Raw genomic sequence first — 144,179 nt, forward strand, 5'->3', positions numbered from 1 at the left:
TTTTAGGGAAAGGCCTTAGAGTAAAAAAAGCATGAAGCAAATTTTCTTTTCTGACACGTCTCTGACCTGTCCAAACAAACTTTACACTATATTTTATTCTGCAAATGAATGTTCTTATCCCATCAGAAAATATTGTCAACACTCCAATGTGCCTGTATTTATGGTCTAGACTGAAAGGGATCAGTCAGACATGCAAGCCAAGGTATAAAAACATGTATTAATTAATCATCATGATTATGACTGGTAGTATTTTTAATCATAACAATTATGATGCAATCCAACCTTCTTCCCCGTATCTCACTTAGTGAAAATGTTCTGAAAGGCACTTAAAAGAGAATGAGATTTAGGTGTTGTAAGAATTACCAAAAGATAAATCAATTTATTTTGAATGTTTATATAATCTTTTCTGCATCTTTTTCGTGTGAAAGTCAGACATGCATGCCACGGTATGAAAACGTGTATTAATTAATCATAGTGATTATGACTTGATTGGTATCTCGAGTCATCACAACTGATTATTGTGATCTTCGTATTTAAAAAAGACCCCCGCCCGCATTCGGTCTCAAAGAAACCTCACTTGAGCAATTTCCACGTTGAATGCCCGAATGGCAAAGGCAGCTCTCTGCACCTCCTTTGGCATCAGCAAACACCAAAGGTAGTTTTCAAAATCAAACTTCCTGAAAGAAAGTGTAAGCTAAACTGAGTTTTAAAAACTATTCTTTTCTTTGCGATATTTTCTGCTAATTACTCGGTTTCTTGAACTTAAAGGACAAAGTCTGGAGGAGTGTTTCACTTTAGAAGCAAAATACTTTGAAAGTCACTGCGTTGATTACACGTGAAATACTCACCAGAGAGATATATATATACACACACACACTGCAGTACTAACGATACCTGACTTATGTTTACACATATTTGGCTATATGTACTTGGGAGCAGACTTGAGAGAGAAAGAATAAAAAGGTTCAAATTTCGTACTTGACAAGCAGATCACCCTATACCCACATATGCATTAATTCTCTTTATTATTATTTTCAGTTGTACCACCACCGACGAAAACAGCTTCAGAACCAGATTAACGTTGGTGCGGGAGAAGGTACCTCTGCTGGGCCGGCCGCCGGACCGCCACCAGCTCGGACAATGGCACCTGTGCTGGCGCAGGACCCGGCACCTGGACCAGTAAATAACATCATCATAAGGAGGGGGGGAATTGGTGTTTTACGCCGTGCCAGCAACTAAGGACCATCTAGGACAACAGCTCCTGTGCTGGAGCAGGCGCCGGCATCTGTGCCAAACAGTATCAGGTTCCTATTTATCATTTTGCTTCAATCTTCTTGATCCAGCAGAAGCGAACCGTCTTGAAGCGCTAATAGTACAAGACCTAACGAATAGAATGGTTGAGCTGTATGATTAAAGCAAGTAATTAAGAACTAATCCCAGCTGTTTATTTTAATATCAATATCTGCCTTTTTATTTCTGCAGCCATAAATGCAGAGCAAGTACATGTATTGCGTTCTTGCAGTTTCGGCTCAAAAACACTGAAGTTTGCTTTTTGTAACTTTTTCAGATAAAGATCACACCGCACCTGCAATCTTCCAGATATATATACCCAGAATATTTTAAATGACATTCTGGATTTTTATTCTTTTACAAAGACATCGGCTCTACCTGTTTTAGGTATAATTTCTACATTTTACTTTGCTACATTCAGCACTTATATCAATTTTTAATTACTTACAATTTCCAAATGCTGGTGAGCTAAAGATGCGACTTCAAATATTGCATCCCATATATTTTGTTCGTTTCTGCCTCTTATGACATCTTCCTGTGATACCTTGTTCTAGGTGGAAAGGTAGAAAGAGATTAAAGCCTGTTAACTAAATTTTAGGGAAAGGCCTTAGAGTAAAAAAGCATGAAGCAAATTTTCTTTTCTGACACATCTCTGACCTGTCCAAACAAAACTTTACACTATATTTTATTCTGCAAATGAATGTTCTTATCCCATCAGAAAATATTGTCAACACTCAATGTGCCTGTATTTATGGTCTAGACTGAAAGGGATCAGTCAGACATGCAAGCCAAGGTATAAAAACATGTATTAATTAATCATCATGATTATGACTGGTAGTATTTTTAATCATAACAATTATGATGCAATCCAACCTTCTTCCCCCGTATCTCACTTAGTGAAAATGTTCTGAAAGGCACTTAAAAGAGAATGAGATTTAGGTGTTGTAAGAATTACCAAGAGAGATAAATCAATTTATTTTGAATGTTTATATAATCTTTTCTGCATCTTTTTCGTGTGAAAGTCAGACATGCATGCCACGGTATGAAAACGTGTATTAATTAATCATAGTGATTATGACTTGATTGGTATCTCGAGTCATCACAACTGATTATTGTGATCTTCGTATTTAAAAAAGACCCCCGCCCGCATTCGGTCTCAAAGAAACCTCACTTGAGCAATTTCCACGTTGAATGCCCGAATGGCAAAGGCAGCTCTCTGCACCTCCTTTGGCATCAGCAAACACCAAAGGTAGTTTTCAAAATCAAACTTCCTGAAAGAAAGTGTAAGCTAAACTGAGTTTTAAAAACTATTCTTTTCTTTGCGATATTTTCTGCTAATTACTCGGTTTCTTGAACTTAAAGGACAAAGTCTGGAGGAGTGTTTCACTTTAGAAGCAAAATACTTTGAAAGTCACTGCGTTGATTACACGTGAAATACTCACCAGAGAGATATATATATACACACACACACTGCAGTACTAACGATACCTGACTTATGTTTACACATATTTGGCTATATGTACTTGGGAGCAGACTTGAGAGAGAAAGAATAAAAAGGTTCAAATTTCGTACTTGACAAGCAGATCACCCTATACCCACATATGCATTAATTCTCTTTATTATTATTTTCAGTTGTACCACCACCGACGAAAACAGCTTCAGAACCAGATTAACGTTGGTGCGGGAGAAGGTACCTCTGCTGGGCCGGCCGCCGGACCGCCACCAGCTCGGACAATGGCACCTGTGCTGGCGCAGGACCCGGCACCTGGACCAGTAAATAACATCATCATAAGGGAGGGGGGGGGGAATTGGTGTTTTACGCCGTGCCAGCAACTAAGGACCATCTAGGACAACAGCTCCTGTGCTGGAGCAGGCGCCGGCATCTGTGCCAAACAGTATCAGGTTCCTATTTATCATTTTGCTTCAATCTTCTTGATCCAGCAGAAGCGAACCGTCTTGAAGCGCTAATAGTACAAGACCTAACGAATAGAATGGTTGAGCTGTATGATTAAAGCAAGTAATTAAGAACTAATCCCAGCTGTTTATTTTAATATCAATATCTGCCTTTTTATTTCTGCAGCCATAAATGCAGAGCAAGTACATGTATTGCGTTCTTGCAGTTTCGGCTCAAAAACACTGAAGTTTGCTTTTTGTAACTTTTTCAGATAAAGATCACACCGCACCTGCAATCTTCCAGATATATATACCCAGAATATTTTAAATGACATTCTGGATTTTTATTCTTTTACAAAGACATCGGCTCTACCTGTTTTAGGTATAATTTCTACATTTTACTTTGCTACATTCAGCACTTATATCAATTTTTAATTACTTACAATTTCCAAATGCTGGTGAGCTAAAGATGCGACTTCAAATATTGCATCCCATATATTTTGTTCGTTTCTGCCTCTTATGACATCTTCCTGTGATACCTTGTTCTAGGTGGAAAGGTAGAAAGAGATTAAAGCCTGTTAACTAAATTTTAGGGAAAGGCCTTAGAGTAAAAAAGCATGAAGCAAATTTTCTTTTCTGACACATCTCTGACCTGTCCAAACAAACTTTACACTATATTTTATTCTGCAAATGAATGTTCTTATCCCATCAGAAAATATTGTCAACACTCAATGTGCCTGTATTTATGGTCTAGACTGAAAGGGATCAGTCAGACATGCAAGCCAAGGTATAAAAACATGTATTAATTAATCATCATGATTATGACTGGTAGTATTTTTAATCATAACAATTATGATGCAATCCAACCTTCTTCCCCCGTATCTCACTTAGTGAAAATGTTCTGAAAGGCACTTAAAAGAGAATGAGATTTAGGTGTTGTAAGAATTACCAAGAGAGATAAATCAATTTATTTTGAATGTTTATATAATCTTTTCTGCATCTTTTTCGTGTGAAAGTCAGACATGCATGCCACGGTATGAAAACGTGTATTAATTAATCATAGTGATTATGACTTGATTGGTATCTCGAGTCATCACAACTGATTATTGTGATCTTCGTATTTAAAAAAGACCCCCGCCCGCATTCGGTCTCAAAGAAACCTCACTTGAGCAATTTCCACGTTGAATGCCCGAATGGCAAAGGCAGCTCTCTGCACCTCCTTTGGCATCAGCAAACACCAAAGGTAGTTTTCAAAATCAAACTTCCTGAAAGAAAGTGTAAGCTAAACTGAGTTTTAAAATTATTCTTTCTTTGCGATATTTTCTGCTAATTACTCGGTTTCTTGAAGTTCAAGGACAAAGTCTGGAGGAGTGTTTCACTTTAGAAGCAAAATACTTTGAAAGTCACTGCGTTGATTACACGTGAAATACTCACCAGAGAGATATATATATACACACACACACTGCAGTACTAACGATACCTGACTTATGTTTACACATATTTGGCTATATGTACTTGGGAGCAGACTTGAGAGAGAAAGAATAAAAAGGTTCAAATTTCGTACTTGACAAGCAGATCACCCTATACCCACATATGCATTAATTAAGTCTCTTTATTATTATTTTCAGTTGTACCACCACCGACGAAAACAGCTTCAGAACCAGATTAACGTTGGTGCGGGAGAAGGTACCTCTGCTGGGCCGGCCGCCAGACCGCCACCAGCTTGGACAATGGCACCTGTGCTGGCGCAGGCCCCGGCACCTGGACCAGTAAATAACATCATCATAAGGGAGGGGGGGGGGAGAATTGGTGTTTTACGCCGTGTCAGCAACTAAGGCTATATTACGGCAAGCAGCCAGCCCTGTAAACAGATGCCACGTGCAGAGAAAGAACAGCATGCCCTAGACGGGAAATGAACTCTGGGCAGCCAACCTTCACTGTATTGGTGACAGGCGCTAACCGTTGCGCCATCGGGCCGCTCATTACACCTCATAAACTCTGTCCAGTAAATCAGTTCTCTGCAGATCACCCTATACCCAGATCATCCTAGCAACCTAGCAAAACGTTGATCAAAGTCACAATTTTCTGTCCAGTAAATCAGTTCTCTGCAGATCAACCTATACCCACATATGCATTAAATAAATCTCTTTATTATTATTTTCAGTTATACCGACAAAGGAGAGAACAGCTTCATCAGCAAATTAATGTCAGTGTGAGTGAAGGACCGTCTTCAGGCACGGGCCGGACCATCTAGGACAACAGCTCCTGTGCTGGAGCAGGAGCCGGCACCTGTGCCAAACAGTATCAGGCCTGGCTGTTACTACATGTCATATTGCTTCAATCTTCTTGATACAGCAGAAGCGAACCGTCTTGAAGCGTTAATGGTCCAAGACCTCACCAACAGAGTCGGGGAGCTGTATGATTAAAGCAAGTAATTAAGAACTAATCCCAGCTGTTTATTTTAATATCAATATCTGCCTTTTTATTTCTGCACCCATAAATGCAGAGCAAGTACAGTGGAACCTCGGTTAACGAACTTAATCCGTTCTGTAAAGCTGTTCGTTATCCGAAATGTTCGTTATCCGAAACAAATTTTTCCATAAGAAATAAAGGAGATAGATTTAATTGGTTCCCAGCCCCTGTTGACTCGCTAATATGATTGAAAGTTACAGGCTATAAAGGTATTTGTTTTAATGAGAACAGTTATAATGCAATATAAATGGAGTTAAATAAACATAAAAACATTAACAAAAGCATTTAAACATCAGAAAACTTGCCGGCGTGGGTGGATGGAGGTGTGGGGAGGAAGGGGTGGAATTACTGCTTGGATTCCCCCTTCATGAGCACACGTGACATTATAAAATCGTCGTCCGCTCCACCATCCTTGCTGACGATGCTCCCCAGATATGTGAAGCGGTCTGTTTCTAGGATGTTCTCTCCTTGAAGTTGAATTGGAAGTTCCTGCTTGTTGTTGAATTTCATCACTTCGGTCTTCTTTTTGTTGATCTTTAAGCCGGTCTTTTCTGCTTCCTCTGCTAGCTTGCTCAGTTTGGTTTGTGCATGCTGCCGCCGATGAGATAGGAGACTAATGTCATCTGCAAAGTCCAGGTCTTCTAGCTGTTTAGTGAAGGTCCACTGGATACCGGTGTTGTTGTCTTGGGTTGTCTTACGCATAACCCAGTCTATGACCATCAGGAAGATTGTCGGTGATAATATGCAACCCTGTCTTACACCAGTCTTCATTACAAAAGGTTTAGTGAGTTTGCCATTATGGATAACTTGGCAGGATGAGTCTTCATACAATCCCTGGACGATGTTTATGAATTTAGGCGGAATACCATAGTGGTACAAAATAACAGCTGACTACATTCCACGTAGACTGTTGTTGAGTAGTGGGTAACAGTGCATTTTCCTCTATAATGGTATATGTTCGATTTTATGTTTCAGATAATTTAAGGCCAAAGAAATTCCTAAGTCAGATATGCAAAGACTTTTTAATTTTGATATGTCTGAAAAATAGGGGAAAATATTAAGAAATTGATGTATAGCTTTATCCTTAACTGCATTAAAAAAAATAAAAGCAAAAATCTGCATAAGCGAACACAACCTCTCAGAAACTACTGTTGTTTCCATTCCAGATCATCCTAGCAACATCACCATGAAGGAGAATGTACTGCATCGCTCATGCTAGAAGACATAAAGCCGGTTAAATGTTTTTTTTTTCTTATGTAAGTGTGCCCACCTGCAAACCTTCTCGGCAATGTCACCTGAACCATGACAAAAACACTGGACCTGTCATCATCACCTCAGATGGTATTTGTTAGAACCATCTGTCTAGAGGTGCATAGTCATCTATTTATGTCCATGCATTGTTCAATGTTTAAAGTTTGACGTATTCTGTTACTCTTGTGCCCTAAAAACATTGACTGGAGTTCAGATGACTGCTAGCCAGTGACAGAATTTTCAAGTGCTTAACTGCTACCACTTGTTGTAACTGGACCGCCATTTAAGGCTTTCAGTAAATCGATAAATCTAGGAACAAAATTTCGGATAACGAACAGCCACGTGAACAACACGTGACCGACCAGCATGTCATCATTCGCGCTCGAGACACAATTACGATCGGTCGAGCCTTATCTGTGCGCATCTTTCTTATTTAGTGATTGTTGTGCTTTATTTTAATAAGATAATCCTCAATCATGGCTCCAAAGAAGATTAAGACCAATTAATAGTAGTGAGGTAATGACATGGAAGCGGCCAACAAATGAATTGAAAAAGGAAATGATTTCAAAGTATGAAGGTGGCATGCGTCTGTCGGATATGTGATGTCGTATTACCGAAGAGTTTTACAAAAAAAAAAAGCAGAAGGAGCAGACACTGGACAAGTTTTTTCCTTGAACCTCAAAAGGAAGTCTCCCCCGATTTTATAATATCACGTGTGCTCATGGAGGGGGAATCCAAGCAGTAATTCCACCCCTTCCTCCCCGCAGCTGCTTCCAACCACGCCGTCAAAACAGCGAGTTTTCTGATGTTTAAATGCTTTCGTTAATGTTTTTATGTTTATTGAACTCCATTTATATTGCATTATAACTGTTCTCATTAAAACAAATACCTATATAGCCTGTAACTTTCAAATAGCGAGTCAACAGGGGCTGGGAACCAATTAAATCTATTTCCCTTATTTCTTATGGAAAAAATTGTTTCGGATAGCGAACATTTCGGATAACGAACAACTTTCCAGAACGGATTAAGTTCGTTAACCGAGGTTCCACTGTATATAAATTCAAGGTATATTAGAATGTTGAAGTATGGAGCCTGTTCCACAACAGTTCAGGGAATTGTGCTATTCATGGAGCAAAGGAGGTGACTATAGAGGTAGAAAGAAATAAATAAAAGCACATGTGCACATAAGCACCATTGAACCATGACAAAAACACTGGACCTGTCATCATCACCTCAGATGGTATTTGTTAGAGCCATCTGTCTAGAGGTGCATAGTCATCTTTATTATTATTTTCAGTGGTACCGCAACCGCCGACACCAGCATCCATATGAACTAAATCTGGCGGGCCGCCACCAGCGCAGCCAACCGCGCAGGCCTCGGTGCAGGCCCCGGCACCTGTGCCGGCAACTCCAGCATTTGAATGCAGCAATATAAGGCCAGGCTGCTGTTATATAAACTATGTATTAAATCTCCTCCCTTTGCAAGAATCCAACGAGTTTGGAGCTGAGCTGGTGCGACAAGCAGCGAACAGTTAGCTCCGTAACCCAAAACGAGTAATTAAGAACTAATCCCAGTTCTTTATTTTAATATCAATATCTGCCTTTTAATTTCTGCAGCCATAAATGCAGAGGAAATAAAGTATTGCGCTCTTGCACTTTCGGCTCAAAAACATTGAAGTTTGCTTTTTGTAACTTTTTCAGATATAGATCACATGGCACCTGCAGTGCAGAAAATATATGGAAATAGTGAGAACTTTATAAAACCAGTTAGAAATGAAAATGTTAAAGAATAGGCCTTCTTTTCTGGAAGTCCTGTTACAATATCGCGTGAACTTCATACATAAGCAATCCCTACACATGAAAGATAAATGATTGCAAATCCAGTGCCTTCTCTTTTTCGTGTTCACTGCGTGGCAAGCAACGGCACTGCCAAAATCATTGCTTCAGCTATCGAGCAGTTGGGGAAACGATCACTCTCTCCCTACCCGTCTTCGTTCACTCCTTACCACCACCACCGCCGCCCAGCCGCCCTCTTCAGCCTTTGGCTTGAGATGCCTACTGCTGTTCTCTTCGTGTATCGTGAGACTTATCAAAGACTTCATTCCCACTAGATGTTCGTTATCGCAGACTACGAACAGACTCTGGATACAGCAGTCTGACGCCAAGAAGGTGTTTTGAACAAGGCGCGTGCTAACCCCTCGGAATAAAATCTCAGTACAGAACGTAGTGGGGAACTATGATGAACGCGCGTAGATTATTATTTTTTTTTTTTTACCTTATAAACACCCTGCCTGCCCCCTTAAAAAAACCAACAAAGAAAGCACGCATCACAAAGTACTCATGCATCATCCCACCCATCTTCTAAATCGAAAATGGCGGGGGGAAGGGTGGAACCTCTCCACACATGTAGTAAACAGCCGACAACAAAATAACTTGCAGACAATCCTTGCATTCATTTTTTTTTTAAATATCGGGAACATCTCATATTTGGCTAGGACGGAGGCAATTTTCGTGTGAAATAAATCCTTCAAGCCTGAAATTGCTGAGAAAATGATACCGTTTCCCCACCACGGTCGCACCTTAACCGGCGATCAGACCTAATGTCCGTGCCATAAACCGGAACAGGTTACACGCCGAGAGCTCGATGTGAGCGATTCGCCACAAGTGTTTCAATCGTTTTCTCGCCTTTTAATCGGGCCAGAAATCTTATTTAACTAAATAAATATTTGATTAGTGGGCTGAGAATTACTTAACAAAACTATCTACGTTTCTCTTTTACCATTTGCCGAAAACATCAATAGCCACTGTAAAATGTATCCAATGACAGGAAGGGTCACGTTTGCATTGAGCACGAACGGGCGGACCGACTTAAAACGACACGATCAGAGGACTGAGTATACACAGATTACATCGGGTGTGTGTGTGAGAGAGAGAGAAAGAGCCTTTTTATCAACATAATCCGGAAACAAAGCTGCTTCATGAGTCACTTCTGAACGTTAAATTGTAAGCGACAATTTTGCACGAGCAAAGATTGTGGGTGTGTACCAATCCCCCCACCTCACTCAACACTCAAAAAAAAAAAAAAAGAGAGAGAGAGAAGAGGCTCTCCCATTTCCACTGTCCGCAGTAAACGATCTTAATTGTAATCGATACCAAGAAAGCACTTTGTGATCTGCACGCCGCCGCCGCAGTGGGCTGGCAATTCTACAGTTTCATTCGATGTTGTCGCAGGTTACGCAGGTCACGTGACGGTCGAGAAAAACCCCATGGAGGGACGAGCACGCGCTGGCAATACGTGTAAATTAGGAGCCCGTTATCCTGCCGGCAATACGTATAAATTAGGATGCGACTGTCATGCTAAAACACTGCTTCCAGCTAAACGACCACGTGACATCGTTGCAGCAAAACTGAAAACCGAGTGCCGCAGCTACGGGTGGGCGGGTCGGTGAGGAGGATGGGAGTCGATGTGGGGGAGACGGGGACGGGGGGGAGGGGTGAGAAGCAATCACTGCCCTTCGTTAAACGAAGCGAAACCGTCCGTTAGCTGGTGCATACGTCACGCCCGTCGAGTGCGTTTAACCAATCATTAATCACGAAAGCTTCCAACGGCTGCAAAATTAAAATACTATACCAATCTTCTCTGAGTTACTGCTTGTCTGAGTTGTAGTTAAAAAAAAATTTTGAAAAAAGGGAACGAGTGCGCGCGCGTACGTGTGTGTGTGTGGAGATTTCCACTACAACAAGTCAGTCGTAAGAGGAGGAAAATCTATAGCTATAAAATGAATCAACTGGCTTTTAGTGAAGTAAGGAGAATGGCGTGCACTGATGAAAGGGAAGGGAACAAAAGGAAGCTTTGCCATGAAGCTGGATGCCGCTAAAAGCGGATTATGATGTGTGCTCCACCGAGTAATGTGAAAGCGACCCAGTAGCTCTTGTTAACTGTTCCCGACAAGGGCAGCGCAGAACGGACTAGCAGCCGAAAACTTGTTGCTTGTGGGCCAGTTTGCTAATGCAGGCGACCACACAGCCTTCTTTATGTTCAGGGGAGGCATTTGAGAAGAAAGAGGAGGAGGGAGCCACAGAGGTCGAGTGGGGAATCAACTGATGGATGGGGAGAGAGAGCTATGGACATTCTGCTGGTGAAATGAGATGGAGATGGGAAGCCGTTAAGAAGAGTGGCTAGAATTTTTAACACCATGGAAAAAAATTAATCCAAGGAAATGAAAACAATGTCATTTCTTGGAAGGGGAGGGAAGGGCAAAATCAAGCATCCGGTGGCGCTGCACAACAGGTTCCAAGGGGCAGTGTAAGATAAGGCGGCGGCAGTGTATCACCGGTTTTCTCCGCACGTTCCTCAGAGATAAAACATAGGCGTGCCGCTCCTTCCGGTTCCTGCTCCATCAGTCTCTGTCGACATCGTCATCGCCCTCCGCCTCTTCTCAATTCCCATCCGCTCCAAGGCTTTTCAGCTCCTTCTCTGCATGAAAGTGTCTCCTTCCTCGCTGGTCCCCAGTCACTCCAGCTTTTCCAGTTATACAGTTCCGTGTGTAACGGTCTTATCCTAACTCACACAAAAACCCCAACGATCTCATATGATCCCCGTCAATCAGTTCCCCCCCCCCCAATAAAAAAACTTTCTCGTCTTCTATACTCCTATACATAGTTTTCCTTTTCTCTCTCGCCTTACTACCCTCCCCCGCTGACTGGACCTCAGATTACTGACTCGTTACCAGCTTGATTCAAACTCCTTGTCTCGTGAAGGACGGTAAACGGGCGATGTGGAGTGTGTCTGGTCTATAAGAAACAAGGTTTATAGAGAAGCCCTGAAAGACACGCAAGCAAAGCTCGAGCACCCTCTTTTACTCCCGCGCCACTGTTCAGTTTGATGTGGGAGTGGGGAGGGAGGTTGGAGGGAAGGGGCGAAATTACAGGTCCGGCCATAATTACCCCCACCACACTCACCCCCACCACACTCCCACTTGTGAGTAGTGAAAGCCAGATAACTGCGACTGCATGCGTGCTGGAGGCAAAACTTTCCATTAAATCGGTCAACACCGATGCGAATTCGCCTCAGTGCACTTTGGGGCATCAAATGACGCCCATCTCTTGCTCTCGGCGCGGACTGCCTCCCACGGCTGATTGCACGATCTTTCTATCTTCCAACAGATGCGGCGTCGGCAGGGCCAGGCAACAGCAGATGTTTACTTTCGGCACAGATGGGTGCGGGCCAGTTCTGATCAATAAAATGGTATTGGACGGGGCCGCGGACCCCCATGTTAACCTCCCATCAAGAATCACGAAAATCGATCGCACCCTCGCTCCACCGCTCGACGTGGAGCTTCTCCGGCACCGTCCTCGACGGCCAGCAGCTTCATCCACGTCATTTGAAGATGAACGAAATGGGGGAAAGGGCGCCCTGAGATTTAGTGGTTGGAGGCAGCGGCCAGAAGAACCCTTGAAATACACGGAAGAGCTCTAAAATTCACTTGTTAGGACAGCTGGTCGGGGAAAGCAGTTTATGTGTAATTGACTGTTCATCAGATTAAAAAAAAAAGGAGGGGGGGGGCTCCTAATTAAGATGCCCACGTGCGTGCACGTGCATGCATGTGTTCGTACAGGTCTGTCCACTTGTCCTGTCCCGATCAATATGTGCATCCAAGCATCGGGTAGGCCAGCCCTAACTTTAAAGACCATCGATCGGTGACCACGCTCATCAAAAGCCTTCACGCCGTAAGCCTGTGATTTTAAGCTCCGCCGCCTCACTCCTTTAAATGTCAAGATTTCTGTTCACAAACCTTTCAGCTTGCAGCTTCTTGTCGTCCGTCGGGCGGCGTCAACAGCTCTATTTTCGGTCACCGGCACCCAAATGAAGATTCCATGTTTTGCTAGGAAATAGCCCCTCTTCAGGGTATCCAGACTGAGAAGAAATCGGTAACAACAATGACTCGTCTTCTTGACCTTAACAGGGTCTCGGCTTGGGGGCTAAAAATATTTTTGAAAAATGTACCCGGTTTATCTTTGTTCTACCCATCCCTTAGGCCTGCTCTCACACAATCTCAACAAGCTATTCTAATGATGATGGCCGGTTGTGATGACGACGACAGTTGTAGTGGTGATGAAAATAATGGCGTTAGTAGTGTGCTAATATACTTAACAATTTACCTGTTTTCAAGACTGCCACGGTGATGTACAAAAACATTGGTGAAGCGGTACTCGTTACTCGTGTGACCATATTCCAACAGAAAACAATACATTCACTATTTTCACTAGATTCCACATGGGCGGACAAAAGTCCTACAATGTCATGGGGTATGCGTTGTGGGGTAGGGGAAAGGGACAATTTTATAATTAAAACTGCTCTCCACCCCACCCTCAAGCAAAAAATTAAGTGGTGTATGTGTTATTGCTGAATGGATGACAAGAGGTAGAAACTTGCTTTACTACACTAATTTTCAACAGCTAGTCAGAATATTGCTTTAGTTATTTTGAAATAATGACAAGCCGGCGTGTTAGAAGGTGAGCAGCTAAAAGACTGTTCCCTTCAGTTTCCTTCTTATTAAAAGGTCTCCTTAGCTGCAATCAAGACTAGGCAGGCTTTCGTGGACACAATCCTCATCAGCCTCTAAGCACAAAGGTACAACGTTAAAATCACCATACTGATTCTCTGCAGAATCCAAACGTTCGTTATGATAATTAAGACATAAAGAATAGTCATGGTTCTGACCATGTAAATGAGTTCGGTCCCTTGCATTCAAGTCTTCATCACTCACATCAATGCAGGTTTCTTCTGCGGCTCCTCTCCAGCGGGAGTCAGGTAAGGTCACGACCCTCTGATGAGACTCTGAGAGTTGACCGGTACCTATGTCAGCCGCCTCCCTGCTTCTGACCACTGCTTCTTCCTGTCGGATATAGAATCCATCAACTGCACATTGGGTGTCTTGGGAGTAGGGCATGGGGACCATGGTGTTGTTGCAAGGCTGAGCTAACACTGCTGGTTCTGCTAGGTTGATGGCACTGGACGTATTGACTATTTCCTGGCAAGCTTGCCACAAAATGTCAGCTGTGTTAGGTTGGTATGAGACCAGATTTTGCTGGGAGGTTACAGCCGGGGAATGGGGATACGAATAAGAAACGGTACCCACAGGGAGTGCTTGGGAAACACTTATTAAAGGAGAAGACTGCAGACCTGGACCGATCTGCATGCTGCTGTTAAGGTGGGGAGTGGAAATGCTGATAACACTGGGGTTGCCATGGAGAAAGGTGGACGTTCCATGAGGCGCAGGTGCTGCGAAGCTGAAATGACCGAAGCCATCAGTAACAATCTCCTGCAGACCCATGCGATCTAGAAAGGTTGTTGTTGGCGCCATACTTAGGTTTTGCATCTGGCCCTCGCAGCAGGTTAGCATGGAACTGGGGTCAAATGCATTTTCTCGCAGTGGTAGCTGTGATTCTGCCGTTGCACGTAGCTCACCTTGTGGCCAAACAGCGATGGCGGGTGCCTGAATGTTTACCAGAACTGTGCTTTCCGGGGCCTGCACGCCTGCTGTGACGGATTGCTGGCAACTAGGTGTGTTTTCTATGAAAAGGCTATGGGATGGTGCCAAGATATCCTGTCCCTGCCATGAATGATACTCACCTGATACTGCAACGTGTGATTTGCCAGACTCTTCAATCGAAGTGTTTTGTGCTTCTTGTATCAACCACGAAACATCGTCAAAGCTGGCTTCCTGAAGATTTTGTGGATTTTTGAGATCCACTGTACAATCATTAGCGGGCTTCTGAGTCTGGCAGACAAATTGGCAATTACTATCGATGTTTGCAAGATCCCCTTGATGTCCCTGATCTTGCACTCTGTCAAGTGTTAAAGAAATATCACCTGACTCAAGAGCTATGCCCTCTGCTGATCCTGTGCCTTCTGCAAGAATGGCCTCCATTGCGTTAAATTTGCCCCTCGATGCACACTCGGAAAAGCAAACTGGATTTGTGCTTGCATCAATCTCATTCGGACTGATTTCTGTGGATCCATCACAACTCTCGCTGGAATCCGTTATCACGGACACTGGGCTACTACTTGCTTTAAGATCACTTTCTCTGTCCTCACACGTTGCGAAAATCTGACTGGCATCCACTGTCCACAGATTTTCACGACTGATTTTACTAGTAGAAGCTGAGCTTTCAATACGCAAATGTTGCCCCGTTGCCAGTGAGTCCTGTAGGCAGTTTGACCAAATGTCAGTCGTTGAGTCATTTGTAGTAACACTACCCACTTTCAGGTTTATTTCGCACAAGTGGTGGTTCCTAGCTGTGAGTTTGTGAGACAGTTTTTGATCATTTGAACAATAGACCAAAGTCTCTTTCTCATTACAAGAATATTCCTCATCACACTGTGATACATTTTCATCTCGTAAAAAGTTTCTGCTTTCTGTTATTTCTTCTTCTGAATTAACACTTAGATTGGTGGCCATGCCATTTTTAATTTCTGTGCTATTGTCTCTATGTGAAAGCATCTTGTCTTTATCCTTTAAACATGCTGACTGAATAGAAGAACTTTGTTTCTCACTAAGGTCATCAATGGTACTACATTTGTTAATGTTTTCATCAGAAGCACTGAAAGCCGGTGAGCGGCTTGGGGGATATTTGGTTATTTCAGCCTGCTCTCTCTCCTGGTCTGGCACTGAAATATTTCTGGCTGGTGCTCCTTCATGTGAAAGGCTCTCTTCTTCAGTTTCTTGACTTTTTAGATCATTCCCCTCACCAATTTCACCGCCAGGAAGAATACCAAACGCCAAATCCTTATTTTTATTTGTAATATCTACTTCCAGACTGATTCCTGCATGGTCTCTTGTAGGCTTTGCATGTTTACTGGTGCCAACGTTTGCACTGAGCTGGTCAACTGCAAGTATAGACGAGGAAGGTTTGTTGTTCAAGCTGATCTCTTTTTTACAATTGGCATTGTTCATAATAGAAATACACTCATCTTTTTCAAGTTTGTCATAACAACCTGCCGTAGAACTGGTAATGCACGTCTGAGAAATACCAAATTCTGTGTGACTTTCACCTATTTCCTCTTTTGCTCCGCACGCATTTATGCTCCTTAGGGTTTCATCTCTCGACTGACAGTGGCTTATGTGTTCATCAGGAAAGCTGCTCCTGTCAAATACACAGCCCTCTCCTTCTGCTACAGCATCTCTAACACTAGACTGCAGAACACAGGCAGACTCATCAGCGCTGACTCCATGACTCATGACTAAAAACTCTTTGCTCCCTTTATCATCCTGAAAAGTTGAGGAATGTTGGAACAATTCACACGGCATATCTAGCACCTGACTGCTTGAGACTAAAGGATGCAGGGGAAGCTGCTGAGCACTAAGGTCTACATGCACATAGTCAGCACCGACGTACTCCACGTCTGAATCCTCGCTATCGACATTTGCTGTGACACATCTGGGATCAGGTGGTAGTATTATCAAAGGTTCTGGTGCTAAAACTGGAGGTGAATGACTTGATCTTGTAACGTTGTTTGTTACTGTTTCCCCATTCACAAACTCCTGGTCGAATTTCGGGAGCATAATTACTGACTCATCAATAACGTCTACCTCAGGCACTGTTGAGGTTTCACTTGGCTCAGGTACTAACAGGGGAATAGACGCAGTGTTCCTGGACTCCTGCAATGGGAAACACAAGTTTGTTTGTGAGCAGTCAAGGATAACTTTTGGTCGGGGAGGTCGTCCAGGTCTGCGCTTGATAACTGGCAGCTGATCTGGACCAGTACCCAGATCACGCTCCACATACATGTATTTCTTTTTCTTCCTTGCTTCTTGAGCTTTCTCAGAGTCTAAAATTTTCCCATCGGCACAAGGCTTTATTATTTTGAAAGCACTGTTATTTATTCTTTGCGTCTCTTGGACAGTCGTTGTCTTGCCACTTGCTGCATTGGACACACTCCTCCTTTTACCTTTGTTATGCACTTCACTTTTTTCTGGCTCATTTCTATGGAACTGCCCACGTCTTGGTCTTTTTTGAATTGTAGGCTGAAGTTGTTTCGACAGTTTAGCTGTACACCTTTTTTTTATTCTATGAACACAGTTCTTTGGGTCTTTCCCTCTTTCAGATGAAGGGCTCTGGGAATTCTGTATCAATTCTTTGTTGTTGTTTTGTTGCTTGGAAAATACATGACCACTGTTGTGACCAGAACACTTAGTTACACACAGAACGCTGCCTTCTGTAATATTGTTCCTTTCTCCTGAAGTGCCTTCCATAATTTTCTGTGTGTCATCGACAGAGGAATGAGAACTCTGATTACTTGGTAATACTTTATTCTTGGGAGGTCTCCCTACCTTCCTAACAGTTCTCTCCATCATCTTAGCAGGTGTATCTACTTTCTTAGTAGGTGAGTCCATCTTCTTAGGTGTATCCGCTGTCTTAACAGATATATCCGTCTTCTTCGTAGGTGTGTCCATCTTCTTAGCAGGTGTATCTGCTTTCTTGGCAGCTGTGTCCATCTTCTTAGCAGGTGTATCTGCTTTCTTAGTAGGTGTGTTTGCATTCTTAACAGATATATCTGCTTTCTTAGTAGGTGTGTTTGTATTCTTAACAGATATATCTGCTTTCTTAGCAGGTGTGTCCATCTTCTTAGTAGGTGTATCTGTCTTCTTAGCAGGTCTCCCTACCTTCTTCGCAGGTCTCCCTACCTTCTTAGCAGGTCTCCCTACCTTCTTAGCATGTGATACTTCTGTCACACTGAAATCTACAGATGCTACAGAGCCTGTATCTTTATCCATAAATGGCCCAAGACTAGACTTCTCTGCGGTCAAAGGTGGACTCAATCTGGAGTACTTTAAATCTGATTCAAGCCCTAGAAACTTCCCTTTCCTTTTTGGTGGTTTAGGACACTCTTTGCTCTTTAAACTGTCAGTAACTTTCATTCCTGCTGTCAAGTGAGTATTTTTACAAAACAGTTTTTCTGACTTAGAACACTGTGTTTTCTGTTTTCCACTCTCGGACAACACAGCCATGTTGCTCTTCTCTTGAGGATGACCATCACACTCATTGCTGACTCTCACTTCCCCATGTAAAGTGGCCCTCAAATCAGGGACTTCCGACCCTTCTCTTGAATAATCTGTTAAGCCTTCTGATGCAAACACTGTCGTTGTTCTTGTATGTGTTTTAATTTTTGCTTTTTTCAGCTTTTTTTGCACACTCACTTTATCTTCAGCCAGTGTGGCCACATTTGAAAAGATGTCTTCTTTGTAAGTATTATATATGTTGTTTTCAACACAGATTTGAAGCAGGTCTTTAACTCTTGTTACAGGTGTGATGTAAGCATCTTTACTGTTATCAGAGTCAGTCTGATTATTGGTCTTTTTTGTGGTGTATTTCACTTTCAAAGGTTCTAGCTGACTAGATTTTTCGTTGCATGGCAAGGCACCAGAGGCTGTACCGCAATTCATCATGGAGTCATTGACACAGCTCTTTATATTAGTGTCTGATGAACAACTGCTTGATAGTACAATCTTTCTTGATACTTTTCTTCTTGCTAACCTGTTTGCAGGAGCAGAAGATGGTGAGTGACTGGGTGGCTCATGTGTGTCCTGGCTCTTTCTTGACTGTTTCTGTGAGAACTCTGCATCCTTTTGTGCGACACTTGTGACATATGTGCTATCACAAATGTGGTGAGATACTTTTGCTTTGGGTGATTTGCCCTGTTTATGCACGCATATTTCACGTTTTGTATGGTGAATACTACGTGTATTATCATAAGCAGCTTTAGACTGTGGTTGCTTTGCAGTGCTGAACTTAAGATTAACTGGGGTCACCATTATCACCAGTTCTTTCCGCAAAAATTCAGAAACTAAGTGTGACACTCCAGTGGAGGCAGATCTGGTTGTAGGCACTGAGTTTATTTTTGAAACAGCACTCCGTACAGCTCCTTTTAAGCTGCTGACAGCTTGTGAGTCTTCAGCATCCGTGCTGTCCCTATCATCAACAGAATGACTGATAACAACTGATGAAACATCTAAATTACATTCCAATTGAGAAGCAGATGAGTAAAATGCATTAGTGAGGTTTGCGGCATTAGATGTATCATTATTCACATCTGGTGCATTTGAAGCACCATTTGAAATTGCTTCTGTATTACTTGGCAAATTCTCCTTAACCTCAGAATAAAAATTAAAATGTGTATTCCTCTGAGGATCTAGTAAGCACATAGCTTTATGCACATTTTCTGCTGTTGGTTCTTGTGGTGAAGAGGAGTTTCTATCACAACTAGATAATGTACTGGCAGAATTGGAAAAAATAGTTAATGGCAAATCTGGCAAGGTTCCACATCTATCAGTTTCATGAACTACAAAATCCAGTGTCAGATTTTCTGATTCATGTTTCTGTTTGGACTGTCTGGATTTTACTGAATGTCTTCTAGATTTCTTGGCACAGGTAACTTCCGTAGATGTATTAACATCATTTGCACTTTCTGACAACACAGGCAAAGAAAGCATACTTGATGATTTCATGTTTTCTTTCCTCTGCTCTATGAAACAGAAATCATCTTTTTCTGTTCTGACCATTAAATTTTCCTGTAAGTTCCTAAGATTTTCTGAATAAACCCCACCACATGTAAAATGTTCATCATCGAAAACATCACTGTTTATTTCTAATGATTCATTCTTTCCACCATCAACACTATTTACCTTTGGTACCCTTTCTCTTACAACTCTGTCATTCGGAGGGCATCTGTTAAGTGACCATGGAGTAGACCGTTTACAAACTGCTCTTTGTTTTTCGTCACTATTGTGCTTACCCATTGCCTGTATTTTTAATTGTTTAAGGGCAAAGGCTCTTGCCTTCTTCTCCATCTGCTTAACTTTGGGATCTCTTCTAGCAGCAGGACTGCCAGCCGTTGCGACTAATAGACCTCCAATACCAAGAGTTTCTCTGTGGGTTTTTTCTGCCCCTGATGTGCTTTTGTATTTCTTGAATGTTGCATCAATTTTGTGACAGACCTTTCTTGATGTTTTGATAAAACCTTGGGAGAGAAGCATTTCTTTGACTTTTGGACTGGTGCATATATCAGGTAATGAGATCTGCAAATACTTAGATTTTTCAAGTAGAGGTCTGTTTCGGACTGAGCACAAGCCCCTTTCCTTACTTCTGGCACAATACCAGGACATCCCTTGCGTAGGATCTTGAGGTGTATTGTTTACTAGAGACAGTGGCTGTGTTTCTGAAACACAGTCATTAACCTGGCTAGCTAAAGCATGAGCCCACATCTGCCCAAACTCTAAAGGTTCCAACTTCACTCTGCACAAAGGAATTTCACTTTTTTCTGGTGCTTGGGAAGTGGTGTCACTGCTAGATGACATACAAACTTCATGTTGGTTCAGTTTAGCCGTTTTTATAGCAACTTCTTCCTCTGTGGCGACTGTTTTTGACAACTGTTTCTTTCTGCCCCCGTTTGTCAAAACTTGTGCTATCGGCTTTGGGCCAGACTTTTTACAGTTCTTCCTGTCTGCTGCCAAGGAACACTGACCAGCAGTGCCAACATCTGAAGCATGGGACAGACAAAATTCATCTATTGCTTTGTCTAAAACTGAGGCAGGATAAGAAGAAGCACCAGAACACATGGGAATTTCATCAGCTTTACTGATAAAGGTACTGCTCGAATTATGTGAACTAGACTGAGAGGTCGAGTCAAGAACTTGTTCAGTTTCTCTTTGGATGCTAGAAAGAAAAACTTTGTCAGGCTGTTCTTCATTGGAATGACCATGACCTTGCTTTTTATTCTTCTGTACAGTTTCTGAGAGGCTTACCATCACAGCTTTCTTTAACTCAGTCTCAAAAATTGCATCAGATTCATTCTGGTCCAACAGTTCTCCAGCTATAGCCTGGCTTCTAGTCCTCCTTTTTGCAATGCATACATGTCCCAATTGGCTTTGTTTATTAAGATTATTCTTTGACTCCTTTGCAAGCCTTTGGTTTAAAGGTTTGTCATTTCTGGCAGATGCCAAAGACCTTTTAGATTTGTTTACCATTCTCTCATTTGGTGCAGGCAACATTTTGCCTCTGTGATTCTGGAATTTTTTATGAAAGGATGGTTTTCTTCTTCTATTCTGAGACAAGACAAATTCTCTTTCCTTTCGTCTCAAGAATGCTTTGTGTCTCTTGGCATCAACTGGTGTCATATGTTCCAGAGCCATGAACCACTTATTGGGCTTCTTGCCTCGCTTATTAAGATTAAACACAAAGCCTGACCCTTTTCTGGCCACACAAAAACCAACACCACCATATGTTCCAATCTGAATAACTGGTGGATAATCTGATGCTTTAGCAGAGGATGATGACTCAAACTCTTCCTTTAAATGTGTATCAGGTGTCTGGGGAACACCCACTAGTTCTGATGATGAAGAATCCCAATCTGACTGACTTTCTCTTTTTTTGAACGCATGACCTTGTGAAATGCGAGAGATAGAACAGCTAGATCCTGCAACTCTACCTTGGTCTGAACCAGATATTAAATGAGTAAATTGCTTCTCATATTCTGGCTGGAGATTTATGTCTAAATACTGAGGTTTGTAGACAAGTGCATCAATTTTTCCAGTCATCTTTTCCTTGTGGCATTTCTTCAAGTGCACCTGTAAATGAATAAATATTTTCTTACTTTATTTCACAGCTAAGATGCAATATATATTTTTTAATCTTTATTTGTGCTGATCTTTCGGTTATTTATCTACAGTATTACTTATATAAATGCCCTCATCCACAAGTTACAAAAGGTTAAAAGGTTACTATTGCTGCTATACATTATTCTCTAGCATATTATTATCATACCTTTCTTTAAATGTCATATAAAGTATTAAAAAAAATCTGAATTTTAAAAATGAGATTATTTTTATTTTACCTGAAGATTATGTGACTTTCCAAAAGGTTTGTGACATATGCTGCAGACATAGGTAAAGTCTTTAAGATGTTCACTGCCAATGTGCAAAAGAAGATGCTCCATTTCACGACCTCCATAGACACATATTGGACATTTAAATGGACGCTCTCCTTCGTGCACTTGCTTATGATGCAGAAGATTGTTTCTATTACTATAGGCTTTTAGGCAAACATCACATCTGTATGGTTTCAGGCCCTGCAAATGAGAGATTAAAAAATATTTTATATTCTTCTATAGTACAAAACATTGGAAACAAACTTAAATTATTCAAGTACCCATCTGTAAAGATAATTAAGAATTCCAAATGAAATGTATTCTCTTACCATGCATGCACACACTTATCTATTTCGTGTGAAGGTTACCAGATTACTCTCTGCCTCAGTTGATTTGGCTGATTCAAACAATGTGATGTTAGTAAGTAAATCCAAGACTATCCTCCTTCTAGCAATGAGCACAAAGTTGTTGATTTTCCTCTGCTGCTGCCAGGAATTTTATTCCTGAGAGTAAGAAGACTGCATACCAGCAGACCATCTGTTTTACTCTTGGACATTTTCTGTTTGTTATGGGAGCTAATAAAAATGGCATCCACTCCCCTTCTTTAACCTCTCCCTTTCCCAGCACGCATTCACAAAAATACTGTTTAAGAGTAATAGGCTGCAATGCTGGTCCCAGATGAAAATCAAAATCAGAAAGGAAATTTGTACAAAGCTTTAATGTCTTTATCTCCCTGTACCACAATAAAATGAAACTTTACAACTTCCACTACTAGGTATCAACACACTGCTTGTTCTTGTGATCAAGTACAACTTCTTGAAAATGCTCCATACAAGTGTCATTAAGGTCCTAAAAAAAATGGGAGTAATTTTAATTGCCAGGGAAACTGCCTAAATAGCTTTGTAAACCCCACAGATAACCTTGACAATGAAAACAAATATTAGTTCAACATTCTGCAAGTCTAGTATGTTTATTTAAATTGATTAACACAGCTACTTCCAGCATCCTACTGTAAATGCATCATCTGCATTGAACAAACTGCTCACCCACAGGCAATCAATATGCTGATGCTCTCATTATTTTCAGCCATTCCCAACTCTTTTAAAATCTCTTTTGCCAATACCACTTAATCCCACAAGACCAAGCCAACCAAGTCCCGAGAACTAATCTCTCTTTGGTTCTGCACATTTTCAATCATGCCTCAGTGAAAATACTATAGAAATGTAAATGCGTCCATTCCAAGCTCATAAACTGGTTCAAAAACAGTTGCTAAGCTTATTTCTGCACAGCGGTCTATAGTTTCATGATCATATCAGCCTAAGTTTGAATTGTCACATCAAATGACAAACATTAATTTTTCTGGGTAAACTGGTTCTCATAAATTTATTTTATGTGGCACACCCACCATTCACGAATCTTAGAACTCGGAAGAAAAGGTAATTTACAACAGCGAAAGCTTTTTAATCAATGTGTTCTGGAATACCAGACGGAGTGAATAAAAATGAATAACACTGATGTGACACAAAATATTTAATGCTCAATTTTTTGCTAACGTTGACTTGACCAAGGCAAAAGAAAAGTACAACTGCAAGCAACATCTTAACTAGAAACTATTCCACCTGAATACCAAAGCTCAAAAAATGGTATTTCCTTGAAATATTCTGTGGCAATTATCTTCAGCAATATATAGTAATAATGTAATATATATATAATATCTGTTACCTGATGTAGAAGGTTATGCTGTCTCAAAGCTGCAATGGTCTTGAATTTCTTCCTGCAAATCTGGCACTCAAAATTTCTTTCTTGAGAGTGAACTGTTGCATGCTTCTTTAAAGAAGTCACAAATTTGAAGCCTTTACCACACAAGTCACATACATGATTCCTGGCATTTATGTGAATTTTCATATGTTTTGTAAAGTCTGATTTGGTCTTGCAAGCCCGTTTACAGCCAGGAAATTTACAGGCAAATGGACGGTAATCACTGTGGCTGGTCTTGTGGTAGTTCAATTCGTATTTTGTTTTACATCTAAAAGGACACTGATCACACTGCAAAGGCTTGACATCTGTATGACGTTGCCTCAAATGATGACGAAGACCAGATTCAAACTTAAATGCCTGACCACACTGTAAAGGAAAAGAAAAACAAGGATAAGAAATTTAGATAAATTTTAGATTGCTATTGATGCTCTCAGTACAGACCCCACTAACTCCCTTTCATAGAGGATTTAATAAATCCACATCTATTGTTGTTACATCCTCATGAATAATCATCATGTAGTAAATAAAAGTACTGCCTTCTCACCTGCCTACAAGCATGTGGGAGAGTCCGAACATCAGAATGACGGTCTAAGTGATATGTGAGTGAAGAACGCCACTTGGTGCGATAAGAACACAGATGGCAGGAGAACTTTTTGTAATAGCTGTGTGTAGCTCTATGTTTCCCCAAATCAGATTTGAGACGGCATCTGAAAGGACAGTTGGGGCACTTGTATGGTCTCCAGTTCGTGTGTTTCCATTCATGTTCATGCAAAGTCTGAGTGACAGCAGTCATAAAGTCACAATAACGGCACTTGCGGATGCTGCCATTCTTTAGGTGCCGAAGAATATGGCTACGCAATGATGGCTGTGTTTTTACTTTCTGACGGCAAAAACAACATCTGAAAAGAATGTGAAAATATATCAATTTTGATAAGTTTCCCTCATTAAAATAAAGTAAATAAGGCAGCTCAAACTTTTCAATATCACTAAATTCAAAAATAACATTCCAAGTATATGTAGTTGCTAATACTGTCAAAAAAAAAAAAAAAGGTGTATATGCTGAATAAGTATCTCTTCTTAGCAACAGCAATTTAACTATGCACAATAAATCTGTTTTAAATTGCATTCACTACAACTGGGTGCTTTGCCTGTGCACTTCTTTTGTTTTACATCTGGAAATGGAAGCTAACCAAATGGTAGACAGTAGTACTCCAGATCTGCTCCAGAAATGACTTAAAACATTATTCAATTTAATTCAATTCAATACAACTTTATTCATCCACAAGGGCAATTATAGGTATGATGACACGCCAGCACACTAGAGGGAAGAATTATGTGAGAGATGAAAGGGAATAGATTCTGGCGACATACACACACATGTGCACACACACACACTCATATAGTAACACAGCAACAGGAGGTTCAGTGGGCACCCCGTACAAGGTCGCCTCAGACGGACACATCATCACAGCTAGTGGAATTTAAGAAGTGGATGGCTCGCGGAATGAACGAGTTACGGTAACGGTTCGTTCGACTTACCGGTACAGCGTATCTGCGACCAGACCGCAGGAGTGAATGAATATGTGACCAAGTGGTGGGGTTTTTGCTAACGACGACAACCGTCCATCATTCAATATAAAAGCAGGTCCTGTCAACAAGTGCAACCCCTTTAATGTGCGGCTAGAACAATGGCGACGGCTGCGCCACACGTCGATCTCCTTTCCCGATCCGCTGTCGTCTGCGCTCTTCCTTTTTCCTAACGTCATCCGTTTGTCGTCACCTTTTTGTCGTCACCCTTATTTTGACGTCATATCTGGTACTACAAGCATTGTCACTTCTAGCACCACAGGCACTGTCACTTTTGGTAACACTCTATTTCTGGCTTGATGGGGTGGAAGAGTACCATACCAGAACGGGGTTTCTTCGTCACTGTCGTAGTCTTGACAATTCTGTGTCTCCGGCAGTTGAATGTCTTCTAACTGCGGAGACGGCTTCGCTGCTTTGATGTCGCTACTGCGGGCACGTGCAGGGCCGTCAACAAGGGGCCTGACTGTGTACACAACACTGTCATCAACAACTGGCTGGCTGGTGATATTACAGGTACTCCGGCCGCTCCGCCCATGGAATCTGTCTCGTTGCAGTTCTGCTTGGCTCTGCCGTCGTTGTGGTTGCCGCTGTTGTAGTTGCACGACTGGCTTGTTTTGAAACTTTTCCTTTGACATCGGCCGGCGATCACTGCCTCGGCATTTCACTCCTCCGATACCACAGACGAACGTGGCTTCAACGCCCTTCGATGATGGTCTGGGTTCAAATTCCACCACTTCACCTTTGCCGAGGCTGCGAAAGCCTGCCTTGTGAATAACTGAATGGTGGACAAAGACGTCTTGGCCGCCATTATCAGGTGTGATGAATCCCCATCCCTTTGCCACGTTGAACCACCTGCAGAAACCTCGCCTTCTGCCCCCTCCAGCCCATCACAAATAAGCAATCATAGTGAAAATAGTGCAAGTAAGAGATTGCTGAGGGAATGCATAAATAAACTGAAAGGACATTTTTAAAAAAATTTACTTCAAGAGTATTTAAAAGGCTGAGAAAAATGAGCTGAACAAATCTGTGCTCATTCTTTAATCTAGAAGTTGCATCATGTTAATAAGAAAATAAGAACAGGTCAGAGTGCACTAAACATTTTTTAAGAAAGTCATTTAAAAGCGAAACTGGATAAACTTTTATTTTTATTATGTCTTAGCACTTACAGGTTGCGACATTTTATTAGGTTCTGTTTAATCTTTGCTTTCCAACACTTTACTGTAATGGCTTACACACTTTAAGAATATGAGGAAGGCAAGTACTCTTTTAAAAAAATTATTAACATACATTTTAAGACTACTGTAAATTCATCAGCATGTTTCATGAAAAATTAAATGTGATACATGGCCTACAGCCATACCGCTGATCACTAAAGTTAAGCAACATTGGCCTAGTTGGATGGATAACTGCCTGGAAATTGTACGTGCTGAAGACAAAACAACTGGGGAAGTATACAGCACAGTGGTTAGAGCACGGGCTTCCAAGGTATGAGCCACTGCACTAGCCAGTTCAATATCTGTATGGCACAATATACTTGCCCATGTTAGTTCTGCTGCTGGGGTAGCTGACTCTAAGAAAAGCTTGCAAGAAAAGGCAGTGAGGGAGAGGAGATGGGCATCTCCCAAAACCTACAAAAAAAGCTGGTCAAGAGATGAGCCAGGTACCTAACACATTCCCAAACGACCAAAATTAAAAGGTGATGCCTTTACCTTTTGAACTACAGCCAATCAAGATGTGTGTGTGTGTAGAGAGAGACTAATTCAGCTCTTCTCTTCTAATTTATTCTTCTTAATTACACTTTAAAAAAATATGAGTGATTGTGAATTACTACAATTACTACTTAAAAAAACAACTGTCAAACAGGAATGTGGAACCTAACCCCCCTCCTACTCATTCCTTCAAGAAAGTAAAGATAATGCATTAACCTAAAAAATTTCCTTGTCTCTTCCTTCATTACCATTGTTTCAGACATCGCATACATATAATCCTGTAAATCAAATCCAGATAATACACACCCACACTGCTTTTTTTAACATGGGTGTATACTGTGTATAAAATGTTATTCTTATCAAACATCAATGTTCTTAATTCTGATATCAGGATTTCAGGCAACCAATCCTCTTTCGTCTGCTATCTCTCTCTCTCTGGAATTTGCTGTTCAAAGCAATGGGATGAGATTAAAAAAAAGCAAAACAAAGGCTAGTCAGGCACTAGAGGGTTTCCATTTCTGACCAGATGACAAAGGCTACACTCAAACTCTCTCTGAAAACATATCTGTTCACAAAGTACTATCCCTGATTTACTACTCTTAACCCCCTAGCAATACTGTCTGTTATGCTAACCATCATGTAACGACTCCATCTTACACTGTTGATAGTATCTACATCCCTTCATACATTGCTTTAGGTTCTACTCTTGTACCTCATCTTTATGTTGTTCAGTCTGCCTATGTGTACCTCAATGTCCACTGGCTGTTATCTCTCATTTATCATTATTGACCTGCGCAGAGAGTGTGATCTATCTTGGTTGTGGTCTTTCATAAGTTCCCATTATTAATATTATGACAAGGAAATCTTCCTGCTCTGCCTAACCCTATGGTGATAATTGTCAGGTATAAAGGCTACCCCCTTCAATTGCCTCCTCTCCCCACCACCACCAACACACAGTTGTCATGGTACAACTGCTCTGAACTTCGATTCTAATGCTCTTTATTTACATGGTTTCATCTGTTCTTCCTCAGACTCATTTTAGACATTAACATTACTGTTGAAAATTATTCAGTGTTTTAAGTTCTGTAGCAGAATATTTTTCATTATCATTTTAGTATATAATGTTTAATATTTAAAATGAAAATCACAATGTGCATATGAATAGATACAGCACGAATCTTTTTTTGGCCATTATATACGTTGGATTAGTGGGTAATCTCTAGTCATGCTTGTGCATACTATTCTGCCCAACTAAATGCAAACAGTCGATTGCAATATCTCTGGATTATGGCTTTTAGTTTTACTATCAATAATCAAATCTGTGCCACACAGTATTGCTTTGCTGAACATTTTGTCCCATTGTTTGCTCATTTTTACAGGCCTGATACTTAACTAACAGTCATATGCACTATTTTTTTAAATTCTATAATTTAAAAAGCACCAGCTCTGTTGACATTAGCTGGCTTTTCTATCAATGACAGAGTCTATAAAAGCACAGGGCTTTAAAGAGCCTCTAATATATTCATTGGTTAACATAGAAGAATGTTGCCTAGAAAATTTAAAACTTAACTCTATGAAAAGATTTTATGTAGAAGCATGCTAGTCACATGGCATATAAAAAGAGTTCTACAGTTAACAGACATTTAACTAAAATTCTGAAAGATTTGGTCCTTTTAAAAAAGCATTTGGGAAAAAAATTAATACCTTTTGAGGACAAAAGGAAGATTTTCAGGGGATGGTCAATATAACCTCGGCATATAGTCAATTTGACCACTGCTAACAGCTGAATCCACTAAATTATCAATTATCAAAGCTTGTCTCGGCTACTGTTCATACTATGTACTAACAGCTGTAGAAACACTATGGAAAGGAGCTTTCTTATAAAATTTCCTGATGACACTGCCTTACTGTCACTTCTTTATAATAATGAACTCCTGATGATACAACCTTGCTGTAATAATGAACATGTTCAAAGTAGCACTTTTCCCGACTTTGTATGCTGATGTGACAAACATTTCCTTGTCTTGAATTCCTCAAAGACAAAGGAAATGATCTTTGACTTTAGGATGAACAAGCCTTATGCAGTCATCAGTACTATCCATGATGATGCCATCGAGATAGTCAACTCATAAATATCTAAGTACTGTCTTCAATAACCAGCTTAAATGGGATGTTAACACTGACACAATCCTCCATAAAAGCTAGCAATGCCTGTATCTCTTGTGGGAACTCAGGTCTTTCTCTGTCATTCTCACTCCACTGTCTGTGCTTCATTAAAAGTCTGAGAACTTTTTCTTTTATCTCTTGGTTCCACAACTCTCCCTAAGGATCATGAACAGTCTTGTCTCCCTTGTCAATATCTGTTCCATGATCAATGGAACCCAAGGGATTCAGCAGTCTTAAGCCATCAGCAAATCCTTAGGAATCCATCCTGTATCCTGATCATGTATTGTCATGTGAGGTCTCACTCTTGTGGTCTGTCTGCAGTTACGTGATGCCTGTGTACAGAACGAATCATCTCCACCAACTCATTTATTCCATGGGCCAATTACTAGATAAATTCTACTGGCTGTATTCTCCTTGAATCTGGATTCAAAGTTCCTGCTTGTTGTTGATTTTCATTACTTCAGTCTTCTTTCTGTTGATTTTTAAGCCAGTCTTCTTTGCTTCCTCTGACACTCTATTCAGTTTGGTTTGAGCATGCTGTTGCCGATGAGATAGGAGACTAATGTCATCTACAAAGTCCAGGTCTTCTAGCTGTTTAGTGAAGGTCCACTGGATACCGGTGTTGTTGTCTTGGGTCGTCTTACACATAATCCAGTCTATGACCATCAGGAAGATTGTTGGTGATAATATGTAATCCTGTCTTACTCCAGTCTTCATTATGAAAGGTTTAGGGAGTTTGCCATTGTGGATAACTTGGCAGGACGAGTCATTGTACAAGCCCTGAATAAGGTTTATGAGCTTAGGCAGAATAACATAGTGGATTATCACCCTCCAGATGACATCCCTGTCTACATTGTCAAAAGCCTTCTCAAAATCCACAAAAGTTATATAAAGGGAGAACTGCTATTTGATAGACTGCTCAATGGTGATATGGAGGGTGGCTATAGGGTCAGTGCATGACCTAACCTGGTGAAACTCTGTTCTGGTCTCAGTCTCTTGTCTAGTCCCTCCTTCAGTCTCTCTAGCATTACCCTTGTCAGGACTTTGCTGGGAATGGGCAGCAGCATGATCTCCCACCAACTGTTGCAATGGGAGAGGTCTCCTTTCTTTTGTAACTTGACTAGGTGGCCTAATTTCCAGTCTGTTGGGAGTAGTTCTTTTTCTCATATCTGGTGTAGGACAGGCTGTAAAGTCATTACTGTTGTTTCTGTCTGCCTTTAGTGCTTCTGGAGGTATGCCATCTGGGCCTGCTGCTTTGCCGCTTTTCATGCTTTTGATAGCCTTGATGATTTCCGTCTTTGTGGGAGGGCTGGTGTTGATGTGGAGTTCTTCAGTTGCTGGTGGTATATCAGGTAAAGATGGTGGATGAAGTCGGTTCAAAGTCCTCCAACCAGCCGTCTCTTTGTCCTGCACCACTTGCTATGGTCTTGCCATCTTTGTCTTTCACTGGCTTGTTTGGGTTGATACTCCTGCCTGACAGAGTTCGTGTTATTTCATATAGTCGCTTCATATTTCTGTATATAGCTGCTGTCTCTGCTTCCTCTGTTAGTTCACGGGTGAAGCATCTCTTGGCCTCACTGATAGACCTTGGCGGTTGGCTTCCCAGCATTCAGCTCTGAGACCTTCTTTCGTTTGATGGTCTTGACACTGGCTGAGCTTCTGTTTCAGTCCCTTTCTTGATTCAGTCTTTGCCCAGGTTTCTGGAGTAATCCATTCCTTGTGTTTTCTTTCCCTCTTCCCTAGAACATCTGTATTTGTCTGTCTTCAAAATGCTCTTGACGTTGACCAATGTTCTGTCGACTCTTTTATCAGTCCTGAAAGGGCCTCATACTTATTCTAGATATAACAGTGGACAGTTTCCCTTGTTTCCTTGTTTTTGAGGTACTGAGTATTGAGCTTGTGGCGTGGTCTGCATGCCGGATCAATGAAAGACTTCAGCTTAATCTTGAAGACTGCCTCTTCTCACACGGACATCTTGAAGACTCCTCCACTTTTGAGCAACCGTTATATGATCGATCTGGCTTTCTGTCTGGCCTTCTGTTGTCTTGTTTATATTCTTGTGTGGAAACACAGTGCTGCCTATGACATGGTCCCTGAAATCTGTTTTCATTGCAGGTGCTGACACTATGTCTTCCCATGATAAGCTAGCTGTTGGTGTTGTCGTCTCCCACAGTTAGGTCTCCCATGATGATCTTCATATCTCTTCTTGGTATGCAGTCAAGCAGAGATTACAACGAGCTGTAGAATTCTTTTTCTTCTTCTTCTGCTGTACTTGTTGGTGCATAGCACTGGATGTGGGCTTGAAGCCATAATTTACAATTTCTGGTTTTCAATTTAATATCATCAGCTGAATACTACTGCAGAAATGTCAAAAACATTAAAAAACTTTCTGAAATGAAATACTTCAGTCTGTATTTCAACAGTAAATTAGAATACTTTTTTCTTCTTGACTACTGACAGATAACAACAAGGTTATTTCCTACATGATATTGACCACTATTATAGTGTCTTAAATCTACAGTTGATTTGGACACTGTCTCTTGGCAGATGAGCAAGAAACTATGAACAGAAAGGAATTAAAGTCACATAATGACTCTGGGCACTAGCCAGAGCCAGCTAATTAACTCTGTTGCCCACATAATGAAAACAGCAGAAGGACAAAGCAAGAACATGTTTTTTAAAAAAGCAAACCAGTATTCTCGACAAACAGCCAATCAGAGACCCAAAGACTGAACAGCTAAGTTCCCATACAGCCATTAAACAAAAAAACTGGGGAGGATTTATAAGACATATCACAAACTTCAACTTTGCAATTGCCAACAGCAGCTTTTCTATATTGTATACAACAGTTTGGCAGACAAACACAAATTTAAAATCTTTCTTCTCTGATTTAAAATAAAAATGAACAGTTTACACAAAAGCATGAAACTAAAAGACTGTAAAATTACCTGAATATGTTTCCAGCTCGTCGTTCAAACACTTCAAGTGGTAAATCACTTTCTTGAATCACAGATTTTGCCTTGTTGACTTTCTCTTCAAGGGCATTTCCTTGCTTTTCAAATTCTGCAGTATTTTCTCCTTCAAACACTTCTTCCTCTTTAACCTCATGAATTTCACTTTCTTCAAAATTATGTTGCACTTCAACATCTTTTAAGTCCTCTTTAATCTGAATTGTTTCAGCATCTGGATTATGAACAGACTCTGTAGTGGCTTGATCGTCCTGCTTGTATTCATCTTCTCTGGTTACAACCACAAGCTCTCCTTCATAGGACAGGATCAAAACTGCATCTTCGCACTCCGGAGAATCAATAAACTCCTCTTTTAAGTTCACTTGCTCTAAATCCCTACTCCATCTGTTCTCTTTTGAGCTATCCATGACTGTGGTCAATGTTCCTACTTATAACAACTGCTCATTAGTATTTTCTTTATGAAAGCACTTCCACTTCTTTTATAAGTCTGAAAAAGAGAAGATTGCATGTGTTTAAGTTAAACATTTAAATCAGTGTTTTTAAAATGTTAGAGTATCTCTAAAACAAATTGATATTTAGCAGATGTATGACATGCATGTGTCCTACACCAAGGAAAAGTTCTCACACTGAGGATACTGATGATCTAAACCAATAATAACAAAACTATAAAAACTAGTAAGTTATAAACTCATGCATTCTTGTTCATTTTTATGTTTCGATTTTATATGGAAATAAACTAACGTTTAAAAATGATTCTTGCTTAAATCTTTCTTTTTAAACTAAAGCCACTGTGCTAAAATTGAAAATAACAAAATAAAAAAATAGTAAAAATAACCCCTTTTGATGAAAACAATTAACAGCACATTTTAAATCTGTTTAACCTTTATCTTCTGAACAAACCAACGATATGTTCTTGCTAATGTTAAGTTCATGTCATTTAAATGTTTATGAAAAATGATGGGTCTGTAACCAACATGTCAGCGTCTGATGGCTACGTAAGGTGGGCTAGTCCTACCAGAGACAACATAAGATGCTAAGTTTCTTTATTCAGTTTTTGCTCAGCGGTTGGCCTGCCTCCTCTCTCTCTTTCCAATCTCAACAGGTCACGCCACTGTCCACCCCGCTACTTATTTCCCTACCCTCGAACATTCTAGAATCTAGATCCCTCCATCCACCGCCCCCCTTGCCCTGTCTGGTCATTGTTTCCCCCCAAGTTCTCAGGTGGGTGTAGGTGTAACAATAGACCAGTGGCCAGGGTGGGCAGTTGAAGGTCGGCTACCAGGAACACAGCCAGTATGGAAAAGGGCCAGTGGGTGGGATGGGCAGTTCAAGGTTGGCTAGAGATTTTGGCTTTCGACCCCTGACTCCGATCATCAATATTGGCCATGTTGTTGAGTCCCTGCCAAGCTACTCGGATGTTACCTGTAGCAAACTGAGACTCTATTTTTGACTTGTGTTTCACCTTGACCCAACGGATAGCATCATGGACCTCTCTATGTACCAATTTTCTGTCATGGGTAGAACCCGTGAAGAACACATGTTTCTTTTTGTTAAGCACTGCTTTTAGGCCCTTGGTCAACCAAGGTTTGTTGTTAGGATAAACATAAACTGCTTTGATGGACTGGTGCAATCTACACTTTTTTACTCCTAACTGTGTGTTAAATGTCTGTAAGAGTATGTATGCCTGCCCTTGTGAGCGAAGACAAATTTCTGTCCTGGGTCTCCTGGACAGACAATAAAATCTGTTTTGATTTTTTTTTTTTTGATCTCCAAGAAGTCAACAGTACAGCTCACATCAAATACCTGGTTTTAAGAAAACGCTGGAGAAGAGGAAAACTGTCACAAGATTCTTTATTATCACGCAGCAATTTATTGTATTTTATTATTTAAAATATTCTCATTGCCAATCAGACAAAGCGCACTTGTTTCACCTGTTTACAGAAATGCAAGCGGCCATGACACTCGTCACTAGAAACTAAAAGTGCTTTTGGTTTTTGTTTGTTCAGAACTAGACGGAGCACTTTATGTGTGATGTTAATAGCCATCGGTAGGAGAAAAAAATAAACATGTGCATCCTAAAACGCTTATGTCACCAACTACTATCAATGAAAGCTTGTTCCTATGCTTCCTTAAGACTTTGGTTCTTTGATCTCATCAATCCAAACCCCCCTTCCAAAAAAAAAAACCCACTTTCATAGCCTAATCTCGCTGAAAAGAATAAAGTATAAATTATGCACACTTGATCTACACCTTTTACCGTTGAACGATGCACTCACCATTCAGAAAAATTAAATGAACACAACGACTCTGGCTCCTCGCTGCACAGAAGTTAACAACATCAGCGTGCGACCAACACGTCCACCTTATCAGACGACACCGCGGGGAATGACAACTTCTACTTTCTTCACAGAGTTATCTCCCGTACTATGTCGTGATACTTCTTTGCCGCTAAAAGTAAGTGCTTTTGATAAGTGCGCATTCCATATAATGACAATGTTTTACTCTGTTAAAATTAAATATAAGAAAACTTGTGTAGCGATACACGTATAAACACATATATGCATATACATGTAACTTTTTCATTTTTTTGTTTGTCGCGCAACTTGTTCTTTCCTTGACAGGCTGAAGCGCAACAATCCAATTTCTGGCAGTATTCTTAACGTCTGCTTCTGAATGGAAGAAGTGCGATTTTTGTGTTTCATAAAGCAATGGGCTAGAAGCCTGTCATTGGAGCTTGTGGGGAGCTTTTGACACGTTTAAACTATAAACAAAATTGGCGCGTATGATAATGTGTACTCGTTCTGTTTTCTTACAACCACAGTTAAAACATGGATGTCGTAAGAGATGCAATCCGGCGATTTTCATTGAGAGAAGTGTGCTACGTTTGCTTATGCATTACGGTCTTGTACTTGTTTCGTGCTAGAGATTCGTACTATTTGACTCCGACATGGCGGAAAGGTAGTTCATCACATTTTTACGAAAACGGCCTTTTTCCAACATCAGATGAATCCGTTCCTCACCCAGTTGTTACAGACTTAGAAAGTGATGGTGTTAACGAAGTGATCATGGTGACGATAGATGGAAGACTTACGGTGTTGGCTCTCCCCGAACAGCAAAAATTGGAGGACGGTTCACTTCCACATGTTGTTGTTAAAAAAGATATAGAATTAAAACTGGTGAGAACAGATGGCCATAGAGCACGACCAGTAGTGCTAGAAACTGGATTCACAACACCATACTTTTCAATGATGCAGATCAGAAAACAGGTATGTAGATGGAGTTATTAGTAATTGTTAAAAGTGCTTGGTAGAGACTATTGAATGATATATATTACAATGACTACCTTTTATGCCTTCATTAAGAATTCATAGACTTCCTCTATAAGGTTACAAATTATGTCTTTTATTGTCAGAAGCTGATATGCATAGAGCCTCACTGTTCGTATATACTGATGTATATGTCATAGATACAGAAGTGCAGGTGAAATTGTACAATATTTGTTTTTTCTGAACAGGTCATTGTTATTGTGACAGATGACTGGCATGTGTTGTGCTTTGACTCAGACCTGCATTTAAATTGGGAAACAATTTTGCCAAAAGTGGACCATATGGATAAAGTATTATATGTTAAGTCCCTTGGGGTTCTGATCACATCTCACTCAATACAGAAGACCGATGAAGGACTTATTATTGTAGGAGGAAGTTTTATGCATAAAACACACCAAACTAAGGAGCTGCCCACTCAACATATTAGGTAAACAGAATTGACATTTATTGGTATAAATTATAATTGTGCCAAAAATCTTTATTATATATTACCACTCTCATTCAGAACAAGAAACAGTTACAGGTGCCTTTCAATTTATATAAGTTAAAACTAAATGAATTTTAAATAGTGTGTTTTCTGGGTTTCTAATAAAAAAACTTAAAAAAAATTGTGGTCACAACACTTTTTGTAAAATGTACTTAATGTGCTACATTTTTTAATTTTTTATAATTGCAGAGAGGATGGAAACGTCACGGAGGAGATTAAAATTGTATCAGAAGAAGTGGAAACCCTGACCCATTTTTCCACTTTTGCCCTTAGTGCCAGTAGTGGTACTATTAGGTGGCACCATCTGCCTGGAGACTTTGGTGAACAGACACATAATACCAAGGCCAGGGCTTTTTTTAAATTTATCTTTGACTTAGATCAGAGGTGGGGAACTTTTTTCCTCTAAGGACTATTGGTTTTTATAAGGACATTTGCAGGCTATACAAAATTATCAATCGAAAAATTAGCCTGCCATATCTGATCAAGCCATAGTTTTGCTGCTGCGGTAGGCCCAGACCAAATGATTTTGGCAGGGCCAGACCAAATGGCCTTATACAGCCCATGGGCTGGATGTTCCCCACCCCAGGCTTAGTTGATTGACCAGCTTAAATTGTATTTTAGTAGCATTGTCATTTTTCAGTCATGGAATAGTCTTTGGTGACTTTGCATGCTTTTTTCTGCTTAGCGATATTAATTATAACTTTTAATGCTTCCAATACCATAATTGATCTAGTATTGCATAGCATATTTTTCTGGCTGTTACTATTAGGTAGACTATGCTAATTATCAAACTGTAAGATCATGATGTCAAAAAATTTAATCCCTCCAAATGTTTCATTTTTAGTAAATTCTTTTTTTAAAAAAAGCCGTAGCAGAAAATTGTATTCTGAATGTACTCTGTATATTTATCCTAATTTTTTGTATGGCTACTTTTGTTAGAGAGTGAAACTGAGAGGCAGGAATAAAGGAAGAAATCAAACTTCTTTTTACAAATGCTTGTCATGCTTCCACAGCATTTCCAGGCTAACCTTTTGCAATTATTATAAGTTTCAAGTAAGTTAACTAGAATGTTGTTAGCGTGGTTTTTGATAGATCAGCAGACAAGTATTAGTTTAGTATGCCCTTAATAACATCCTTTCAAGCTATTAGTATCAGTTATCATTAACAAGCAGTCTTTTTATTGTCTTCCTTGTGCAGGATCATGCAAGTGAGCACCATTGGAAACTTGGCTTACGTAAAGGTAGAAAGCATACAGGAGAGTCTTCATGGAAACATTACAGCAAACAGATGAACCAGTATATGGTATTTGTTGATAGCATAAAATATCCTAAACAGTGAATATTTCCACTAAAATGCATTTATTAATGTCTTTGTAGCTATGCATTTTTATTCACAGTTTTTGCTACATAAACATTCATTGATTGCTGAAATACATAAAACTTTATAGTTTGTCATCCTCATGTTTTACCATGCTAAAGGTTTGCCTTTCCTCATTGTCACAACTTGTTAAATGAGCTGACCAGGGGCGTTATACCTTGTTGGTTCACTGGATATGGGTGATTTATCTGTCCATCTAACAACTTATGCTCAAGAGCTAGGTGTCAGGAGTCATAACCACACATGGATTCTGGGTTCTGAATACCTGTTAGTTCTGAAAGTCCATTTAGGCTGCAGACAGCCAAGGAGAAGCATACATAACTGCCCTGTTATGTACTTGTGTGTGTACTGTATATCTCGTAATAAATGTTCCATGGTTGTCCCTCAAAATTTATGCAATTATTCTTAGTATTCACTTAATATACATCTATGCAGAAAAAGTTTATAGATTTACTGAAATCTACAGTTGCATTGGTGGGCTGGATCAAATGATTTGTACAGCCCACGGGCAAGACATTTCCCACCCCTGATTTAGAACAAGATGCACTTTGAGCCTCTGTCAGTGCCCAGTGATATATACATATAACCTTTCTTTGGTCACATAGCATAGGTTGAATTACATATACTAAGCAGTCAAAAAAAATTACTTATATGTTTTTATGAAATCATCAGGCTTATAAACACTGTTAAATTATATTTTATAAATTATACTTTATTTATATCAGGTGTAGTTTTTAACCACACTTCATATGTTCAATATGTGTGTGTGTGAGAGAGAGATTGAAAGGGAAAGATTTTGTACTGTTTGATAAAGACCAATGTGTTAAAAACTATATCTGTGACATTTTATTAATTAAGTTTGTGCCCTTCATTACAGCCATTTTTATGGGTGAACAACCAATACACAAAGTTCACCCTTGGACGTTTCAACAAGGACCTAAAAACATTTCCTGGTGATGGTATCATTGGTGTTAGTGATTATGATGACCATATTAAGGGATCACCAGCACTTTCAGCCAAGCACATTGTAGGCTATGCTTATGGAGGACATAGGCCCCACAGTGAATTAGAGCATGTTGCTAATCCAAATGCCATTGTTATCCGTGGGCCCCATGGAATTGAAGTCTTGAGTCTTCTGTCAGGACAACCCATTACAAGATTAGAAGTCACTGAGACTAAGGACATTTTGATGGACATTGACGGTGATGGAGAGATGGAGCAGTTGGTCTGGGATCTTGGCCATGTAAGTAATAAAAAAATTCATTCTTTTCACTGTCTTGATGAATATTTTATGTGAATCACTATGATGGAAATAGGCTTAGGCACCATTAATCCCATCCAGTTGGCTTTTTTTTGGTGAGTTGGGGTTGTTTTGATCTGGAATTTGTGAAAGCTTCACTGTCTACTGATGCATCCAACTACCTATGGCATATTAGCTTCCCAAGGGGTATAAAAGGGAAGCAGACTTAGTTCATGAGCTCTCAGTTTACGATGCTGTAGACAGCCAACCTACCAAGAGGAAATCACCACCTTAGCCAGTTGCTGGGTTAAGAAGAAAAAGCCAACAGATAGGCTCTTGTTAGTAGGAGTGCTAAGGCAACTGCAGCAACTTCATTGTGTTACTCTAGACTGGTGTATTGGCCAGGACTCAGGTCCATGTACACTTTTAGCCTTTGAGACTGAGTTTCATACGAGATTTTGATGTGGGGTCAGATTAAAGCACACCTGGCAGCAAGCAAGGTGTCGCCAAAATTAGGTTTCAACACCCTCTGAATATTTTAGCATTATTTTCATGAAATGTGCATGAAGATGTACTCAAGCCTTGGTTATAATATGGTTTTCATTAAGGACCAACAAGAAATGTTTTAAATAATTTATAATTTTTGTTCATCGGTAAGAGTGAAAGCAAACAGACCTTATTATCCCTATCCTGAGTTATCTCAAAGCATCTTTGAAACAATAAGAATTCTCTCCCTCCCTCATCTTACAGATAACATTGAATATTTTTTTCCTAGGGCCACACAGTATGCTATCTTGACATCTGGAGAACATACCCAGTGAAGGAGAAGCTGGAGCAACTCTCTCTGTGCATCTCTCAGCGTTTAATATGGCAGCGCTCATGGGCATTGGAGGAGGACATCTTTAAAAAGATTCCACCTATTATCATCAAAAGGTAAATCTAAAATGTTTAATGTAGATGCTAAGATAATATGTACCAGTCCTGGTCTTTTTACTGGATATCTTTGACTATATTATTGCCCATTGTGTTTATATGATTTCCTGGGGGTGGGGGGGAAATAAACACTTTTATTTTAAGGTTATTTAGTACAAGAGAACCTGTATGTTATAATAACTTAGTCATTTATTTCAGTCTGGCCAAAAAGAGTGGTGTCTTTAGGCATCTACTGGGTAAACATCTCATCAGTGAAGATGAATATGACATCATTACCTTTGGAGCTGTTGGGCGAATTTCCTCTTTTGACCTTTGGGGTAACATACATTGGCAGGTAATTTTATATACAGCTATTTTTGTTAAATAAAGATTTTATTTCATTAAATACATTCTTATAATCATTATTTGTACTATAAACAATTTAAAATTCTTACAGGGAAGGAGAGTTTGCCAATAAGTATATGCTATGCTTAACAGTTAAGTTTACATGCTATTCAGTGATTCTAAATTTTAAAAGATGCCACCAGCCCTCAATTTTATAAAGCATGAAGCAATTTTGTCTCATACAAGACACAGACATCATGCAAATGGAGTGATCTTTCCATCAAGCTTCGTCGTAAGTCTGTGGAGTCAGTGCCAGAAGATCTTGAGAAAGAGTTCATGTTATCCTTTACACCAACCATTATGCTTATGCCCCTGCATGTAGCTGCTGGCAAGGTGAGAAGGTTATTCCCTTTACAGCCTGAGTAGAAAACCTATGCAATCTATGCTGTTGGCTTATGTATGTACTTGGTTTTCAAAATTATGTGGGTAAATAACTGCAATCGAGGTAAATATTATTTAAACTACTTTAAAAAGAGAGTTTTTAGATCTACACAAAACTTTCTCTGAGATGCATTTTATTTTTCATCTTGTAGTAAATGTTTGTAAAAGATGTAAATTGATCATATTTGAAAGCAGTAATGAGGGCAACAGATTTAGATCGGATGAAAGCAATCTTTGCTTCAGTCAGTTTCACCTTGTGCAGTTCATTATATTCTTTACATGCTTTTACCAGATATTTTTCATTTTATTTTTGTTCAAGCAGATGTTCTCAAAATTAGCTAATGTTTTCTCACTTTTCTCTGTTGAGTGACTTCCCTTACCCCAAAATATACTTGATCCATATCTATCAGTAAAATGAAAATGCTTTTCACCTGTATAAATGTGGATGTCATAACATTTTACAGTAATTTGTATGTATCTTGAAAAGTTTTAAAAGCGTTCTTTTAAACATAAAGAGGTATAATGATTTATATATATCTCAAGAGATAGTGTTGCAGGTTATTTTCTTTACCAAAATCTTGGGTTTTTTTCTTTCATGTGGTTAATAATGTTTTGTCTTTTGCTTTGCTCATATTCCTGTATACTTAGGTCATTTTGTGATTTATTTATAGGATATCGCTGCAGTGGTGGGCTGGAATGCTGTGTCACTGGTGGATCTAGCTGATGGTACAATACTGGCTGAACATAGCATTCCTTCTCCACCCACTGGGTCTCTAGCTTACGGCGACTTTGACAATGATGGGATTAATGATATTATCCTGACTTGTAAAAAGGGGTATGTAAAACTAAATATTCCTGCAGCTGATTTTAGTATCATGTAAGGAATAGAGCAGAATTTTGTTCATGTATGTGCCACGTCTATTTAGATGTCAATTTAGAGTAGTAGTTAAATAAGCTTGTGAAAATTATGTCTTTATCATTACTTTACATGCATATTATTTAGGTAGGCTTAGTGCTTAGAAAAATATTTAGAGGCAGTATTTAATATATTTCTTTAAAAGTATTTTGTTTTGTTTTTTTCAAAGGTTTATTGGCTTCACGCTGAAGAAAAAGGTGAATTATGAGTACACCATCATGTATGCCAGTGCAGTTCTTCTTGCTATACTGTTTGTGACCTGGGTTCTTACTCAGCCCTTGGATCTACCACCAGAAAAAACAGATTTCACATCATAATAACTGTGCTTTGTAACACAATGCTTCTAAAATTTTCTCTGAGTTAAATTTTGTTGACATCCACTGCATGTGAGTTCTAAATAATACATTCTGAATAAAGAGGTATAGCTGTGTCGTCAAGTTCTGTGTTTTTTCAGTTTTAATGCAGTGAAAATAAAATTTTCTGATACTAATCAATTCAACCCTCTCAACAGAAGCGTAATTTCTAACTGTTTGAAATGCTTCATGATGTCTCAATTTCCTCTACCCTTTCCAAATGTTGATCAAAGGGACGGAACTCTTGCAAGAAATTACCCAGCTCATTTTCTCCCTTGAACAGCTGCGCTTCCTTTGTGTGGTCTATCTTAATTTTTAATTGCGATGACCATAACCAGACCATATTGCCACATTTGTTATGTATGGTATGATCCCAGATGTGTATGTTGTGGCATTATTATGCAACTATTATACATCATGTAAATGCTAAACAACACTAGAGCCACAATTTTTTCAAACATCAAAAATATTGTGTAAGGGAATTTATTGCTTCATATCACAAACAAATAAATGCAATGGTAGTGAATGCATATTCCACCTGGCAGTACGGAAGATCAGAAATGATATCTATGGGAAGATGGAAGACCCTAAAAAAGAAATAACATACAAGGATAATGTTCCATTTGAACATGGCAACAGCTATAACATTTATACTCTGATGAAGCTGAACAGGAAGACAGTTTCAAACATTTGCTTTTGTGTTGTGTAGCAGAAAGTATTTTGCTTTCATAAGTTTAGATATGTCAAATACATAAATATTCTTTTCACATAAGCATTCGCAGGCCAAACTGCCTCTTTGTTTTTTGTAATACCATAATGGCATCAATAATAGTGCACCAAATACACTAATAGGCAATAATTTTATTTCTGTTTCACTGTGGAAAAACTGATACAGTCTCTTTCACAAGCACATGTGGAGAACATTTGTTCCTTGGCAATTCTGTGTTAAGAAATAGATCTTAGATTTTGTATTTTCTTGCTTCTGCTTTCAACATGTTATCAGAAATGTAGTGTATCTGTATCACTTGAAAAATGCTGGCTTTTTTCGCATTTTACAATGAAAAAACAGTCACCATGAGAAACTAATAGAGTATGTTCCAAGCATTTCAGGAATTGTCTCAGTACATCTGAACATGATATCTGTGACAGTTTAGAAGCATTAAATACAGTTTAAGTAGCTTAGCATAACATGTATTGAGAGAAGGAAAACAAAATTATTTTCCTTGTATATCACTTACAGTACCATTAAGTATACTACAAATACAACAGGGACAGAAAGGGCCTTCAGCATAATATACAGAAATGGGGACTTAACTATCATGATCAGTTATGAAAGTACATTGAACTGACTGCACTATACAGCACATTTAAACTATACGTGGTGTGCAATTTTAAAGCTTTTCAAAGAGGAAACCATAGTAATAAATAAGGTTTCAAGGAACATTTTTACACAAATATACAGACTAACAAAGCACATTTTAATAATATTTACAGGACACAAATTTGTACACCCAAAAAAAACATTCTAGTCATTATAACACTCATTTACATACTCATCAAATGTTCAGGAATTTTCTTGATGGTTCACAGTTGACTTTTTCTATACATGAATATAATTATTGCATATGTTAAAATGTATGATTAGTTTTGAAGACTGATAAGCCTCAGTATATGTGTCACTGGTTATAAAATAGGTCAAATATTTACATGTTTCATTAATTTATACCTTCTATTAAGACTGATTACCACTTGCCTCAGCTTAGCGATGCTAGCTTAGCTTCTGCAGTAGATTATGGACTTTCAATGTAATTTCTTCCATAACTGCTATTTTAAAGTTACCACCAGCTTCTTTTATAAGCCGCACTTGAAAATTCCATAGCCTATGAAGTACACTAGACTTGCTGGCAATTTTTCATTTTGTGTCTGTAATGTCTTTACTATCATGATAAGCTGAACTCAAGATATCATCACCTGAACTAGATAAGGTTATCAGAGTTAAATAGAGCTCCACCTTATCATATTATTCATACTTTAGAAATGTACTTTAAGGCTATATACCGTAAAAGAATAAAATCAGAATTCTGATAGTTTAGTACGATGAAACTTAAAGGTTAACTTAGTGTTTTAGTGGAAAGGCTTAAGGAATCTTCAGTGGATACCATGAATTGGATGGATGTAACGTTCCAACCTGGAAGTTAATTCTTGCTATTTGTTATTTATGAATTCATTGTCATGTTATAGAATATACTTCACAGTCTTGAATACTGAAACCTGGCCTGTACTGGTTCTAGGACTAATGTCCTTTCATGTGAATCCATACATCCCATGTTATTTCTTCAAGTGGATCCACATCTGTCTTAACTGCTGTCCTTGTTTGTAAGAGACTTGGCCTACTGCATGAAACCAAAAAACTGCAGGTTCTTTCTAACCTTGCTCATTTCCCCATCTATTTAAAATCTATGGCAATGGGATCTTGCAACCATGCTTATAAGCTTAAGTTTGCTGTGCAATGCTGAGATTAACAAAATTATTTTTACAGAAGAGGCTAGTTGTGTATAACTGTAAAAGCTATCTTGAGACTACCAAAGTGCCAGTAGATGTTTATATTGCTAGGTGACTATTATGTGGCAGAACCAATGTAGCAAAAATCAGCTTGAACATGAGGTATCCCTAATGCATTCAAGAAAAAGAATTTCTTGAAAAGGTATCAATTCATATGTATATCTTTACTAGTATCGGCAGATACATGGATTATATCATCTGCAGCTAGTCTAGTAATTTTCAATTGAATAAGCTGCACATTATAAGCAAGGATTTGTCAATGCTTCTAAATATCTTAATGTGTAATTTTTTTTTTTTTATCCATAATCAAAATGTGTTATCCTTTCCCTTATCAAGGCATCTGGTAGAGCATTGATTCTAAGCTTCTCCTAGGCCTTGTCTCCCATACTGAATAGTGATGTGAGCCAAACACTTGCAGAATAATTCCTGTTTGCGGCAAATGACAGTGAACATTATTTGAGCTGCCTTTAATTTTCAGGCAACCTTCTTGAGAGATTCATTAATGCAGTGGTTTCAAGTATTAGATCTTCCTGCAGCTTGAAAAATGCTTTTTTTAAAATATGAAAACAAATATCAGTGAATTACAGTAACATAATTACTGTTCAACAGCTCCTTTTACTCTTGTAAAAACATTTACTCTTGTCATATAATAGGTTAATAGTTTATAATGACCAGACACTTCTCACTATTGACAGCAATTGCTTTTTGTCTATTTAAGGTGAAAAAAAAAAAGATTTGGCAAAGGTTGTTTGAGAAAACTCATGGAGAAATGCCATGCAACTTAATTTCTAAAGTCATCTATTCATGAATAAAAAATAAATGTATTGTTGATGCACCTTAATAGGTTTAAACTAGGATCTAGATTATATCAAGGTCTGCATCTAGAAGTGCTACAATTTAAACTACTAGTGTCTGACACGGAAAATTAATGGTCACAGTCACTCGATGGTTTGGTGCAGCCTTTAAATCAAGACAGGTGATACCAGAAATAGGACAAGAAATCCCAGGGTTCAATAAAATGTAAATAGCCATATGAAAGCAAGAGGATGCTGTAAAAGATGAATTCACTGGTGCTACCAATACTAAAATGTCAGCCAATACCAGTCTTGGCTATAGTTTTCTTTTGTAAACATCTTCACATCTGTTGCCACATTTATCAGGATCTCTCAATTTTTTTCCCTTCCCAAAATGTGCATATGCCCCTGCATACTTGTGACCTGCCTTTCTATAAAATGGGTTGTGTAAGATTAATGATACGTTTATGCAATCCAGCTATAATTTTAGGGTAGTAACATGAATATATTCTGAAAGCACAATATGTCAATAACATGTATACACAGTTTATTTTTATCAGATTACACTTGTACCTGTTTATTCTGTGCTTGGAATCACTGAAATTTTTAAAGAAAACAATATCTTCAAAACATAATCTTTGAAAACAATCTAGACATAACAGAACATGCAAGGCTGCAGCTGTCTATGCAGTTGCAGAGGGTGGAACACTTGCACGTCCTGTACAGTAGTATTTTTTGTGTGCAATGAAAGTAGAGAGGTAGGTAAAACTGATATCACAGTTCTTACAATACGGTGGTCCAGACAACTCTCCCTCACTTGCAAGTGTCTCAGAAACACTCCTTCTGTGTGATGAGCTGGCTTCGTCTGTTGGTACCGACAGTGATGCAGAGGGTGGAACCACAAAAAATGGGAACATGCTGGCAGTGGAGATTGGGAAGGAATGTGGCGAGACTTTTGCCTCCCTTTTTGGCAGGACAGAAAAAACTGTTGACAAACTCTTATGGGGTGAGTGTTGAGGAGACTGTGGTTTCTCCACACCTGACAATGGCGGTGTTTGTGAGGATGGTGGAGGCAAAGATGAGCTTTCATTTTCTTTTTCTAGACCAGGCTCTGATTTTATTTTGGAAACTACATCTTGGATATGTTGGTCTGAAGGAGGCAAATGGTCTAGTAGTGGACTTTTGTTAGTTTCAGATCTTTGTTTCAGTGTGGAAGGTTCAACAAATCTTTCCTCCTCGGAAGAAATATTTGAAGCTTCTCCCATGGTAGTCTCTTCTTTGGAATAAGTCTCTCTCCTCCGGCCTGCTTCCCTCTTATCCCTGTGAGCAGATTTTGGCTCAGATTTGTCTTTGTGGGTATACTCATAACCATTGGTTTGTTCATACCCTTTATCAACAGGTTCTTGTTTAACTTGGATGGGGAACCACTTTTCACTTGATGGCAGTTGGCAAACATTGCTGGTCCTCTCACGAGATGGTACTCTTTCTGGATTCAATGCATCAGGAAGATTCTCCTTCTCTTCTTTGGGAACCACTGCATGAGAAATTTCCATGTGTGCTCTCAGATCATCAATTGATTTGGCAATATATTCACAACGGTCGCATCGTGCTAGCTCCTGGTTGTACTGAGTTGCAAATTCATGGATACGCAGGTGCATGTTCAGGGACCTGGCATTTGCAAAATATTCACCACATACTGGACAGGAATGGGGTGACTCCGGTAAAGCCAGAATGTCTACTTTTTCAAAAGCTTTTCGAGATCGTCTGCGTTTATATGGCTCATTCTTTAGCCGGATGAGTTCTGCCTCCATATCTACTGCGCCTAGAGCTACTTTGTGCCCATTGTTGGTCTGAATGGGAACAAGAGGAGGTTCTTGATATTCCACCATGTGGCTGTCTGTAAAGTCCTCTCCATTGTCTGTGTGCATTTTGCCATGCATTCGCATGCCACGCACTGTATTACCACGGTAACCACATAGTGTGCATCTGTAAGCACTGGTTGGCTTATGCACTTTCATATGCTCTGCCAGTCGTTTGTCAGTCTGTGTCACATATTCGCAGTGGGAACACCTCAACAGTGAAGTCTGTGCAGTTTCATTGTTGCACAGATGGAGTTTCAAAAGACGAGAGGAGGTAAAAACTACATCACACTGACCACAACGGTATTGTCCAGGACTAGGGGACCTTTCTGTGCTGCTAGCTTCTTGATCATCTCCCGTACTGACTATCTCTCCTCCTTGGGTATGAACTATAACAGTGTGCTCACTGTTCTTCCCATGGGGGCAGTAAAACTCTTTGTGGGCTTTCAGATTGCTGGAGGAACTGAACTTGATCTTGCACGGGATACAAAAAAACTTGTAGAAAACCTCTTCCATAGCTGCAGCTGCTGGATTGTGTAAAGCAATTTTTACAGGTGTTGTGCTTTTACCTGGTGAGTGGCGAGTGTAGTCACCATTGGTACATTGACTTTTATTGCTCGATTCATGGCCTGAAGTAGAACTGTTAGGTGAAGACTGACCAACACCTGTGATTGTTGAAGAAGCAGCTGATATGGAAGCACTGTCAGCTGACTTGGCCCTGGAACTTTCCTGAATTCTTGGAGACAGGAGAGGTGCAGGGACTGACACTGGACTGGGACCTAAACGATGCTTCTTCCCAGAGCAGTAGTGCTGCTTGTGGATAAGAAAATTGTCATGCTTGTAAAAAATAATATTGCAGTCTGTGCATTTGCTCACACTGGCTGGTACAGCACCAACTTGTTGGCCAGATTTAGTCACTGAAATCCCTGCCACACTAGGAGTTCCTAAAGGATGCATAGGTAGGAAACCAGGCAGAAAAGCAGAACTATTCACTAAATGTGATAGATTAGAGGCTGAGGCTGCAGTTGCTAAGGTAGGGCTGATTGGCGTATGTATGCTGGAGTCTGCACTACTGTGTCCAGCAGAAGTGTTGGCTGTTGGGCTGGATACCAGCATGCTGACCCGAGCAGAGCCTAATGATCTCTCCATCGTGTCTTTTCTCTCTTCTATGCTCATCTTGTCAGCTTCCTTCTCTTCTGGCTCTTGTTTAATGAAATCAGATTTCTTTTTACTCAGATCCAAGGGGAGTTCTTTCAAGTCATCTTCATTGGCAGGTGTAAGCATCCTTTTGGGTGATAATCCATGGTGAGCCTCCTCTGCCACAGACTGCAGAGAGATGCTTGTTTCTGCTGGCTTTGGTGACAGCGATCTCTTCCTTGGAGAAGCAAGGGCCTGACCTGGAACCGGCCCAGTGACAGCTGCAACAGCAGCAGCAGCAGCTGACTGAATCGACTGCACAAGAACAGTTGGCATAGTAATTGCCATGTTTGCCAGACCCGAGGGAGTCATGACAGGTGCTGTCAGAATGACAGCTGTTTGGGCTTGAGGAACCAGGGCTCCAGCAGGGGCCAGACTCCCAGCAACTGTGGTCACTGCCTGGTGTCCAGAGGGGAATAGCAATCCCCCTTGTCCCACAGCAGCAAGTTGCAGTGAAGCTGCTGATAAATCTGCTGCTGACATGTGCATCCCCATCATAAGAGGATGCTCGTCACTTTTGAGGTCAGATGTTGCAGGGGTAGGGATGACCACACTACGCCTTTGAGAGCAGTAGAAGTCTTTATGGCAGCGATAAGTGTTAGCAGTAGAGAACTGAATGTTGCATTCTTTGCAGTAGGTGTCTCTGCTTGGACTTGGCCCTGGTCTGGATGGCATGCTGCTGCTGCAGGCTGATTCGGATCTTTCAGTCGTAGGGGTTGTTGTTGCAGGGCGATTGTGGATTCGCATATGCCTTGTCAAGCTGACTGACCTGTCTGCAGTGTAAGTACAGTAGGGGCAGGTAAAGATCTGCTGTTCATAGCATGGTGCTTTGGCTGGAGGTGGAGTTGAAGATTCTATGTCAGAGATGTCAATGTCATCAGCTGCAGCTGGTCTCTTCTGTCCACCAATCGGACATGGTTTGCTCTGAGAATGTGACTGACTGCTTTCCCCTGGGGAACTAGGAGAGATTTCTTGTTTGCTTTCTGACACATCTGAAAAAGATAAGTTTTACTAATGTTAATTTGACAGGGCCAAACCATCTTGAACAGAAAGCAGCTACAAAAACTAATTTATCTCTCTTCAAACATTCAACAGGGCATCAGCATACTTTACAAGCATATATGATAAACCATATAGATCTAAGGCTAGCAGCTAGCTAGAGAGGTTTTAAATGGTTAACAAGGTTATAAGCTCAGTTTTCTGTCTGTGAAGGAATGAGTAATTTTTAATTTTGAGAAAGGGAAGATGCTGATAAAATTTCACATCTCACTTAGTTCTGATTTGGTAGTTTTCAACAAATCATATGAAGGTATAGGAAATCTTAAGATGCAGCAACTAGTTAACCAATATGTCAGATCCATTTATAGCATTTTTTGCCATTACAGTTTTGTTTAAAAGCATGGCTTATAATACTTATAATACATAGTAGCTAATGAACACAACTGTGAATCAGTAACATCTGTTACTTTATCTAATAAATCTTATAAAAAATATCTTTTGAAATGCACCTGCATGCTGAGGCATGGAACTTTTCTGTAGCTCAGCACTTTGGCTGGACCTTGGAATGGGCCTGACAATATAATCAGATTTCTTTTTGGAGCAGTAGTAACTCAGATGACCCTGAAGTGTACGAGGACTACTGAAGCGAACTCCACAGAATGGACATCCATATATCAAAGCAGCTGAAGGCACAAAAACATCTGCTTGTTAGAAACATGAAATACTGTCATACATCACTCACTGGAAATATAAATGTGAGGTAGCTTGAAGAATGTCAAGAATAGTAATGTGGAATTGGAATAAAATAACAGATTTAAAAAATGCAAACATATTTTGATAAGATTGAAGATAAGAGGAAACTTTGAAGATGCAAGATAACACTGATAACAAATTTACGATAAAAGGTCTTGAGATAGTGATGCTGGGTTTTTATATCACTAAGCAGTCAGCAAACACAGATTAAATAGAGATAATTTAAGCACAAGCACATTAAGATCTGTAAATGAGTAAAGATGTAGAACATTAGAATTCAGTTACAAAACATAAGCTATAAGAATCAGAAGACTGCACAAAAATTTAACCTGTAGAATTCAATGAGCAGAAATCTTGTCACCATTCATGGTAACATAAATCATTTATTTAAAAAAAAAATCAGATGTACCATGTCCAGGAGGTGAAGGTTGCTGGAGTGCTGAGGGAGACTGCTGCTGCTGCTGCTGCTGCTGCGGCGGCGGCTGTTGCTGGGGAGGTGATTCAGAGGACAGGGGTCTGTCAGAAGATGTGGATCCAGCAGGGGACAAAGGATCAGTGGCAAATCCTCTGTCTGTCAGAGGAAGTTCATCCAGGTCAAAAGCAAAAGTTGCCAAGAGTTCTGTGTTTGTCTCAACATCAGCCACAATCTCACACCAGATTCTTCCACCTGTCGACAGACGTGGGTGAGTGAACTATAAAGTGATAAATGGGAAAACAGTAACAATATCACAGGCCTTGAATGGTCAACAGTTACATTAACAGAGAGCAAAATGGAGAGGACAAATGAGCATAAATATAGGCTTAAACCCAGCAAAGAGTCGGTGCAGCATATGTTCATGTTTGTGAGTGTGGGTGTAAAGTGTATGCGAAAAGTGTGTATGCTGCATGTAGAAGGCTGTATGCACATGCAGATGATTATTGCTGATAACAATGCTGTATATTTCATGCAATCACATCAAAAATTATGTCTGCAAATCAGCCATTGCTAATTTTTAAATTTGACTCATTAGCAATCTTTTGGTTTTAAATCATCAGATGTATTTTACTTCACCATGTTTTTTAATTTGTATTTTACCTTAAGTAGTAAAAGTAAGCAAGGACCTAGATTTAGAAGATATTGTTATCACTACTGTGTATGGCACTGGGTTTTTTTTACCACTAATCTTCATTAAATCTTTCTGACTTGTTAGGTGTGATTTAGGACACAAGAAGTCTCTTGATAGTTTACAGAAATAAATAACTATGAATATATATATACGTCATTTCTACACCATCACATTTGCACTCTTGGCTCTCAGTCTGTTAAACACATCTGCTACTGCCATCTCTGATAAAACTTTCTGCAACAACATTATTCATGTCGCTTGAAAGAGAATGGTGCACTCTATGCTTTCAAATTGCAGGCTATCCATCATGTGTTAAATTTTATCAAATAATGCAATAACCAAGCCTCTCTCTCATTATTTTTGTTGACAGCAGCTTATAAGAAGAACAACCACAAAATAGGACTATTTATCTAAAATAAATTGTTTATCTTCTTCATGACTGGAAGAAAATGTGTTTGTTTATGTCTAGTCGTGTGACTATAATGGGAAATTTATTGGCACCTCATGCAGCAAAGAATGCCTTTGAAGATGATATTTTAATCCTGCATCTTGACTTACAAGAATGCATAAATCACTATAAATCACAAAGGCTCTTTGACAGTGTGACAAGAAGACTTCAATCAATTCTTTTGAGTAATATCAGGTTTATCTGATAAGATCTTGCATAAAGCTTAAAGTGGATATGAAGACAGCTTGTCCAACCTTCAAACTTTAAAGCCACAAATTTTTAACTGTATGAAGCCTGTTCGATGGGTGCAGTTCTCGGCTTGACAATGCTGTTTAAAACTTTAGCTATAGATACATCAATTGTAGTGTAAATTGTCTGTGTTTATGTATGTGTATACATGCATCTATACACTGTGTGTAGAAGAACATGTGTGTGTATGCACTTTTGTGTCTGTGTTTTATTTGTAAATTACAAATTGATAATCTCCATATTTATTATCTTGCCTTTTCTAGATTACAAAGTCTTTTTAATCCATTTTTATACACTTTCATTTTTTTCTTCTCGTTGTCAGGTTATAGCCCTTTGTGACTGGTGGGGAAGTAACTTTGCATGATGTCTTGATGATAAAATACACTTAAACAAAAAGCAATCTGTGAGCAAAATTTAAAAGAAAAAAAAAGAAATAGAAAAGCGGAAGTAGACAACAACACTGTAGCTAACCTTCCCAGTAAACATGGGTATTTCGTGAGGCAACATCCAGTGCCGGTCGCAGCAAAGCCAGCCAGGCTCCAGTGTGCCCTGCCACATTGACTAGTGCTCTGTGGCCTGTCTTGCTGCAGAACTGTTATCACACATTATCACAGCATAATGAAACACAGTGACAGCTGTGACAACAAATGTGGCTAAATAATCACTGACAGTGTTCAAACTTTGTGTCAACACACATTCTAATTACAATATTTCATTTGGGGTTTATTTTAGTGTAACAAAAGCTAAGACTGAAAGCGTGCATTGTTTCATCCATTGTCAAAGGTACAAAAATTGTTTAGTATCTGCTATTTTTCAAGTGTTTCAAGAGCTTAAGATAAAAGCAAGACACAAATTGTCACATTTCTTACCTGAACTATCAAGTCTCCTACTTTGATAGCATCAGAAGGAATCATGTCCCCAGAGAAGGGACCGAGACTGCTGCCTTTTGGCAAAGGGATGGCACTACAGACCACCCAGCCTACTGTCGGGTTTCCATGAACAGTGACTTCAAGTCTCTGAAAAAAAATATTAGAGTGAAAAATACACACCCATAAAAAATAACACTTATTCCTTTGGCATTAATCAAGGATAAAACGAAAGACACACAGTAGGAAGCAAAGGAGTTTCACAAGCGGGGATAGTTGATAACATTAAAGCATCAAGATTGAATGTTGTCTCGTGATAAAGTCCAGTTTATCTTTTTTTTTTTTAATAGATGGAAGGCTGCCATTTCTTGATAATTAAGTCCTGAAAACACAAACTTCCCAACTGAGGCTGATTAAAAAAACCCAGACCACACAAGCCATGCACAAGATTACAAGTATATTGCATACATAAAGTAGTTTACCTAAAGATAAAGCATAACATTTAAATATCTTCAAAAATTGCCCGGAACATTGTTCCCAATGCTTTCATAGAGACTGGGATACCTGTTTATGTGTGTGGAAATGCTAATACAAACATCATGCATGCACGTGCGTATTTCTTTGTGTGTGTGGGAGGGGAAGAGGAGGTGGGCAGGGTGTGTGTGAATGTGTATGCATGCACAATTGTTTTTTTTATGAAGCAATGGATGACAAAATACAATCTTTCAATAAAGTTCCACGGCAAAACAATCAAACATCAAGCGAAACAAAGAACTAAAGCTTCAATATAAAATTTACTACTTTAGCCCCCGCCCCCGTTTTGTGGGGTTTTTTTTTTTCTACAACTGATAATACAACTATTTGCTATACTCTGCAGAGGATCAAATTCTTCTTTGGCACTCATTGATGCATCTACTTACCTTGAGGTAGAGAACATCGCTGGGAAGCTGCAAATGTCTGATGAGTCCCTGTGTCACTGACTGCCCATCCGAGGGCTGCGGACTGGTGGCTGGCTGACCTTCGTGAGTGTTTGCATGCTTCTCTTTTTCTACCTTTATCTGCTGGAGCGACGACACTGGTCGCACAGCCTGATGGCGGAGTGACTTTGGGGAGGTCAGAGGTGACGGCGATCCTGGGGGAGATCGCCCATTGCTGACCACATCGATGTGGTCTGGGGAGTCCACTGATGAGCAAGGCGATCCGCGTGATGTGAAGAGCTCCACCTTCATTTCATCTTCTTGTGTTTCACCTTGGTCAGACAATGCTTCCTCCTTGACATCTGGACAAAGAAAATAAACACGTCGTCTAGAATTAGCAGATGAGGTCTAGAAGTATTGCAAAAGACCCACAGTTAGAAACTCAGGGTTCAAATCTCGTCTGTATGGGCTAAGCATCGGGAGTTTTCGTCCGGGTACTCCGGTCCCCCTATCTCTCCCCAAAATGCGAAATTACCTCAAGGTAGAAGCACTTTCCTACTAAATAAACCAAACCACCCAAACCATCGACATAGAGGTGTTGTATAAGATGGGTAAACCTAATACAGTGTATACTCCTGGTTCTCCCATTTGTTGTTGCAAACATATCTATACTGTTACATGACTACAAAGGATGTGACCTCTTTCTGCGCATGTCAGAATTGAAGGCTTTTATAGATTAACACAGTATGAAGGAAAGATATAAAGCGGGTAATTGCTCAGATTTAGGGAATTAGGATCTTGTAATGATATCAGCCATTAGCTTGAAATATTTTAACTTCTGTACTTCTTTAATCCTCATATGTGACACTGATCCCCATACATGACACCACAGTCCACAATGCAGACTTGTCTCAAAAAAAAATATCAAAACAAAAATATTACTTTCTTTGTAAGCAATGTCATCATGGTGAAGTGCCATCCAAAGAAGAGGTATGCGTCTTCCATCTTGATTATTGGTGCGTGGCAAGCTATTCTTTAGCTAGCTAACATTTTATTTTCAGGTACCTGCCTCAGAATCAATCAGACAGCCAGTGACAGAATTGTCCTTGATGAAAGACCTTTTCTGCAGCGAAGGATTTATTCAAATATAGAAAGAAAAATGGTCAGAAGACATATCCAAAAAATGATGACTACGAAAACTTTTTTTTTCAGAAGCTGTTAAGCTGTGGGTGGGTGAGTGGAGGGGTGTGTAGATGGAGTGGGTGCTGTTGGAGGTGATGAGTGATAACACAAATGTGTCCGCCATATTTCATAACGTCTCAGCAATCTTCACATTTCTCTGGGGCACTTTCTTCCCTTTGTCTTCATCTTCCCTGTATCGCTTCAAGAGCTCTTTGTCAAATATTTATTTATCTATTTATGTTGCGGAGTAGCAGCCTTGATTGTGGACGTGTAGTGACTACTTTTGTGCTCCAGTCTTTTATATATTTGAGGTTTTGTGTTGGCTACATGACCGCACACGTATATTCTAATATAATAACAGTCACAGTAAAGGTCTGTAGATACGGATCGATAGAAAAGTGATCAAACCTAAATCTTAGCCATTAAAAAAGAAAGGCTCAGTCTCTCTTTGTCTCTCTTGCTTCTGTTCTTTAGTTCTGTATATGTCTGTGTGTACAAACGGTTTCTGCAGTATGGCGATAGCTGCGATTTCTCGTCAACGGAGTGAGAGCTTCTATTGTGCAACACATTATATCTACGGGCAGAATTGGCTGGTCATTAAGATGGAATCGCTGGTGACATTTTGATAAGAGTTTCAGCCATAACCTGACTGGTCTGTGTCAAAACACAGCACAGTATAATATCGGTCCACTGTACGACATCGTGTCCCACCTCAGCTCCCTCCCCATCCCCCTACCCCCGGACTATGTAGCAGCTTATCTTTCTTTTGGTCTCATGTGCCTGCAGTCTGGCCAGATAGTGCTTTCATTAAGAACCCGACAACGGAGATCCTAGCCATGATTACAGGCCCTAGACAGTTCATACGAATGCTAAACCTATGCATACGAAATGTCTGTTTGGTTAGATACTAACCCTGATATAACACACAACAAGGACAGAGCGTGGTGTAGGCAATTCGAAATGAATTATCATCGTGATTTATGTGGCACATCGCTGTGTCATGTTGCCTGCTTTCTGTTCTGTTCTTTTTTAAAAACTGGCTTTACGATCCGCTGCCATGCATTTTAATCTTTCCTGTCAACAAAGCTCCATCAAGATAAGTCTCGTGGTAGTGAATCCGAGGCCGATCCGGTTTATAAACGAAGGCGACGGATACGTCACATGTAACGAGACACCAGCAGGTGCAAGACCACTGACAGTTTTTGTAAGGTAATAACTCCAGGCAAATCTTGATAACGCCCTCCATCGAGCCGTTTTGCATATCGATAGGTGCTTGACCAGGTCTACCTGAGAAGCACAGACTTCTGAGAATGCATACGGTGTTCAATCATGCGTGTCGTTTGGAGAGGGAAGACAACGGCTGTCAAAGTAGGAAGCTACCTTTTATTTTCTTTTTGAGGTGGGTTAGCGCAATTCAGGATGACTTTGTTATGCTTTAATACACATTTCTATCATTTTATGCATTCAGACGGAAGAACTATTTATTTCAACTTTTCTTAACCGTTTTTTAGACATTTAGTTTCTCAACGCAAGATGGGACAACAAACCTCCAGAAAGCAAATGACTCGGTCTTAAATCCTCTGTGGTAGTATCGGAAGACAGAAGCAAAGGAAGAAATAAAAATTGCAAATAGTGGGATGCAAAGATGATAATCAAATGATGATGATGATGAAGGATGAAGACAGCAGCATGGAGATCATTGCAGATGAAACGTCGAGGATACAGAATACCTATAAAAATCGTTCACTTATTATTATTATTATTATTATTATTATTATTATTATCATTATCATCACCGTAAGTGTGGCTGTGATGCTCACACCTCGTCCATTGGCGTCCTGCAGTGACAACCTAGGCTAGTAGGCTATATCACTCACAGCCACTAATGTGCTATGAGGCTAAGTAATGACGTAGGAACTATTATTGCGTGTGAGGGCTTTGACGTCACGGCCTTACGTCAGTCTCGACGATCAGCGACTAAGAAACAAGAATGACAACTCTCCGGTGGGACGACAAGCCTCGTGCACCCGATGGGAGGTCGCGGAGAACATTTCCCCGCAATCAGAGAGGAGGATCAAAAGATACCCGCATGGGGGTAGGCTGTAAGGCGGTTACAGGAACCCCGAGAGGACGCACGTGGTTTGCTGTACGTTGCAAGAAACTCCAGCCGTCTGATAACTTTGAATGTATGAAGCACGAGGGGTGTGTGTGAGGAGAGAGTAGGGTGGGTGAGGTCGGGTGGGGAATCTAGACACAAGCAGCCACCCACCTCTCACATTTCAAGATAGTGGCTTCCGTCTAGTCTAGGATGAATATTTCCTCCATCTTTTGTAATTAAAAAAAAAAAACTCAAGGCTTTAATTTCAACATCTGCTGTAAACTGATCGTGACCACATCACAGTCGTTGCCACAGAAGCATTGATGCGGAGACACACTAACTGCCGTCACGCATTCCCGAGCCCTGTCTCAAACGGTTTCTCCTGCATTGAGCACTGCAGTGAAATAAAAATAATAAACAAAAATAAATAATGAAAATATGTCTCACTCAGTCATGCAGGGCCTGCATGCATCGTTTAGCAAAACTGTCGATCGTGAAAGGAACCAGGCGGCCAAGCCACGCCAGGTGGATAGATACCCTAGGTACAGCAGTCAACAACTAAACTTTGATGAGGCTTTCAGCATCCAGCTAAGTGCACCAGCCCCCAGACATTGTCGTCTGCGCTCTACAGTTTGCTAACTGCCGAGTCGGTGGTGAGCTTCCGAGACGTTGGCAGCACGTCCCTCGACTGGTCCTGACACACATTGCTGTGGCCGCATTCTTCCTTCATTTCCGCTTTTATTGCTGATGTCACAGCTGTAGCATGCTGCACGCCATTTCTTTCAGGATAATCGACAACAATAACAGCATCAACAACAAGAAATAATAATAATAAGACACAGCTACTGATTCAATCTTTTCTTTTTAAAAAAAATTGTATACGGGGTATATAATCTTCGGCTTGGAAATAATTCATCAAATCAAAAGAAAGAAAAAGAAAGAAGGAAAATTTTCCTATTTTCTGCATGTGTGCTTGTGTTTGTCTTACGGAAGGCGAGAAAAAAGGCTTCATAAAAAAAATCCACAACAAAAAAGGAAGAACGGCGGTAATCTTACCCGTATTCTATAATAATATAATTCATATTATTTCAAGAGCAGACGAATTAAAGGGACGGGGGTCTGAGTGAACATGTACTCATGTCTCCAGCAGTTTGAAATGAACTATGGACATTAAAATGGCGGAAATAGCACGGACCTGAACACGGCGAGTGTATAATTTCATAATGTTGAACATGTTTTCCTAAAACTGATTTATTCGTACAATGAAACTCCTGTTTCCTTAGGTGAAAGTACCAACAACACCAGTCCCCCTTAAAATGTATAAATCTGTGGGAAGATATGGAAAGCAGATGAGGATGTCTATGGAGTTTCAACCCTATCTCCACTTTTCCACAAACTCACACACATCATCATCATCAACATCAACAAAAACGCTTCGTACAGACCTTTTGAGTCCAGTTTCAGCTCTTCAAGTTCTCATTTCCACGATCGCACTTCCATTAAAAAAAAAACAAAAAACAAAAACCACAGACACAAACTTTTTCTGATTCACAAAAAAAATGAAGACGAACTTTTTATTATTATTATTTCGCTGGGTCGGTAGTATCAGTGACACAGCCTGCGCAAGACGAGGACAGGCTGCGTGGCCGTGCCTTGATCTTCACCGCGATAAACCATTCAATGGGACACTGCACTCATCGATAACATTGTCTATCGCCTGCATCTTAAAAGCCACTCGCTCTGGACCCTAAAAGCCATCTGCTATCTGTATTTTGTTTTTGGTCGTGTTCCTCGCAATCGGGTTTGCGCTAATCTGGAAGGCGGTGTGGTCATGGTTAGTGTGGACGAACTTTGGTGTGCTGGATGTCTGTTAGTGGGATGGAGCACAGCAGTTCCGTGCGGGTAACGAGTTGTGTAAAGGTCTTCAAGAAAGAAAGAAAAAAAAAATGATGTAAAGAAAAATAAGGAAACAAAAATAAGACATAAATAATCGTAGTTAAAGAAAAGGAAAGAAAAGAATGATGAAAAGAAAGATTAAAACAAAGAATGAGACTATAAAGGCGCGAACTTCATTATTTCGCAATAGAAGACTGCATGACACACAGAAAGAATGGGTATGGATGGGTGATCAGTTTTTACACCCAAACCCTCGTCACCTGCGACACAGAGCAGAATAACTACAAGGGAGCTGAGGCCACCCTGGTTGTACAACACCACAAGGAGTGAAGTACTATCGTTAGGGTCATATTTTCCACCACAAAAGTTTGTTGGTTCTCTCCACCCACCCATCTCCCCTACACACACACAAACCCCTCCTCCACCCGTCGGCGAGGTGGACCACTACCGAGGACAGCTTTGAACCTTATCAGGGAAAGCCCGGCACAGTCAGACAGACCGAGCGTTATCGGTCCGGCAAGAAAACCTTCAAGTAGTGTACATGCTAACAAGGGAGAGTGTCCCTTATCGCAGCAGACACTTGATCCAGCATCAGGCAACTTTCTATTGTCCTTTGCCATTTAATTTAACTGGAGCAAACGAGGCCAGCAGTAAGAGTGGGCGAGGCCTAGCTCGGGCCCAACAGTCATAACATTTGTGGGGGCTATCTTATCGTGCGGGACGGGCTGGGCCCCACCGCTTTATCTACCCGAGGGGGGGCTTATCGCTTGCAATGAGGTAGAGGGGGGCAAGTGTATTGGGGTGGGGGAAGCTGATTGTGGCGGGGTTTCCATTTTCCATACATCCCCCCCTCCCCGGTGCTCACCTCCGACAGGCGGCGAAGAGTAGAGGAACACCTTCAGCATACATGTCATAAATTTGAAATCCACTGAAAATAGTCCGCGCCATATCGGTGGCCACAAAACGCGAAGGGCCTGATGGTGGGCGCGATCGTTCGGACCCAGCAACCAGAGATAGTATGGAGTAACTGTGAGATAGCGCGTCCTTTCCGAGTGATAGCGGGCTGCCCGGCCGCCGAGGTGTGTGGAGGTGTGCTTGACTGCACTATCGCCCCACAGATAGGGCAGCACGCCAGACTGATTCTTATCCGCACGCACGCATAAAACACCTTTATCACAGGTAACCACCTCCCCCTCCTCCCTGGTCCCCAGCCAACCACTAGTCGCAGGCTGCAGGCTCCTAACCCCCCTAACCCCTCACCATCACCACCACCACCACCACCACCACCTTTGCTACAGGCGGTTGGCTACGTGTTGATTCCATCATTAAAAATATCCAGGAACAACAGAATCATTTTGTGATGTTTAGCCCTCAGCTTGCACGGACATATAAAGAGAATACAGTTGCTTCCTCTCTTTCTCCGGGACGATCGAAGGAGGATGGGATGGGGTGGGGTGGAGAGATAGAGGGCCCGGTAATGGAGCTTTAACTATCCGATATTACACGACATTTTTTCAGCCTACCCGACATTACACAGTTCTAGGGTAGGCAACACTTAAAAACTGAGCATCAATTTAGTGATTTGTCTGGATTATATAGATAACGCGTTTTTGTTCGTGTTCTCACTTTCGATAAAAAAAAATAAATAAATAATAACCAATATATTCTCATCAGCGATTCTTAAGAGCACTATTATTTATTTCGATTCAGAGTGACCAATAAAAAAGTAAAAGGATGTCGATTCAGACATCGAAAAAAGGGAGATAGTATGAAAAAACAAAAGAATATAACGGAAAATATTAACAAAACTATATTCATCAGGTCCTGTCTTCCATTCATGAAATGTTAGGCCAAGGTGTCGGCTCACCTGTACCGTCTGCGTGTTGTTTTTTTTTTTTTTATATCCATGGTTGTTATGAACGAAATTATTTTTTTGTCTACTGCATCATTTTTGTTATGTGATGCATCGTCCATTGTGTGGTAATTAATATTTATCATGTGGTCATCACCCTAAGTCAGGGGTGGGCAATTAATTTTCCCAAGGGGCCGCATGAGAAATTGGGATGGTTTTAGAGGGCCGGACTAATAAAACTAACTCAGTTTTTACCCAATACTGTATATATTAATATATAGTATATATATATTCTGGCGGGTGGGCCGGTCAGAGACAGGAGGCCGGACTCCGGCCCGCTGGCCGGCCTTTGCCCAGGTCTGCCCTAAGTGGTAAGCAGCTTCCTCATTACCCTCTGGAAAAAAATTAAGTTGCATTGTAGTGCATCTTCGCCGTAAAAAGAACAAGTCGGCAACTTCTGGCTTGTATTCATGGCGGTCACGTGACTAATCGTCGGTTTGCTTGACTGACCAGTTGGGGACAACCTAAAGGTCGTATCTAGGAGGGATTGGCACGTTGGTGACCTGGGATCGGGAAAGACGGGTCAAGTAGGAGAAGAGCCTTTGATGAGGTCCTCTCCTTTCTCTCACCTCTTCATCGCCGACATGAGTGCAAACACGGTTATGACCTGAGGAGGAATGCTCGGGCTTCAGTCCTGAACGGGTCATGAACCACCGAACTACTCAGTCAGTCACAGCTGTATATCAAGGGGTTTAACAGATTAGATGAATATTTGCTTTCAGAGTCCAACTATAATACTACACAAAAAATGCAAATCTCATTAATGAAGCTAATGTTCACACTTCCTCATTAAATGGAGGTGCAATTTTGTTCGCACTTATAAAAAAATCTCATTTTCCTATAGGATCAAAGAGAAGCAAAATGTTCTTTATGGCAAAAAAAAAAAGAGGAAGTGCGCTTTCCTTCACAAACCAAATGTGCCGAAGTTAGTCACATATTCCACAGTATAATTCTTTAAGACCCTTTGCAACCGGACAAAAACTGACGAATGTTGGTCAATGTCTGGAGAAGTTTTTACATGGCCGTTACATTAAAGACCTCGCCAAACTTGGTTAAACGTTCGTCTAAGTGTTTGTCCAGTAATAAAGAGTCTTGGGTGTCCTGGGTTTATATCTCGTCTCGGGCAAAGTTGTTTTTTCTCTGCCCGTGGCACACGTTTACGCGCAGGACTTGCTTATCACCGCTAATAAATAAATAAAATCCTCTATGGCAAGTCTTGTTAACCGCTGTATTCATCCAACTCTCACCACCAACCGATCACCAACAAGGCTGACCAGCATACAGGTCAAGAAAATAAGTAAAATAAATTATCTGTTTACATGGTCGACTGCTTTAGTGGTAGTTCAGAAAAATCGTTTTAAGTAGATGACATTGATAACGACCACACAGCCTACTAAGGACAATCTGTATCAAATTTCTTTGAGGAGCAGTGAAACCAGCACCAAAAGCCATTGCTGTAGATTCGTGAGGGTCTTTCAGGTCGTCAGGGAGCTGAACCCAAAGGCAACCTCCCAAAGACTTTGGTGTGGACAATTTTTGCAACATTCAGCCCCCCAGTCATCAGAGCAAAGCATTGATGCCTTCTCGTCCGTTCAGTCAGTTATAGCTAACCTAATTTTTAAACTTTTTTTTTTTTTTTTGAAAAAAAAAGACGACTGGTGCTCTATCGCGAATACTGAGAAGACTTGATCATCATCATAAAGGAAGATAACCAGTCCAAGCCAGCGGAAGATTAAAAGCCCAAAGTGGCCTTTCCGTGCATTGAAGCAAGAAACATGTTGCGCGTGTGTTCTAATGAAAGTCTGATAAGCACTTGAGACAGAAAATTTCAAATCCAGGTTTGGAGCCTAAAAACTGGAATTTTTTTGTGGTCGCTAGTAAACCACGTGAATCATTACAGAGGAATCTGTAGAACAAAGTTCTATATCTGCAATAAAAAAAGTGCCGCCTCTACAGACAAACTAAACTGTTATATCCATCACCATAAGAACCAGCCCTACCACCACGACCATTACCATCGACATCATCACCATTCTGTAACACCAAAGAAATATACAAGTGAAGTTTTCAAACTTGAGAGGGGACTGCTTTCTGCTTCATCCATTAATCTACATCGACTTCAGTGTCTCTGATCGCTCTGTGCAATTAATACCTATGTTCTGGTTTGTTCTATACCCGAGAAAAGTCGTTTTCACCTCTAGACCCCTTCTTCCGCTAACTGGTTCAGCAACCAGTCTTGACTAATGTTGGAAGTTCCCTCTACCCGTTCACAAGTTCAACCAAGGCACAGTTTTTATTTCATTTTCATCTCGCATCCAATCTCAGTATCTAATATCGCACAATGTTTTCATGCGTCCAATGGGAGGCAGCAATCACGATTGCAATCGCCACCTGCCTGAATTTTTTGTGTAAGAAATGTTGCCAGACTGAGGAGATAACTCGAGCCTCGCACTTGCGCAGGCGTTGCCTGACGGCTGTGCGACCTATTTACAAAACTCGTCACCAGACCAACAAAACCCTCGGGGTTACCTGAGGGTTGCTAGGGAAATCCTTAAACATGCTTGCGTGTGACAGGTTCTCTCGGTTTCAAAGGAATCGGATTAAGTGTGTGACAACTAGGTAGCCAGAGATAGCCAACCATCCCATGTCTCACACAAAGTTGTCATGCTTTCGCTGACTCCAGCGGTCGTGGACACGCGAGATTTCTGGTGCAATATGAGATTATGAGATGTCATTTCCAATAATGACAACATGACAACGCTATCTCTCCACATGACCACAAAAAAAAAAAAATCAAGATAGAGAATTGTCCTTGCAGGCTCCCTCCGCACGTTTCACTGATACATCACAGTATAACGGACAAAAGGGGCAACGGTTATAGTTCTGTTTGCAGGTGGGTTTTTTCTTTTCAAAGAAAGATGCTGTACTCTTTAAGCAACAAACAAGAGATGGTTACAGTTGGTACTGAAGTAGCAAGTCCAGCACTTGAACCTCACACACTGTATGTTTGTCTACCCCTCGCAAAAATACTCTCTCCCTCGAAACCCCTCATTTAAATTAAGGTCTGACTTTTCGATCCCAGTTTTTTTTCCTGGGTTGGGGAGGGGAGGAATTAAACTTTAATAAACATCCACAATTCTTAACATACCTGCATCTTGGCCAGAGCTGCCTCCGTCCAATGGTCCCAGTGGCGCTGAAAAACAAACCCAACATTTAAGTGCCTGACCACGAGATGGAACAGAAATTACTATTATTTACATAGTAAAGATCATGTTTATCTTTGACTCTTAAACCAATAATATTACACTCACCCATTTCAATAGATTTTGTTTTTGTTTGGTTTTCTTGCTGGAGGTACTTTGGTCAAGTTTCTTTAATCCCACACAAACTGTATTCTCTTTAAAAATCACGGGAATGTTGGGCTGGGAGGAGGGTAGGACAGGGATGGGGGCGACTGAAAGTTATACATGACTGTCCATGGTAACACTGTGACAGCGATGATAAGTACAGCGATGACCATTTCTCTCATGGATCCAAAATCCACGAAAGACGCAGGCGCAGACAAGCCAAAGTCCATCAGGAAGGAAAGTTTGGACTCGCATGCTATGATCCTCATTTTCCATACTCCACATGTATGCTTCCATAAATGAACATACAAAAATCGCTTCCCACTAACAATATTAACTTTATAAACTTCATGGGTGTCCATTGGTCAGTACTCATCCTAAGGTATCGTTGTTGTTGTTGTTTTTTTTTCCTGTGGAAAACTAAATGTTGGTGTAGACCGGGTGGAGACAACGAGACACTGGCTTTGTAACCTGCTGCCAGAAATGTGAGTGTTCTCTACAACTGCATCTACAGATACTGTAATAAATGTTATCATTGTAGATAAGAAACAATTGAAATTGTAGTATCGGCATTGTGAAACAGAAAACATGTGTCTTTAAATTTATTGTTTGTTTAATATTGAACAGAGGCTTAAAACTTAATAATAAAAAAATCCAAGAATAGAAACTAAACAACACTTAATTTTTAATGTCTCCTCCTTCCCGCTGCCTTTGTGTTGCTGTTGTTGTTGTTATTATTGAGACGCGTGTTTTGAACAAAGCAGATTGTAAATAAAATGACAGTTTAAATCTCAAAGAAAATTAAAGGGAAAGGTGTGTATTGGTTAATTGGTAGTTTGTTTCCGGTTAACATAAATCATATCTTGGAGTGAAACTGCAGAAAAGCGGTTTGATACAAAGATTCAGAAAGAGAAGAAACACACTGCCATCCTCCCATCCATCTGTTCCTCCAAAACATAAAACACACTACTGCTTACATGTAGATGTTGACTACTCATTCACTAAGCACCAATCTAGAAGAACGCTGCATTGTGCTGGTTATAGCTGATGGAGGGCGCGTGGGGAGCTCAGTGGAGTGGAGAATAATATCGGTATCACGGGGGGCCCTCGACAAAGACACACTGGGCTGGCTGTTTGTGCATATTTGTCTGTCTCCTCCATCGAGTGTCAGGGATGACCTTTGATGCGGTGTCCTCGCTGTCTGGCACACCTAGCGGATCTTTGTCTGCCCGCCTTGGACAGAGGAACAGGGAGGGCTTGACTAACGGGATGGGGGTGGGGAAAGTAAATCAGAAAGAAGCGGGTAGGGAGGAGGTGGGCGAGGGTGGGGAAGAAGGGAACTGTGCAGGGTTCATGGCATGTAGCAATCTTATCACAATTGAGGGACTCCTCCCAGACTGCCTCGTCTCCGACCTCGATAACGACTGATAATTGTCACGACAAATTCCATCTGGCCCTAATTGATGCTTAAACAAAAAGCCCCAGACGATAAGACAATGGCCGTATCGGTGGTTCTATTCAAAACTAAAGATCACTCGGTCAGCGTTCACAACATGGACCAGCAGATGGCGCTGCGATTCCGGAGTGCTCACCGGAGCATCAGTTGGTCGTTGTCACCAAGACCTGGTCCATGAAGGCATTGCAAGCAGTCCTCCCGATGCGATCCAAGAAGCTAGGCGGAAACAATGCTATTTCAAACTATTGGTGATTACGGGGTTGAGGGTGGGTGGGAGGAAACCCAAGTATGCGATTAAAATAAAAAAAAGAGGATAATTTGCGTGGGGAGGAAAGAAAGAGTCATAAAAATGAGTCTCTCAAAGAAGCAGGAGAGGTTGTGTGTAACGAAGACGAGGAAAGCTGTTCCGGAACTGCCACCTTGCTGTCCCAGGCTCGTGACCCCAACAGCGCGCCCTTCCATATAAGGAGAGCCCCAAGACAGTAACACGAATCTTTTGTCGCCTTTACTTTTTTTTTTTACTAGTATTAATTATTTAAATGAGCTTTTGTAGCATCGCCAGGAGGAGATAAATCTGGAGAGATCCGGGTAGTTTACCTTTCCAAGAGTGTGCGAGGTTTAGATAAAAGATCCCCCCTCTACCCTTCGTCACCTGATGTCACCGCCCGCCTTTGTTTGCTCCCCGCAAAACAATGCAGCGTGTGCGGTGCTCACCCTGACTCGCTCACTCACTCCCACACACAGACAACCACTCACCCTGCTCTCTCTATCTCTCATACATGCATGTGCACACACACACACACAAGCAAACACACGCACGCATTCTCATTCTCAAGTACAAAATGCAGTTATGTCACTTTCCTAACCAAAATGGAGAAGGAGAAAAGTTCGACTGATGTCGTAGATAAGAAAACTTTCTGTAGGTGCTGCTTTCGCCTCCCATGACTTTTTTTTCTGTCTTTCTTTTTCTGACATTAAAATATCATCGTAATCCTACTGGGAAATCTTGGAAAACACGACGCTGCACCGAAAGGTCTGTCTACAAGCATTCACGAGGGTGAGAAAAGTCAGGAGACATGATTTACCAATTAATCTTATCGGCACTGAGGTTCACAATTTGAAAAAGAAAAAAAAATCCCCAAACACGAAACTTTCTGACGGGATCCGTTGTCTCCAACGGCAAAGGATCGAAACTTGTCAATAAGACTGAAGGAAAAAAACACCCCAGCTCGGAGACCAACCACTGACCGGGATGCTGTGTGGTCCTCGGTCTGGTGTATGAAGTGACGATGGCATGTTGGGGAAGTACGATGTGGTCCTACTTCTGGGCACCTACGAGATAGCTGGAAGGGACCCCGCTCGACAAAGAGCGGGTTGTCAAACTTTGCATTTGAACCCCATTTGGTTGGGCGAGATAAGCCCGCCTATGCGCCGCGCACGAGTTATAGATGGCGCTGATAGAGGTGGCCACAATCACTGGCGGGCTTCTCGGGCTGGCCTCGTGTTTTATCTCGCCCTACCGATGCCGGCGAGAGTCGCAGAGTCGCTCGCGCGAGATAGATCATTTATCACGCCCTATCTGCCAGAGACCTGGTGCGGGACCCTCTACTTCTCCGTATTGATCATATTTGGGCTCCAAATCATGCGTGATTATCTCCCCCTCGCAGATCCAACGGCTTTGGTCGGTCTAATTACACGCAGCGTCGACAAAGCGACAACGGGACGGCTTATCCGCACTTTTATCGTCCCCTATCGCCCCCGCCATCGCTTCTAATGGATTAATTCAAACAAAACCTATCATTGTCAGGCCAGACCAGCCCCTTCTTATCATCCGGCTTTCATATAGAATTGGAAAATACGAGATGATGTTATCACCGGCGGCTGGCCGGGGAAAACGTGGCCAGGCGCGATAAGACACACTGCTGATTCGTTCCGAAAGCACACCTTATCTCCCCCTTCTGAGTCCACGGACCAGTCTGGAAACTTTTCGAGCGATATTTTCAATGAAACAGATCTAAGAAAAATAAAATGAATACCAAACATTGGCTGTAGTCTTCGGTGTGCACGGTGCCCCCAAGAACCCCAGAATCTGAAACCATTATCTGTTAACGGTCTGCACGGTCTTAGCAGAAAGCGGCGACTGTGTTTCCAGCGATGTGGCCCAGCCTCGGTGTCTGGTGAACAAAGAGGCCTGGAAGCAGTCAAAGCTAATGCCAAACACCTCCGCCGTAAACAGTCTTTCAAGACAACGAGCAACTCCTGCATTGTCTCCCAAGCGAGCACCCGCTGATTACACCTGCGTGCACGTGGGAACTGGAAACGTAGCATGCCCCGGCGCAGCGTGGAGGCTTCAGTTCTCCCCATTCCAGCCCTATAGCCCAGCCGTGGGTTTGGAGGTGGAGCGTTGTTCCGATTCAAACCAGACGAGACCTATAGCTCAACCGTAGCTTAGAAAAAATCTCAGAAGATGAAATATAAGAACAGGATAAAAAAAATAAAAATAAATAAATAAAAAATTAAAAAAAACGGACGTCATGCTTGTATCAGGATGCGACTGTTATAGAGGGAGATAAGTTCTTGCATGTACATCTGTGTGAGTTCGCTCGCTCTAGCGCACGTGTGTGTGTGAGAGAGTGAGGCTATCTTACCGACAGTGCAAATTGTCACTGTCATGACTCGCGATGGTCAGATAATTATCGTTGCTGTCTCTAAGGAGGCTTACGTCACACGCGCCATGACAACGGGAGTGGCCGTTGGTGCTTCGCCAGATTTCTCGACTTTCCCATCGCCGATTTATGTGTATTATGTTTTTTCGCTTTCTCGTATCAGTGACGTGAGCAGCATTAGGTGGTGTAATGATGAATCATTCCTATTTTATTTATCGACATGCAGTTCACAGCAACTGATGTCTCACCACGTCCGCCTGCAGCTGAGGCGAGAGCGACTGGCGGAAGAGAAATGCTGGAAGGTATGCTTGGACTGAAGATAAAGGAGCTCCTATAGATTCCTGCAGATGGCGGCGATAAAGCCCGTTCTTGGGCAGACATAAACGAGATCTTTTCCTAAGAATTTTCTCGACTATAACATTCTTTTCCCAAAATAAGAAAATTTGATATGAATCCAGAGGGCTTTTTCTCCTCGAAAGAAACGGGATTCGAATAGGAGGCAGGATTTTTCGGTAATGCCGGATCCCCTGTTGGCTGGCTCAGATAAGTTTGAAAAGTAAGCGCCAAAAAGATGGCGTATCTAAGGAGAGCGGGTGCAAACCCTGCATACAACTGACCACTATCTGAAGGGTAAGTTGAAGCCCGATGCAATCGCTGTTATCAGTTTTAGTGAATTGAATTCACGACAGACAAAGAACGCTTGGACCAAGGAAAGCTAAGATCAAAGACGTCGGCATTCTCCTGGAGATCACAAGGCTAGAGTCAGGCGATATCGTGCTTAGACAAGAAAACAAAGTAGATTGTGTATTAAACTTCTTGAAACCTGCATTCCTTTTTGCAAGCATCATACGTGTATATTTACTGTTGCATGTGCGAAAAAAAACCTCCATAGCTCCTAACAGCAACTTCTATATATTTAAATAAGTAGTAAATAAAAATATTTATTTCCATAGCGCTCGTTCTCACCATCGAAGCACGCTCAGATCTCTTTATAGCTCAAGAAGCTTTTAAAGAACATTATCAGGAAGTTTCCACTTTGTCATTTGCAACTGTTAAAAAAAATCCTGAATCGCAAACTCAGTCTATTGCAGCATTTAAACGTAAAAAAAAAATTAAATAGATCGCGAAATTGCTGCTATTACACATGTTTACCACAGTTTTCACACCGTTGTTTTTTGGGTTTTTTTTTTGCATCTCTTTCTTAAAGTATAGCCCGTACGTTAAAAAGTTCGCAGTTGAGTATACTTGTATTCACGCACGGACCGTCGCCTTTGAACAAACAGGACCAGACATCAAAGCCACACAAAACTGCACCGAGAGAAAGGAAACATTTCGCTACGGGTGGCAGCTGCAGGTGTGAAGGTAAAACCCTCGATTAACTCTCGCTAAAGAGAGAAGTTGGCGTGATCTGGAGGTGTGTCCCTGTGGGGGCCGGTGGCGTGCTCGGCTGCCTGCCTGCCTAACCGAGATCCCTATCTGCCGTGCACGACTGCCTTGGGTTGGAGCGGGCATCCTGCGACTCCTTGACGAGATTCTAATTGTTTGCGTCGCAAAGCCCGGCGAGTGCATGCTAAGCTCCCTTCTGATGGTCACAGCCAAGCTACAGCCCTCGTCGGCGTTGAATGTCCACACATGAGCAAGTTTACAGCGAGCAGGTCCTAGCTTTTTCTCTCCTTTCTGTTTGTCCCAAGTCTCAGCCTTGTAGAATACCTCATAATGTTCGATGCTGCCTCGCCGCAGATAAAAGTTTGAATTATTTTATACCTTTCACTCATCTCACCTCTCTATCGTGCGAGCGATCGTAGCGACCCGCCTCTTTCGCGCTCCACTTTCTTTCGTCCTTATCGTGTTTTCTCCATCTTCCTCTAAATTTCTCTCTTGCTCTGTTTTTCAGTCCCTCTCCCCCTCTCTCTCAGTTCGGTAAAGGATGTCACCAGGACATCGTGAATCGTTGGTTAGGGTTCAGATCTCGCCATGGACATACATAATTTTTCTTTCAGTTGACAATGCTAGATAAACACGAGTTGGTGACGGCGTAAAATACAATATACTCAAATCACACACACACACACACACACACACACACACAGACACACAGTTCCTCATAGAATATAATATACATATATATATATAAATCTTTGTATGTCTTTTTTAAAAGTTACACACAGTACAGCGTATCCCGTTATTGTGGAGTACCACTTCCGACACCAGCTCCACACATCACGTGGTCGCCATCGTTCAGTGCCCGTATGTCGTGCGTTATCTGTGACCAGCGGAGGCTTGAGCTCGGGCGAGATACTGTCTACTACTTCACTTTAGGCACGCGAGCTTGTTATCGTTGAGGCCGATAACAATGTGTCGGCGATAAGGCGTTACATAATGAAGTCCCCCACCTGTGAAAGCAGCCCTCTACATTTGTATTTTCATGTCCCTCGCCAAATTTAGATAACCTCGTTTTCTTAAACAAATACGAGATTGTGTCATGGCCGAAATTTCTTCCCTTCCCCTCAGTCACGTAAGCTCACAAATTTACTCACCGTTGGTAATGATGTGGGAGGGGTGGGGTGCCGAGCTGCCTTCCTCCAAGCCTAAACGATCGTCTGCTGAATCACTCTTGACAGGCATAACAGTTCGCTTTCAAATACCGCGAATTCTAAGGCTGTTCTTCCTGTTTAATATCTGAAGGTTCACGTGACTACAAAAATAAATAAATAAAAATCCTCCTCTCTCCATCCGAAGGTCTGAGAAACTACGCGAGTTTTTTAGAATGCTGTAAAAGCATGGAAGGAACATTCTACATCGATTTCGGCCAATAAATCGAAACTTTTTCAGTCGCAGTCTGGGTCTCTCAGAAAGATATAAAGCTCGAGGCGTGTCGTGTTTTATATCGAGGCAAGTTTAAAATCGTCTTAAAGTTTTAGGAAGTGGTGCTTAACTTCTTCATTTCCTTCAAGTCCTCGTCATATTACTGTTTAGACCAGCGTCTTGCGAGAAGAGTTGAAGTGGTGGGCTGGAGGATTGGGACAGGATAGTGTGTCAGAAACAGGATCCAAGTGATAATGTCCTTATTTTACATTAATACACACAAGCTTTGGTTGTAAAAATTAATGGAGAAGTGCAGGGTTGGTGATAAATAATGAAGTGAATGTTTACATGACAGCAAGGAAGCTAATATCTGCGCGTATTTTATGGTCTTTTTTAAACATGTTTGCATATGCTGGAAACTTAAATATGAATCACAAAGGGTTTACCGAGCCTCTGCTCCTACCCTGGCTAACAAGTTGCAGCTAACTGATGGCGGGGAATCAGGAGTGTGACGCATGATGGTAATCTCTACTCCAAGGCGAACCTACAGGATGTCGCCTCTTTGTTTCAGACCTCTCGTCGTGGGAATTGTAGTAAATTCTTAGTCTTTCCTTATTCCTTCTATCCCGGGGTAAATAAAGAATAAAATAAACATGAAACAATAGTAATAACTATTTCTTTCCTTAAGTACATTGCCACCAGCCCGGTTGATGTTTCTAAAAAAAAATATTATCCTAGCCTTTTAGTAGATATTTGTTTTTAAATAACCAAGCTTTATACGGATTACTATATCAACACTGAGACATTATAATAAAATTTGAGTAATATGCAGACAGTTGAGCTGTAGTGCACCGATTGACACACTCGCTGAATACAAGGGATTATATAATGAGGAAATTTCGGTGTTTACACGGGATAAATTGGTTTCCTCTTGGCCTATACGCTCGGCATGTGAAAGGTGAAAGATAGGGACAGCACATATCTGCGTGAGGGTGCAGTAACTCTGTCATTCAACAGATATTTTTATGCAAGTTAATTCCATGAAACAATCTTTACAAACATGAGATCGCATATCGGGGTCAAAGAAACGAGCTTTCTCACAGTGACAACAACATTAATGTAATTATCACTATCATCATTTCCAAAACTCCGGGTCTACCGCAGAAAATTGTTCTACAGAGAAAGGAGTGGGTGGGAAAAATACAAGAATGTGTGTGTGGGTGGTGGGTACACTGATACAGAGAAAGGCAGGACAGTAACTGTCTGACCAAGCTCCCGAGAATACAACATCAGGCACAATCCAAAATGTCCGGTCGCCATCTTTGCAGCCTCGTTATAACGACCAGGCATCGTCTGTATCAGCGTTTGCGTAGACACGAACTTGATAGCAAAATGAACCCGTATGCTCGTCTCCAGGCCTCAAGACTAGTGTCGGCCGACTGTCTTGCCAAAGATCCCGTAATTGGCTATTGTTTCCGGAGATACGCCTATCTCTTTCCGGTCAAATATGGCCGGCAAGCATCGCCAGCCTCGCATTAGCCCTTTCAGAGTTAAGTCCCATACTAGTAGTGATCTATCTCTGCGATCAACAGTAAGAGTCGGTGCAATCTCGTCTCAAGTGGCATAATAAAAGTGAAATGGAAGCCGGAAGCCTCTCTCTCTAGTTCTCTCTTTGAAAGCAAGTTGTTGCCCCTCCTCAGCGGTCGGCTAGTCTAACAATATAGTTTCTTATAGTTGCTGATCTGACTGGGCGATAATGTTTTATGAAATAAGTTCAGGAAATGCCATCTGCTTCGTCTTGTGTGTGTGAGAGAGAGAGGGGGTGTAGATAGACGGGTGAGAGGAAATATATAAATACATACAAGAGAGAGATATGACAGCCATTGGCACAAAATTTTGTAATAGGGTCATTCATCGGCTACATACATTTGGCACAAGATGTTCCGCTTGTGTCTTCTGACACAGTGACATATTTAATTACATCATGGCTCAAGAGCTCTCTCCATCTTGCTCCCTGATGACATGATGTGCAGGAGCATTAAAACAAACACGCGCGCGCGCACGCACAGACAATGACACTCACTCAAGTAACTAGAGCTACAAAGAAATGGAATGGAGGTCCAAGAGAGAGAGAGAGTGTGATAGGAAATATAAAGACATAATTTAGTTCACTGTCTTTAATTCTCGAAGAAATACATATCCGACAAACGGAGGTTCGTTTCGCCGTTCAACTGACAATAGTCACGTCTGCATGCACAGGTCCCCAATGGGTTGTCGCGCCTGTGGTCTTAATTCTGCTACATCTGGTTACACGGCGCTTCTCATGTCCACTTCAATCTCTTAGGTCGTGTCTGCCACACTCCCTCACCCCTCTCCTACAGCCCGGCTAGTCCCACGCTAGTCCGGTGTGCCCTTTGACCTCCAGTGAACCACGTCGTGTCGCCGAGAACAAGGGATGCTGGCTGGCCTGTTCTATGGCTGTCCCTGTGGCTGTCGCTCAGTCACCTCTCTGTGAATGTTGGTATGTGTCTTTGTCTCTCGTTTGTCACATCTCTGAGATTGTTTGAATGTCTTTCCTTGTTATCTCGTTCTGAGTATGTCTTTCGTCCCTCGTCACTTCTCTGTACAAGTTTGTCTTCCCTGTCACCTCCTTTGTGCATCTTTGTATGTCGTTCTCTCTCTCTGGTTAATTTTTTCTCTCTCTCTTTATCTCTCACACACACTTACATACATCTCTCTCTCTTCACACACAGCACACATTTACCAAGTTCTGTAATAATAAGACAGCGCCGTATAAAAAAAACTCGTCTGGAACTTTGTTAAGACAAACATTATTCATTCAAAGAAAGAAAAATAAAGGTATTAATTTGAACTGACGCCTGATACAAATATTCTCGAACTTGTTCTAGGAGCAGGGGAGACCACCTTCGTCCAGACAAACCGGTATAAGCGATACCGTTATTAATGTGCTTGTGTGCAGTGTCTGATCTTGTTGCCAGGAGAAACCTCTACCACAACATCTCTGTCTCATTCCATATCTCCACAGCTATTTCGCAACATGTCATGAAGCCATGAAGTGTTCTACAAGGGTTTACATATATTCGCTTAATTACAGTTTAACAGCAAACCGTCTAACAAACGCCAATAATATCAAGGCATTAATTTTTTTTTAAAGGAAGTGGTGCGATAAAATCAGTTTTTTAAAACAGTTTAGTAGTTTGGGGCGTTTTCGTGTTTACATACTCCAGGCTGAGCGGCAGTTGTGCAAACTTCGTTTCGTTTTATTGGCTTCGTGGTCGACGGATTCCGTTGAAGGAAGAGACAAGCAAATGGCTCAGCTTCGTAACCGAGCGTTGGCGAGTGAGTGGATGAGGCGCGTGTGTGTGTGCGTGGAAGGTCAACTCGGGTCAAAGTGGACAAAAATGAAGAAGCGTTGCAGCAGTGGTGGCCGCGGTGCGCCTCACCCTGACCACACAACACTGTGCTCCTTGTCCGCTGGCGGGAGCGGCCGAGATAACGACTGCAGGACGAAGATTTGATCACTTTGTACGCGTATCACAGGATCTGATAAGTCTGTGCCGGCTTATCGCACGCAACATCGGGCCCGGACTTAGCCTGTCTGTTCTCCTATCTCCGGCTCTATCGCGATCGTTATCTACCGGGCGAAGGTCTAGAAAAACCATCGACGTGCTTGGTAAAGCGGTGGAATGAGTGCTTTCTTTTCCAAAAATTTAACCCATTTGTAAAGAAAAAAAAAAACCCACCCAGAAAGTATAAATCTCACAGATGAATTTTTGTTCCTTGGAAATTTTTGGTTTCTTCAAAACGGATACGGAAATCCTGCAAATCTCTAACAGCTACGGAAGAGTAGATATGTACACATATTAAGCCAGTAGGAATTAATTTCACCATTTATATTATTCATGCTTTACACAACAATTGTTTTTTTAATCTTCAATCGACAAACTAAAAATTAATAATAATAATCGTCGAAAGTTCGGTTATTTGACTGTAACTTCACTCAATTCCTTGAAAATCTATGCACCCACCCATGTGTCTACCGGCAGATATATGATGAGAAAAAAAAAAAATCAGCATTAAAAAAGAATGAAGGAAATCGCGACCTCTGTCAACCGCAGCTGTAAAATCTTTTATCTTCTGTCGATCCTTTCCCCAACGGTATCATTTTCTGCCTTTTCCTCTTCAGTGTTGTCGAAAGAGGATAGAATAACTAAGCGATAAAATCTTGCTGCCTTTTAAATTTTTAAAAGTCGTTTCCTCTATTCTCGTGTTGAACAAGAGAAAGGTTCTTTTGTGTTGTGTCTAGAACTCGCCCACCGACTGAGAGTCGATCACTTTTATCGCTAAATTAATCGGGCAATCTCCGATGTCCGAAGGATTTACGATCAAAACATTATCTATTGACATTACCGCCGCAACCATCTTGCGAGAGGCAGTCTTAAAACTCGCAGATACGATAAGGAGTGAGTCACGTGAGGAGAATGTTGGCAACAGTACGTTTGTTGTGTACCATAAATGTTAGTGCCCTCTTATGCTTCATTGTGCTCTTCACTACCCTCAGGCTTTTCCCTCTAGCCAAAACGGTTCCCAACACACATAAAGCCTTTAACTGGGGGCAAAATATAGCCACTCAGACATCCTACATTATAAATTCTTTTGTCGGGTGCGTTTAATTGAGAATTTCGTTTGTCGGTAGACTGGGCTCCGAGTTCAGGTATATCCGTTTTAAAAAATTGCATGAAGATATTTGGTCAGTGAATATGATTAAAAAAATATTTATTATTGTTTTTTAGTCTCGAATGAAGGCAGTGCCTAACATCTACGAACGTTTCTAGAATATTAATTCCAGGGGCACTGTGGGGTCCATCAATGACACGAGATGCATGATCAGTACATTAATACAATCACGCTCGGTTAACGTGTAAAACGTCTTTTATTAAGTATACAACGAGCATTTTCCACATAAATCATCTCCTTGGCAGGTGCAAAAATCCCCCGGCGAAACCCTACTGAGCCTCACATTTCGTAGCGCTTCGAGAACAACCGTCAAAAACTGTTTTAACGACTTCATCGACAGGTGTAAAAATGTCATCCTTTGTTTACCTCGCGAGTTGTTTGCCTAATGTGTTTTACTCACATTAACCCTCGCGCTGCTCAGCATCGATTTCCATACCGCTGTCACAGTGTGAGTAGGTGGCTTGTTAGATTGATGTTTACACCCGACATTAGTCTCTCAGATGATAACAGAAACAATACGGTTATAGATGACACATCGCTGTTACTTGTTATTCACGTGCGAGCTGCCACGAGGAGATGTTCGGTCGATTTATCAAAGTATGAACGGCTGTCACAAAATTTAATAAATTTTCAAAATAATCTCACCGAAAAAATTAAGAAATGATGAAAGTTAACATTAACTGAAAACAAACCACCGTTTCAGTCATCGTCACATATCTCAGATCGGTTAGACATGACGGACTGATACGCCTGCGGTAGTAGCTGCAATAGTTGAATGGAAATGGTGCGATTCCGGAAACAGTTGCGTTAATCACAGTTGAAACAACCTGACAAAAGCACACTCACCTTTGATCGCCTTTGGATTGGACTGTTTGCGCCGCGACATCGCCTGTTTGAAGAGCGTAACCACTCCACTCTTGATCTTTTCCTCGTCGGCTGCTACACAGCATGCAAAAGTGACGGGTCAGAAGGCTATGCGCGCTGACCCGACGAGCTTTCCATTTTCTCCTGCGCGGTGACCTTTCGCGGGTCAAGATGCAAATTTACTTCTTGAAGATTTCACACGCCGGCCGAGAGTAAATCCAACAGTGGCTGCGAGAGGCTTGGCGAACGAATAAATCCGACGGACGCTCGACAAACAAAGCTTCGGGTAACTTGTTCGTAGTTTTCACTCGACTTTCCCACTTCGCTTCGTCCCCCAGCGACTGACTGCTGAGGTGGTTTCGGTGGTGGCGGGTCTGTCAGCAGTGAGTCCCGTCTGCTACAAAAGGCTCGACTGCCAATGCGTGCTGGGTTATCGCCCGCTGCATCTCTTTGCATGGCCGCTCTCTGGGCGAGTGAGTCAAATTATGTATGCGTGCGCTATCGGGCTTATCGCTTCGATGTTATCTTATCTGTCCTACCATCTCGCAATCCATCTCTCAGACAAGTACAGACAGGGTCGCTTACAAACTCTCACAGCCCCAACGACTGTCCTGCCAGCCATTCTCTGGCAGGTGGTGGCAGGGCAGGCGGGGAGAGAGAGAGCGAACCAGACAACCTTTCAGCAGCTACAAGTCTGAGAGAGAGAGTCATTCCTGCCAGAGATGTATCCTTGTTGTGTGTGTATGTGTGTGTGTGGAGTTTGTAGAGATCGAGAGATTGAAGGACTATGGAGATGAAAGCTAGCAACTGAAGAAATAGAGATGAAAGCGAGATGTGAGGAGACAAGCAATGAGAAAACAATTAAGCTTTGAGTGAAGGAGAGTGTGGTGGAGAATATATTTTGAGATAGTTTGTATTTCTAAAAACATTACTCTGGTCACACACACACTCGCACCTACCATCACACACACATCCATCCTCACACACACACTCTCTCTCTCACACACACACACTCGCACCCACCATCACACACACACATACTTATCCATCCTCACGCTCTCTCTCTCACACACACGTGACCAATGAATGTGTTTTATGATGACATTTTAATCGTTTAAAGGCCTTCTTAAGGGCCACATATCATCCTCATACGTTTATCTGTGTTGAGGTGTAACTCTGTGGATGGATGTCTGTGGAGTTTAATATCAAACAATAATATCCAACCCTGCTATAATCATACTCACGTCTGAAATAGTTTTTGTAAGCCCTCGTTTAATGTGAATTATTTGTTTAATAACTTTGAACAGCCGACAGCTTTCCTTCTGTGCGCTCGCTCGTCGCTGAAGTCCATGTGTTATCTCCCTTCCTACTTTTCCTCAATAGTCAATGAGAAACTTCGAATGTTTGTGTGAATTTGTTTTTTAGTAGACCAGTTCAGTGTGTGAAATTTCCACCTCCACCTGACCTGGAGATCTTGCTCTTTTTTGTCTACTTGTTGATTTTTTTGTTTTTTTTTGTTCTGTTTATTTTGAGTCTGTATTTTTGTATTATACTTTTTTTCTGTCTGCACAGAATATACTAAATTTTCCCGTAATACTTGTTTATATGTATAAACAATGGGTATAAACTAGCCCATTTTTTTCGGGGGCTTCTCTACCCATTTAAGATAAATATGTAAAAAAAAAAACTAGTCCTCTCCTCCAATATCGGTAAGGAAATTTAAAAAATAAATTTTCAAAAAAAACATGAAACCGATACGCGATCTGTTGACTAAGTTTGACTGTCTTCAGTTTCCTCTTTTCGTGACTAATTCACAAATATTGAGATATTGTGGTAGTGTTATAGAACTCCGGATGGCTCGAGATAAACTATTGTGCCCCTAGCGACTTACGCGAAGTTTAAAAGCATTTTGTTTACCTAGTCCTTACTCCAAGTGCTCTTCCAATAAGGAATAATGAAAGGGCACGAAAAGAGAACTGCCCAGCCAGGTAATCACACTCTTTAAACATTTAAAATCGACATAATCCTCCTTTCGTGTGCTCAGGTGTCTGGCACACCTTAAAACCCAACGATGTTATAGAAACAGTTCGCATATCTAGTAATACTTCAATACCGACACAGTTTGGCTGCTGAACTTGATTCCTTTCAGTTCAATACAAACTGAAAGATTTAAGTGGTTTACTTTTCTTATCTTGTTAACATCTTCGAATCCATTTTTCCCGTTTGTAATGGAGATATTCTTATTGCAAGATCAAGTACTTCTGATAATGTAAAACACGAAAGTGATTAATTACAAATAATGAACACCCTTGTCTGGTTTTGTATACCACATATCTCGGAGGATTTGAATTTCGTGCAGTTTCATTTCTGGGCATAGTGTTTTAGTTTGTTGTCATTTTACAGATTCTTAGTATTGCAGACGAGCAGCTACTTTATTTTCTATGTCAACAAACTGCAGTATGCAAGTATTCCCCGCTTTACCGGCACAAACGACAGTTTTTTTAACCTTTTTTTAAAGTGTTTTGCGGACCTCGTCAACAACTTTACCGACCAAAAAAAAATGGCTAATATCTTGATTGACAGTCAAGATACCTTTTGTCCGACCCTTGTCTGCAGTAGTTGTGCTCGAGTTGCTTGTAAAGGTTTGAGATGATGAGAACATATATGCTTTTACCATGTCAGAATGCAAGTGCCACGTATGATCGAGTTGATAGTTACACGAGATCGGCACTGATTATCTGTGATGAATGTTAACATAAATTGTTTTTGTCTGTGTGTACTCCGGTTTCTAAGTTAGAATTTGAATAATGCGTGTTTAAGATGTGTTTATGAAGTTCTCTTCGTTTTCAAACATCTACCTCAAGCTCCGTGCACCCGCACTCAATGAAGTAAAGACAAACAGGTTGCTACAACCGGAAGTGATTGTCTTCCTTGCAGGTGATAGTAACCTGGAAACAAAATTGATTTGACCCAACTTCCGTCCACAGTAGTAATGATGGCTCAGCTATTCTCGTCCTATTAAGCTTCATTGATCTACTAGCCCTGATGGTGATATACTCTGTAATAAAACACAATCTTGCCTCATATTTTACCTTCCCATCTACCTTTTACCGGTCTTTTTGATGCAAACGACATCTTTGACGCATTGCATGGCTTGTGTTTCATTCGTCAAGCAGCTGAAGACATCCAACAAAAATAAATAAAGGCCATGGAGGAGAACTACTGTGAAGACCACTCGTATCTGAGGCTGTGACAGTGATGGCTACTCCTTCAAAGCGCAGATCACTCTCTGCGTCTTGCTCATTACGAAATCGCACAGGTGCGGCGATGAAGGACGATAAAAGCTATATTATTTTTCGGAGGGCCGGCCATCAACGTCAGCTTGACTCCTTCATCAGTCATGAGCTCCCTGTCTAGCAGGGGAGACCTAATGGGGGCACGATACCAAAGAATCAAAAGCATTGTCTTATCAACCCATGTAGTGTTTTGTATCACCAAAGGTGCAGCCGGGCTCTTCAGAGAAGAAGACCCTGAAGCTCAAGAAATGAAAAAGAATGATGGCCACCATCCTTTGTTCCTTGCTTTTAGCGCATGTCTTGAATAAATAATAATAAAAATAAAAAATATTTTTTTTTGGGGGGGAAAGACATTTTGTAACTTTTGAAAATTTACTTCTCATCCAGTGTACGAGTGTATGTGAGAGTTCGCGCATGCGCATACCTGGGTGTCTCTTTAAGAGTAATGAACTCATTAGTATTGCACTCCATTAAGCTGTCTTGACTTTCAGACATTAATATTGTGAAACAAAACTTATCGCCGCCATTTCTTTCTCGCTAGGTCGTATTGTTGCTCTGGTGCACGTTGACTACATGAACCGGAAATGTTTAAGGCAAGTTCATTTTCCTCCTTCGCTTCTTCCCTCCTTCCTTTTTTAAACCTGTTTTAACTTTATTTCTTTTTTCTATATTATTGTTTTTGGCTATACTTGATGGTGAAATTCTTTATCCATTGAGATTCTTTAACTAAGTAAACAAATAAAAGTCCATGTGTGTGTGCTCGCGCGCGCGTGCCTGGGTATTTAGATAAACGAATAGCAAACGACTTGGCATAGAGAAAGATAGACTGACATGCAAAAAGACAAACAGAGGGACTAATGTAAATATAAATTCGTGGTGCAGAAAATAAATTAGTTTTTATTTATCACTTGCAAGTTTCTTCCCCTCCTTCCCCATCGTACCAAGACATACAATTCCAGAACCATCTCTGTCTATCGGCATCCAGTTGTAGCAGACGATAAAATGTTTGTGTCGGAATTTAAGGATTGTTTCACCTGCTATTTTTAGTGACCCAGACATTCTGAAACGGAGAACTGTGAAAAATATCAATTTATCTCATTTAGCGATAATATACAGTGAAAGAAATATTTATTAATTGTAACATCCGAAGGGTAGAGAGGGGACTGGGTAGAGCGAGAACAAGAACCTTGGGTCTTAATGCCAATTAGAGATTGTTGAACTACTTATCAACCATACAAACAGGCTGCAAAAAAAAGATTTTAATTATAATTGTAAACTAAGGGCAACAACAATTTCAGCAGAGACAGTTTGAAAAGCTGGTTGCACAAAGTTTTACAGTCGTTTAGGGTAGTATGGATGAATTAATATGTAAAAATAGAGTTATTATATATATAGTTCCTCTTGTACGTACATGCCTGTATTTTTTTTTTTTTGGTAAGATGAAACTATTTTCCCCTAGCATAAGTATACATGCATGATGATCATACATAAATTTGTATTGCCTGATGGTCGTAAATCCCTTTTAAAACTCGATCATAATGAAAATGTCTGTTCGTATATGCTTTTACTTTGTTAATACGATGGTTGAATCGCTTCCATGTTATCAGGATGAAGTAGATGTCATGAAGGTGTCAAGTCTCTTTCTAGTTCGCTAAGTTAGCTGGATGTTGATTAAAATTTAACTGACATCCTCCCAGCACAGCGTTGGTCTATGGGTGACCTGTGAACCCTGAGTCTGGGTCGAACCTAACTCCCATTCATTCCATGAAATCTCAACAGCGTCTTGCGAACCTCTGTAGGTTAAACAAACCATCAAGAGTATCTCGTGGCCAAGGTGCCCAATATCTGTGCATCGTAACGAGAGGATTGGAATATCTTCCATAACACTTACGATGCGGCCAGACCGCTCGGCTTGTGTACGGAACGAGGCATGGATAAGTGAGCGAGTGTCTCTTTGTCGGTCGTTATTCAACAGCCAGCTAATCTCACTCGCAAACAAGATTTTTTCTGGAGTGCAAGTAGCTTTCTACCCGCATTCCAGCCGTCAGAGACCTGCATGCATGTGCAGCCATGCGTGCGCGGGGATGTATACTTCGCATTCATGAGCTCCATCCTTACACATATTGCGGTCCAGAAAACAAAACAAAAACAAAAAAAGTGCTAGGCTCACTGTCACACTATTTCATTGTTTCATTAAGTTTTCCATTACATATGAAGATAAAGTGGACAAATGTTGCTACTGTTTATTGTAGTCTATCTCCGCAACTGCATCTGTATCTGGATGTTACCATCAGCACATGTTGCGCCTATCTGACAATGACGAGTGCATACAGCGGAATAAATTAAAGTCTGCGCTCTATTGTTCTGACATCACAGCACCGACTCAATCATGTGACTTGTGATTTTTATGCATGTCACATGGCCACGTGGGACAGCTGCTACATATTTACCCAACCAACCCTCCAAAAAACAGGAGAGAAGTACCCGGAGATCCGACTGTCGGTCATACCCACACAAGTGTGGCTACAGCTCCAAAGCAATGGTGTAAACACTTTCCCAAATGAGATCAAATGTTGATCCATATTTTTCCGGTTCAGAGGAACCTGTCTGTTCATTCTTCTAATTCTCATTCATTTAATGAAAGAATCGCGTTAAAACTCGCGTTACCTGGCGAGTGCAAGCAGAACCTTTATACTAAATTTTACTTCTTGACTATAGAAATATTTTACTAATATTTCATATTTTTATTCACCACTATTTCACACTCTGCTTGGCCTATGCCTCATCCTCTGTGTGTGTCGGGGGGAATGGAGCGTGAAATGCGTCGCTGCGCGCGCATAAGTGAAATCTCGTTAGTTTACTCGTTAGACCCTCGCTCGGCAGTCACTCCAAAGTAAATCTGAGAATAGTTGAAGATACACTTCCACAAATTACAAATGAATGTTGTCTCTATTTTTTCTTCTCTTCCCTTTTTTTTTTTTTTTTACTCTTGTGTGACTATTTTTGTGTCGAAGTATTCATCTGCAAAGCTCCTCGTTTTTGTTTCGTGCGAGTGAGTGGTTAGGGTCCCCCCCACGTGCCGCGTGCAATTCTGCTGAGACCTGGCAAATGGTGTTGGAGTCAAATGTTCTCTGTGCACATATACACGTGTCCCTGTGAGAGTATACCATTCACCCAGTCTTGTCTTTCTCTCCAGTGTGTGATGATGAGCGGTAACATTTCCACATTGCAACGCACGTACCCGCATTTCGTTCGTCCACTTAGTCACTGGCTATAGGGCAACTGTTTGCACACAGTTGATGTACCCGGGAAAACTGAACAAATTTCGAAATCAAGTCCTTTTATTCATCCTGTTAAACCACCCCTCCTTCTAACTGGTATACAGATTATACATTTTTTAACTAACATCTGCCACATACAGTTCACTGTTCTTTTCAGTCTGGATGATAGTTAAAGAAAAAAAAAATTGGGACTGCAACCAAATCCCTTTTTAATGAAGAGACATGCATATACTAGAAAGAATTTTAAAAAATCTCCCTCCATTTGGCACAACCTATTTCCTGAGCATCACAGAATGCGATCATGCTCCTTCGCTCGGTTTTTCCAGCAAGAATCCCAAGTTTCTGTGTAGCTGGAGGCTTAGACAAGCAGAGCCAAACAGTGGTGTAGAATTTCGCTGTAATCTGCGCGATAAATAAGTAAATAATCTTCAATCTGCCCCGATAGCGGCCAACCATTTTGGCACACCTCCGATAAGTGGGACAGATAAGATGAGGAGTGGGTCCTGGAGGGCCCCAGCGATGTGTGTGCTAAAAGGAAAGCAGGCAGGACCCGCAGTATCAGGAATTTATTACAGTGCCTTCCCTTTGTTCCCGTCTGCAAGGTTTCCGTTATGAAACTGAAAGCAAGTTCTGTCGAGGTGATTGGCGATGTTACAACAGAGCTCAAACGCTTAAGCAAAAAAAAAAAAAAAAAAAAATCCAAACAAACAACAAACAACAAACAAACACAAAAAAAGCAAAAAACCACAAACAAAAAAGCAAAAAATAAATAAAATAAATAAAAAAAATAAAACTAAAACAAACGCAAAAACAAAACAAAAAACAAAAACCCAACGAATTTGTGTTTACCTCCAGATATCTGGAGGGAAAAAAAGAAGAGGTTCTCGTAAATATTTGCTGTTTTATCTTACAGGCAGTACTCTCGTTATATAATTGATGTTTTGTTTCAACTCGTGATAAATAAATGTTTAATCCAATCTAGTGTTAAATACAATAAGTGAGTGCTGACAACATGTTTTGAGCTAACTCGGGCAGCGCAGCAGTCGTTGAAAGTTTTATCGATGAACCACTTCAGTTATTCATCGTCCCCACAATAGATAGGATGAAACATTTGTATTTTAACTTTTATTTCTGACCTGCTGAATGCTTGTATTTCAACTTCATTGCTCTCAGAAATTGTTTCCGGTCATTATAACCACAACCTCTGTGGAGTTTGACTTTTAGCGAGGAAAAAAGTCAGGTAGGCTCGTTATGTCATACCCACGTGCTCACGCAAGCAGTTTCTTCGAAACGATTAACTTCAAACATGTCTAATATTAAGACCTACATCCTTTATAGTCGGCATTAACATCAGTTAAAGACTCCTTCGCCACCACAACGTCCCAAACCCTCTGAGTCGGGTATCCGTTCCCACTAGTTGGGGGACTTGGGTAAGCTTGCTGCGGCACTCGGGTATCGAACCGGCACGACACTGGATTGCGAGAGGCAGTGCTTTAATCACTCGGCTATCCTCTTCCCTATGATTTCTGTCTAGCCTCATAGCAACTACAACTACCAGTCAGAACATCGAATGCTTCTGTCAAGGTGCTAACAGTGGCGGGACTGGTGATAGTTTGGGAACTTGGGGTGGGTGACACAAGGTACATTTCCAGTTATCAATTAAAACACGCTCAGTTTGTAGAACTAGACAAATCCAAAAAACTTTAAAAAGACTAGACAATTAATTGACGCTTATATAGACATACTTTGAGTTCAAAAGTAAAGCTACTGTGAAAATATGAAACCTCACCATTCGAAAACTTAATGAGTAAAGGAAACTTTGAGGTTTTAAAGTTTGGAAATTTATTGACTATGCAACAAAAGGAAGTTGCAGAGCTTCTCTCGGTTTAAGCAATAAGCCAGACGAGAACTTTCATCGTTCATCAAATTTGCTTCACTGACCATATATTTCATTTATGTTTACATCAGCGTTTACACGCACGCACCCTCGAACATCCGACCCTCCTCCCCATTGTCCAGTCTGAGATATTGTTTTATTTTATTTTTACATTTGATCTTACAAAGTTCTTGCTGATCCATAAAACTCTCGTCAAAAAATAAGTTTGTTTTCCTCGCATCTTCAATGTCTTACAAAATATTATTCTTTGCACGAATTCAGACTTGTGTTTTGTTTATCACGGAAAGACATCCATACAGTCATCAAAGGGGCGTGATTGTGATGTGATAAGATACTCAGCATTGTTTCCCCACACCACCCCATTCCACATCACCCCACACCCCTCCTTGTCTGTGGTCGTGCTTCTAAGGAATGTATTTCTTTCTGTTGGTTTTGAGGATAAGGTTCGAGTCAGCCCGAGTTTCGTCAAAGGCACAACTACTGGATGGCTCCGTCATCAAGTGCTTCTCACTTGTCTATCAAGATATGATGCACGTTAGTCCGGGTCACGTGACTTGGCGTCAGAGGCGCTATACCTCCCCTCGTGTGACCCGTACAGATAGGTAAGTCCTCGCGATCGGCCTCGGATACACGGAGGGGGCCTGATATGATAAACAGAGAAGGGGGTAGGGGGTGCCAGGCTGGCCGCTTGCTGTCGGATATTTAGAAACGCCCTGCTTCTGGTGTTGGCTGACCTCAGTCACCTCGCGCGGGTGCTGTCGGGAAGCGAATGGTGGCGGCCTTTTGCAGCCGGATAGATTGGAAGTTGTTGATTAGAAGCCGCGAGCAGCTTTTCAGCCCCAATCATTGCAGAGGGTGCGCTTGTCAGCTCCTTCCTGAAGCGACGGTCCATCTCTCGGTGGATGCAGCACTCGTGCACTCGACACTACCAGCCCTCGGTGTAACGAGCTGCAGCAAACAGGCGGTGTAGATATTGGAAAAAGTGCTTACTGTCCTCACAGTACCCCTACCAACTCATCTAATATTTTTTTTTTGAATTCAAAAAAAGCTTGATGAATTGCCGTCAACACATTCAAGTTGTTCCTCTCGAGAAAACACAACACTATTTTTTTTAACTGTCCTCGTATTTTGCCTAATCGTGTGTTTATGCATTTTTAAGTGATAGAGATATTAAACAAATCTGCATATGGAAGTGCATTATAGAAATAATGTGATATAATTTTCAAATTATAGACTCTTGATTGATACATATCGGTATTGTGAAAGATGTAAGGTGAGACCTGTAATACTCTGGGAACTCTGGGATTTGAAACAGAAGACCCCCTTGATTAGAGGCGTATTGCTAAAAACTTCCTGTGGCCCTATGTTATGGGATACTCTTGCCATCACACTTCTATTAAGAAGGGGAAATGATTTAAACATTTACATAATTTGCATAAACCAAGTCTATGCTTCTAACATGTTAACTCTGTCATTACTTTGTTAACGACTTTCTTAACCGGAAAATATGAACGAATGTTGGACCAAGTTGGGAAAAGTTTTATTTATAAACCCGTCCTATAAACAAACTTAACCAAACTCCGTTAAACATTCGTCCATACTGTCCTCCTGTTTTCAAGGAGGCTTTGTAAAAATTTTAATGAAATATTTCAGTGAATTCGCTGAAGACCATTCGGAGGCTTGCCACTAGAGAACTTTACTCGTGGAAACCTAGGTGAGGGCTAGAGTCTCGCCAATGTGGTCAGATTTCAACTCGGAACAGTCTTATAAGGAATTAACTATTAATAAATAACGAAGAATTCGTTTGAAAAAAAATGCGTTCTCGTTAATCTTTGACCTTTCGCTGATTCCCGAAGGTCTCGTAGTGCTGTTGAGACATGGCTGTCTTCCTTTATTAAATTCTTTTAATTGCTGTTGGCTGGACTGGGTGTCATCCTTAGTTGTCACTTGTCTTATGCCCTTGTTCGTCGTTCTTCTAGATGCCTTATTCATCGCTCTAGTCACGTGCCCATTATATTCGTTGCACTACTCATGGCCCTGGTCAGATGCTTTCTTCTCATTGTCATACTCAGATGCCCTCCTCTACTCATCGTCATACTCAGATGCCCTCCTCTACTCATTGTCCTTAGATGCCCTACTCATCGCCTTGTCATATGCCCTCAATTTGGCGCAGTGGCTAAAGCGCCTGTCACCACGACAGTGAGCATCGGGTTTGTAAGTTCGTATCTCGGCTTCGACATACCTATCTCTCTCAATGTGACACCTGTTTATAGCTGACCTTTGGATTTTTTCCGGGGACTCCGGTATTTTTTATTGCAGGACATCCCATCTGTCCCTCCCACTGTTGTTTCCTCGATCGTATGTGTGTGTGTGTTTTGAAGTTCCCTGCTCTTTGAAAATAAAGCTTTTTTAAAAAAAAAAACCCGTAGAAAAGCTACAGAAACTAGTAAGTTATCTAACTTTGCTCACCTAATCATGAAACACGGGGACTAGTTGTAAGGACCCGTCACCTAGAGGTTGTTGCTGTTTCTATACTTCTCCTTTTCCTCAGTCCCCACCGGCAAAGAGGGTCTTGAACTTGTGAAAGGGAGCCATCATTAATCTTTTATGCAAAGCGGAAACCTAGCCCCAGTGGCACTGCAGCTTATCGCTGTGGTAAGCCGTCGGGTGGCCATACATAATAGATTGGACCACTTGCTGAAGGCCGCATGAAGCTCAAACAGAACTTTCAGTTGCACAGACTGGAACCTGGAACACTTTCCTCCAGCCAGAATGGTGGACTCACCTGGGGCATCTGACAGGTCAGACCTTTGATAAGTCAGATCCAACCCAGCATGATGAGCCCTCTCCCCGACTTTTGTCCATATTAATGTTTCAAATTAACTTCAGCGCTGGGTGCAGGTATCACTATCTCAGGTGCACACACACAAACACATCCGCACGTGCGCACTCTCTCTCTCTCTTTTTCTCTATTCCTCCCTCCATCGCTTCCTCTCTCCGTCCCTTTCTCCTCGATCCATCCTCGTTTCTCTTACTCTCTTTCATCTCTATTTCTGAGAAACATTTTTTCCCCGTTTGGCCAAGGAATGTCCCTTAACATTCACTTGTTTCTTCAGTTTGACAATTTCGAGTGCGAGAAGAATTGATAACGCCGCACAGAAAAGAAAATGGGAGTCTTGAAAGTCCCCCTACCCCTCACCTCACCCCCTGCTGAAATACCAACCCACCCCTCAAAATCACAGCCAGGAAAACAAATGAGCGAACTAAGGTGCGAACGCGGTGAATTACTCTCACAGCTGTCTTACGGGTAGTCTTACAGCTGTGTTATCATTTTCGAGAAAACATTCTTGTGTGTTTGTCATCACACCCAACGACGGTCCCTGGGCGGATGCTGCGAGTGTTCCGTGCAGATAAACAGGATTATCGGGGCTGACCCTGGCTGGAGACACGAGGGCCCGTGGACCAGACGTGGAAATGATGAGACTGGAAAGGTGGATTAGTCAGCGGAACAGCGACGTAGACGACGGCAGGACAGGAACGTTGACAAACTACGTCCCGGACTCCCTGGAGGACAAAGCTAGTCCCCTCAACCCCATCCCTCCTCCCCAGCTTTCATCAACTTCCTTACCTTCCTCCCAACCACCCTCTTCTGATCTTTTATTTAAAAAAATTGACCATCGTCTACCAGTCGCCTCCATCCGGATCATTCTCTTCCTCTCCGTCACCTACATATTTCTGTCTTCTTCTTTTTTCCTTCCTTCAACCTCGTTTCCATTTTTCCATACCGTACATGATGCACAGTTATTTTTGAAACGTTCAGAACAGGAGACGAAGCACGAGATAAACATTTTATCACCCTCGCAGCGAGGCCGGCTCTCTCAGACCTGTGGTTGGCGATAAGGCCTCCCGTGATAAGTGCGATAAAGGATATCGTGTGTTATCGCCATATCGTCGTGACATGATACGGCGCTCGTGTCCCGATATACCGATAAAAGAACACCACAGATACGCGCCGTATCGCGGCGTGCGACGACGGATGTGCGCATTTAACGGCAAAATTTTATTTTAGATAACTGCGAATAATGATTAGATGGAAACTTCCATTTAATATTTCGTCTCTGCACCAAACTTTTTTTTTCAAAAAACCTCTATTTTATTTTTTTATCCCTTGACACAGTTCGAGGTGGATATGTTAATTTAAGTTGCATTTGGCAGTTTTTTTTTTTTTTTATTTTCATTTGAGTTGCATTTGGCGGTTTTTTGAAAAAAAAAACTTTTGGTGAACATGTGTGCTTTGGGTTAGTTTTGAAAGTCGTGTTTAGTTTATGCATCATAGAAAAATATACACTCATGGTTGTACATTGACACGTGTAGTAGACATGCATATTCATATTTACTTCGAAACGCGCATGCGCGCGCGCGCACACACACTCTTCGGAAATAAATACGGCAATCTCCATTTGGCACAGTGTGGCTTTGTAGATATCTTTGTCTTAACGTCTGAAGTTGTCATATCTTCCAGATTTATCGGGGTTTTCAACTGTTGCTTTTTGCGAAGCTGTCGGAAATTCTTTTATTTTATGGCGGATAGTAATGGTTCCAAAAAAAAACAAAAAAATAAAAAAAACAAAAAAAAAAAACTGAGGAGGCTTGATCCGTATGTAGTACGTACTTGAACTACAGGAAAAAGTCTTCATATACAATAACACAGTTCAAATCTTGGCTTAGAAATGTCTATTTTTTTTTTCTTCGCTTGCTACACTTCCGTTCTCTCTTTCTCTCTTCCTCCCCACCCCCCTACTCCTTTTCTGCTCAACAAAAGCAGTGATAATTTTTGTCATTGTTTTTCTTTTTTAATCTTGAATGACTTGTTTCATAGACCATAACAAACATTTTCACAACAATTCTATAATATGAACATAATTTATCAATAAGTGGTTAGTCCATTTTATGCTCTTTTCCTAATGCTGTTTACAAAATCACATCTTTGGTGTTGTCGGCCTCAAACTTTTTGTTTACAATTATTTTAATCATTAGAATTTCATTTATGAGCACATCGAGATGAAACGTGTTGCATTACATGCAAACTGTTACCATAGTCTCATAATGAACTCCATAGCCCGGGATGGAATCCCAGTACACTTCAAACAAATCCTCCAATCTGCCATAATCGTCGCTCGAGAAGGAACTAGAGGCAATGAATTTTTACTTAAGCGATAAAAGCAACCTCTTTTCTCGTCATCCCGGCTTTTATAAAAATAAATTATTTATTTATTTTCTTTAGAGTTTTTTTGGGGGGTGGAAGTGTAGATGGGGGGATAGACTGTTGAAGGCGCGCTGAGTTTGGCTGGCACTACAATCTCCGGGGTGGTTTATGACAGTACCACGCACGGCTGCATGCGGAATCCTTTGCGATTATCAAAGCTGCGATAAGTTCGTCAGGCCCGTGTCTTTGTAATCGCTGATATCAGGTCGTCTGCAAATAGTAAATGTAGCCATGTCCATCACGTGCAATCATAAACACGCGGGATTCCAAAGTCTAACAGCGGAAATGCGATATGCATATCGAGGACCTGATGTGCAAGGCGATGATAGGGTGGTCGATAACAGGGCGATGACTGTGGCATTCTAGGACTGTTTTTTTTTCTTTTCCTTTCTTTCTGGCTCGTCTACATAATCAAAGCACACTTCCTATGGGCAAGGCATGCGCCAGGGGTCGCATCCGGGCAGGTACTGCAGCCAGACTGCGCAATGTCTGCTAGCACCTGACTAGCACCCGACTAGCACCCGACTAGCACCAGACTAGAACCACTAGCACCAGCTTCATGTCTTGAAATCGCCTGGTGCAATCTGTGTGCTTTCAGCGATTCCCTTCCTTCCCATTATAACTCATGATAAGGCTTTGCAGTAGGTTTGAGGCGGAGAGCCCTGTCACGTGGTCCAAGAACACCAGTGAACATGGAACATGGTCCTGTATACATTACATTATTTTTATATTGTTAATATTATTAAATTAATATTTGCAACCAGATTTTCTATTACTACCGAATAAACTCTAGGACGGTTTTTCAAAACTTTCTAGACTCGTCAAAGTAACTTTCATGTATGTTGGCAGTGAGTGACCTTTCACCCTAAGATAACCAATCAAGATGAAGACGAAAGGTAAAATAAGGCGACTGAAGAAACTTATACAGCCGAGACTCTACAGACATCTACGACCCAGACTCTACAGACATTTTCAAACCCAAACACATAGGACCCAGACAGTAGGGACAACGAACAGTTACAGAACCCAACCGCAACCCACGGTCACTGCCGCGGAGTATGTTCCTAGAGGAGACGGGTTATCGGTACTTGGATGCGCAACACATCCGTCATCCGGGTAAATAGCGGGACTACACAGACCTCGGTGAGCCTCGGATGTAATTTACAGATAATTACGGCTCAGATTCCCGAGTATTGCGCATTCATTGGTGAGCTTAAGGTTGTTGTATCGTCCATTCGACATAATCCATCCTCAAAAACCGGCCACCTCTCCTCCATTGTCATCTTTACCAATAACAGTTGTTTGTATGCAATACACTTTAGTATACTTCGGTTCCTTAACAGTTTTTTCTCCCATAGTAAGCACGGACTGTGTACATCAAACTGATCTCAGCATTCAGCCATCGCAATCACCCCCATCCCACAACCCCCAAGCACCACCACAGCCTTCCACATACTGATGACAGCGGATAGGGTGACTCAGTGCCGACCGGACCAAGAACTGTACATGCAGGCGGCGAGATAAAACTCGGCAATCGCCCGACTGTCCACCGCCATGGTCCTTGGCGATCGTCTCCCGGATCATATCACTTGAAATCATTGGCATTCCAGGCCTGGAAGGAAGCCGTCAGCCGGAAGCAACCGTTGAGAGATTACGGCCTATTCTCGCCCAAAGCTCGTGGTGCGCCGGCGCTGATAGCTACCATGGCTAGCCTTGACCATGCTATCGCCGGTCCCAAACATAGTGATGTCCTCTCAAGACTCTCCCTTATCCGCTGCATTACTTACCTTCAGCCAGTTCCCTTTCCACTTTCAGTGCGCGCGCACGATGGACTGACAGAGGATGCTTAGTCTAGTCCATGAACTGACGAGGGTGTGTGTGTGTTTCAGAGTGTGTGTGTGTGTTTGGGTGGGATGGGGGTAGTTGTTGGTTGGTGATGTTTTAGCTAAGTCAGCAACTGAGGGTACATCCCGGCTAGCTGGTCCAGCTCTCTACAATCAAAGGGGTTCATCCCTTGTTCTAACGAGGACATAAAAACTGCCGAGGGGGCTCAACATCGTCATGGGGTTTAGGAGAAGAGCATTTACACGGAGACAGACATTCAACAGGATTATGCAATGTTTGTGCTGGCGGATGGTTGGCGGGGTGAGATTTGTGATGGCATGGAGGAGTCCCAGCGGGGGGAAAATATGCGATGAAACGGTCACATGGGCGCAACAAGCACGATTCTCTGGGTCACGTGTGTCAAAGTTAGCTAGCTTTTATTTCCTGGGCTCGTATTGGTGGCCATCGGCAACTAGCCAACGTAAAACTACTTTCATTTCTCTAGACAACTAGTTAATTAATTCAAAAGGCAAACTAACTGCTTATTCTTAACCCTCCCTCATCACGAGTTCAGTCACCTGCACAGCGGGAATTCCCGGAAATTGCTGCGTTGCATTCGTTGTTTAGTGATGGGAAGTAAACAACTAAAAGTTGGAATATTAAACACATTTTTTAAATAAAACAGTAAGCTGCTGAAAATTAAATTTATTCAAATGACTCTCCTTCAAGCAAGTTAACGACAAATAATTAGTTTATTTGTAATTGGAAATCAAAATAACCATCCGAAAAAAAACATGAGGCGCATCTTGATTGCGATACTCAGTTCGGTTTTTTAAAAGTAGTGTTAGTCTCATACTATTAATTGTATAAAAAGTTTATCTATCAACAGTTCTCTGTTATAATAACTGTCCATGTGTGTATTAGGTCATGAAGCAATGAGAGTATTTCGCGATCCTTAAAAAATATGCATGCGCGACAAAGAAGAAATAATAATTTTCTTACATTTTCACCACCAGCGATGGCACCCACCTCCCACTTACCAACCGTCAAAACGACTTGGGTAGGTCTACCCTATGGACACAAATATGGACTTTTAGCACCTATCCCTGGGTAGCTGACTTACCCGGCCTGTGTAGGGTACAGGCTGGATAAACTTCAGCAATTCCAGCTCTGGCAGACAAATGCGGATATCAGTACTCTTTAATAAATAAAAATATAAAAGGAAACAGGAAGAACAAATCTTGGCGATATTTATAAAGGAATCTTATGCTTAGTGATCACTGATGGAAGCATTATCTCGGAAGCCAGGCGTTCCCGCCAGCAGAGTAATCTGGATCGCTTTCTTCCAAAGTAAACAACACAAACTTTCTCTCTCTCTTCCTCTCTTCAGGCGCGCGAACAGAATCCGAAACTATGTAGGTGAGGGTTTAGCTGCTTCATTTGTTTAATTTCTTTTTGAAAGAAAAATAGACGAAGTGTCAAGCCACCAACTGTTAATTATATTTGTCCTCAGCTGTACATGGCTGTCTTTTGTTTTGAGAGGTTGTGATGTGGCCGTGACATGGGATTTGCAGGCTGCGATGAAGCAGTGAAGCCTCGCACGCGAGGTCGCCATCATCCGCGACTTTGATGAGCACGTGCGATTCGGTGTCTTTCACACGAGCGAACAAAACTTGACAGAAGTAAACGGTAAACTGGCGTGCAGGTGATAACTCCTGCTCCACTGATAAACAAATCAGCTTTCAACACGCTCCGAGCATATAAGCATGCATCAGTATAAAAAAAAATTAAATAAATAAATAACGTTCCGATTTGATTTATATGATGGATAAATTAAAAAAAATTATAAACTTGGTCGAACTTTCGTTCGTATTTGGCCCTGAGAAGAATGGCATTTAGTAAGGAAGTCTCGTGTACACCAGCATCATCTTCAGAAGATCTCGTCAGCGGTTGCGCTGTCGTGTCACGTGAAGACCTACCGGTGTGTGCATGCGCTGAACGGTTGGTCCAAGAAAAAGGATTTCTGAAGGTTTCCGCTTGTTTTGCGCAACTTTTGTCTCGCATTGGGGCTGTGGTTATATCTCCTGTTATCATGGTCATATAGTCAACGTTTATTTTATTTTATCTCTCTCTCTCTCATACAACTTACAGACATCATGTCTGCGATCGCAACATGTGGACCAGATGTACTGCTGATGGGCTAGAAACCGTCACAAACACACACACCAACACACACACAAACCTTTGTCTTGAATGTACGCATATCACATACTAAAGTAAGCCCTTCCCGGTTATCACCAAGGATGCCTGTCGCTCACGTCCGCTTCCGGTCACTTCTGGTCACCTCTCGCCGCTCTGGGTGAGTTCATTAACGATGACTGATAACAACATGCAGGAAGCATAGGTTAGCAAGGGATAATTAGCCAAGGGTCAGCTGCTGGCTCTGCAACTAAACGATTCCTTGTCCAAGTACCCAACCGGCGCCCAAGCTGTTCGTTGGATACTGACAGACTCGTCCGTTCATCCGCCCGCAGCTTTGGGGAAGACAGCCTCGGTCTGGAAAGAGCAATGTCGGAGGCCTCGGCGTCTGCGCGGAAAGGGGTTACCAAAGTAACCGGAAGAAACGGACTTTCAGCGACAGGGAGAGCAGAAAATGGTGTTTTGCAGAAGATGTAGCGGAGCGATATCCTCCCGTTCGGCTGCTCTCCAACAATGGTGGGGGCCGAGCTTGCGGCCGATCGCTATCTATCGATCCCTCCTGACATGGCCGACAGGACGGCTTATCGCGCCATCTTTCATTTACAGCGGGATACGAGAGTGCTGGGCCCTGCGCAATCTGGGCCGCTTATCGGCGCTTCCATCTTATCGCCCGCATCTCCCCGGCGCCCGTTATCGGTCGTTCCCATCTCGGGCGGGTCCTGGTAGCTGACAGGACCAGTCTATTCATCTGCCGAGGGGGACGGGCGGATGAAGCGAGAGTGAGATACATACTTGAAGTCCTCAAAGCCGGGGTGAGGAGGATGTACTCCGGTCACTACTGTAACGAATCGCTTGAATACCTAAAGCAAAATTATACAACTCCTAATATGGATCATTTTCTTGGGTTTATTTTATCAAAAACCAGCTCAAAGCATATTGTGAGTTGAGTATGTCGTATGTTTCATCCTTTACTTTTATTTCAAGTAAACTACCATAGTGAAGTTTCGCTTCGTGCGCATGCGCAGCGTTAGATACGCCCACCAGAGAGATACATATGGAAGTCGTATCCAGTGACTTTTGTATACAGGTCTTTTGTTATGGAATTTATCAACGTTTCATTAATGTTACATCGTGCTCTGTCTCGTCCAAATCATCAAAAAGACCAGAGAAAATTCAAAATTAAAAAAAAATAGTCAGCCTAAAAAAAAAAGGAAACAACATTGCATTACAGAATCGTTTCAGACTAACGCATTCCCAGAATCAGCAGCAACCCTGGAAGGAGGAAGGGAATCTCGGTCATCTTTATGAAAAAAAAAAAAAAATTACACCATCGAGACAGAATGACGAGCTAGATTGCCTGCGAGCTGGCCACTTGAATTTCTTGATCTTTGATATAGCTACAACGGGGAAATAACCGGAGTGTAGGCAAACTACCTGTTAACATCTGAGAGAGAGACAGTGTGTGTGTGCGTGTGTGTGTGTGTGTGAAAGAAAGAGAGAGAAGTATAGAAATGTGAAAGAGCAGAGAGAAGTAAAGAATTGTGAAAGACAGATAGAAGTAGAGAATATATTTGTGTGTGTGTGTGTGAATGAGAGAGAAAAGTAGAGAATGAATGAATATGTAGGTGTGAATGAGAGAGAAAGAGGAGAATAATGTGTGCGTGTGTGTGAATGAGAGAAAGAAGTGGAGAATATGTGTGTGTGTGTGTGAATGCGAGAGGGAGAGAAATTGAGAATGTGTGTGTGTGATTGCGAGAGATACCCGTCTGGGCGAGTCAGTTAAACCCGCAGATGTTGACTTCATCCTTGTACCCCACGTGATTACATCAGTTTTTAACGTATCACAGTTATTCATCCTCCGACCTTCCTCCTTACCGCCGTGCGGCATTTGCAGCCATATCATCTGTATGACGAGGTGATATCACCCAACTACAGCCGCTCGTCGCTCGAGGCAAGATGAATTAAGAACGGAAAGAGATTGCCATTAAGTAAACAATGGACAAACACGACACATTTGCCACACACCAAGCTACCCGGGCTTCTTCCGCTAACTTTTTTGGTGGTGGTGGCGGTGGTGGTAGTGGTGGCGGTGGTGGCGGTGGTGGCGGTGGTGATGGTGGTGGTGATGATGGTTGTAGGATCTGTGGAGGTGTATCACCATCAACAGGGCCAGCTCGGCTAATGTTGCTTATTTTAGCTCGATTTTTACATGTTTCGTTTATATTGTCAGTCGGCTTGTTTACAGTATTACATGTCTTACTTCCTGTTCCTGTTTGAGTCACGGAACATCTCACTGTTCATGGGCCTTGGTTCTAGAAATGATTTGCTGACGAGCCTTGGCGGGTGTTGTAGGTCCTCTCAGCTCCTGCTACATGCTGGCTTAACTCGCTGAATGCCTACTTGTCTCCTCCTTAGTTAGGCATCACATAAAAATCAACAACAACAGATTACGACAATATTTTTCATCATCCAAAGAGCTTCACATACAGCAGATTCAGACTGGTGTTCTCCATCCAAGAGCCTCACACATGTCATCATGTACCGTGCAGGTAAAAAAAAAAAAAAGAAAATAAAAAAATAAAAAAGAAAGAAGTTCTTCTGATCTTTCAGTCTTTCGGAAGTAAGGTGCTAGAGATCGCACTTTTTCTTGAGGCCAGCATTTTTTTTTTTTTTTTTTTTTTTGTGAGGGTCGTGCCTATCTTCTCTCCCTCGCTGTCTTTCATTCCCGAACCAACCTTGTAAAGGGCAGATAACTGGGCCGCACTGGTATCGAACCGGCTTGAGTGCACGCCCATGGCCTGGGTAACCGGTTTTCTAACCACTCGACTGTTTGCTTTCCCGCTTCTCGAGACAATACAGGTTTGTCTTCCATGCTGTGGAGCGACCAGGCACGTGTTGGCGGGATGATCTGACAAAAGCTTTCATTCAACATCTGAAACTCCTGTCGCAGGTCCATGTACCTACCCAGGCATCCCTCGTCCAATCTTCAAAACTCTCCTGGAACGATCAGATGAAGGTTCTAGTGACGAAGCAGATAGTCTTGCTGTACCTACCACCAGTCATAACCTTGTAGACTGTTCTGTAAACAAGTTATAGAGACTGAAAGTAAATACTGTCGGTGGTGATAACCCCATATCACACTGGCCATCTTGGTTTGATAGGGTCATTCCTGAATCAAATAGAACTTACAAGAGACCCATTGACTTATTTCCTTGGATCCATTCTCCTGTACATCTACTGTAAGACCTCTGGCTTTTCTCAACATTCCTGGGATAGGTAACCAGTCCTTCCCTGGAAACATTCAGACTACCACCCGGTCGTTGCCAAGATTCCAAGTTTCGACGAAGTCGTCAGTCCCTACCATCATAAACAAATTTAATAAATCAGAATTAACTTTAAATATATATCATTAACCCCCAAAAAATTATGAAAGTTAGAAAACTCACAGCACTCTTTAATTCCTTATAAATTATCATTTAAGGCGAGAGAAGGGCGAGTTTATTAATGACTCCCTTCACTGTGATCAACTTCTTCCCTGTTACGACTCTGCGGCTGCTAATCAGGCTGATTCTAAATATTTACACCATCTTGATCGCAAAACTGTCGAAGTTTTACAACCGCAGTCGTGATGGAAGCTAGCACTCCAGCAGTTTGAGATACGCTGCTTTTTTTGTTGGTTTTTTGGGGGAAGAGGGGGTTGCGGGCTTTTTTTTTTTTCGTTTACAGAGACATACAACTGAAGGACCGAAGGAAAAGTGAAAAAAAAAATAAATAAATAAAAAGGTTACTGTAGCCTGGCAGTATCTAACAGCCATTTAGCGGAGTCAGGAGCCCAAGGATCATGAACAGCCATCGGTAATCAGTTGGTGGTGGGGCCGCCTGCGGTGAGGCGCTTGTCGGCCATTATGTGATCAAAAGAAGCTCTTTGTGGACGACTGGAGGCTCGGTTGCGCGGTTGGACTGGGACAGGATGTTGTTTGCTGCACAGTGCCACCAACAAAGTGTCACCCCACTTGGCATTTCATAAAATCCGTTCTCGGCTGGACAAATATTAACCGAACATCTGACGTTCTCATCCGTTCTTAACTGAACATTTGACGAAGTTTGGCAAAGTTGATTGCTGGATAAACAGAAGATAGCAGAACGCATGTAGAACAAGAAAATGGATACAAAAGGAGTAATCAGTGTAATATGTACTAGATTTTAATAAATATGAACAGGTACAGTAGTGGAAATTAGTAAAGAATGGCAATAATGTATTATTATTCTATAATAAATTAATTCAAACAAAATAAATAATGTTGAGCACAAATTATGTTCGGCAAAATTTTGCGTAGAAGACATAAAAAAAATTTCCAGACCTGTTCGTAAATTGAACTGACTGAGAATTCTTGAGACTGGAATACGGTCCTGACTCGCGCTCCGGACTCAGTTTTATCGCACAAGCAGTCGCAATGATGATAAGGAGGAATTTGATGACAATGGTTGTCATGGTTACCATTTTATTGTATTTGTTTCTACGTAGCAGATACCGTTGCTACTGTGCCATTATTGTCGTTGGATATATGTTGCATTGTCTAGTCCAAACATTGTCGTTTATTGGCTGTTGGACACATTTCTCTGTGCGCTTGCACAGGTCCACCCACACAGACAGAAACCCGCCTACAGCTCTACTCTCCCTCCCCACTCCACCCGATAGAGAGACCCCGAATAGGGGGGTGAGAGAGAGAGAGAGGATCTTAATCACACACACTTAAATAACTCATTTTTATGACATGCAAATAAAATGAGTTTTTAAAACCAAAATTTCCGATTATATACCATATTTGCTTTACTTAGCTATTTCCGGTTAATAATAATAATAATAATAATAATAATAATAATAATAATAATAATAATAATAATAATAATAATAATAATAATAATAATAATAATAATAATAATAATAATAATAATAATAATGCTTTATAATAATAATGACTATAAAATGTAATTACATTATTGTAATTTAATTCCATGTTTCCCCATAAAATACTGAAAGCCACCACTGTCTCCAAATACAAAATGTGACACCAGAATGCATCACCACCACCAACTTTTATTTTCCGTTCTTTTGATTAATTTTCTTCTCGCACGTGACCACCCACCGTTCCCTAGATGCCATGTATTATTCATCAAGACTACTCCTGTGATCACAAGCTAGAAGACATTTGTTCCTCACAAAAATTTCTCCAGCCACGTCAAAACTAAAACGAAGATTTTTCTCTCCTGTGTGGAGAAGGCCATTTAAGGAGTTTTCCTCCATGACTATCACCTTATTTTACGAATGCCAGAGCGGAAATTGAGTTTGCGGTATTTTAATCCCGTCGATCAAGATATCCCACGCAAGAAGTTGCCGGCCATTTCGGCAAACATGGACAAAAGTTTGGGGATAGGGTATCAGTGTTTCGCAACTTATGAATCAGGGGAAGAAGGCTAAATTCTTTTTGCACTTTGTCATTCTTATTTAGGAAATTAATTTCTTCAATGATTACACGGGATCATTTCATTTGTGTCGATGGGACCGCGATAGAGCAAGATCTATCGTGGTAAGACTCCGGCGGCCATGATTGGAAGGCGCTTATCTCCTGCTGCCAGCGCCCTCTTCAACATCCACCAGGCGCATGCGCAGTGCCATGTTCACTGATCGCCACCTCGCAATCGTCTTTCTGGGGACGGTGTTTAAATGAACGTTTAATGTGCAGAAATGATCGCCGCAGTTCCCGACAAAAGCACGCGGCAGCAGCAGTATCGTGATTATTTTTTTTAAAGCCATCTTCCAGAGAATATCCGACACTATATGTGTATATATAATAAATATAGATATATGAACGTCATGTGCCGGACGTTGTATGTGGCAGGCTTGTACAGCGTGTATGAATATGCGTATAGTTGAAAGATGTTTCTGACCTCAGACTTGACCTCGCCGCCAGCCAATACTCGTTTACTCTCTCGGTGCCTGCAGAAGGGCGAGACTCTTGCGGAAGTTTATAAACACGACTGGCATCTTCCACGATTTGTGGAAACAACTGTGAACAAAATGATTTCGATGACTTGGTTTTTCCCAACCCCCGCCCTTCCTGCTCTACCCCCTTAACTCTCTTTCTTTCATTTTCCCTCCCTTCCTCCCTTCCTTCCTCTCTTTTTCTCAAACAAACCTCTTTTTACTCTCTCTCTCTCACTCACACACACACATTCGTGGGACGGAGGGAAAAGAAGAAAAGATGGAAGGAAGAAATTGGAGAGAGAACGAGAGGCTGACGCACGCGCCTTGCAGGCTTTGCGTCGCGGAGGATAAACATCTTTCGCGCCAGAAGATATGACGTAGCGTGTTAGCGCGCGATAATGGCGGCCGGCTTGTCTGCCCAGCAGTTTTTGCGGCCACCACAAATGATGGCGTGTAATCGAGCAGAAGCGAAGATAGCCGCCGTACAGCCTTTTGCAGCCACTGCGATTTATCTGTTAATGAAAATCGGACTGTCAGTTTTCATCCCCAAAGCTAGATCGACGTTTTAGAAATGCGGGAGGAGAGAGAAGGGGAGGGGGACAAGTGAGGGGAGGAGAAAAAAGTTAACAAGTGGCCGCCATCTTGAGTGGCTGCGTTCAACGCGCGTGTGAGTTTGGCAGTCCTGCGCATACAAGGAGAGATAGCTAGGGCACAGACTTCCTAGCCAGTCATTTAGCTGCAATCACAGTTTGGAGGAACGAGATAGCCACATCAAGATAGCAAGCTCAGTCAACGCCTTTTTTTTTTTTTTTTTTTTTACTCCAAGACCTGAGGAGTGGAATCTTTTTTTCTTGCTAAAGGGGGAGAAGGGTGTTTGTTGGAAGATTTTGAGTGAAGCTTAGATAAGACTTTTATTTGTTGCCCGCGAAATGTTAAGAGACTCCTCGCCTGAGTTTATCTCTCATTAAAACAAGATTAACTCTGACAGTCAGCCTCCTCCACTGTGTAACATTTCACGCTGGCGTTTACATGCAGGCTGAGTGGTGCTCACTCTAACATCCGGGTTTCCCCCACTGATAATCTCTTCTTGGAATAGTTTTTCTCTTCGCATTGTTGTCTTTATGGTCGATGTTAAGGGTATGCCTTTTGATAGATAATAAGAAAAAAATGGAGACTCGTGAAGAGACGGATAGATGAAAGCTCTGAACTTATTTAAAGTCGTTGAACTTTGTGTTTACCTGATGTACCAGAGGTATCTGTGTTGTACCTCAGCCAACATGAGTAAGAAATTATAAATTATTCCCAGTATTGTTAGCAGCTCATTATTTATTCCAAAAGTCATCATATGATTATGTCCTCCATCTCTCTTTCATTTATCCCTTTTTTCAATCTTGCACTTCACGCTGTATTGCTTCACCAACAGTACATCCATGTGACTACATATATCCATGGCAGTTTCTGGAATGTCATGTAAGAAAATATCTCAGCTCACATACACACACACAGCCCTCCACCAACCCTAGAGCCTCGTTGTGGGGTTGCTATCGTTGACCAGCAGGACTGGCGGCTACTACTTGCGTTGTCAGGCACCACCTCAGCTCGCTATCATCTGACTGCCTCGACATTATCTTCTAGATAACGGTGCAATCTTCGGCTACACTTTGTGCTAGCTTCAACAGAAGAATTCGTCGACCAGCTGGCGGTTAGACTGCCAGTCACATGCGAAGGCGAGCGGCGGAGTTTTCCCTGGAAACTGTGATTCTGATTACCCCAGCGACAACATCGCAGAGAGAATTAATAACAGTCGCCACACACCACTTGCCTGGGGACAAGACCATGTTTAGAAGATAACCACCCAAACCCTCCTCTCCCTCTTCCTCCCGTTTTGATCTATTAATAACCCATGACTGCTGGGGACAGGGCATGCAATCAACGAAGATTTTTCCCGATTTCAATCATGCTGACAATCAGAAGTCAACATCTGGAAGGTGGAGAAGACGACATTAACACCTGCTGAGTGTATATGAATAATAAATATAGAAATAAAAAAGGAAAAGGATTATTTATTTTCGAAACTGCACCACATTGTGACATACATCCTCCCGGCATGGAAGGAATATTCAAAACTAACGAGGGCCGCCCCGCAAACAACTCTAACAGAGAGGTGCGGCGTTGCCAGTCATCCGTGGCGAACTGCTCCTGTCAACGGCAAAAAGTATGAGGAGGGACTTTTTTCCACGGGCGGACTGCGAATGTAGCCAAGTCGGCGAGGAAAGAGCTTCGTGACTCCGCATTCAGATGGCGCTGTGGCCCAGACACTGCAATGGATGGCGAATGATGGGGTGGCGGGGAGGGGAGAGAGGTAGGATTGTCGTTCATTAGTATTCCTGGAGGAGGGATCATGGGAAAGGGGAAAGTCGATATGGATATAGCTTCTCCGTAGAAAAGTCTGATCCTTTTCTCAGAAAGAAAGAAAAAAACAGCCAGTGAGTTGAGAGTGGTTAGAGTCTGAACTACAATGTCGCCATAATGGTAGCTGGTTATAGGGTGGACACATAAAAAGAGTTTGTTATTACTTATGTGCTCTTTGCCGTCTGTCGAGGGTCGGTTAGAGGGGGATGACGGACAGGGAGCGGTACTTCGACACGAAGGTAGGACTGGTCACCTTAGTTTCAGCTCTGCGTAGCCCCAGTACTCCCAAAAAGCTCCAGAACGGAGTTCATTCTCTGCGCATGCGCAATAACCCACGAAACGTGTTGCGCAAGTCAAAACGTTGCAACTTTCTTGTTTCCTCCTCACCCGAGTGCAAAATTGTTTTCAAATGAGTCTGCTCGGTGCATTATTAGATACTCATTGTTGAAATCTGAGCGAACAACTATTTTTATCAACGAGATAGAAGTCTGTAAGTAGTTCTCACCTGGCTTTTTGAAAAAAGGTCAACAAGACATCTCTGCTCGCAACGTCCCAAACCTACGCTCGCTGATTGGCCAACAGCAGCGGCCTCCATTGATGTCAATAGAATTCGGTCTACTCTTGTATGCTTTTTTTTTTCATATAAAAAGAGAATGAAAAAGAAAGAAAGTTCTTAAAGTATTTTAATATGAAAAGAACGAATGACTTCAGAATGAATTTTTAAATAGCTCTCAGCGTTGCGAGTATTTTCTTGTTTGCCTCTAACACTTTGAACCTACGAGGTGCGGAAAGTACAGAGTAACTGTACTACAACACGAGACTCCTAGTTCCTGTCACCTTTTGTCTGTTGATCAAGATGCGGTTGGCTAGTCTCCGAGCCTCTTTTCTAGAAAATTCGACCAGCCTACAAAAGGCAACCCTTCTCCCCCGGATGCTGCAACAACATGGCGTCGGAACAGAACGGCAGCGAATTTCTTCTTTTCATCGGTAGCAGGATTTTTTTTTAACTTGCACGAGCCTGCTCGCACCACTGCGACACCCGACATTTCACGTCCACCTCCCCTGTCCCACCAACCCGCACCCTCCTCGCCCAAACCCCAGGGGAGAGGGTTTCCATCTTTCAGTCCGTCAAAATTAAATTGATATATTTGGCCGATAAGTGTGCGCTGTCTGTGCCGATGGTTGGACCGATATAACGGCTCGGGTTGCGCGCTTGTCCTTGTCATACAAATAACAGACGAGGAGCACAATGCGAGGACCCAGGCGTTGCGCAGGGCCTTGTCGTCCACAGCCGCTATCTGCTTTTGCCAGAGTATCGCACTCCATCCGGGGACTTGATCGGCCCAGATGCGACCCGGCGATATCGTCTTCTTTATCCTCACCGATCATCGAGTTTCCTCGCTTTACAAAGAGTGATGAAGACCAGAAACGCTAGCTCTTGATAAAGTTGTAACGATATCTTAGATAATGTTTCGTTAAAGCAGTGCTCCACCCTCTTTACCACTCGCTGTGTCCAATATGGCCCCTCTTGACAGAAAATCCGCCGGTCCCGTCTTCTCGATGGATGGTGCTGTTGAGCAGCGGTTGTCTCCGCTGAGCGGGCGACACGGAGTGTTGCTGAAAGATAAAATAATGGGAGCTGTCACCCCTACGTGCAGGCCGTCGAAATCTTACCTAGCAGACCTCGTGTTCCAGAAAGTCCTGTCTTCCTTCTTTGTTCGCTCTGTCCTGCAATCTTCCGTGTCCTGGGGAAATACTTGTCTTTTAGATAAGACTCGTGCAGCACAGATGTCAACACCGCAAAAACAGCTGCCATGCAGAAAGAATATTTTTCCCTGCTGGGGCTCAATTGACCAAAACGGAATTGAACATTTTGTTTCAACTGTCTTAAATTATCTTTCCATCCATTTTTTTTTCATTTTACACGACGATACCATCCATATTTTCCATATTTATATCTTTGTGCTGTATATTTGTTCTTGTTGTTTTTTCTTTACAAACACTGACCTCGCTGATTCCAATGTTCCTGTTGTCGATCTTCATTTATTAATCTTAATTAAAGAGGTTGAGTACTACTTGTCCCTTATTTCAACATATAATAAACCTTTCAGTCTCCTTCTTTCTCTCTGATAATTTAATTATTTGCTTTATTTGATATCATTTGTTGAAATATGCTGCGGGGAACAGACATCATCATCGTTGCATTAATTAGAGGACCTGTTTGGAACCAGGTAGATCTTCTGTGAGTAGAATATTTTGTACTTCTGCTTGCATTCCAGATTTTTTGCTTTTTTTTTTTTCGTCGCTTTCATTTTTCTTCCTGAACGTGTGAAGACCTAGTAACCTAGACTGAGTGGCATGTGTGTGTGTAAAAAGATGCGAACGAGCATGCATGCCCCTCTTTCCCCCTGGTCCAGGGTCCAGCTGACTTCACGAAGAGGACGCCGACATGCGACTGTGCGCCACGAGGCTTGCTTCCTGTGCGCGTGATGTGCGCGTGACATCTTAATGGCGATCTACAGCTTCACGTAGGCTGGACAGCAGGCAGTCAGGAGCTTCTGTCATCCACAAAATTCTCGTTAACAAAGGGAAACATTGGCGGGCCATATCAAGATACGCTCGGAGTGTTGACAGACGTAACATCACTCGATTGTGGTTGTTGGGAGGGATGGTGGGGGAGGTTAAGGGTGGAGGTGGTCAGATGCTATCAGTCTTCAAAAAAAAAAAAGTGTAAATGAGTATTTCAGTCTGACGAACTGAAATGACCAATGGCTATTCCCTTCACTTGTAATTTGGCTTATCTGATCTTTTACTGATGTTGTGTGTCTGCGCGTGCGTCCATGTGTAGAGGCCGTTGTGTCTCTCTTTGTTTACGTTTAATTATCTAAAACGCAGGTAACATGTTTATGAAGCTGTGTAACATTAATGTACTTTATTATTATTATTACTACACCATGTGGTTTCTCTTGCACGTGCAAACATCGATTGGAGTCGTGCTGCCTGATATCAAACGGTTGATTAGAACGATGTCACCCGACCTTGTGGTACAAAAAAGTTCGCTTGTTCAAATCCTGATCGAGCCTGTGGCTTGAAAAACTCTCCAAACAGAAATAAGTTCCTGACTTATCAGAGATTGTAACGAAAACAAGAGGGTTAGGCTCTGCATTCCACACGCAGCACTCTACACACAGTGAGCCACTCACATTCACTAACCCTTAGGGACCAGTACTAACGGCTATGACACTCGAATTTTACCTTCTACGTCAGTCTTGCAAGAAAGTCCTCATCGTTGAACGGGTGTTAACACTTTCGTAACAAAGCCGATCGAACGTCCCCCAAGACCCACTGGCAGCCGAAAATTTGAATAAGTATTTCTCGCCGCCAGCACGCGCACGCGCACGCGCGCCTGCCGATGAGGATGCGCGCGCATCACCAGGGTTACGCAGCGCGAGCGATCCGTCCGTCTGCCACGCTGCTCCCTTATCATATAATGACTTACGAAATTGATCTTGGGAGCAAAAGGGGCTCCGCTCTTTGCCTGCAATCTTATCTGCCCCGACACAGAGACAGGGCCCATTATGATGGCCCCGGCCTCGCCTCGTCCACCTTGCGGTGGCATCGAGGGCCATTTGGTATTTTGCGCCTGCAGTGACAGTTGTTGCTAACGTTGCTGGCGGTGGCCCGACACATTACAAGGATTGTTCGGTAGGCGAGACCGATGAGTTGCAGATCAAGCGGGTGGTTGGGTGGTGGGTGGGTGTGTGGGGTGGTTGGGGTGGTGAGGAAGCGCGAAGGAGATGGCAGGGAATGAAAGATGGCGACTAAATGTTGCAGAGACTTGTTGGTTGAATTAGGTTTTGAAGATTTTTTTAAAGATGTTTATTCTTTCTTATGTTGTCATTTCCACTCCATTTGTTTCCCCCCTCGCTACCCCCAATCCAGAGAATGCAAATTCTCTGACATTTAAAAGAAAAAGAAGCATTGTCACTGGCATCCGACGGCAAACCATTTGGATCCTGCACCCAGAAGACTGATGTCTTTACAAGTCTTATACAAGTCCTCAATAATTTTTAGTGTTTCAGGTAAATAATCTTCACGTTGTCGACAATCCATGTTAACAGTAGCAGTAACTACATTATTCTCCACGAATGACCAGTAATACTGAATAGAGTCAATAACAGGTGATTTACAACCGTTGGAAAGTTCGGCCATTTACCACGGAAGCAGATCTTTTGTAACAGTGATAACAATGTCATTTCCCTTGCTTTATCTTACCTGACCCTCCCATTCCACAGCTGAATCAACTAGACGAAGTGCGTTGCGTCGCACGGGTATCGAACATGGACTCCTTCGGGTTCAGGTGCAGCTGCTCTAACCACAAGACTATCAGCTTCCTCTAACCTGTTGCCTGCGAGCTGACGATACGTATCTGAGCGGAGCTTATCCACTCTAACTCATCTCAATAAAACTGTGACAGGACGAAGTCAGTGAAGACATTGTCACTTTGGTGAAAGGGGTTCCGGTCTGATGACTACCACGGTGGGTAATTAGTGTTACCTTTCAGATAAGTGGTATAATTAGGCGACGCCACTTAAGCACCACACAACATCAGGCTAAGCCCGACTGTGTAGCATAATTCTCTTGTAACCCTTTGAAGTATCCTGTTTCTAATTAGGTCCTCCCCAGACTTCACAGCGTGTCACGGACTTCTCCAGAAAAGGTCTCAATCTCAAACCTTGTTTTTTTTTTTTTTAACCTTTTATTTTCTTTCTCGTTCTTACCCATGAAAGAATAGTCTTGGTGTATGTGACAACAATATCTCTACTTTATTGATCCTCACTGAAAATACACACCACTAGACCTCGTCAATAATAAAAGCCAGACAAATATCATCTACTGTTCATCAACTCAGAACAACAAATGATACTATCAACTCTCTTCACACACACAGCAAGTATATTACTTCATGTATGAATGCATGTGTGTACATACGACTGGAGGTTGGAAGAATTGGAATAACTTACCCAGCTGTTACTATGGCAATATACATAACAATCATACATTGTAAGTTCTTTTTTTTAAGAACACACACACGGACAGCAAACCGCTGTTACCTGGACCACCTACACAAAAAAAGATTGTTACAAACACAATTCGTCGACTTCTGGAACGAAAAGCAGACAGATACGATTAGTTGCGCATCTACCACTCCTACCCTGCCCTCTACCCCCCAACACACACCCCGACACTAGGTCGATCGACTCCGACACCTATTGTCTCTCATTATCAGGTTGCAGGGCGCGCAGCCGGTGCAAAGCCTCGCCGGATGAAGCCATGTCGTTGCGCCGAAAACTGATGTGACGAGGGTGGGAGTGGGGTGGGGTGGGGATGGCGACCGGTTAGCCCCGCCGTCACGTTTTTGCTCATTTGGCAGATTGTCTTATCGTCGGCGGCCAATCCTCGCTGGATGACCGATGACCTGGGGACGGGCGAGGGATGAATTTGTGTGAGTGATGGGCAGCAAAGTCGGCCGCGGAGTAGAGGGAATCACGCATCAGATCAAAGACGGTGCGACTGACAGAGAAGTTGGAGAGAAGAACCGATGCTCGAGGCTTAGCGACGGCTGTTGTTGCGCGATTGTCAAGCTCTCGGGGTAACGACAGCGTCGATCCTTTAATCGCGGGCGTGATGGGGGTAGGGCCGGAGGCGGTGACCCGGCGAGAGGGTATGGAAGTGCAAAAGTTGGGGTGGGGATCCCCGTCAGGCAGGTTGCGTTTATCTGTGTGTTTTGTCAGACCTCCCTACCCGCCCACCGCTCCTCCACTTTAACCCCGAGTGTCTATCAACGCCAGCTAGGATGATTAGGTCAAGCAGCATGCAAACCCTGCTTGTATCGGAGTTCGGGATCAGTCCTGTGCGAGAACAGAACATCATGCACGCACGTGCGGCTTGAAGAACATCAGCTCAAGTCTCCGAAAGTGGTAGCAGACATGTCGGTATTAGCCCACCATCACTCTCAACATGCAAGTGTGCTTTGCCGGATGTCGATACCTGACCGAAAGTTGTATCAAAATATTCATGTACAAGTACCCTCTCTTCCCTTTATTTCCTTTGCAATTTTCTTTCTCTTTTCTTCATATCATTGTTTACAGGGCTGGCTATTTTGTCTTAGTTGCTGGATCAGCGTAAAACACCAATTTCCTCACCACCACCACCACCACCACCACACTTCCTTTAGCATCTTTTATGCAAGTTGCCAGAAGCTTATTATTTCATCTGTATGTACAGTTCTCTATCATATATAGTTATATACCTTTTCGCAGGGTGCCACAGAACTGACAGCCCCGCTTTTTGCCACAGTGTTGGCGTCCACCCGCTTATATCACGTGCTGTAGGCTTGTAGCACAAACACCTGCCAAACTTTTTTTTAGATGGGTCATCAAAAGAAAGCCCTGTACATGCGCAGTCTTAAAAGCTCTTTGATCATCCAAGTGAGAAGACTTGAAGCTGGAAGAAATAGAGTAAGCCACTGGGTCTTCGTGTCTTCCAACAACTACACGGCTTGCCATCGTGAAACCGTAGTTATAAACCAAGGGCAACATTCTGAAGCGAATGTAGATGGTCGTCCCGTGTAAATTGAGGGCAAGCGACTTGTCTCCGCGGTTATAAAATGAAGTACTCCACGTTTACACTTGGGACCGTATAGTTTGTGGCAAAAAGTTTCCCTAAGGTAAAGTAGCACACAGCAAATCCCACGAGGTCTGGAGAGACACGACTTTTGTTTTCTTGAATTCCCATCTTGTACACGAGTAATGATTACCCTCGCTTTATAACTACGGCCCCTGGGGCAACATGAGAAACTCGAGGACGAGCATCTTGTTCCCGAAGTGATAAAGCGGTGTCCGGACCCCGCAGAGGTTGTTTTACCCATGGAGCCGTGGTTATAAAGCGGTGACAAAGATGCCCTGGGATAAAGTTCCCAATTTTGTCTTGTTCAGGGTGGGGGATCAGTGTTTTACGCCGAGCCAGCATATGAGGCTACATCACGGTAAAGCAGCCAGTCCTGTAAACACAAGCAGAGAAGGAACAGTGTGCCCGAAACGAGATCTGAACCCAGGGCAGCCAGTCCTCACTGTATCGGTGAGAGGCGCCAACCGATGCGCCACCGGACCGCCCTGTACATGTTGGAGACCCCTGAAAGAGACTATCGATGATTATGAGTTAATGTTTATTACACAACAACTTCCCAACTTTACACTTGTTTTCATGAAGTTGCTAAAATACACGGTGACATTGGTTATGGTCTGCTGCTAAACAGAACGTCACTGAAAAAAAACTCACAAAGCAAAAAAAAAAAATAATTAATAAAAATTATAATAAAACCGGTTGAAAAACAAGTTGCATTGCACTATATGCACTAGAAAGAGAACACATATTTATTATAACCAAAAATGAAAATTAAGTATCACAACAATTAATTAATCATCTATAATTTGTTTCCTCACGCTAGAGAGTACGTCGCTCACAACACCAAAAGCAATTAATCTTGTAATAAGATGAAAACTATTAAAATTGGTGTTTGAGAGAAATACAAAGCGTTGACACTCAGAGTATGTCCTGCAATCACATTATATTCGCACATTGAAACGGTTTTACAGATCATTTTTTAAATGACTTATTTATGAATATATTCCACAGCGAGAGAAAGAGAAAGTAGACTGACGAAAGTGGTTGTGGAAAACAGAAAGTCGGCGCTCAGCATGCTTTAACTTCACTTACACAGTTTTTATTATTCGTGAGTTTTCGTGGATTTTTAAAAATAAGTTTTGTGGCCTGCTTGGTTGAATCGTGGAGGAAGCGCATACACAAAAATACTTTTGAAAAAAATAAAAGGAAAAAATGTTCGGCATATCATAAATCCCATAAAAATTATTAATATATTAATAATTGCTATTATATTTTACCACACATGATGAGTTATTTTCATTTCTTTGCATGTCAAATATGGTACACAATATTAAGAGTTAAGGTTATGGTGGAGAGACCTTGAATTATTTGCGGTTTTTCCACGTTCGCGGGGGTTATTGCGCAACCTGTCGTCCGCGGATACAGAGTGCAGACTGTATTTCATTTTCACTTTAGACAGAGAAGTGAGGGAGAGGAGCCAGTTCCCTTCTCACCCACCCTGAACACTTTTAGTTAAATTCCCGCTGCTCTTAAAGTTTGATCTCGTAACATCTTTTAGGACATTGTGATCCGCAATTTGGTCTTTACGAAAATTATTTCACGACTACTGCAATGGAGACTAACGCTTTCAGCTCCGACGCACTCGATCGCAACAGAAAGTTCACGACTGTGCCGACATCACACGGCGTCAGAAGTTGAACATCTTTGATAATGTTGATTTATTCGGCCATTCAAACCACTTAACAGGGATGAGGGAGGCAATTGAAATTTTTCACTCCAAAAAAACAAAACAAAAAAATAATAATCTCGCTTTGGCTTCATTAGCACAGCAGGAGCATCGAGCATCGAAATGTAGTCCTTTCACAATGATCAGGATCACCTGTTTTTTTTAAATACATGTGATAGAGAACCGCTGAAACACCCGTTGTTTTACCCCGCCCACCCAAAATGTGCTTATAGTCACACAGACGCGTGATCGTGTCCAAGTCTCTTTAAACCCTTTCTATTTCTTTCTCTCTGCCTTTACTGGTATTTTCTGACAATAAAAATATTCCTAGTTGAAAGCAAATATTTTGCTATTTTGTTTTCACCGTGCAAATGTCAATCAAAGGGCGCGATTCGCTCCCATCACTATACATGGATGATGGGCGGGGCATCACACAGTCGCCTCTCTTGGACATTTTCTTGCTGTCTTTCTGTTCATACTCAAGGAAGGACAGCAATCGACACCTTGAACAGCTGTTACCAAGTTACACGGTTACACCCACCATTAAATGTTAATAACTGCGTTATAGAATGTAAAGTCTGATCAGTCTTAGTGTGTGCAACTCACAGGTATATAAACTTAAATCCATACATAAAACCTACTCGACCGTCTTATTCTTGCCAGCTTTCACACATATAAAGCACTAAACATATACTGTTATCTGTTCGATTTATTTATAGTTTTAAAAAATTACAACTATACAAAGCAGGCAGTGTAGCAGCCTATCCCTTGGCAAGCAGTTCATGGTCACAAATGTTACACATAGGCCTTTAAATAACTGACATGAACAGAATCTTAGTCAACGAAGTTTTTTTTGTGGCATAATTATTCAAGAGCAAAGTGTTGCCTTTGCGTATAAAATTGTTTCTAAAACAGATCTTATCTACTTTGTTGAATTTTCTCACGCTGGTTAGAGATAATTCACATTTTAAATGCATTATGTAGATTTAGCATTATAGTGCAAATTAAACTTTTAGAGGTATCTGTACCTTGACTTGCCTAGATTTACAGCTTTTCTTCTAATAACATAGTATCTTTTCAGTTAGCAGTTATTTTAAGTAATAAAAGTTAAAAAAAAGTAGCCAATTAAACAGTAAAAGATTAATGAAAAAAAATTAATAAAACTTTGTAATACTTGGCAATGAACCTACCTGTGCAGGTATGCATCCCTCCAACAACTTTTTCTCAGGCATGTACATGCACATACATTCTCAATCACATGTGTATGCACACGAGAAATATTGTAAGCATCACCATAACACATAGCACTTTCTTGCAGAAAAATTACCACTGTAGACTTGACATGTTCTAATCTCACGAGATCCCACTGATTATCATCTGAAAGTAGAGTTACTTAGGAATCACAACCTAACCTCAAGGGAATGGCTGCTAGAAATAACAATAATAAAGACATGAGTTGCAAATGTATACCAGCCTCTCCATGCTACGATAGATCCATATTGATCAATGTCAACAATGCAGCAAATTGATACAAGGGAGGCAATTCATTACCGTTTACGCTCAGATTATTAGAGTTAACCTTACGATGCAGAGTGTGAGGAGTCTATCATTGGGGCAAAGGCTGTAAATACCTTTAACAAGTTCATGAATGAAGAATTCCTCTGTAAACGTTTTCCCCTTTCTTAACCCCCTTTATACTGCACAGCTCTGGGAAGAAAAAATATCTGAGCAGATATTGATGGGCACCCCTTCCCAACCCCATCTTATGTAACTGTTATTGAAAATTAACAGTATTTTCCAGGACTGTACTGTAGATGTATAATTTAGCCAGTGGATAAATGAAAGCCAAGGGCACCCTTTCACCCAACAAACCTGCTTGTGTGAAATCCCATACTGCATAGAAATTTGCAAATATCCAAAAGGAACTTTTTAACATTACCTATACATGTCTAATAATTGGTTCTGATAATGCACTTTCCATACAACTTTGCTTTTGTACAGTGCTGCTTAGCACCTAGGCTTCACTTTCACATTACCTAAAGTATTCCCCAAACCAATGGATGCAAATGCTAACAGATGATTCAATTATATAAAATCAACTGATGCAAGATGCTTTGCTGGAGATTTCATGGTAATACTTCAGTAACCAGATGATTATGACACAATAAACATCTGACATACAAAGGAGAGAGAGTTCTTGGCACTCTACATTGGAGAGAAGCAACTTTTAATGAAACTGGAGAAACAGAAACATTTGTCACGCAAGTGCAAAAAAAGTTCAGACCATTATTATTGAATGCCTGCAATGAAAAACTATACTCTCAACTGTAAGGCATCAACATTTAACCCATACAATTTAAAACTTGGGGAGAAAAAGATTACAAAATTTTATCTGATAGCATCTTCACATCACTCATTCACTACTACCTTGTTTGCTAACCCCTCCCCCAAAATATCGCCCAGATCTATCTGTGCAGTTCTATAAAAATGAATAGTGCTCTAGAAAAACAGGCTGCAATTCTAGACTATAATGTAGAAAGCAGCCACAATTCATGCCACTGCAAGACAGAATGTAGATTAAGCTTCATTCTGGAAAAACTAAAATACTCAACATGACAAGATTCTCTGCATAGATAACATCCAAAGAAAAGCAGACTGAACAACTTATATACAGAATACTCAAAACTGCAAGAAGACTTTTCACAAAAGACAGTCTCAAGAATGCACATATTGCACAAGGATGTAACAGAAGCCGTTCACAGTCACACCAAACAAAATATACACAAATACTTTAGCCTGACTTTAATCACTGACATGTACTACATATATTCAGATTTTTCCCAATTTTTTCCTCCATGCACACCTACATTTTATTTCTACGTAGGCCCGCATCTGCATCTTCACTAAAATGGATACAAAGTAAAAATTTATTGCCCTTTCACCAAGGGACTTTGTACAAAGAAATCTGCATTTACCACTTTAATTCTGCTTCCAAAGATTATGGCGTATAAGGACAAGAGCAGACTATATACATTGGTTGCATTTACCTGTGTATCTTAGTATAAACTATATATATATAACTTTCTCTCAGGAATCCCTTTAGTGAAATATCAAATACAGAAATGTACTATTATATTCTTAGAATGAATGCATACAGATGCCTCTCTGCTAATAGAATTTCTTTCAGACATCTGAATCACACAGCTTACTTGCTCTCCTGTTCACGCACACATTATCATCTGAGTAAGCTGCAAGAGATGCTGGCACACTGTACTTAAGAGGGTCTTAAAAAACAAAAAAAACAAACTGCAAGCAGTTATATACAGCTTGGAACAAATCTGATAATCATCTTGTGAGTGTAGAAACTGATGTGTCAACAATGTCAAGAATATAGTCAGCCATGGGAGCTGATTAGAGGTCGCAAGTGCAATGACAAATATTCTACCTGAAGGAATAAAGCAGTTACAGACTGGGGCTTCTGTATCCGAGGTGCAAAAGTCAAAATGTTAAAAATGGATAAACAATCCATTATTAGATTAAGGTCCACTTACATCCTGTTACAGCATATCGAAAGAATAACTAGCACCTGATTCCTTTTCAACAGGAGCCAGTCAAACCTTATCTGCATAAGCCCATACGAATTCATGAAATGTAATATGCGCTGTTCAGTTCTTCACCATACAAAGGCCAATCAAATGCTCACATGCTCTGCCACCTATAGAAAATTATTATGTCATCTTGTTCACAGATTTCAACAGAAACTTAAGGCAAACAAAATGTGCAAAAATGTTAGCTGTTGGCTGACTGATCATATTATTAGTCATAAAAAACCCTGTTCCTAGGTTCCATTCTTTTGAAAAAAAAAAAAGGGCTAAACAATTGTACATACTTCTGTTATGGGCAAGATGACATCCCTTTCCAAAAATGATTATATTTGTAGGTAAATAATTTTTAAATTCTATGTAGCTTGTCAGTTGCAGTGAAGAAACCCTTTAAAAAAACACAAAATTTTACAACAGATTAAAAAAAAAAAAAAAAAAAAGAAAAAAAAGAAATACAATCTTCATATCTACAGGCACACCTTCTGCATTCTGTTGTCTATTTCTCATTTGACAAAAAAAATTAATGCACAAATGGCTATTCTTGCTGATGATATTTTTTGAGGAGGAGCTTGTATTTTTTTTTTAAACTACTGACTCTCCCTTTTATACCTTTTCATAACATGATCTACACATGTACACGATGTTAGCTATTCACATAAAAAGAACAAAATCTATGTTCTAAGGGGAAAGGATTGTGGGTGGCAGAAAAACATTGCTCCAAATCTTTTAGGGAAGAAGACTCAACAACATAAATTCAAGTTGGGCCTCTCATTTATTCCCCAAAATTTATTCAATTTCTCTAAAGGCATACAGACAAGAAGAGATCAGGAAGGCTTAAACCAAAAACCACATGCTTTCCATATGTGCACAAATCTACCACTAAACACTCTTTCAAAATGTGATGAAATGGTCTCACTATACTGAATGTTACAGTCGAGCCATTTATTTGCGTTTGCAAACAACACAATACCACTTAAGATTCTGATACCAGTCTCTTCATTAGACCTGGTTTCGGTTCAGAACTTCAGAGACGGACTCAAGCTCACTTTCAACTCAAAAATTGATTTTCCTGAAACAGACTCTGTTACAAAAATCATAAATGATTTGCTAAGACAAACTCATTCCGATGATCTATGACCATAAGTTTTTAAGAAAATTACATTATGAAGAATGCTGTATGCAAAATCTTAAACTAGCACAAGCAAAGAAAAATGTACCAAGCTGAAATACAACATAAATCTCTTTGACCTACACAGAAAAATGAAGGATTTTTAATAAAAAATATTGCTTTATAAATGCTCCTAAATCAAATAAACTTTAATGATGTACTGACAGTTTTTTTTAAACTGTTGGCAAGTACTGATTCCTGAAGGCTGTTAATAAACAAAGAAACCTATCATATTCACGAACCACATGAGAACAGCAAGGATTTCAGTATCATTTTGACTGTTAATGCCCTTTTCAAAGCTGATCGGCAACGTTCAGGTCTAACAGTGTTTTCCACAGTGCAAGATTTAAGTTGAAGTGTGGCTCAATCATGTTTAAAATGGAGATTAAAACTTCAGCTTTGCATTTTTGTTAACCCCTCCTTGAAAAAGTTTCTGTAGAGGGATGGGGGAGTGGCTGGTGTTTTATGCCAAGCCAGCAACTAAGGCTATATTGCTGCAAGGTAGCCAGCCCTGTAAACAAATGTCACAAGCAGCAAAAGAACAGTGTGCCCAAGATGAGAGCTGAACCCGGGACAGTCACCTTCACTTTATTGGTGACAATCTGCAAGTAGAAAGGAACCTAAGATTCCTCATTTTAGCATTCTTTATCTCCATTTATTTACAACTTGCATCTTGCTGTTCTTCGGGAGAGTAAGGTAGACAAAAAGGGGACAGTTTGTTGGTTTTCCTGAGTGTTCAGCTGATTTCAGGACATGTCCAATTATGAAAGTAAATACGCAGCTGTTAATTGACTTTTTATCCAGTTGGGCAATTTACTTGCAGGTCTCAGCTATTTGGATTTGAAAATATCTGTCAAGCTAAACATTTTAATGAACCATAAGGAATTACCTCCCAAGGATAAATTTAAGATTCAAAATTTTATAATACGCAAATATTACAAAAGGGAAAAAAACTATTCCTTGGCATAAAAATCTCTAATGAAGAGAATTTGGTTGCCCCCTCCCTCCTATCAATGTTTCCACTGACCAGTCTTTTACCTGAGGTGAACTCTTGATAAATATTAGTCACATTTTACACCTGTGTGCACACACTCATGACGGCATGCTCATGAAGACATTGATTTCAGTGCTGCTAAAGTGTTCATATTTTTAAGTAAAAATACCATTAACGTGCAATATGATGTAGAACTTGTGCTTTATAACTTGCTTATCTGTTCATGGCCTTTATTTAAACCAGAATAAAGGCGATTTAAGGTCAAAAGCTTCCCCAGATATTTTACAGGCCTTGTGACTTTTCGAAGCATCACCTTGGGAAATGTTTTTATAAATTCTATTGCATTGTAACACATTCCATATAGCACTATTTCCAAACACTGCAAGCTAACCTTTACAGTTGCCTCTATCAATATGCAAATTAGGACTATAAACTGATTTTATTCCTCACTTACAAAATGGAGAGGGATAAGGATTTTCAACCCATATGATCCCAAATAATGATTCTGATGTCAAGTTCATTATGTTATAATTGTGATCCTCCTTTATCATGAATGCTCAAGATTATTTCTAAAAAGTTTCCTGACATTCAAAATAAATCAAGCCTTTTGGTACATACTGGACCAAATAAAACCGTGTATCTAGAACAGAACAGTAATACTTGAAGACTTCTGAGGATATAACCTCAGCTCCCTAAAACCTTTTTAGGCTTAGACATTAACTCATGAATATCGACTGTCATCTTTTCAGGAGAAAGAAAAAAAAAGAACCAAGCAGATGAAGATATTCTGACTGAATAATATTCTTTAAAATGTCTTTAAATACATCTTACAGGGGCTGCAAAATCATCACTAATGCTTGTTGTTTGAAGAGAAAAATTGAACCATTAGGTTGAATATCAGTTTACTCCATACAATAAAAGGTAAAAAAAAAAAGCAGACAAAACTGCCAAGAGAATCACTCATCTTTGTATTTATTTCACCATGGACATGAAACACTGTTCATTTTCACACAGAGTACTCTGCCCTGGATATAAAAGAAAATATAGATTCCATAAAACTCCTTAATGCCATTATCTGCTAAGTTGTGAGGGGAAAATTTTAAATGCAAATATTTTCATTTTTGTCACTTTTAACATCTGTCTGAGAATTCATGAAAACAAAAAGATCGCATTCAATCTTTCAAAGATAGCTATTCAGAATGCTGCATTTTTCTTGGGCTGGCAATTGCCAAATGATCATTTCAATATCTTGTTAGCAATATAAGTTTAAGTCTGTCCCTCAAAACCCATATTTCCATATATTTGAATCCATGTTTAAGAAAAAGCACTTGAGACATTAGCTGGGACAGCTAACATCTAACAATCAAATCCTAGTTTGTACGTTATTCTAGGCTTTTTAATCCCCTATTTTATTGGTGAAGAAAGGAAATGTCCCTGTGGAAGGGCAGTGCAGAAGTATCAAAATCAGTAACAATCAGTCAAGTCTTGCGAGGTGGACTGTCCTTAATTACAAAGTATTTATTCACAACTTTGTTGTGACATGGCAGGAAGAGTTTTTCAGAGGATAAGTTTTCCGATCAACAGACCAATGATAACCGCAGCAATGATGTAGACAACAGGAGGAAAGGGATTAGCTGTGGATACTGTAGACATTGATGAATGGCTAGGAACAGATGGAGTGGATGACACAGTGTCTGACATGGCTATCTTCCTCAGCCTGGTACCTTCATCCTGCAGTGTTTAATATATATATAAAAGCAAGAATAAAACAAAACTATAGATAAGTTCATCTAAATGTTTTAGTTAAAAATTTAAACATCTACTCACCAAATTTTTTTAGGAGAACAGTTGTGCAACTTAAAAGTGTCTTCTTATAGGTGTACGTTTAACAGAAACATCACAGCAAAGCAACACTTGGAAAAAAAATTGCTATAGTATTGACGAAGAGAAATTACCCATCACAGAATAAACCTTGACAACTAAATAAAATGTGCACAGAAGACATGATTACCAAATAAAATTACTTGGGACTAAAACAATATTGTTGGGGGTTGAGCACCAAAACAAGATGAAAAATGTATGTACCCTTGATTCTAGTTCTCTCAAAAGTGTCCTTCATTAAAATTAGAAATTTAAAAAAAAGTTTTAATTTCTGTAATGAATCCTCCCCTTACCTACACCCTTGAACAGAAAATGTTACATTTTTTTGTCTGACCCTCAAAAAATACTAACCTTCAGTTGGTTATTTTCTGCCTCAATGTATTGACCTCTGCCTGTAACCTACGATTTTCATCTGCCATTCTTTTCAGGTCGTCACCTGATCCACCAATTGTCTGCAATTGTGAACTACATATAATATGGGCACAAGCAAGAACATGAATGCAATACGGCAAGATAAGTTGAACTCTAATGAACTATAAATCCAATGAAGATACAAATCCTCATCTCTAAAAGTACACCAAAACATCCAAAAAGAAATATGCAAAAGAAAATACTGTCTATAAAATAATACTTCAGATTTCAAACAAATTAACAAGTATCTTGCCTTTGGTGGGGTCACTGGTTCCGTTTTTGTAATCTTTGCCTTTTCTTCCTGCATTGATTCCTGGACTGGAACCTATCATAGAATAAAATCAAACAGTTTTAAAAACTAAATGAATTATTTTTAATACAAAAGACTGCGATATAAATGAGTTAAAATACTGTGATTCACTAAAGACAAGAAAAGAGAAATCCTCTGGACCCTTATGTTGGTACTGGAAGACAGATTATGCTGATGACATTGCTACACTATGCCAACCCAAGAATGCTCAGGAAAAGATCAACAATCTGACCAAAACTGCATCAAAAATTGGACTTAAAGTAAACACAGGCAAAAGAAGTGAGAATGCCAACAGAGCAACATTTCAAGTCTCCATCAAGGGGAGTTAAAGATTTGTCTGAATACTTCCCTTCAAGTTTTAGGGCAATACAGTTGAGTATCCAAGCACTCAAAAAGCAGTCTCAAAACATGTGGAGCAGGACAACATAAAACCATGAATCCACGATAAAACACTCATCATTAGCAATATCATTGAGGAACAGAGATACAAGATCTATACTGCAGAAATTGCAGCCATAAAGCACAGACCCACAGATCAGAAAATGGAAAACTGCATGGTCCGCAGTGCCAAGAAAGTTTCAGTCAAGTCGGCACAAGTGATCCAAATGATGTACAGATCTTATATATGGCACACATGTTATAGGTGAAATAAAATGCTCAAGAAAAATGAAACTCGTTGCAAAGACACATAAACCAGTTCAGAAACATAGGTAATAATGTCACAGATTTGCATACCACCAGTATACACTAAACCATACGCAGAGAAAAGGACCAAAGATGAAATGTGATGAAGAGCTGTCACCCTCTAGACAGAATGGACACCACTCTCATCCAAATCAAGCCTTAGCCATCAGGGCTTCTGCTAAGGCTAAATTCTTTGGGGTCCCAGGAACCCCTTCTTCACATTTTAAAGGGGTCCCTGTTTTTCGCCCAAATTTGAATGGGACCCCATTGACGAAAATTGAAGGGGTCCTCCGAACTTTTAATGCGTACTGTACGCAATTTTTTGCGTAAGCAGAAGCCCTGGCCATGATAAAAGAAATCTAGAGATCCAAAGAACTTAAGAGGAATACACAATTAAAAATCTTCAGAATCAACATCCTTTCAGACTTACTCTATGAAAGAAAAAAAAATGGAGGTCTCTAGGCCTTATGTACCAGCCAGGTATAAAAAGGATAAGTAAAATATTACAAAATCATTAAGTGCATACAAGCCAACATGTGGATAAGATTAAGCCAATGTTTCCAGGTTAACTCCAGCAGTGTTTTGATATCCTCACCATAATACATGCTTTGGGTCATAGTATTATAACAACCTGCATCTTGTGACAGCTAAACTGCCCTAAACCTATAAAATATTTTAGTGCATTTCTCTCTCATGTTGATAATTTCTTACCTGTGGTGGAGTTTCAGGCATCTCAAAAACACATTTCAGTTTTGTGTCCATCAAACTCTCTGGAGGAGCATCCTTCCACTGTAAAACATAAGGGGAAAATGTGATAAAAGATGTTAACACCTACAAATATTTCCCCTGTGCTTCTTTCCTTTTTCTTGTCCACTCAGTCTGCCTTACAAGTGTAATCAGGTACGAGTCATAAAATTTTTTATTGTGGTCTCAAAACTATGCCAGGACTAACCCTGACTATTCCACATTTAGACTACCTTTGACAAAGTTTTGCTTTAATCTGTACAGCCTAGACACCATCCAAAACAATTTTGGTGCACTACAGTGCAAGAAACTAGGAAGATAGCAAATGCATACATTAACACCCATGCAACAGTGAGTCAGATAGATAAGGGGAAAGAGAAGAAGAGAACCTGCTGACAGTGCATAACTGTATAGCTAAGCTTAAACAATCTTTTTTCATAGCAAATTGTCACATCTGTCAACGGGATTTTGATAACATATAAAAAAAAACAAAAAAAACCAAATCGTTCTTAAAAAATACTTCTCATTTTGTGTTTGAAAGGACACTGCATTCCAAATTACTTTTACTGGTTGACAATACTGTCACCTCAACAGAAATATGGTGGCAAAATGCTCAAAATACAATACTAACAGCATGCAAATTTGAAACAAAAATGGATGAACCGTCTTAAAAAAAATTTAAAAATCATGGTATACAGCTTATTTCACATATGAAAATTGAGCACGAGTCCCCTTCACACAACTCTTTTCACCAGTCACATTTATCCATATCAGTCATAAGATATAAGAACTATGTCTTCAATAACCAACATTAAACTTTCCACTCATGCTTCATGCAAATAAATTTGTTATGCAGATTCTTCACATTAGTCACTGTACTCACTTGCATGAGATATAAAATCCCCAAATAGATCGGTGTTATAAACAAAATTTAATAAAAGTAAAAGCTTAATTAAAACAGTAGAAAAGGAGTAAAATAAGTGAATTCTAAAAAACAAACTCGTGCTCCAGTTCAAGCACCTCTTAATTAAATAGAGACCCACCAGCTGGTCCTGGCTCTCTATTTTTCCATCTGGGGCATACATAGACTGCACCATGAACTTATGTTTGTTCTTCTCACTAGGGTCATACTCAAAAGGTTGAAGCATCACTGAAATCAAGAAAAATGATGTTTTGTTTATATTTTAATATCATCTTATCTTTGTTCATTCACATGCACACACACTAATGAGCTATGCTATGTATATGCCTGCATCCAGATGCACAAAACTAAAGCCACTAAATCTCAATGACTTCAGTTTTCAAATTATTTTTTTTAAGATTTTAAGTGTCAATTCTTTCAACAGATGAAACATATACTGCCCATTAATAATCCCCCCTCCCCCCCCCACATAAATAAAAAAACCTTTAGCCTGCAAGGAGCACTACGATACTTGACGAAATCATCTAAAGAATACACTAAATCTGTTACCAGAAGTCAGGTACAGTATAGGCAAAAGCACCTGCAACAGTAACTGATTTATTGGGCTCCAAAATCCCACTGTTGGGTCGAACACAGTAGCGCTTTGGTGCTGTTGTCTTGACTTTAAAGCATATCCTTTTCTCTGTGGGGTTTGTCAGTTTCAAATCTGCTGTCACCACATCTACAAAGGGTCCTGCCACAAAGACAAAACGTTGAACTTCAGTTTTCATTTACCTATTACACTTCATCAAAATTTAATAAAAACTTGTTTATTCCACCGACAAAGGCATACTCAAGGCACAGTATATGAAGTTGTGCCAGCACATATTTTCAGTAGGCATCAAATGCATCTCACAAATTCATTCAGTATCATTAAAATCGTCTCTCACACACACATACTGAGAGACAGGTTGGAAGAAACTGGAGTACACAGAGAAAACCACCAACGGCTAGAACTATAAACAGGTGTCACATTCAAAATGAGGTATGGGCGAGTCCAGAGATATAAAGCCACCACCCGATTCTCAATGTCATGGTGACATGCGCTTTAGCTAGTGTGCCACCAACCACAGAGCTCTGGATTATAATAATGTCTGAGCTAATTAAATTCTTATGTGTGGGGAAACTCTCCTGTGACACTGACCTTAAAAATGATGTTTTAAAATCCACTTGCATAATAACCCAAATCTAATACTGAACTAAACCCAGTCACTTTGGCAAAAAAGGTGCTGAGGGAGGTTTTTAAAATGAAGAATCATAGTTTTCTAGATAAGAATAGTAAACTTCTACTCATGTGGAGTAATGTACTGTGGTTGTTTAACTGAGGCAAATAGTGTACAGTGATCTTTAGAAGCTAAATTATATCAGTATCTCTTTAAAAACTTTAAAATAGTAAGTTTGACAGTGATGAAATGAATCCATAATTTTAAAGAAATTTTAAAAGAAAAAATGCAAATGTCAAACCAGACTGAATATAAAACTAAGTATAAGGTCAAAGTCCATGATACCTTGATGTAGCTGATTTAGCTTATCACGATCTCAGTCAATGCAATGGAATAAAAACATGCTAATACGACACTGATATCCAACTGCTAAACTATGCAAGTGAGTCATGCGAAATGGGGTTTTAGCTTTGTGACTATCAGCAGTAAGCATGAATAAGAAAAATCACTTTGCCATTATGGTAGACCTTTCAATTAAAGTATGAAAAAAGGGTGAAATATTTCCTGCAGTGCCTTGTCAAATGAAAGTGTGCAGGATGCTTTATAGGAGTAGTCATGTCTCATATTCACGGTTTTATGAGTACGTTGCTTTAAATGCACTTAGTAGGCAAAAAGTCACACATTTCTTATAATCAACATTATGAACTTCTATACAACACTCTACTCATGTTTAAAAAAGTCACAAGACTAGGATGTCATTATCAAAAGGATTGTGTTTTTAGGCAGTCACAGCTACTGCAAACCTGATCTGAGGTACTTTACCCCCTACCCTCCCGTGTTGTCATCTACTGACAGCATGTTTCGACTTTTTGTAGACTGTTAGCCTATTATCTCTGATGCTGATCTACATCTCAGAACATGTGGCTATCCTGGCACCATACCACTATTTCTGAGTCATCTGCTTCCAAATATACCTTGTAGCTTTCATGATTACCTTTGCAAGATCTTATTCCTGGTATTTAAACAAAGGTAACCTTGTCCTCCAAACAGTTTGGCAACTACATGCCCCACCTTTTCTTGTGATACATTACCAAGCATGACAGATTTTGTCAATACTGCCACTCCTGAGAATGACATTTACAAATGGCTGGATGCATGTTATCCACACCTTTTTTTGTGCACTGTGTAGTACAACTAAAGAGGAATGAAGCAACAGAGTTTTTAAAGAGATCTATTTTTTGCAAACTAAAAAAAAGGTTGTCATAAACCAGATTTATAAAATGTAGTTTTGCTCCAGTCTGGTTGTTGCACATTATTTCTTTTATGATGATGAGGTGGCTCTTGTTTGATTGTGGTTTATGCTCATTTACTCTAATGATAAACATTTTATGCTAAGTTCACAGAACAATCACTTCATGTGCATTAGTCAACAATAAAACAACAACAAAAAATAAACCCCATTAATCAATTTCCAACAGTGCACTTTCGATTAAAACTTTGTCCCTTCACCAAACGGTCACCTACGTCATCTAAAGCTTTAAATTACACATGCATTAAACATGATGCAAATTTATTTTTTGTTTCAATAACGATTCATTTGTGTAATTAAAAATACAATGATCATGGTTCATTCCAAGTCCCAGATATTCATCCATGGTATAAAAGTTGCCGTGATTCTGCTTCATTGCACTCATTTATCAATAGGGATTATTAATGAAATGAATGGACAGGATGTTATACAATGTGCTACTGCTAGATAAGAAAATGGGACATTAACTTGACAGGTTAGTAATTTGTTTTAAAACTGCAGCTAATGCTTAAATGACAGTGCATCAAAAAGAATTCAAAATACCACATCATCCAGTTTAACTAATGATTTGATTACTAACATGCTGATACCTGTCTTTACCCACAAGTATGGGATAAACTCAAGTACAATTAATCTTTCAAATATAAATGTTTATCACTTTCTTCTCCTTGGACAGACATTAGGCATTTGTTAACAATTTATAAGGTTCTGAAAGCCAGAACTTATAGATATTTGTGTGACCTATCATCACTAGAATAACACAGAATATATCACCATTACCAGAAGTACTAAAACTGACCTAAACAGCGCTCCCGCTACACTAAATAACAATGAACAATCACTGTCTAGTGGTCAGACATGGTAAAAGTAAATGGACAGACTACTGAAAGGCAATGTAAATGAAAACCATTTTCCACTCACAAGATTTCACTGCTTTAACTGTACTAATATAACACTTGGAACCTATGACTCAGTATGAGTGTCACACTCAAAATAAAGATGTAAAAGTAAGCATGTAACTCCATAATTCCTATACACCATCATTACAGTAAAAGCTCAGAAAATATTGATCTGCCATAAGAAGTGCCACAACCCCAGAATGAAATGGTAGTTACAGTGTTAACTCTTATTTTTCAATCTTACCAAATATAACCAGAACATTTATTTGTAACAATTTTTTTCAAAATACAATTACAAAAATTGAAAAGATTATTTCTATTCTTATGACATGTTTTAATAAAAATGTGTCTGTTGCACCAGAATTCTATTTATGTTACCTAGCTAAAATTTGGACACATCATAAAATATAAGTTTACAAAAACAATGCCCAAATTATAGCGATATAACTAGTGCACCAAATGTCATATTCCAAGCTTTTATTTACAGGCCTTTTTCCTTGGAAAGATATTATGATCAGATTCATGACACAAACCATGCTTATTTGCAAGGCCCTTAATGACTTTTAATGGAAAAAGCCAGACACATTGAACTATTTCAGAGTGTTAAAATACATATTTATAAAAAGGCATGAAGCAAAGCATCTGTCTGATCTGATGATTCAAATTTTATATTTTCATTTTCCATACTTCCTTTCTTTATTTAATAATAATAAATGCAAAATTTATAAAGCGCATATTCGCACTCCTAAGGAGCATGCTCTTAGCGCTTAAGAACAAGAACGAAACACGGACAGCATACAAGGGACAGGAAAACAAATAAATCAACATATGACTATAAAAGAATAAACAACCATACCAAACGAAGAACAAAATAAAATATAGAAAACTCAAAGAGGAACCAAATAAGAAGAAAAAGAGCTGAGCGTAACATGATATTGCAAAAAGAAGGGTGTGAAAAAGGACTAGCATTATGGGAAAGGTTGTTAGGAGTAATGTTTACGGAAGAGGTGTGTTTTCAGCATTCTTCAAATGTTAAGTTAAATAAAAAAGTTACAAAAAATATTACAGGATAATACATTCTTGTCATAAAATGTCATGCACCTTATTTTCTTTGATATCTTTTAAGAACTTGAAATTATTAATGGAAGAATCTTCCTCCTAACAGACAGCAAACAAAGTTTTTACTAGTAGTAGCAGCAGAAGGGAGTGGCTATCATTTGCCTAAGCATCACAGCCTATATAACGCTCCCTCTAACGGTCACTTGATTATTGCTTGGGTCAGAGTTTCAAGAAAATTAGTTTCACGATACATTTTATAAACCACTGAAACTGTAAAATAGTTTACATTGTTATCTAGATGAGTCCTTGAACCTATTCAAATTTGGTGAACATATAATGCTTGTCGGAAGTTACTGGTTAATGCCTGAGTGAATTAAATGAGTCTACGCATATTGCGCATATCAAACAGAACGTTTTGTTTTTAAAAACGCTGGTTTTCTTTAGCCTAAGCATACCAACCCTTGAACTGTTGTCATGTTCATGATCATGATGCGCAATGCCGATGGTCAAATGAATCAGCGAATAAATAAACCTTTTTGTTTACATCTTTATGAAACACAAATATTGCATACAACTATTAGTAGACTGGATATCCTTCATGAAATTAAAAAAAAAAATGTACAAACAAGCCGCATTGTTTGTAAGTACTGGTTTAGTGTCTACACCAGTACAGGATTTACACCGGTCAGACCCAACTCGGCGAGTCGAGCATACTCAATGTCAAGTGAACATTCTAACAGGTTGTTAAGAAGCCAGTTTCCTTCCCTAAAAGTAAGCGTACTTTTGGAATTTGTCTAAGAGATTATTTTGCGGAGAAACCATGCTTTGGCTAGGAACTATATTTGTACGTGTTAAAAAGATGTAAACGGCTCGACTATGTTGTGCGGATAGGTGTCTAGATTAGTCAATCATATCGGCACAGACCGCTGTGTGGCCGACGCCACCCATTTACCTTAAACACGTACCTTTGAAACGCAGCTCGCTAGGTGGATCCAGAATCAGTGCTTGATCTGTCTTCGCCATTTCTGAAGAGAGAAGAGGATGAATATCGTAATAAATTAGTGGAATAATTTCATGAATTTCAGCATCTGTTCTTTAACCCTCCTATGTGGATTGCGCATGCGCAATACATTCGCTGTAATCATATACTGTGACTTGTAAAAGAAACGGAAACACATTTTAAATAAAAAATATGTATTTAAAATTTATTTTATAAGGATCTTCTATAATTGTAAGTTTTCATCTAATATTTGGTAAGGAGATAAAATTAGCAGTAAAGAAATTTTTATTTATTTGGGTAACTGAAATGTCGGATACCAACATGTCGATAGTGACGCGCAAGTAAACACTGAACACTTAGATGAAGCAGTTATTGACACTCGATCGTTTGTTTAGAAGCTGGCGAACGGAAAACGTGGTGTAAACAATATATTTTCAATCATGGCAGACGATATAGATGACTTACTTGATGAAGTTGAGAAAAAATATTTAGAAAAAGGAAAGCAACCCGTCGATTCAAACACCAAGAGCAGGTATATGAAGTAATCATGCTTAGCATGTGTAATATGCAGGATGACAATGCAGACACAGAAAGAATTATTTAATCAGACTTAATTTCTTTGTGTGACAAGCGCCGATTTGCTGTGCTTTCTTTCTCTTATCTTACAGCCTGTTTTTACATTGTAAATGTTTTGTTTCATTGCCCGCCTCCTCCCCCATCCATCTCCAGTGATTATAACCACAAACCTCAAATACACGTCCGTGATTACAACTGTACTTCAATCATTTTATTGTTGTGCTGTCAGTATTATGTAGCATGAATAAAATTTTCAGTGATTATCAATCTGTGAAGGTGGCAGAACACTGTTCATGGATATATATAGCTTCTGCTGCAGCACACAGACAATTTGATCCCATGGTGATCTTATCCATTTGTTAATCTATGCATATGCTTTAGCCTAATCTGGCTTCAAGACTTATCTCTTTGGGAAGAATTTTGTATAAAACTAACATTAATATCTTCCTCATTAATATCTAATATTCTTTTATCAGGGCTTCTGCTTACGCAAAAAATTGCGTACAGTATGCATTAAAAGTTCGGAGGACCCCTTCAATTTTCGTCAATTGGGTCCCATTCAAATTTGGCCGAAGAACAGGGACCCCTTAAAAATCTGAAGAAGGGGTCCCTGGGACCCCAAAGAATTTAGCCTTAGCAGAAGACCTGTTTATTACGTACCTCTTGATCATTATAGCATCCTTCCTTCATGTACTTTTTTTAGGAGAAGGAGGGCTGATGCTTGTGTTTTGAGTTTGTTTGTGTCTTTCATGTTCACTCCACTGAGAACGTGTCCACATGGGGACCTTACATATCCAATTATGATTATGATTTATTAATATATGCATATGCTTTAACTTGGTGATTATTTAAGATCTATATTACTTTAAACATTCATTTCTAAAGGATTTATAATTTTCGGTAACAGAGTTGCTTCCATATGTTCAGGACTCACTTGGACATTTTTGCAGTTTTAAGGGCTTTCTTTCGGTCATTATGGAACAAATATTTTTTCCTATGTTACTAATATGCTGGTCTTTTCTTTACAGGTGTAATGTAGAGGATGACCTAAATGATCTCCTATCAGATGATAGCCTTGGAAAACACCATAGAAAAACAGTAAGTGTACTTGTGTAAAATTCTGAATGTATGCTTCAAAGCAAGCAACTCACTTATTCATCTCATTTTCACTTATTTATTTGAGCTGTTGTGCATTCATTAAAGTTGTGTTTTACTTTGTTTTTTATGACCTTGATATAACCGAAGAGCTCAGTAGTTGATTTTTCAAGATAACACTAGCAACATCAACAATAATGATGAAGATGATGGAAGCAAATACTTAAAATATTTTCAGCTAAAAATAGTACTTTTGTAGAATTTTCAGCCAGTTACTAAAGAAAAATCTTATGTAAAAATCAGAAGTCTTATTAATCTATGTTTAAAGAATTACTTTGGAGTTTGAACTATGAAGATCTTCGGAAAGAAAGGGACAAGAATCAAGTATTTTAATTGTTATATTTATCAGTTCTATAATAACATGATAGTTTGGACTGAAATTAATGAGAAGTAGGAAATATTCACAATCTTCTTTTCATATCCAAGTGTTATGCTTTTACAGAATGCTAAAACGAAGGAGGGAGCAGTAACGGTCAGTACAGATGGTATTTCTAGGTATAGACCAGAATCTTCTAAAAAGTGAGTTTGTGATATGAAACAAATATGAATAAGAATTCTAAGCATCATCTTTTTCAATGTGTACATGCATGTTTTTTGCATTTTCTTGGAAAATCATTCGATGATACATATTATGCTATGAACAGTGTATGCATGGCAAAAAAATGATAATAAAGAAGTTTGCTTATGTAGCACCATATCATAGCCATATAATGCTTTAACAACAACAATAATAATAAAAAACAATCTCATTTATGACAGAGAACTGGTTGTAAACTGCAATCGTTTTTAAATTAAATTTGTATAAATGCTTTTCTTTATTGCTTAAAATAATCTTTTTCAGATGCTATCCTGTATTTTTAGGTGGCAGTGCAGATCCTACAGGTCAAGGAACATCCATTAGTCATCGGTAAAATTATGATCTCTATCCCAACACCTAACCACATTTCAAATGTGTGTGTGCATGGGTGTGTATGTGCGCATATTTGTATATTTTAGCATAGTTTATGAATACAGAATACAGATTACGTGCTCATTTTTGAAATATTATTTTCATGCATGATGCTTCATGGGTTTTGTATTCTAATTGTTAAGACATAAAATGTCATAGTTTAAAATTATGTGACAGTTTTCCTATTAGTTTAACTGATATGTGTCTTAAATCATTTGTTTTATTTTGTTTTTGGTAGTTTCCTATCAGAATTAAAATGCCATCTAGCAACCAAAATAAGTTTTAGTCATACATTTAAAGGGTTAACTCTTAACTGCAGGACATGTGACCAACTGCGCTGTACAGCATGTGATTTCAAGGTATGCATGTTTGACAATCTCAAGTGGACCCATGACACCACTTATCTCTTTTTGAGAAACAATGTGCCAGACTTTGGAAAACTCAAAGCAAATCTTATGCCATCAAAGGGTGAGAATATCAAGATGACAGAATAGTAAACATAAGACTAAAATATTTTAAATGTATACAGAAGACAGTTTAGATAGATCAGGATTGTTTTTCATGCTGTGAAGAGGGATCTTGGGTGACTGTGTTTTTTGTACTAGTAAATTATCATTATTGTATCTACTGTTTAAATTTTTTTATTTATACACATGCTTAATTTTCAAACCAATTTTCATTAGTCTGCTGAGGGAATGTAAATAGCCAGCGTTATTACATGTATGATTTTCCCCAAAAGTATATCTAGAAACCATTTTTGATTCAAGATGATCTGATTATGGCCTTTTCATTTTGAACAGGTTCACGTGCATACTGCTGCCAGTGCAGCTGGCGGACAATGACAACTATTGTGCAACTGAATGATCCTGATCTCAAGTGGGTTTGTGGGAAACATTGATATTGCAGGTTTTTTACTTCATTAATCATTGTTGAAAGGAGACCGTCCACCTTTTGTGATCTTGACTGCAAAATGTATTAGATACTGTATTTATGAATGATAGTATGGGTTTTTTGCGCACTCTACTTTATGATTTATGCAATGTTAGGTAAAACATTGGAAAACCCGAAAATATTGGCTGCAAGAGCTTTATTTCTACCACAAGAAGAGTTTGTAATGTGCTAGTCTGTTTATAACTTTAGCAGATGATCAGTTCTTCAAAGACAAGTAATGAGAGAATCATTTTTATTAGGAATGCTACAAATTTATCACTGAAATGATTTATACACCTCGTGAAGTGCAACATCAAACTCTGCAGCTGATCTTAGCTGTGAGAATGATCTCTTCTGCAGGCAGATACCACAATTTGCTTGAAGGTTATTCATAATGAAGTGAATGTATGGGATTTTTGTTTGGTACAACTAATCTTTGAAAGAAAGCTCTTAATTTTCATCTCATCCTCTCTGTGCAAGTTCAGTACAAATGAGAGATCTGTAAAATCATATCTTAGGATTATAGAAAAATGGTTCGATAAATGTAATGCCTTGCATTAGTTGGAAAACATTTTTGTCAGATGTGAATGCAGGAACATTAAATTTGGATGGGTTTGTTATTTCAAAGGATTACTTTTTTCCCAAACTGTTGATTGTAACCAGTCCCTTCTTGAAAATAAATGACTTACCATCTGCATCATCAAAGGCTTGTACCACTGCCAGTCGTGCTTATCTTGAGGAGTCAGGTGTTGAAATCCAGCTCTAGAATATGTACAGGGTTCCCAGGGATCAGGGATGGTGCCAAAAAAGGACCTTAAAAGGACCTTTCATGCATTCATAAGGACCTAAGTGACAGTCATCAATGCTTAAGTTTTTCTCTTGTGTGGTCGGAAAGATGTATTATTTATGAATCTGTGGTCTTCTCTATGTTCTCAATACATGTATTTCTAGTAATAAATAATCAAGAGTTATTTTGATGCCTGTCTGCCATAATTAGATTAGATAACTTAAAAAGTGTCCTTAGCGCGCTGATAACATACACCGTTAATGTTCCAAGTTTTTCTAGAAATCTAAGTAATAATAATTGCAAAACCTGAAAGCCATTCTTTTGGTGTAATACAAAAGTCAGTTCACGTGTCTCTCTCTCGCACACACACTCTAACAGGAAGAGAGAGAGAGAGAATAGAGCTATGCACAGTAGTACTAGAAGATCAAAGTTCAAGAAAGAGTAAGTTTCTAAAGACCTTTTTTGAAAAAAGAGTGTTTTTTTGCGAATACGGAAGGGCAACTAGTGTTGTACAGATGTGTAGACCAAACATTTTCTTGTGACTAGAAGGAATGCCAAGGCTTGGAGGATCAGATGAGGAATGAAAAGAGTATGATCCTAATGCTAAACCAAAGATGGAATGAGTCGAAACTGTCAAGCATTACAGCCCATTTATTTTAACGTTGAGATATTATTTAAGCATTCTTATTATACATATATGTAACACATGCAAACATGCTTTTACATAAACAGCATGATAAACTAATACACATAGATTAAGATTAAAAAATGACAAAGCAATCCATCTACTATAAGCAAAGTTTCATTGATGAAATTCAATTCTTTGTCACCCCTACAGCTTTACCAATACTAAACAATACAATTTCTTGACATAACCTATAATCTTCTCTTCTGGCTGGGCTGTCTCTGAACAAGATATAAGCAGATGTAAGAAATGACTCAAGCTCCCATTGAGAAGCCTCGCACCCACGCCTAAATGCATTGTGCATAACATGGAGTCCACAGCTGCCCACATTTAACAAACCAACATTGTGATTGGTAATCATGTCGTTATTAATTTTCTCAAGAAGGTTTAGGTTTACAGAAGGTCATCCATAGAAATTTGAAGTAAATTAGCTTGCTTGAAGTTTGATTCGCTAATTACCTTATTGAACTTTTGTTGAAGGTCTATGGCCGCGGAATGACCAAAAAATTCCGAGGTCAGGTAATGAGGCCTTACAGCATTGTCACTCCAGTAACGAACATGGAAATCCAGCTGTTTAGTTTGAGTCTTATGGTTAGAAGATTCATCAAACAAAAGAACATACTCAGGCGACGAATTTACACAGTCCAGAAGCAATTTCGAAAAGTGAGGAGCAAGCCCAAATGAAGTTAGATAACTGGCTTTTGTTTGACCGCACTTAAATTCTGCAGCTACTTGGCTGTCTGGAAACATAAGTCGAAACAGTTCAGCAGACTTTTCAGCAGATCTGAAACTGTAGTGTGATTCCACAATCTTTAGAGTCCACAGGATCTCTGCCTTCAATCGTTCATTGCTCATCACGAAACCTATTCAAAGAAAACATTTAAGTTACCATTATGTCTGTAAACATTATGTTCTGTCTGAATAAAAGACAGGTTTCAAAAAGCAATAATTAATGACATGATAATATAAATAATACTAAACTAAGTTAAAGTATAAAGATGGCAGCATAGTTGAAAATGAAAGTTATTTTCAGCTAACTGATTTAGCTTTAATGTTAAATTGTTTGATTTTAAAAATCCAAAAAATAATGTATTTGCTGGTAAAATAGGATAATAAGCATACATTATTAATTATACTTTCTTTTTAATCTTTCCTGATCAGATGCCAAAAATTCAGATCAATTTTCTGCAGCAAAGCTGTAGTAAGATTTGTGATTGCATAAAACTCTATTGTAGTTCGAATCATGAGAAAATGAAAATCTCAACTTTTTAATTTAAATAATTCTTTGCTATTTACTGATCTTTAAGCTATTGGCTTCACCGTAAATTAGACGATAGGCTTAATAAAGAATGGAAAAAAAATCGCAAAATGTTATGCACGCTTTAATTTAATGTGTTTTTCTAAGTACCCACATCGTTAACTAAATGAATCGCTAAAGATAAATAATTGTCAACTTACTGGACACACTTGCAGAGCTGGTCGGAGCGGGCTGTGGATGTTCTCGATGACGAAAGTAAATCAGTTACACAAAAGCGCGCATCTTTCAGAAATACTTTTATTTGCCTTTGGTGTCTTTCGGTAACCATGTGCTGTTTCAGAATACTTTCGCCCATTGATGAAAGATTCAGAGATATTTTGCAGGCAGCACATCATGCCAAATGTTTATTGCTCGAGTCTTTTATTAACCAATCTTTATACTTGTCTTCCTTTAGCCACTTCTCCTGAAAAGAGCACTTCCCCGGCATCTTTCAAATTGTTAAGCAGACAAAGAAATGTGGTCGACACGACGAGAGTGAACTCGCGAAAGGCCGAAAAGGACGTTCCCGCCGCGAGCAAGACTGGGTAGTCATGTGATTAAAATAGCAATGCGGCGAAAAATCGTCGGTATTTTGCGCCAAAGTCGACTCCGGAAATAAATTTGTGGTAATATTTTATCGATAAAAGGACTTAAAAGGGTCACAGAGAAAATGTAAGGACCTGTGTGAGAATTTGAAAGGACCGCATGGCAAATAAAAGGACTTAAAAGGCCTTTTGGCGAAAATTCAATATAAAAGGACTTAAAAGGACCTTGCAAGGACCTGGGAACCCTGTATGTATGAAGCATTCATGTAGCACTGTGTCATTAGGTATGTCTGTGTATGCATCCACACCCTGTAAGCAAATTAGCCAAAATTTCAATGTTTCTTGAGAATTCTTGGCAGTCATTTTACTTTGAGTTTAATCTTGATAACTGTGCAGCCATGACCTGAAGTACACAAAGTCCATCTTTGTTCCTTGCATTTCTTGAAGATGTGAAGTTTCACATCAAGTGGAACTAGTGGGGTGTAAGGGTGTTTTTTTTTATCTTACATGTTTGGTAAGGCCTATTGCACAACCACACCTCTTTTGTTCTCGAGATACTTGCCTACAAATATCATGTATGCACAGAAAGAGGTCAACACCACAGACTTTAGGATAGTGCATTGATTCATTTATATTTTGAAAGGCCTCAGCCATTGAACGACATAATTTAGATCTCTGTGTATGGTGATGTTTATAGGCATATATCTGAATAATAAAAGAGTATTCACCCAGATTTGAAGCAATAGTATCTTGCACAGTTGTATTGAATTGTTTAAAAAAATTTGCTTCCTTAAAGATTAGCCTTTTATTTTCTTTGTTACAATCTGTTGAGAAATGTGGTTGTGATTGTGCTTGATTGGTAACAAAGGTAAAAGTGTTCATAGTGTGTTTTTAACGTGTCTGTGTTTGGAATAAGGTGCCTTTTCCATTTCGGTGACTTCAGTTCCTTTACTACATGCAGACTTCATGATCAGTGCATTTCATGTCCGCTTCACCTTTGTTCATCAGTGAGCTTTCCCCCTCTATTGAATGTGCTATTTGAAGCAGGGTTTGCTATAAAGTGTATTCTCGCTCGTTTGTTTGATATTTGGGCTGCAAATTGTGGTTCTAGTAAGCTGAAATGGTTGTCAGCATTCATAATAGAATCAAAAAATGGTACTTTTTCCTCAAGCATCTCCTTAACACATGATACTGGTTTTTGTGTTCTGTCTCTTATCACTCTGTATTACTTGTGCATTAAAATGCTGTTACAGGATTTTAAAAACTAGGGCCTGCACCTTCAATAGAAAGGAGGGGCCCCTTTAAATTAAAAAGATGTCCATTGAAACAAGCACTTTATTGATAATGTTCGTCTTTTATGCATGACAGAATACTGCAGAAGTTAATTTTTAAAAATGTTGGAGATGTATGTGAAATTAACTAGATTCTTTGCTTTAAGCTTGATGATTAAGTGGGAAGAAGCTTTAGTAGCAAAAATGTATTTATTCACCAGTAATGAATATTCTGAAATACAGCCTATGTACTTCAATTAGGATAAAACCTTTACTAAGTTGTTTTAGCTCTATTTAAAATAACCTACACAAATGAACAATTACAGCTATATTTGCCCTAAATGAGTTTTTTTTGTTGACATGGTAGGATTAAATATATTTTCTTTAGATATCAAAGAACTTACTGACAGGACCTTAGCTGCGAGACATGAAGCAGTCTCTAACCTTCCCTCCCGCTGATTTGAAGAACTTCAAAGCAAATAAGAGGCCGAATCCAGCTTCACAACCCTTGAGGATGTTAGATCACAATCACAAGTGCTAATGCTTCGCCAATTTAATTTCTGCTGCAAGATGTAGAAGTAGTAAGTGGACTGCAGTTAATTTGAGAGTTATCCAAAACGATCATAGATTTTTTTTCAAGCAGTGTGGAGAATGCCGACAGTTATTTTTCAAACACTGTTACTCCACCTTCAAGTGCATGCCAGTTGCTGCATCTTTGCAGGCACCAGCTCAATCACAAATTTTTTTGTCATGTTTTGCAGGAATCGTGCAAAACCAGAGTAGAATGATCTACATTTGAAAAAAATTTTGTTACGCTGCTGTTGCATTTAAAAACATTCATGTTTACGTCAGTCTTATCTCTTCAAATATCACTTTAGTTACTTTACAGCATTCATATTTCTAAGTGACATGCCTTGTCAGCTGCTGCATCTAGTGGGGTGGAGGTTGGAGCATCAGTCATAACAGTTCAGCAAATCAAGCTTCAATTTACAATTTAGAAATGCAAGAAAGAATTTGAGATATGAGTTTAATGAAGAATCTTGATTCACATGTTCACACTATCAATGTTAATGACCCCAGTTTTTAAGAGAGCTACACAAATTGTTAAAATTTCCAAGTTACAAATACAACAGATTAAGTGAGTTATTCCCCACAAATCTGTCCACTTACTAAGCAAAGAAAGCTGAATAAGCCTGAACTATCACAGGCTGATAACTATCTCAAGGCATTTCCTTTAGCTAGATCTTTTTATCTCTTCATATTACCGCTAATGAACACATTTTCTTGAACTTCCTGTCTATAATGTAATCATTATCTTGTTCATTCTACCTTTAAAAAAATTAGTATAGGTCACTTGACCAGAAACTGGTTATTTTCTTTGCGTAAGATTCACAGGTATGTTTTTCAGGTGCAAAAACTGCTTTATATCATGCTGCAAAAGAAAAACAACTTTTGTTAAAAATACTGACACAGACATGACTAAGTTTAAACAACCTTTAATATCACTAAACACAAATTTTAGATTAAAAAATCTTATATTTATTCCCCAAAATGTAATAATGCGTTAATGTAATATCAGGCAGATATGCTGATAATAACTAGATACATATAGCCACAATCCAGAAGCATAAGCTGAATAATATCTAAGGGCAAGACTACTTCTCTGAAAAAAAAAACCTCTCTGACAATGGTAGGTAACATATGAGAAATGAACATTTCAATAAGTTGTTACCTGTCCAGAAGAGAGTCTCGCATTTCTGTCTGAATGGCAGAAGGTTGACCATGGCCAAGCTTGAAAATATTTTCAATGACGGCAACCTCTGTAGCAGTGGTATCCAAACCACAGAATGCAATCCAGTCGTTCACAACAAGTCCAGCTCCTATGACATCACTTCCTCTGTTTATTGTGCCAGCCTGATGTTGATAACAAGTAAATAATAAAGGAATTTTAAATCAGTAAGCACAAAAAAATTTTGGTTTAAGAATGATCTTAAACATGCCTTGCACAAGTTCAGCAAATCAACAATTTTATATTTAAATGGGGTGGGGAGAGAGAAAAAGACGCGATTGCATTACTATGGTAAACACTACACAAAAGTAGTAATACAAACCATTTAAAAGTAATGAACCGTACATGTTATAATTATCATCCTTATATAATCCATAACATATACAGCCAAAAAATTGGAAAACAATTACCACAAGAGGTACTTGTAAGAGTGAGGACAGTTCATCTAAATCTTCTGTTGATGTTTTTGGATGAACCTGAAATGATGACAGCAATGGGCTATTTCACAGAATTAGTGCTGTATCAAACCAGACAGAAAACTCTAAAGACTGGATTTGATTCAGAAAAACCTTACATATCTTAAAACACAAATATAAGGAGGTTTCTGTACTTCAGATAATCTATTCCCTATGCAGTAACATAACAGCAATGTCTTGAAAGCTTTTAAGAACAAAGAATACAATATTTTGAACTTAAAACAAAAATCTTACCAAACCACCTTGATTGCTAAAGGCACAGTAGCTACCAACCAATACATTGGATGCTACTGTGTTCTTGAACACCTCTACTTTTAATACATCTGTGATAATTTCTTCAGTTTCCTGAAAAAACAAATTTACAGATATTAAATAGCGATTAAAAAGAAATATTCAGGCCTTTTTCCAGGTCACTGCAACGTAACTGCCGACTCTCCTAAAATAATTTGGACAAGTTCTAAAAACGATGAGTAATATTTCCATAAATGACCAAAATCTTTGTAATAATATTTAAAACAAGTATTCTTAAAAATATAGTGAGGTGATTTGTGTCTGTCAGAATTTTGTAAAAATTTGCCGTTTATCCAATCCTCACCAGATCTGAAAGGAATAACCCTTTCACCAACAGTAAGGTCATAGACTGTGTTTGGCTGGTATATTTTATGTTTGTCCCTGTTATAAGATGATGCCAGGGACTCCAATTGAAAAAACACAATGCACAAGAAACTGTGACATGCCCCTGCTATGCAAAACACATTTTTATGTTGTAATATGAAAGATAAACATGAGCTGTCAACCTATTAAGTACGAGGGTTTCACTACTTGCTACACTGATCTTCTGCATGAATGAGCTTGACTAAAATGAAGGAACAGATAAAAAAACTGACTAAACACACCACAGCTTAAAGAGTTAGCAGGAGAAATCAACCGGAGCAAAGTCTGGTACCCCAAGCTTACTTATGATTTATTTATAATTTTGTTTAATTACTCTGTCCAGGTCAGGGTGAACAAGTGCCACATAGTCATTGCATGCAATGACATTTCCAAGAGCAGATAATCTTTCTTCAACTCTTTGTACACGAACAGAATCTGGAAGAGAATTTCTAATGTGCTGAAGTTCCTGGTCTGTTGTTGAATTTGGCACCAGCAATCCATGCCTGTTTCCTGTTAGAGTACATTGAACAAGTTTAATTAGTTACTAAAAGCATAAATTCAAGTTCCAAATAGCTAAATAGCATTTACATTTTATACACGTACCATTCTCTTCCCTTGGGACGGAAAAGTTATTTTTTTAATACCTAGTTTTCAAGCTCTAAAGAAAATCCTAAAGCAATTTATGTTTGTTTGTCAGAGTGGAAAGGAGATGACATTTGAAAAAATTGTATTCAACTTTATTTATTCTCATTTTTATTATACTATGTTGTGGTCTATCTGTAAAATACATATTTTGTGTATACCTTTGATTTTGGTTTTGAGACTACTACAAGGAAATGTGCAATATAATACACTTTACTGGGTTTTTTGTTTTTAACAATTTACAATGGTTATGATTACCTGCACACATTCGCCCGATGATCCTGCATCCTCCAAGACTTGCATGAACAACTGGAATAGCTTCCAATTCTCCTTCAAAAACACTATGAAAAGAACATATACTCAAATAACTATTTTCTGTTGACATAAAATTAAAAGGGAAATGTTCAAGAAGTAGCAGCAAGGTAAAACTTACATGTTGGTAGTATTTGTGTCCTTAAGCATAAATTAAAGAGGCAGTCTTAACAATCACTTAGTACATCTAAAACACTAAAATAAAATGTTACATGCTTTCTTATCCACTTAGATATGATAGAATATATATATGTAAGATGAACATAGCACATGAAACATACTTTTGGTTTTAGTGTATTTTCCCCATTTGTCAAGATGTTCTACAAGCATATAACCCCATATTTTGCAAAACATTATGATTGGTTGATTGGTTAATTTTTGTCATGCCAACAACTACAGTTACATCATAGTGAGAGAGTTGTACTACATCAAAACAGGACCACCTGATAATATAATAATGAAACTACTAAGAATAACAAAACTCAAAAAGGATAATGTGTGGAAAAAAAAGTGTTGTGGCCTAACATTACACACAGCACAGTGCAGAATAATGAGAAATATTAAACACGAACACCTACTTATTAACATTAACTTGTTATCTGATACATTTATATTGATTATCTTGGTTTTAACACTTCTGTGTGTAATGAATAAGAAAATTTCACATTCTCGATGGGATCAAATGATTACCACACAACTACTAGTGTTTCCTACCGTAAAAGAAAAACAAACTTAAACAGGAGTGAGTGATAAACTCGTTAGCTGTATAATTAATTTTTATGATGGTGATATACCTAATGCATATAACAATTAGAAACGAATGTTTTAAAGTGAATTTTTGATACATGTGTGTACGAAGGTTGGAGATAATACCTGTAAAAATTTTCCGATCCTCCAATTCCAACGAGACAGTAAGCATTTGTGAGCTTTGAGAACACACCAACTTCATTATTTCCTTCAAACTGAGCACGTACAGCCATTTTTTGGCTTTGCTATCACGTGTATCTTAAAATTTGAGGCTCGCGAAAAATTACTCAATCGCAGGAAACACCATGAGGTGTTCGGGATAACTCTTTTGTTCGTGTTCTCAAAATAGCAAGGAGTAGTCTCCCTTAGAAAAACTTAAAACCTGTAGCTTCACATACGTTAATTTTGTTAATCTGAACAAAATTATTGTTTAAGATATCAGATAATTCCGAAAAATTATTTTGCAACAATTTTGATTGCTTCATTACAGTTTGAGTGCGTTTATTGTACACTCTGTGATAATATGGTACGGTCTTAAAAAAAAAAAAATTAGCATTAAACTGCGAAGAACGCCGTAAAAATATTACTGATATTTTTGAAAAAAACTTTTTAATTTTTATTTTTTATTAACAAGTTAAAATGTTTTCCTTTGAGGTAAATGTTCACCGCAAGTCCATGGTGTTGCCAACGTATATTTGAAACAGACTATAGAGTTATCCAAAACTAGGCGACAAGAGTTGTCTCTCTTTTGGTAACCGGCACAGTACGCGCTCACTTTGATAGTCCGTGGCTGCCGTCTGCTCGCTAGTCGGAGGAATGAAAACATGGCGAGCGGATCGTCACATCGAAGGGTGGAGGTGGCACGAATTCCAGATAGTGATTTATTGCCGTTATTGGATATACTGAAGTATTTCAACAATCCCATCAACGAAGAACAAGCTTGGGCCGTGTGTTACCAATGTGCACAATTCTATTTACGTGAGCAGTCTCAGCAGAAGTACCAGGAATTATACGAGTATGGATTACAGTGTGTTTGCCTCGATCGTGACGGTGAAATACAGATTCGTGTTAGGGCGGGTGATCCAAATGGTTCTGGTAAAGGGCCACCAAAAGGTATGTATTAGGCATGCAATAATTGAAGGAAATAAAATAATGAATGAATTTTTAAACCGCATAGACTTTGCATTGTAATCGATGTGCGACGTAGAATGTTTTGTATAAATGTGCATCTTAATGTTTTGCGTAATTTTATTTTGTATGACAAAATCGTGTGTGCCATGTGTGTGCTCTCTGTCCTTAAACGTAGTCAGAATTATGTGTTGTCCAATGCTACGACATCGCACGTAGAGCAAATAGCAAGGACATCTGTTACACTCGCTATTGCAACGAAGCCATGCATGAAACAAATCAATCGTAGTGGGACGATGGATGTGTTGCTAAGTAAATAAATAAAGTGCGAATTTTTAAAAGTGTAATGCGCCTGAAACTAGGAAAAGTACCATCAGGTTAAAACACTGTACATTTGCTTAGTTTATTTTCTAGGACCGGAGCATACATATTTGTAAGGTAGTTCTTTGACATAGGACATGCTGAGCCTAATAATAGTAACTGACTAAATAGTTGGATATTTAATATATCAATTTTACATTGACTGACCAGTCTGGATAGCAATGTATATTAATGTAACATGACTGTTAATACTATGAACCAGTCAGTAAATATTTATATGGTGCACAAAAGTTAGAAATTCCTTATAGTACAGTTTGAAGCTGATGCTTAATTAATGAAAGTCCCATAATGGAGATAGTAATGAGGCTACTTAGAGCCTCCACAATCAAGATATCACCTCTTCAATACAGATAAGGGTGGTGTGGCGATCCGAAATCATGCTTCACACAGTGTGCATGTGCAGGGGCACAGATAACTCATGGGCGTGCACTCACACCCACGCTGAAAGAAGATATGGGAAGTATCTTTAACGTTTCAGTATGTAAAATTTGTCCATTGTTGTTTCTGAGAGGAGGGATTGAAGGAATATCACTTTTAATATGCTTGTATATTTGACTTGACAAAGAAAATAGGTATTGCATTTCATAGCTACAAATACAAATTAAAGCTTGTGAAGTGTATGTTAACATAAAATCATAATAGAATGTCTGCACATATGTTACCTGTGACCCCTGCACATGCGCCAGGGCTTCTGCTTACGCAAAAAATTGCGTACAGTACGCATTAAAAGTTCGGAGGACCCTTCAACGATGGGTCCCATTGTTGGGAGAAAACAGGACCCCCTGAAGAACCCTCTTAGCAGAAGCCCTGATGCGCACTGTCTGAAGCACGATCTCATATGAAGAACAATTTTGGATTGCTACAGTGGCTTTATTGTTACTTGAGATGAATCTACTAGTAAAAGAAGTGTGTGTGCGCATGCGTTCATTCAGCCAAGTGAAAATTGTTGTTTTGTGAATACTGCTGAGAGTCAAGCCTGAATGTTATATCCACAAGTGATAGATAATGACTTGTGAAATTGCATATTACTTTTGAGATCCTAGTTTTTAATTCATACTACTCTTCTTGGCTGTTTTCATTCAGACCAGGCTGTACCTCACAAGCACGTCGTTCAGATAACTTTGGGGTCATGAAGATTCTGGCAAATGTTTGTTTTTAAAGATGCATTCAGTGGTGAATGATTTCTGTTATAGGATAATTTTTACAAGGAGTGTAATTTTGTATTTAAGGTTTATTTCATTTGCCCTGCTTTGGGTCAAAGACATTTGTTTTTATAACTCATTTAAGTATTTATTTTTTTATATGGCCAGTATTTGAAAACCAAGCAACTGCTCTGCTCTTAATGATTTTACTTTCAGGTTCATATTGCAGTACATTTTTGCTTATGAAGTAGTATAACGAAACACTTACATATAGCCTGAACATAAGGGCATGCACACACATGCACAACAGGTCGCAGCAGGACTGTCCGTTTGAAAGGTTTTTTAATCAGCCTAATTGAAGTATAATAGTCGCTTAAGAAACACCTAAATTATTGACCTTTTGGCAGGGCCACACATCACTTAGTCTGGGGAAGTGATCGTATGCCAATCACCCATACATCTACGCTAAGCAGCATAAGAGATGTCGCATTTTTCAGTTCATGTCGCGGTCGTGTGTACTGTTGGCTGGTTGATTGGTTTGGTAGGAAAGGGCTTCCTCCTAGAGGCGATATCGCTCTTTTGAAAGGAGATGGGAGGAAACTGGAGTACCCCTAGAAATCCCCCCGAAGGCCAGTCCTGAGATTTAGTGTCAACGTGCTGTCTCCCTACATCGCCCCCCTAGCTGTTGGCTTAGGAGGCAGATTTTGAAAGCGTTGTCGTCACGTCAACCGAGCTGCAATGTGACTTTTCATGCACGCGTCTGCCACTGTCACTTGAGGCTGTCGCACGTGCCGTTGTGTGTGGGGAGGAGGGGATGATTGGGGGAGGGGATTATTGGCCTTTTGTCAGGGTTACGCATGATTTAGTCTACACACATGATCACACGCAAGCCACCAGACTTAGAGATGACCATTTTATGTTGTAATTCACGCCAAGGTTAGGTGACGAATTGCTTTGTCTTTGTTGGGGTTTTTTTAAAGAGCTTTACTTTTGTACCTTTTGTTGTGGCGTCAGCCAAGCTGTGATGCAGACTTTAATGTGTGAGCCGCTTTATTCCAGGCATCCAAGCGCTTGTGTGTGTATGCCAGGAGTATCGCGTTTTGATCATGCCCCGATGCCTCCATTCTCCACCATCGTTCCTCCTACAAAGTAAAATTCTGCACGAGAAAAATGCTTTTGGAAATGACTCGTGTCGGTGACAGCATCATTATCGCCAGTAGTATAAACCACCAAAGGCTCCTATCGTCCATTTTTACTATTTTATTGCATGCATTTCCTTTCGTTTGTTCCCTGGCTTATTCCGCGAAATTTGGGTAGAGGTGTCTCTTTTATAAAATGTCTAGATTTACATGTAACGTGCAAGCAGATTTTTTTCCAGAAACCCACTCATTGGCCTCTTTCTCCATGTTTATCAAAGTTTTAGCGTGTTATTGAATATTTTATCTGCCCACATTTGTTTTCAAAACAAGCACATCCTGTTGTCGCCGTTTTTTACACGAGCGATGTTGTCGGTGCTGGATTTTGTTGTGAGTATACACACCTCTCCCATTTTGAGTACGACGACCGCGATCGTCGTCTAATAGCAGTACGGTTAATAATATAGTACTAGTTCTCCCACCCCTAGGATCTTCTGCAAACCTTTTATTACAACTTCACCTTGAACTGGGCATTGAAATGTTGGCGGTGCGAAGCAAACACGCAAGAGTTCACCAACGTTTGTCTTCTCGGGTCGGCACAGGTGGGTCGCACCCGGAGGTTCTGCAGCGTCATGAACCCGAGAACGACAACGATCAAGTTTT

General features: G+C 40.2%; 7 protein-coding genes across 22 annotated transcripts in view; 3 read left to right on the forward strand and 4 right to left on the reverse strand.

Annotated features, from left to right (window-relative positions):
* Positions 1-8,470: 8,470 nt before the first annotated feature.
* Positions 8,471-34,426, reverse strand: LOC112553321. 2 transcript variants are annotated; one of them, XM_025220450.1, is made up of 6 exons: positions 34,301-34,426; positions 32,004-32,511; positions 24,138-24,492; positions 23,558-23,959; positions 21,803-22,036; positions 8,471-21,536 (listed from the first exon to the last, which is right to left on the reverse strand). In XM_025220450.1, exons 2-6 carry the CDS (start codon positions 32,429-32,431, stop codon positions 13,476-13,478), a joined length of 9,480 nt encoding a protein of 3,159 aa, XP_025076235.1. In that variant the 5' UTR covers positions 32,432-32,511; positions 34,301-34,426; the 3' UTR covers positions 8,471-13,475. The 2 variants fall into 2 exon arrangements, with proteins under 2 accessions (XP_025076235.1, XP_025076236.1); XM_025220451.1 differs by lacking the exons at positions 32,004-32,511; positions 34,301-34,426 and adding an exon at positions 25,133-25,435.
* A 143-nt stretch (positions 34,427-34,569) lies between these two features.
* Positions 34,570-41,505, forward strand: LOC112553324. The gene is made up of 10 exons (XM_025220456.1): positions 34,570-35,290; positions 35,539-35,777; positions 36,027-36,180; positions 37,035-37,139; positions 38,092-38,457; positions 39,230-39,387; positions 39,586-39,721; positions 39,958-40,104; positions 40,824-40,987; positions 41,238-41,505. The coding sequence occupies exons 1-10, from the start codon at positions 34,853-34,855 to the stop codon at positions 41,383-41,385; spliced, it is 2,055 nt and encodes a 684-aa protein (XP_025076241.1). The 5' UTR covers positions 34,570-34,852; the 3' UTR covers positions 41,386-41,505.
* Positions 41,506-41,886: 381 nt separating this feature from the next.
* LOC112553322 (zinc finger protein ZFPM2-like) lies at positions 41,887-76,847 on the reverse strand. The gene is made up of 8 exons (XM_025220453.1): positions 76,138-76,847; positions 63,408-63,452; positions 53,175-53,533; positions 52,258-52,404; positions 51,860-51,980; positions 49,995-50,252; positions 49,342-49,515; positions 41,887-48,825 (listed from the first exon to the last, which is right to left on the reverse strand). The coding sequence occupies exons 1-8, from the start codon at positions 76,175-76,177 to the stop codon at positions 45,461-45,463; spliced, it is 4,509 nt and encodes a 1,502-aa protein (XP_025076238.1). The 5' UTR covers positions 76,178-76,847; the 3' UTR covers positions 41,887-45,460.
* A 36,088-nt stretch (positions 76,848-112,935) lies between these two features.
* Positions 112,936-127,056, reverse strand: LOC112576545 (vesicle-associated membrane protein/synaptobrevin-binding protein-like). Its single transcript, XM_025259087.1, is given in 8 exon segments — positions 112,936-118,224; positions 118,726-118,745; positions 118,748-118,826; positions 119,039-119,110; positions 120,491-120,568; positions 121,567-121,673; positions 122,026-122,178; positions 126,880-127,056. Coding segments are annotated over 8 exon segments (741 nt in total). The 5' UTR covers positions 126,938-127,056; the 3' UTR covers positions 112,936-118,050.
* Positions 127,057-127,203: 147 nt separating this feature from the next.
* LOC112576548 (protein C8orf37-like) lies at positions 127,204-131,229 on the forward strand. The gene is made up of 6 exons (XM_025259089.1): positions 127,204-127,446; positions 128,519-128,588; positions 129,088-129,164; positions 129,487-129,552; positions 129,914-130,062; positions 130,395-131,229. The coding sequence occupies exons 1-6, from the start codon at positions 127,355-127,357 to the stop codon at positions 130,490-130,492; spliced, it is 552 nt and encodes a 183-aa protein (XP_025114874.1). The 5' UTR covers positions 127,204-127,354; the 3' UTR covers positions 130,493-131,229.
* A 4,888-nt stretch (positions 131,230-136,117) lies between these two features.
* LOC112576547 (eukaryotic translation initiation factor 6-like) lies at positions 136,118-140,062 on the reverse strand. Its single transcript, XM_025259088.1, has 7 exons — positions 139,856-140,062; positions 138,929-139,011; positions 138,363-138,538; positions 137,609-137,719; positions 137,309-137,374; positions 136,842-137,023; positions 136,118-136,541 (listed from the first exon to the last, which is right to left on the reverse strand). The coding sequence occupies exons 1-7, from the start codon at positions 139,960-139,962 to the stop codon at positions 136,532-136,534; spliced, it is 735 nt and encodes a 244-aa protein (XP_025114873.1). The 5' UTR covers positions 139,963-140,062; the 3' UTR covers positions 136,118-136,531.
* A 404-nt stretch (positions 140,063-140,466) lies between these two features.
* LOC112576476 (protein spire homolog 1-like) overlaps positions 140,467-144,179 on the forward strand; it is a 67,670-nt gene continuing 63,957 nt past the window's right edge. For 11 of the 15 annotated variants that reach the window (XM_025258920.1, XM_025258923.1, XM_025258922.1 and 8 more), the window contains exon 1: positions 140,468-140,842. In XM_025258920.1, coding sequence (XP_025114705.1) covers positions 140,554-140,842 — 289 coding nt within the window. In that variant the 5' untranslated portion in view covers positions 140,468-140,553. Of the gene's footprint in view, positions 140,843-144,179 lie in introns of all 15 variants that reach the window. The other 4 variants (XM_025258933.1, XM_025258934.1, XM_025258935.1 and 1 more) reach the window with 2 other exon arrangements.

This window comes from Pomacea canaliculata, linkage group LG12 (genome assembly GCF_003073045.1).
Source record: "Pomacea canaliculata isolate SZHN2017 linkage group LG12, ASM307304v1, whole genome shotgun sequence".
In the NCBI taxonomy this organism is placed as follows: domain Eukaryota; kingdom Metazoa; phylum Mollusca; class Gastropoda; order Architaenioglossa; family Ampullariidae; genus Pomacea; species Pomacea canaliculata.

Coding starts and splice junctions, on each gene's coding strand:
- LOC112553321 (XM_025220450.1), bottom strand. CDS start 32,431: ATGGATAGCTCAAAAGAGAACAGATGGAGTAGGGATTTAGAGCAAGTG. Junction 22,037..23,557: donor AGCATAACCTTCTACATCAG/GTAACAGATATT, acceptor TCTCATTTGCAG/GGCCTGAAACCATACAGATG. Junction 21,537..21,802: donor GAAAGTCACATAATCTTCAG/GTAAAATAAAAA, acceptor ATTCATTTACAG/GTGCACTTGAAGAAATGCCA.
- LOC112576548 (XM_025259089.1), top strand. CDS start 127,355: ATGGCAGACGATATAGATGACTTACTTGATGAAGTTGAGAAAAAATAT. Junction 127,447..128,518: donor GATTCAAACACCAAGAGCAG/GTATATGAAGTA, acceptor TTTTCTTTACAG/GTGTAATGTAGAGGATGACC. Junction 129,553..129,913: donor GGAACATCCATTAGTCATCG/GTAAAATTATGA, acceptor TCTTAACTGCAG/GACATGTGACCAACTGCGCT.
- LOC112576547 (XM_025259088.1), bottom strand. CDS start 139,962: ATGGCTGTACGTGCTCAGTTTGAAGGAAATAATGAAGTTGGTGTGTTC. Junction 137,720..138,362: donor TTCACCCTGACCTGGACAGA/GTAATTAAACAA, acceptor TTGTTTTTTCAG/GAAACTGAAGAAATTATCAC. Junction 137,375..137,608: donor TTAGCAATCAAGGTGGTTTG/GTAAGATTTTTG, acceptor TCATCATTTCAG/GTTCATCCAAAAACATCAAC.
- LOC112553322 (XM_025220453.1), bottom strand. CDS start 76,177: ATGTCGCGGCGCAAACAGTCCAATCCAAAGGCGATCAAAG. Junction 51,981..52,257: donor TAGGAGACTTGATAGTTCAG/GTAAGAAATGTG, acceptor GTGTGATAACAG/TTCTGCAGCAAGACAGGCCA. Junction 50,253..51,859: donor TACCCATGTTTACTGGGAAG/GTTAGCTACAGT, acceptor GTCTGTCGACAG/GTGGAAGAATCTGGTGTGAG.
- LOC112553324 (XM_025220456.1), top strand. CDS start 34,853: ATGGATGTCGTAAGAGATGCAATCCGGCGATTTTCATTGAGAGAAGTG. Junction 39,388..39,585: donor CCACCTATTATCATCAAAAG/GTAAATCTAAAA, acceptor CATTTATTTCAG/TCTGGCCAAAAAGAGTGGTG. Junction 39,722..39,957: donor GGGGTAACATACATTGGCAG/GTAATTTTATAT, acceptor GTCTCATACAAG/ACACAGACATCATGCAAATG.